General features: G+C 40.5%; 1 protein-coding gene across 1 annotated transcript; it reads left to right on the plus strand.

Annotated features, from left to right (window-relative positions):
• Nucleotides 1-22,544: 22,544 nt before the first annotated feature.
• brinp1 (bone morphogenetic protein/retinoic acid inducible neural-specific 1) lies at nucleotides 22,545-120,730 on the plus strand. Its single transcript, XM_068574362.1, has 8 exons — nucleotides 22,545-22,921; nucleotides 45,844-46,111; nucleotides 66,797-66,987; nucleotides 75,261-75,430; nucleotides 90,961-91,066; nucleotides 104,962-105,198; nucleotides 109,166-109,388; nucleotides 115,940-120,730. The coding sequence occupies exons 2-8, from the start codon at nucleotides 45,894-45,896 to the stop codon at nucleotides 117,078-117,080; spliced, it is 2,286 nt and encodes a 761-aa protein (XP_068430463.1). The 5' UTR covers nucleotides 22,545-22,921; nucleotides 45,844-45,893; the 3' UTR covers nucleotides 117,081-120,730.
• The last annotated feature ends 1,166 nt before the right edge of the window (nucleotides 120,731-121,896 follow it).

The raw sequence follows: 121,896 nt of genomic DNA on the forward strand, positions 1-121,896 counted from the left end.
CTGCTTTGAAGCCAGTTCAGTGAGTCAGAGTCAGAGTGGCTCTGACAGTCTAATCAGCAGTCAACACAAGCTCAAGCCCCATCAAGAGTGAGACAAGAAATCAGTCATTTTTGTACCTACTTTTAATTTGCTGTGTGTATTCTCACTCTCCTTTGGGTGTTTTGGACTTATCCTTCACGACAGACAACATATTCATGTCATGAAATGTTGCCAAGGTAATAAAGCGAGAGGGAAAAACTAAGAGGTTTATTACCAGTTCAGCTCTATTCTGGTCCACAACCCTTACCGCAGTGTAGCTCACAGCACTTTCAGACAGAGCAGAAATAGGAGGGTGAAATAAATTAAAGCGAGGATAAACAGTCGGGTTGGAGCCACGAGATGGTACGTTCCTTTCGTCTGTAATCATCGGGCCTCGGGCTGGACGGTGCTGGTGAAAATGCTGGTGTCCATTTGCTGGAGTTAGGCATCTTGCCAGCACACAAACTTGAACAAAGCAATATGTGTGTGCGCCTGTGCGAGCAAAAGTGTGTGTGGTTTCATGTGGAGGAGCAGTTTGTGTCCCTGTAAGAGAATGTGTGTGTGTGTGGGTGTGGTGCATGAGCACTTGTGTGTGTCACTGCCATGTGTTTACCCAGTGTTATGAGCTACAACCTTGGCGCTGCTTCCATACTCCAGACATGCTCTTCCACCCACACAGTTCTGCTGGTGAGGAGATCTGGAGTGAACCACCCACCCAGCAGCCTTCTAACAAGTAGTTGGTGAGGAGTGTGTGTGTGTGTGTGTGTGTGTGTGTGTGTGTGTTGAAATGTTGCAATCAAAAAATCTATTCGTCGATCTTTCCAAATTGTCGGCCCAGCACGCAAAGCAATAACATTATTTTTTTTTTCCACTGTTGTAACCCTCTACAGCAAAATGTTAAAGCCCCGTTTGAATTGCTGCAGTGTTATTCGGTGTTTTTGTGTCTCAACTTTGCCCTCTGGCTTCACAGTCCTGCAGCTGCTGACGGGCTCCTCTTCTTTGTACACTGCCTTTACTGAAAGGTAGATGTGATTTATTTTATTCGGCCAGATCTGTAAATGTACTCTACACACATATGAAAGTGCACGTAACATGCCAACCCTACTTATATTATGCACATTAAAATGACAGGTATGTCAGAGAAATAAGAAAAACATTTTTAAAAAAAAGTAAGAGTTAAGATGTACGTGAAGGTCCTTACTGTCATCAGTCGAGCCCACACACAACTTCACTTTTGACATTTAAACCAGTCAAGTGTATCCATTCCACACCATATATATATATATATATATATATATATATATATATATATATATATATATATATATATATATATATATACACACACATGCATAAAACACCAGCCACTGTTACTGACGTAGCAGTAAAAAAAAAAAAATGCAATCAAACTATTTCTGTTTCTTTCTCTCCCTGTTGCTAGGTTGCCTCTCATTCCTACTTAAAATGCATATATGTAATTCCAGTAACAAAAACCCCCAAAAGAAATCCCATCCTGATGCTTTAGCATATGAAAGCTGTGACTGCGGTCAACATGAAACCGGTCGAAATTGTCAAAATACAGCCTGCTTACGTGACCTGCGTGACCTCCAGGCCTTCCAGCTGATGCTGACGATGTGGCTTCTGCCTCCGTCGCTGCTGATGAACAGCAGAAGCACATGTCAGTCCCTAAATACTGAACGCTGTTTAAGGTTATGAGCATGTGTTGTTGGAGCTTATCTGTCAGATCATGTTAAATAATATGTCTTGTTTTAGCAGTTTGGAATTGCACTTTTCAAGACATGCAATAATAACATTAACGTGACAAAAAGCATTAGCCTTCAGTCATCTCTGAACTAGAACATAACATGAGTATCCATTTTCAATAAGACAAGGCTTTTTCAAGACATGGTTGTCCTAATGGGCGTCAGTATATGAAGTATATAGATTCTTTTCTATTTTCAGCCATCTGTATCCCCTCATTCACTTACCCGAAGGCACGTGTCCTCATATCGAATAGGAATTCAAAGGGTTTGCTCCAATATTTGCTGATAAACAACTCGGTCTCTGTCTGTTCCCCAAAGGACTGGACTAGTGAGCTGCACAAGCAAAGATGAATTTTTTTCTTCCCTTTGCGTGCAAACAAATCAATAAAACTAATTTCCTTTTGGTCAATTGTTAAATAAATGCCAGTTTTACCTCAATTAAAAACTGACTGAAGTGCAGCATATTTCAAATAATCATATTTTTCCTCTGCATCCCCGTGGGCAATCGCAAATACCTCGGGATGATTGCTAATGCAAAATCATTTTCTGATTTGTATCTGCAAATTGCTGCTGCCCTTGTGGTATCATCAAAGCTGGGTAAGCTTTATCAGCCCCCTCACCTGGTAAATTATTTTAATGTTGATGGGTTAGATTACTGAGAGAGCAAGGCTTGCCACTATGCAAAAGGTCATTCAGTATTATCTAAAGGTTATGCCTGACAATTATGCAGAATAGCAATGTGGTCTTAAATCCAAGCATAAGGTATATGCATTTCAAATGCAGCAGCCATGCTACTCTATCAGGAAAAAACAGTTTTCAGTACTGTGATATTTCTCACAGGGGATAATTAAATGTCACATAGGATCCACGGCTTACAGTACCGTTCAGTTTTAAAAATCTTCCATCTTCTATGAAGTGCCAGGTAATCTTTTTAAGAAGCTGTTGTGCTGTTAGATGGCCGATATTACTTGAAACCGACGTCCGACCAACCGAGACTCCCTTGTCGCTGACCTTAAGAGTGATGCATTTGATCCAGGCCTTGGTGGAGTCACCATCAACCAGGATCATCCACGATTGGAGGGGCAGGTGTGGCGAGAAGGGGGAGGGGGGGAAATGGACTGGGGAGCCGGGAGGGGGAGGAATGACCGTGGATGGAGCTGCGGCGCAGAGATGTTGCTCAATGGGCCGCAGTAGCGGTGAGATATGGAGCTTATGACGGATGCTCCTCTTGAAAATGCATTACTGCGCCGGGCTTGAAATCATCCCAGTTCTCTCGAGTGCTGACGGGAATACCTCATCAGAATAACCCCAAAGCTTTCACAATTGTCAACATGCATTCTTTCCTGTTTGCTAGCATCCAAATGTTTACACGGGCCTGTCATATTCAGACAGACATGCTCCCGTATATCCTTGTTGTCATGCATCCACCCACATGTGCACATGCAATGAAAAATCTCCCCTGTAAGCGTTCGTATTCTCATAAAAAACCTCCCGAGAGTATAACTCTTTCTCCATTGCAGAGCAACGCCTGAAGCGGAGTCTGCAGGACAGATTTGCTCTGTACTGTCAAACACACGGACTATTTGCATTTTTTTTTTACTCGCTTTTTATTCTTTCCCTTCATACGCAGACGGCCGTGCATGTTTACATAAGCTGCAAATAGCCCATAACAAAACACAAAAGCATGCATTTAAATCAAGCAGCTAAACACATTAACACTGGGCGGTCAAATTCACATGCTACCACTTAGTTATTGCATTTTTAGAAAATGTAAGACAAGTGCTGTGAAACAAACACATTGTTTAGTAACCTAATGGGCTTATGCAACGTAATCAAATTAGTCTCTCAATATCAGGGTAATGCAGTGTTAGTAAGTGTTTTAACTACACTATGCTGAGGTGAAAGGTATTTCAACACAACAATGGGATTCTACAACTGGTTCAGCCAAACCAATGCACTCAAGTTGTACGGGATTTGTTGGTAAAAACACACAGTAAATGTGTGTCCTTCTGAGTGACACTGTCCTTCGCCAGGAATAAATAAAATACCTGGTGCCTTCAAGTAGTTCAAGCTGGCTGTAAAGAAGAGTGTGATGTTGTTGCAGTGCAGCAAACTGGTCGTGCAGACTGAAAACTACTCTGTTAAAGACCATTTTTCAATATCATTACATATTTATGAGTAAATATGCAACTATCAAAGTTACAATTTGAGAGAGAAAACATGCATTATCTTTTCCCAGTGAAGCCCGACCTACTTCAAACCAGTGAGAAGAAATCTGGCATGCGAGACAACCAAAGCTGTTGTAACTTTGGCAGACAACTTTGTGGTCAAGAAGCAGCGCCCAATCCACAAAGAACGGAACGAGGAAGAAAGAAAAAAACAAATGAAAGGGCCTGTGATGGTGTGAATGTGTATGTTTAAACAACACAAAACAATACACCGTAATTTAAAAAAAAATGGAACAAAGATTTGACTGCTCTGGAAAACTATCTAGAAATATGACAAAATACTTTTGGATCCAGAAGACAAGTTTCCTGTAAATGTATCAAGGTGAGCTTCATTTTACTCAAATCATCTTCATTCTACTGAATGTTATCTTGTACCTAAACACACCAATGTTAATTGTTAGTTATCAATTAATTTGCTCAAAGTTGTTTTATAGTTCTGGAAAACTGTTTGAATTAAACAAAATGATTATAAGCTTGTAAAGTTACCTCGTTTCCAAGCAGTTCTGGTGTCTGCACTATGATTGAACTTTATATTTTACAAAGTAAATGATCGCTGGGCTACATACAGTAGATGAGTCCTTCAAGTTGTCAACCCAGAAACATCTTTTTTTTTCCATTTTGGGATTAATCAGTCACGCTGTCCCATCCTGCCGGAACAGCACCGCCTGAGTGTGGTCTTGTCAAACCCCGGTACCACCGCCGCGGCTCTGGATGCCAGGGATTCATGCTGGTCGTCCATAATGTTCGGCAGCCTGTCCTCTGCTGTGGAGATGGCGGCGAGCGGGGAGCACATGGCCCACTGATTCCATGCCAGAGGCAACGGTGCAACTCCTGTTCTGCATTTGGAGCGGCTTGTGGGTGCTCAAGTTGGGTTCCAGAAGGAAATTATCCACCACCAGGAAAACAGACAAATTATTATTACCTTCAAACACTCACTCACACAATCACGCACACACACGCACACACACACACGCACACACAGTGGCACTCATTGCACGGGATGGAGAAGTCACTGGGGATTAGAGCCTTTGCAAATACTCACAAAGGATATTTTACCAAAAATTCTATCCACATTAACGTTAATGATAGCCTTCAACAATTTAGAACTTTCTTGAGATACACATGAGTTACACCATATGATAAAGTATCTGGCTGTATGCTCCATCTAGTTTTGCATTATGATATAGAGGCCTGGAATGAGTTTATCATCATTAGTCCTTCTCAAGTCTCTCATGCACCAAGTACACACTGCTACACATTGGAACAGAAGAATAAACAGCCAATAATATATTCAAAGGGTATATTAGAAAACAGTAGACAAATGGCAGGGCTGTCGGCCATTGAAAAGTAGGGTAAACACGCACATATGCTGCCAGACATGGAGGACATCAAAGCTACAGCAAACAAAACCTGGAGGACCGAGGTCGGTTTTGCAATTGCACATTGAGACGGTTCAAATGGAGTTTCAACATATTTAATTAATGGAGCAACAATTATGTTGACTCATGAATCCCCTCTGTAATGTATTTTTCTTTTCAAATAGAGGAGGGGTCATGGCTGCAGTGCTGCAGCAATTTCTACCGAGGTTGCCGGTTTTCATCCGTCATGCACAAACCCAGAACATGCACTTCTGGATGATGGAGACTGGTTCTGCAGCAAGGCATGGATCACACAAATCGATTGCTACTGCCACTAAAGTCAAGGGGAGAAGGGGAGAAAGAGGAGGGGGGGGGGGGCACTGGTCCTGTGTGCACTTGCAGACAGCTGCAGATGCTTTGAGGGGTACGGCGTTGAGTGAATGAGACGGTGGAAAAGGTCGCCATTAGAGACCGTTGAGTCTTTCATTGTGACTTAAATCTAAAACTTCAGCTTGAGAATTCACCACGTAAAGAAACGCTGCACAACCTTTTTTTGAGCCACGGACCGGTTTTGTGTCAGACGATATTTTCACGAACCGGCCTTCACGGTGTGCCGGTTTCTCTGCTACGAGCCGGTCCCGTCTTGGTGTGATGTCCCGCTAACTCCGAAATTTAGACTTTAATGTCCAGCCCACTGCTTAATTTAAACCCGCAAAGACAGGATGATGAAGATGGAGGCAGGGTTTCCAAAGATGTTTTGGTGATCTCAAGAATAATCTGCCTTTATTTTAATCCAGAACACCAAGTTGAAACAGACTTTTAAGTTTCATTTTTAAGGGTAACTATCACTTAACATGTGTCACAGGTTTGTCTGAGGTTACGCGCAGACAGATGTTTACCGGTCTTTTTTCAAAATAAAACTTTTTTCTGACCTGATTTTTTTTTTTCATTCATTCTTTCCCTGCAGCCCAGTAGCAAGGGACCCACGGACCCAGGCCGTTAGTGATTGTCTTATTTAATTTTACGAATCTTTAAAAGGGGAAAAAACATTTATAGAAATACATAAATAAAAATACAATCTCAAATTTAAAGTAAAAGTAAAGTGTTTACCACAGAACAGTTCTGCTGCTCAGACATTTCTTGTTAATGCGGAGAATGAGGACCGGGGCCAAAATTGTCAGTGGAGAACGATTCTGCCACCTGGCCAACCATCACGCTGTGTGGGAGGGCGATGATGATGATGATGATGATGACAGAGTTCTCGGAAATGCCCCTTAAGTGTTTTTTGGGAAAAACACATAAACTCCTACACCATCAAATTTCCACTGGTAATATTTGTGGACCGGGCCTTTTATTCATTTAATCATAATTTAAAAGCCTTTTCCACGAAGTAACAGTAATAATTGTCTGTTGAATCTGATTCACAATAGATAAACTAATAGTATTAACCTAATTAACATAATAATATAAACTGTGTTTTTAGAGTCACCATTTCTAGTTTTCTAAAATAACATTATCATAGGTTTCAGAACAAAATGTTAAATAAAAGACTCCTAATGTGCCGACGTATAGGATTTGGAAATTTTCCATTTTGGCAACGTCCACTGGTAATAAGGAGCTCGAGCAGCCAAACAAGTCACCACTTTCTGCCAAACGTTATCAATCAATCAGAGAAACTCCACTGACTCCTTATGGCCAAAATGCACATAAAGAATCAAGACGTGGAAGCTAGAAGAAAACATCCCTTCGCATGTATGTGCAGTTGACTTATTGTATTTGGTAGAAAGCTTTAAAAAAAAAAAAAAGCACCACTGGATGTGCTGCCTCAGATCACACAGACAACTGATAAGTTCATATTCAGTTCATATTACAGTCCATTTGTTCCGCTTCGGTCCATTTCGGGTGAACCTTTTGGATGGTATCCCTGCTCCACTTCAGGGCTTCCAGTCCTCTCTCCACTGACGTGTCCTGTCCATCTCCACTGCCTCCTCGTGGTGATGGTGTCGATGCTCTCTGGACTGGACCACGCGAGCGGTTGTTGGTTGTGAAAGGTGAGATGCCAGGAGGTACTGAGGCTCTTTGGGTAGCATGTTGACAGCTTTGGAGAAGTTGTTCTCTGTTTGCTTAGCATTCTCGTGTTGATGCTGTCGGTGGGGGGACTTTGGCATATTTTTCAGCATTCTGAAGGTTTTTCTGGTCTGGCTGATTTGGCACACACACACACACACACACACACACACACACACACACACACACACACACACCAACATGTTCTTTGTCCCAGTCCTCCTGTGCTCATACAGTGCTGGTGTAATTGGTGGTTTGTGGGTCGGTCGGGCTCAGGTGGTTTGGTCTAACAAATAGTCTAATTGTTGTGCTTGAACTATAAGTTCAGTCACAACAGCGACAGCTTCAAGGAAATCTGAATGAATATGGTGCACGCTGGTCGGTTTTGAGTTGTTTTACATTTGCATGTACTCCAAATTGCTTTTTTACTCATAATTAACATATTAGTGTCAATTGGTCAACGAGTAGGTAGAATCTTAGTCCCCCAACCTTGTCCTTGGTTGACTACAGCCCTATTCATGTCACTGCCTGCTCTTCCATTCGACCTAACACTGCTTCCCATATACACACTCCTCTGTTGTGGTTAGGTCTGCTCCATCCATCTTTATCAGTAGAGGTTTTGTGCATTCAGGGTCATCACTTCCGTTTCCTTGAAGCTGATTTTTTAGTCCTGTTTGTTGTGCAAAGCTGCTGACATAGAATGTTTTTATTTCTACTTATTTTTTTCAGTTCAGCCCTAGTAATCTGTGAGTAGTTACTCACGTATATATTAGTTTATCAAACTGTGCTTCAACATAGAATTAATACTCAAACATGATGATGAGCAAAGGTCACAGTCCTCAATATAGTCTTCACCCTTGATTTAATATATATATTCAGTCATTGCAGTTGTCTTGAACAAATCACAGTGGGCAAAAAAAGAATAATTCAATTGAATGATTTGCAGAGATTCCTAATGAATTTGGGAAAGACTTGTGTGAAATATTTTCCAAGGCTGGAGCTCAGTATTTCAACGTCCCCAGCCTCTTCTCCCAGTTGCAATTCTGCACACGTAGCTGCAGTACTCGCAAAGTTTGTGAAACAGTATGGAAATGATAGGATGTTTGCCTTCCTACCAGACAGGTAGCACAGAGGCTTTGAGGGATTAAGATATGTACCGTGGGGAAGATAAGGAATAAAGATAAAACACTGGTGCGATCTGAACGTTGGATTAGAGGGCAATGCCATAAATTAGAGAAAATGTATGTACGTATGTATATTTTAGAAAATGTAAGCGCTTAATTGTCACACACAAACATCAGAGATACCTTAATCATTGATTGCAAAAATACTTCTATTTTATTATGATTGAGATTATATTTCTTGGTTTATTTCGAAAGTTATGATCGAGTCAACATAAAAATTCTTTATGTGCAAATTTAAAAAGTTGCCCTGACTTCTGGACCCACAACTTTCTTCCTCTAATTATTAATGTTTTTGTCCTGCGGCCTCTTCCTCTTTCATCCTCATGCCACTGGAGTGGTTAAGTGCTAGGTCTGACTAATGTCTTCCCATGAAATACTTCCAGAAGATGGAGAAATATCCACCAGTCATGTTACACACATCATTTGTGCAGCATTGAAATGATTTGTCTCATATGTGACTCTTCAACACTGACAGCCTGAGTCTCTTCATGCCGACAGAGTTGGCGTCTTTGAGTGTTACCTTTCAGAATGCAAAATGACTGAAGACATGCTTCTGTAATTTTCTCTTTTCAAAAATGCAAAAGCAGGAATTCATGAAGAGGCGAATGTTTTTCAGTCCCAAGTGTAATTTATGCTTGTTAGTGGTATAAATTGTATGCTGTGCCCCGAGGAACGTCATGGGGAGAAAAAAGGTCTTTACTTCAAGTAAACTCTAAAGTACGAGATAGTCATACACTTTGACTCATTTAAAGGGGCAGCGTGGAACATTTAGGGAGTTTATCATTAAGGGTTTTTATTGGCTATTGTATATAATATTTTCATAATCGTGTTTTAATCATTGTATAAACACCTGAAACTAAGAATCGTTATGTTTTCCTGAGCTGAGAAAAAAAACATTTACATGTATACGTACGGCGCGGGTCGTCTTCCATGGAGGCCGCCATCTTGCATTGCCAGGTTTTACCTTATCTGAAGGTACTGCTGCTTTTTATTATTACTTTTAAATGTTTTTATGTCATTTGTTATAACTTTGCAGCGCGCATTTCCTCTGCTCTCTGTCGGGCTGAGCTCCTCCAACAACACATAAAAAACACAAACGCAGACACATGGAGCGCGAGCAGACAGCCCGCTGTGGGGAAGTGAATGGTACTCGCGTTGACTGCGACGCCGCTCGTTACTGCGACGGCAACATAACACGTGAGAGCAAAACGCCAATACTTACATGCGACCATTTAAAACGAAGGTCGGCCACTGCTGCTATGTTTGCACCAGCACGGGTGAACGATTGGCCAAAAGCTTTTTAGTTGACTTCTCCGCTGGCTGACACAAAGCAACCACGTGGACAGAAGACAGGAGGACAGGTGACAGCCGGGGTGACTCATATTCAATATGAACTTCAATCAAATGTTCTGTATTCGATTCACATTTCACATTTGTTTCTAGTGAAATATCAATGATTTCAAATAGTGGCTTTGCTTTTGTAAACACAACTGTTTCTGCTCTAGAAACACTATTTAGCTATATCGAAATTATCTGAATGAAATAACTAATTATGTTCTAAATGTGTGTTTTTTAACCTCATTTATCTTTTTTATAATAGTTATTTAGTCATGAGTGCCGATGATTGATAAGCGTAGCCCCTAGTTGTACTACTATCTTAAAATACTTACCTGTAGGCCACCGTAGTTCTCATCTTGGAAGGGGAGGGGCCAAGCTGAGGGGTATTTAGTTGTTTGCAACCTGCCACGCAACCACTAGAGGCCACTACAACGTGCACTGTCTGTGCAATGTGAGTTGAGTCAAAGCATTGCACACAGGCCTTCATTTCATTTGAACACAACTCCAGTTGTCGTGTGCTACTTTACTTCCCTCAAAGCTTACCTGCCTAATTTCGGAGTCCAAAGGAGTTAAAGTATTCTCTCTTGAGTGGTTTAAATTGCATGAGATCCCGTTCAAAAGTCTCGGATGTGTTAATTGCTATTTTGCCATGAATATAGATAAGCAAATATCCAGCACAGACAACAAATAAATGGTATTAACACAGAGATCACACAAATGCTAATCATGTAGCGTTGCTTGCGTTAGATTGAAGGATATACCTTTTTTACCAGCTTAATCCTGCATAGCATTATTTCTGATGGGATATAATTGCGCTATCTTACTTTGGGGATCATTTTGAGTTCATCCCTCGCACACTGTTTACCCTCCAACATTACTGCTGGCTATCTGTGCAACTGCACTGTCAGGTTTACCCACCCAGTCAAATTAATCCTCAGGAACAGCTTTGAGTATACCGTATCACGGCTGGATTTGGCACTCGCACATAAGAAAAATGACATTCGGAGGGAAATAGCACACTTCTGTTGGCAGTAATTTGCAGACAAAAGACATCAGCTACTCGTATGGTTTCCTGTCTACCTCCCAAAGCGCCTATCCTCTTCGTATGGTTATACATGGAGCACATGGTGCATGTGAACATGGACAGGTCTACTGTGAAGACTTCACAGTAGACCTGTCTGCCCAACAATACTGTATGAGGCCTGATTCATATTCAATACCTCTAATACCACTTGACTCTTTCGAGTCAGTCCCGCATCCATATGCGAACAAATGTATTTTATAACCATTTATATTACATACCTTCATCTAACTTGCTTTACTCATTGCATTAAACATCCTTTTCCATTCCTTCTCAATTTAACCATTACACCCAGACAACCTATCAGTGTGTGTGTGCGTGTGTGTGTGTGTGTGTGTTTGTGTGTGTGAGAGTGCATGCATGCAATTTTAACCTCACTTCAATGGGAAGTGAGTTGAGCACATTTTCAGCCACTTTGTTAATGACAATGACTTTCTTGTCACATCCTTCAGACTACAGAGGCCTTAGCTTACTGATGCTCGTTCTATCTAATTACATTTATCAAACAACAAAAGGCCAGAGCAGGCAGAGGAGATCCACACTAATTACATTAGAGCTGGAGGAAGATTGGCACATGTGATGAAGTGATTTGGCCACTTGCAGCCCGTCCCACCGTGCTCAATAACTTCAAGCCCATCCTGGTTGTTTATGAGAGTGAGCTGTCATTCGGACATTAATCATTCAAATGCTGCTTACGCCCCTATGTTACAGACCCTCACCAACGCGAGTGGTGCATTGGGGCTGCAGGAGTTTATGCAGTGAGTCCAACACATCAGACAAAGGCCGGCTAAAAAATGGTCAGCTAATAAAGTCATTTAAAAAGCATTTTCAGATGGCGAATGTACACCGTTCCCTCCACGCCGTGTTATTGAAGAAGCCTTACGACGTTCTCATCGTCATGCAAATGCCGTTCTGTTTGTATATTCTGTATTATATTTTGCTCCAGATGCTCGACACGGTGAGCTCCAGGAGTACGAGGCAGCTCAATCAGGTCCCAGACAGCGAATCCAGCGTCTCTTTGTGGCAGTCAGTCTTCCCCCCAGAAGACAGAGTGTTGCTCTTACTACTGTTCAAGCTTTCAACACAGCTCAGAATCTCCTGTTGACACAAAAGGGTGTGTATGTGTGTGTGTGTGTGTGCGTGCGTGTGTTTCTGTGTCTCCGTGTTTGTCTGTTTGCTGAGGGGGTACAGACAGGAACTTAGGAGTTTGCAGCTGTCACAATGAGATGTCAATATTTATGACACGTTGTTTGCTATCTGGTTCGTCTGAACTCTTTCTCCTTCAGACATCTGCTTCAGATATTTGCACATTCACAAGCATTATGACCAGAAACTCAAAAGCCAGTAAAATCAAATTACAATTATTTTAATTTCAGCGTGCTCTGTACAGATAAACAATTTCAGCAGTTTTTGTTTTTTTTTCTCCTGTCTTCTCTTCATGTGAGAACTCATGAAAACAGATTCATACCTAGAAGCTTCCTGTATACAACCACAGTCCTAGCTGTTTCCCTGGGGTAGAGTTGGGGTTTAATTGTTCAAGGTGAAGAAGGATGGTCAACCGCTGGTCAGGATTTCTGCCAGAGAAGTTATTCAAAGAACCTTTTGACAGCGGCCGGCGGCCAAGTGTCATTTTTTGATGGGGTGCAGGCCAGTGACAGACTGATGGCAGCCTTAAGGCAGGGCCGAGGCTTAGGAGGTATTACAGTATTACAGGAGTAAGGTATACCAAGGAATCTAGAAACCCAGACAGTATGGTTTTCAGTACCGTCATAAATATAGATTTCGCGCTTCACATATTTCTGTATTGAATTGATGTATTGTACTGCACAGCAGGCGCCACATCTCACTGCAGTGTGTGTGTGTATGTGTGTGCGTGTGTGTGTGTAGGCTACTTGTCGGTCAATGAATGCTTCAGTTCAACTCCCATGTCTTGCTTGATACCATCAGTCATCTCAGGCAGACTTGAGGACTTGAGAATTTGAAAAATGCCTTGTTGGTCAATTTACTTCACTTATCACCAGGTATCAAAGTAGTCTGTTCCTTTACTCGCTGTCTGACTCTTACATTCACTAAACCTCATCCCCCTACATCTGAAATCTGCACAGAAAATACACTTTAATTTGGTTAAAGCAGGAAAGTCAGTAAATCAGTCTGCATTGATTAATGAATAAATGTGGTTGATTATCACAGTATCCGCTGCCCACAGTTGCTTTACAGCATTTGAAAAGCGTTTACTTAAGTTCATGAAATCCCTGCAGCATCTGAAGGTAGCAGGACGGATCAATCCGCAGCTTCTGAGTCTGAGTGTTCTCCTGAAAGTTCACCAACGTTCAACTGGATGAGATGTGAAGATGCATATACCCTCCACATGTTCACGTTATGGTCACATAATCTTGACTGGCAGAACAAAAATATCTGTTTTGGTAACACAGTAACGCAGTATTAAATTACAAACAGTAATATATATATATATATATATATATATACTGTTTGTGGAATTGTGATTCCTTATTCTCCTACTAGTTTAAACTACATCTTAGAAATACATTTTACAAATCCTCCCATGCTCACGCCCACTTGGGGCGCTACTCTTTCACCTCCCCCGGGTCTTTCCTGGCGATCAGTTGATTGAACCGCAACCTTCCAGTTACAAGCATCTCTTGCCATAAGCCAGAGGTCAAAACATTATGGATTGACTTTTTAAATGAGAGAAGAGAGAGACGCAAAGATGTAGCTGTGACTCATGATTCGCCGCTACCATAAAAGTTTACAGCCGCAGGTTTATTACAGGTTTATTAATGTCAGGGGTCAATTCCATCTTCAAGCCCCATTCACATACCTCCACGGTCAAGTGACAGAGCCTTAGTCCACACAGTACGCACACGACAGTGCAACAACGCGTATTGCTCATTTTGTGATTGAATAGACCTCGAGGGAGGTTGCTTTTCCTCGATGCCTCACGAGAGCTCGTTCTGTTTCTCTCTGCGTCCTCAACACTGCACCTGGTAAGACCCGCCCATGTGGACCAGGACGATCACTGGCAGTCGGTTAGACATGGCGTCCTGTGCTATGGCGCCTTCTTCAATGAGACCCCCCCTCCTCCACCCGCCGTGGATTAAATTATAGTGTGCCAAAAGGCTTAATATATCTTACACTGTTCAACTATGACGTGAAATGTTATTTTGCCATTCATTTGATTTATGAATTATGCAATATGGCTGGAATCACATGCCCAATTCCATCTGCAGTGTGGCCTTCCTGTACCCTGCAATGCCGCTGACAAGGCTTCGGTCAATTCAGATTGCTTTGTGTTTTCCAGTCTGTATTTTGCAATCAGACAGTGTTGTCTTCATCTTGTTAAAAGTGCACAACTTTGAACTTACAGAATCCACGGTCTCACTGACCGTCTGTCATTCGGCAGTTTATTTCATCAGAGATCCCCAAACTCAATCCTCCAAACAATATTGCCTTTTTTTTGTGTGTTGTTGTTGCCTATTTCATTTTCTGAGCTTTTCAGCCTCCCGTTCAGTAATGTTGCATTTCTTCTGCCTGCACTCAAATCTTTATTTCAAACGCGCCGTTCCGCTGAGTGTCTCCATGCTGCGATGCGTAGTGACACACAGGTGTGTACGTGGCGTTTTGTAAATCCAGGAGCACGCACAGGTACACAGAGACAGGGAGTTGAGAAACATATCTTTTACTTGCAAATCCTCTAACACCTTAATATACGTGGGGACCATGGGCTACACCTCTGCCATGGCTCCGGCATCTACAAGCTCTCCTTTTTGCTTTGGGTGATTAAAATATCATCACAGCTTGAATAAGCACTTCATTAGTACAAAAAAAACCCAGTTATTTCACAATGGAGGAACCAGAACAAGAATATACAGGGTTTTAGCAAATGAAAGAGCGGGGCATGAAATGAAATGTCGAAATGATTAACTGAATGTGAAAACAAAGTGCCACAAGTCTAATATGCTTCACAAAGTGCCCAGAGCTGAGAAATGCACAGCGCTATGTAGAATTATGAGTGGGTTCACACATGAAAAAGGCAGAGAAGCAAACACTATTCTGTAAAGGATTGAAAAGACATGCAGATACACAGTTCGAGGGAGAAAGAGAACGCTAAGGACAGTAGGAGTAGCTGTCAGGTGGAAAATGGTAAAGTGGGAGGTATGACATTTCCTCACTGCTGGCTACAAAAATGCATATTTTGCAAATGGAGAGCTTCAGCCCCGGTCCACATGGTGCCACATCAGACAGCCTTTGGCCACATCCTAATCACTGCTTAATTATTTAGACTGAACAACTGCTCTCGAGGCTGCTTTGTTTTCTTTTCCAATACAATCCTTTTTGCATACGTTTATTCTCTCCTTCTGTCTGGAAGGAGAAACAAACAAAGCCCACATTTTAAATTACGTTGTTTGCCAAGAGCAACGGGAGGAGAGCGAACTCCCCGCAGTCAGCAGTCACAAGAGTTCGATTCTTCCTTAATTTGGCACACATTTTATTCAGGAGATTCCATGTGATAATAGTCCTCACATTTTTTTTAGGTGAATGAATGATGAACACTTCAACAGGAGGAAAGGTAGAGTGCATATTCTACATCTCTTAATCGCAAAATAACTTCCCCGCTCAGTCTCTTCCATTGCTCCAAAGTTTCAACCTGCAGAGAGCAGCTGTTTTCTGTCATCTGCGATTCATAGTCATAAGTTCATAATTACTCTTAAACACTCTGCATAGCGCTGCTCATAATGATGTATCTGTGATCTCCACAATGGCTCGGCTATAACAATGCACTCACATTACAATGGCTGCTTTTCTGCCCTTGCCTTTACGGATGTGGAGCCTGGGAAAAAATATTTTTAACAGCTTTGGAATAATGATAAAAACAATATTGTTTGCAGCTATGCGTTAATTTGTTCTAAATTATTCATACACCATTCAGTGGGTTCATAGAGGTGATTCGATTATAAAACATATACACTTTCTGCTGAAAGTATATCTTTAGATTTTGACAGAATATACTATGCACTGTGTTGGTTTCACATATACATGAATGCATCTTATTTATGCACTAACACAATATGTATTATTAATTATTGTGTTAGTGCATGAATAATATAATGTTAGGACTCAATATAAACATGTTGTCTACATAGCGTCCTCCAGTCTTTGGATGCAATGAGACAATGGAAATGAGTGGATTCACCAATAAACATGTGTTTTCTCGCTGAATGGTTACAGTTCACTTTTACCACCTCGTGCCAAACGTTGGGTCATCCAGCAAAAAGAAAAGGTTAACCTTACTCAGTTTCTGCCAGAACACATTCCTAGAAGAATACTTTTCAAAGGCACCACACACACATACAACCTGCTCTTGTGATTTATCATTTGTACTTCATATTGTGAACGATCCCACAAACGTGTCCAGAAGACAAGCGGATGTGATGATACAGGCAGGCGGTACGTTGTTGGTGAAGTGTTAATGAAGCCGAAGAGGCGATATTCCAGAAGACAAGTACTCTCCTCAGCAAAGTCATCCAAAAACACAAAGCAGGTTGCTGAATCTCGCTCAGTACTCAAGACTGGTTTTAAAGAAGGCTTCAAACTTGTTTTTTTTAATGCTCTCTGAAGCTTTGTGAGTCAGTGTGCGCCCTCTTTCTGAATTATCCTTCGCTTTTGTGCCAGATGGGCAATTAGAAATATGGTTACTGCATGCTGAGCAGCCACCCACACACTGTCTGCAACACTGCCACATGTGGTGAGATTACCTGTAATACAACTCATATTGTATGCCCCACTCAAGGTCCTTGTCACTAAGCTTCAAACTTTCTGTGCCTTGCAAATAGAAAAAATAAGATGACATCTGTCACTTTGTTATAACAGGTTGAAACAGTGAAGTCACAACATCATAAAGTCCGAAAATGCTTCCACCAGTTATTCCTACTGTCACTGTGTCATTGTACTTTCACTGGAAATGTATTCCTCTTTGACGTACAGTTTGAGGAGTATATTTGGCTTTAACAATGAGAGCATTATTAGAGAAACTATTGTTCTATGTAAAGTAATAATCTACCTGAGCAGAGAGCTGTGTCACTCTCTCTCTGTGTGTTCTGTTGAGAGAAGATGTCAGGGCTGATGGATAGGTCACATGTTGGGGGATTTTAACACATAAGACAGCTGTTTGTTCCCATTGTGTTGGAATCAAACAACGTTTTTTTACTAAAGCATCCCCCCCAGCATCCCCATAGTATTTCAGTATCCCAATTATATGCATACTGCATCCAAAACATACTTTGCAAGAGGAACTGCAGTGTGTGATAAAAGTGAAAAGTATAAGTCTGTGATTTGGAACGCAGCCAAAGTGCCTATTTCAACCAAAACCATGATATTTTCCTAAAGCCGTGCTTAAAACCTAACCAAACGTTTACCATGGTGTTGTCACGCCGAGTGATTTTGAGCGCCACAGACAAATAACGTGGAATTACAGTTATGGTTGTCATATCAGAAAACGCTCATGCAGTTCTACAAATGACATGTTTTGTCCTTTTAATAATTTGGAGGACGTTTGCCATTTCCTTTGTCTTTCCTTTACACTAATTGAATGAATCTGATTTACCTGCATTTTTAAAGCATTGATCAACAAATACACTGAAACGCGTCACCATTGCATACAGAAATGTGTGTTTTTTTCCTAATACACAGAAGGCGTATATTAGCTAGACTAAGGGAGCGATGAGGTGACCTCGATGGTAAGGAAATCCTTTTAAAAGTGATTGTTTCTATGTTTGGATCTGGTGGGCTGGCTGTCTTATTACCCAGAAAAATCCCTGGAAATGAGTTAGTTTTTCATTAGAGTAGCAGACTAGAATGGTGTCATCTTCATTCATCTGTATTTCCCCCACTTGACCCTCCTTCCCTCACCCTGCAAAATAGAAAGAAAAAAAAATCTTTATGACTGATGGACCTGCTGGCTGTTTGGACATCTGTCTTCTCCTTCGTAGCCCTGGCAGGGAGAGGTCTGGGTACAGTGTGACAGGCTTTCGCAGCAGCGTATACTAAGACCAGGTAGTAACATCTCTGAGGCTTAGGCCACAGAGATCAGCCATTAGTAGGCTGTCAATCTTGCAAGCACTAACAGTCTTCTGGGCAGGTAGGAGGGAGATTCAGGCCATGGCTTCCAACAAGGAGGTATATGTGAGATCATTACAGTCCGGATAAATTTAGCTCCTGTAAGGGCTCATGGTGCTGAATAGGGCACAATTATTGCAGTTATGTGGATAATGGAGTCAAATCTGCACAGTACAAAAGTATATATTGACTTGACAGCGGTATTCCCAGAAGGCTGTAAGTTATAAACTTGGGTCATATTTGACATTAACGAACACATTCTCACCAATAATGAGACGCTGAACGGCAAGCTTGTTAGAGAACAGTTTCTTAATTCTCTTTTCTATCAGGCGTTGAGGACGTTGATGCACATTCAGTCGGCTTCGTGGCAGGTGTTACCATCAGAAAACTCTGATGTACCTTGGAAATACTTTCTAAAATTAGCATATGACTAAAATTATACAAGGAGCTGATAACTTTAAATACAGTCACTGAGACATGTCAGTATTGTTTTCTTAAATATATTACACCGTGTCGTGCATGAGCAGCACGCGTTTTTCTTTTGCCAAAGTAGTGTACATCTTTGGGGGTAGTAGGGACTTACCATACATGTTGTATGTTCTAACACTTGATTGCTCATATTTAATTCAAACTTCCACATATTTAAATCGTAAATGCAACCTGTCAATCACAACGTAACCACGTCTATAGCATACCCCACTTTCTTGTCTTTTTTACTCTGTATGGGACCATCATTTACAGAAAACATCACGCTATATTGAAGAAGACTTCAACGCATTGAGATCACACACTTGTGTTTACAATGTTTGCTGAATAATAAAGTAGGGCAATTTTCTCAGACTTTCTCGACCCTTTCTGGCTATTTAATAATAAAAAAATGGAAGTTTAAGGCATTTCCTTATTGCGTTTACTTTTCAGACTCGGAGGTCGCTGCCTGGGCATCAGCAAGGATTGAGAAACTCAAACAATTAAGATGGAATATAATATAGAGAGGTCGTAATCTGTAGTTACCTGTTTAAAATGTGCTTGGTGTTTTTGTAAAACAAGATATTTGGTTGAAATTTATGTTTTGAATAATTGAAATGCCTCCCTTTCTTCCCATTCTTTTGTTCTTTCCAGTATGCTTGCTTTGACTTTGAATGCTTCTCTTTTCATTAAGTTTGCCAACAGTACCTTTCCTGCACTTTCCCTCTAGAGATACGGCATTTAAAATATGCATTATATCAACACTCAGCTTGTCATCGCTCAATACTCACACTCACTGCTCATGTCATCAGACAGGTGGACCCAGTGCAGCAGTGGTCTTCACGGTTCCCTGTGGCTTTCGTGAACAGCATGGTCATAACTCGCACATTTCTTTTGTATCTCCAGTACTTCTGCACCAGCCTCAGTAACACATGGAGGAACGATGACCTAAACATCTACACAAAGAACTTACTATGGTGTGCTTGATGAAGCCTTGACTGACATGCATTACATGTGCAAGTAGCAATAATGGAAATCCAGTCGTACCTCATGCAGTGGCTTATGTATCATAGATATACTGACAATGACTCAGTTTTAAGGGGCAATTAAGCTTCTCTAAAAGGTGTGAAAAGGTCTCTGAATAGTCGGATGAACAAAGTTGAAGGGAAGTTTCTAATTAAAAGCTCGGACCAATAGAAGTATAGAAAGTAAAGACTTCAATGATCCCCCGAGTATTTTATTGCAAAGGCAACTTGTCACGTGTTACTACCACTTCCAGGCTAATGACTCTGTAATGGCCCCATTTATCCATTTAGCCTCATTGAGTTCTATGCAATACTGGTCCCGCCAGGTCCTTTGCCTGTTGGTGGAGGCTTCAAACACTTGACAGCACGTGGGCCATTGGAGAGCTAGTGGAGTTGCAAAGCTGTCTGGGCTGCAGTTGATGTAGTGGCGTCAAAAATCAATTCAAAAGTTATCGTTTCCACATGCTTGGGCTTTGAGCTACAATGACGACTGCAAATGAACATATAACTGATGGATGGGGTCAAATATACTTGTATTATTTTGTTAATGGGAAACTGGAAACATACAAGGGATTACATTGAGTTCTCCTAATAACCTTCATTGTGATGACTTGTTGAGTCGTTTCGTAATATTGTGTTGTATCGTGCAAATATACATTTTACCGTAGATTGAAGAAGGAAGTGAAACAATTAATGTGACGAATGCACTGGTGGGTTGAATTAAGTAACTGACATAGTGTCACCCATCCAATGCTCATCAGGTTATACTGTGTCGTGTCACTTAATCAGCATGAGGCCTTTACATTATTACAACGTTTTAACGTATCAATGTATTGAAGGAAGGAACAGACAGCACTACATTTATATTTAAAAGATTACAACCCATGATGATGATTTCCTTTCTTAACTTGTCATTTTGGTCAAGTTTGACTGTAACACTGAACTTTATATGTAATGACAAGTGACAGCGTGCACTCTGATTTGTTATTTTAACATAATTAGAGGGTTAAAAATATGATAGTGTGTAGTGATACACAACCAGACACTCATTCTCTCAAACAAAGTCTCTGTAAAAAAAAAGGAAAATGTGATTCCAATCGGCTTTATATCCGTCTCTGTTTGGCCAAACTAAATGGATTAAAAGTCCAAATCGTCGTCAAAGGTCCTGAGGACTCCATGTTCCCACCAGAGACTAACCCTTTAGCTATATTTGGGATGTCTGGACACACAATACCAATTTGATTACTTGCAAATATGAGTGCTGACAATCTGCCTTCAAGATCGGATTTGAGAGAAAAATTGGATTTGCCTGCCGTATAAACATAAAGCCTAAATTATCATAGTGGTGTTATTGCAACAAAAAACAACCTCGCACAAAAAAAAAGTCCTTTTAAGAATTTGAAATGGCCCACATCAGGTTATTCATGTTGGTAATTGTTCACTGCATTGTAATGCTTTTACAAAAGGTGAAGTGTAGAAACTTAAGAATAGTAATATCCACACAGCATGTGGGCTTTCCCAGATATCACTTTGGACTGATTACAGTAATTTGACTCTCACAAATGAAATAGCCAGGTCTTTTGTTTGGTTGTGCTTTATAGATTTAAATGTCTTTGAACAGTAATCATATAATGTTTCCACCTTGCAGGCTGAACGTCCTGTAAAGCAAATGCTTTGAAATGAATAAGCTAGTAACAAGCTACCATGCATATCATTAAGCAAAACAATGAATAATGGAAGTATGATTCATAAATTGCTTCCATTATGACAGGTGTTCAACATATAAGATCAAAGATGAGATTTATGTGTCCAATTCTGCGGTATCCTGATCAAGGTACATGCAAGTTGAGTTCCCCAGAGTATGCCTGCATGTATCAGTAGGTTTCTAAATGTTTTAATATCAGATCATTACTGTTTTCAAAATTCCCCAGTAGTCAGCGGAGGTGTAGGTTTTAGGAACATTTGATATCAGCGTTCTTGAGTCTCATCGGGCAATTACCACAAAGCTATTAATATATATATATATATATATATATATATATATATATATATATATATATATATATATATATATATATATATATATATATATATTCGTGATGTTTTCTCCAAGCCTTCCCTTCAATGCCCAAAACATAATCATGGTGAACAATTTCAGAATCCTTTCAATATTATTTTTAATTTGTATTATGTATTCCACCCACAAGGGACACATCACAGAGTTTTGACTTGTAATAGTAAGTACGACCTTAAAACTCACCAAAATGTTTAAGCACGTATGTTTCAAATCAGGTGAACAATATCAATGTTATGGTCATTGGTAATTGACAGCAGCAGCCAGAACAATCACCCTTCAGTTGTGTTTCAGAAACCAGCATTTGTTCCCTTCACTTGTTAGGTGTAGTTGACCCGACTCCACAGAGGCTTTGGGGTTTTTTTAGAATGGAGTTTCACAGCAGATCAGTCCAAGTTTACAATAACACAGTGATACAGTCACGTTGCATTTTATGTAAAGTACACAGCCTACACGTGGCATATGTGTGGCACCTTCTGTGCCGTTCACCGCCTTCACTTTTTGTTGCAGTTTTCCACAAAATCTCTCACGCCTGAATCATGAAGCGCATCACTCTCCCATTCGGTTCCGTTGATTAGTCACGGTCAAGCTGTTTTATGGCGGTCCACCTGCAGCCCTGGTGTAAATGTTTACCCATCATCAAAGAAAAGTCACGACACGGCTTCTTATCCTCATCCACCCTCACTTCCCTCGCCTTCCGCCTCATCCAGTCCAGACCCACCCCTTACTGTCTGCCATGACCGTCCTCTACAATACGAGACTGTATTCTTTGTACCTCCCCTTTCTCGCCCTCAGTCTGTGCATCCCAGCCTCCCTTCCTAGATATCCATCCCACACCTCTCCACCCGCAAACGGCTCCTACGGGGAGAAAAAAAAAGAGAGGAGAGAACAGAACAGTTTGAAACACGTCGGCATAAATCTCCCATCCAGAGCTCCTTTTTCTCCTTCCCCTCCTGACGGACTTCATTACTTTATTCCTCTGCGCGCCAATGCCCGAGACCACGCCGAAACGGAGGATTTTTTTCCCTTGAGCATGAAAAGGATTGCCAAATCATCCGCAATCCAACATCACCGACTGAGCCACCAGCATGAGCACTGGATACATATGCTCCAGCAGAAGTTGTTGGCTAGAGAACTAACACATCTTGGACCACAAATACAGCTGAGAGGGGAGAGTCAGTTTTAGGTAAGTACGGTTATCCCGTCTTGGACCTCAAACATAATATGAGGGTATCTTTTATATGTATTGTGTATAATATATTTATATTTTTTTCTGTTCATCACTGACCACGAGGTATAGTTGTCGGGTAGGCAGGGCTATATCGTTGCACAATTATGTCGGTGTTGCGTGGTCAGCATGTTACTGATGTGGCCGGTGCTGTCCTTTTCAGGATGGAGGCAATTTGTTCTTCTCACTGCGCGGCTCTACCTTTTAAATAGTCGGCGTGCAAGTCCTCTCAAGCTCCGCCCGGACCCCGAAATGTCGACGGAGCGTTCAGGGGCTATTAAATATAATAGCACAACTCTCGTAATCTTATAAACCCCATCATCTCCCAAACATTATGCAAATGAGTTCTTCTCTCGATTGTGTGCGCCCGACTGCGTTCTCTCCGCACGCTGTGAGACCGCATCTTCTTCCCGCGGTGGCGGTGGTTGCGGTGCAGAAGTGCGCATGAAAAGAAGCATTAAAAACACTGGTGATGATCCCAGATTCTTTTTTTTTTTTTGGGAGAGGGGGGGGAGGTCGCCTCCTTTACACTGCTGCTGCTCCAGTGAGTGGCATTACAGACTCAACATTTAGAGTGGAGGTGCGTTAGCAGGCCTTCAGATCCCCGCGGCAGTCGGCATCACTATTTGTATTCAAGCTCATTCCGTTTGCAGTCCAGTCGTGGCTTTTTTTTTTTTTACATGAATGTTGATCAATTCATCCCGGAAACGGCATGATACATTAACTAAAAGTGAGTGTCATCCCAGCCGGCATATCGGATATATGGAATGAGTTGCGCTCACGCTTTCCCGTTATGATTTTAGTCTTATTATTATTATTATTATTATTTCTGTAGGTTCGGTGTTTCAGGTTTGAATTACTGTCTGTAATACATTCAGTCAAAGCAGATACTCAGCTGTATCAGTGTTTCAGTCTACCTACCGATCAGTGCTGTACGTGACTCTGAGCGCGCGTGCAAGAAGGCGAGCACGTATACATGCTCGCCTTCTTGTAAGTGTGTGCGCGCGCTCGCTCGCACGCGCGTGTGTCACCAGTGAGGCAAAGTTGCCGTTCCGTGTTCCCTCAAGTTGTTTTGATTGCTGTTCCACTGACTAACTGCGAGGGGAGCTCATGCTCTTTTACACTCGGTGTCATAATGTGGCTGAAGGCAAGATAACTGCGCGTGATGCTGATACCAACTCTATGAAATTAGAGACCCGTCTTCTGCTTGAAATTAGTCCGGAAGCATTTATCTGCACTTCCACGACTGCCACTGCAGTTTGTGTTTGGTTTGTCATTGTTTCCCTTTGGAAGTTCTAATTAGCTTCATTCATGTGTTAATATATGTATGCAGAAAAAATGGTACTTTATGCATTTATGAATGCAAGGTTCAGAACACAAGATATTCTCATTTTCAAAGTTATTAATAGGCCAACTGAAACACTGTGTAGCTTTGCCTTGAAGACGGAAGTTGAAAATGATCCGTGTGGCACTCAAGTTTGAATAATCCTGCACACGGAATTTAAAATTAAAGCTTTAGCTGTTGAAATTGACATATTGACAGCACGTCGATACCTACTGCAGTGTTGTTCGGCCTTCGTCTTCACGTGCAGCGCAGAGAATTGCATTAGCGGCGGGAAAAAAAAGCAGAATAAAAGTTCCCCTTTTCAGTATGCCTCATTCAATCTGGTGGCCTTTTCAATGGCAACAAGCCTGCCAACATGTAATCGTTTTCAGAGGGAAGGCTTTCCACATCACCATGCCAAAAATGAAAATGCCAGTAGTAGCTTAAAGCTATATTTGTGTCATGGCTTTAGATGACCCAATGTTAATGATGCTTTCAAGGACTGGAAAGACAGCATTTAGCGGCAGAAGTCTTTTTTTTTTACAGACCTTGGCATTGCAACTTTCAGATGAATTATCTCTAAAGCATGTAGCATTGATTCTTGAATGGCAAGAGGGAAAAAAGCAGCTATAGGGAAGAGAGAACGAAGAACAGGCGGAGACAAAATGCATTTGCCCTTTGCACAGAGAGCAGCTCACTTTTAGATAAGTGTTTTATTTACAAAGGGTCTTTGTGGTGGACAGAGAGCAGTACCAGTCTCGTATTGGCAGAACCCACCAGCTCTCTCCGTCACTGTCTTTGTGTTGGCATGGCATTGTTTTGATGTGGCTGCAGCTGTAGTGGCCAGAAGGCTGCTTCCCAAGAGGATGGAAAAAAAGCTATCAAAAAAAGCAGTTGTTTTTTTTATCAGAAAACAAAAAACAGGGTCACATAATGACACGAGGCAAAACCTGACAGAAACGCTGGTGTGCTTACAGTATTTTGGAGTGACAGCTGATCATTTGAACTCGGCGAGCGTCTCTCTGGCTCCATGTGGCCTCGCAAGACCACATGGAGCCCAACTACCCTTGTAAAGTGTGACTTTCAAGCGAACGATCACACGGTGGGCTCACGATTAAAGGCTGATCACAAGCGGTTCATTACATTCTTGAACGCCATGAAATTCAAACCATGTTAAGCCTCGATTAAGAAGATTTTTTTTTACAATGGCTTTTATTTGAAAAACAGCCCTGTTACCCAACCAGTGTTTTGAAATTCATTGTTGCATCTACTGCTCTTCGCCATCTTTGTCAGTTTCTGGAGACACATTTTAGGCTCTTTGTGAAGCTTCTGGAAGCTGAAAGCCGAGCCCAGAAAACACACAGTGTTAATTGTATTGTTATAAACTATTTTGGCATTCAACACACACAATTCCTAATCTGAATGCAGTGGCTTCTGTCCAGTCTCTTGCGTCTCCTTCTTTCTCTTCCTTCCCAGCACGGGACTGCAGTCTGATTGTGTGAGCGAACACAAGCACCATTTTATGATAGAATCAATAAATGAATTGCACATTTGAAGTTAAATAGCAAACACAAATCTATTATCTGTCAGACAAATATGTACATCCGCTTTTAGTTCCTGAAATTGAAGCCTGTATACCCCGGCTTACCCTTCTCTGACTGCTGATGAACCTAAATATGGTGTTACGTAAAAATCATTAATTATTAAGTTCATTTGCAGGAGCTGCATTTATAGAGTTACGCACTTGAATGATAATTTTTTTGCCACATTTTCTCGTGTTTCAAGCCGAGCATTGGTCTTGAAATTTGACTATCTATCAGCAGCTGTTGCAGAATGTTTGAGTAAAACCAAATAAAAAGAAGAAAATCTTCCTTACATGAACTGTTCATTAGATTTCGTGCTTTCAAACGTGCATACACGCAGATGTTGCATATTTGCTTAACCCGCAGTCCTCTGCAAATCATCCATCTTGACCTCACATTTGATGGTTGCCAGGTAGAAGACATCAGATAGAAAGACGAGGCTAAATTCAGCCTGCACCAACCCGACCCCCTGTGTCATCAAGCACCGCCAGAGAGCTCCGTTATTACTCTTAAAAAATATGCCAACTCTGACAACACAGTAATAACCACAGTCATTTATCTTAATTGACACAGCCTCTGTCTCTGCTGGCGTGGTGATAGCTGTGGTTGCACATCCATTATACTCGCCTGCCCAGTGCTCCTGTGAGTGGGAGGGGAAGAGAGATGTTTTGATTTGCTGTGGTCTTTCACATCACTGTGCACTGGCTGCCGATTACACTTAAAACCTTTTAACTTCATTTGCTTCACTGTTGCCTCCCATACTCCCTCCAGTGATGGAATTTGATCTGCTCCAGACGTCTAGAAGTTGTGTCCGAGGAATCTTAAAGCACAACTTACACATGTGTCAAATAATCACCTGGGCCTCAATTTGTATGGAGATGAAACTCAGAGGTGGATCCGGATTTAACAAATTGGTTGTCGAGATTTTCTTTTACATCTGCAATCTGTTTGGTCATGTTTGGGTTAGCCTCAGCAAAAAACAACTAATATAATAAAGTGTGGATTATGTTAGACATCAACCGTATGAATGTATCTCCAAAACGTTCACACTTTCAACACGTTACCGTTCAGTGTTATATTCATCCACTCAGATCCACTTGTGGTAACCAAAGCATGAGGAAGACAATGTTAATGCTGCTTCAATCATTACTTCTATGTTAACAATGGAACAAATGACTTCTCTCAATGTGAAAGGGGTCTCTGGTTGGGATGGACCCACAGACACTTACCACCATCTCTCCAACTCCCCTCAGCTTTACCAGCTTATTGTTCTGGTTTCAGGGCCGGCAGCTTTACTGTTCCCGTTGCTGCTCGAAGATGCATCAGGCTGTTTAAAAATAAAATAAAGACAAGCACTTAATAACATTGTATGCTATCTGCACCGCTACAAGTCTTTGTCTTTCGTAACGGGTTCGGGTCACTTTGGACGGACACAGCTGAGCTGACCGGTGATGTCACATCTCAAAGGAATTGAGCCTTTCTTAAACAACAATTTGCAGGTTTTGGATGTGAATGGACAATGATCAGTGTGTTGTAGAAACACACCTTCAAGTGTTTAAAAGGGGTTGAAAGGATCAGATTTGATTTTGATGGACATGTTGAAGTACACGAGAGCCTGGACTCGCTCCGGCTCTTCTCTTTGTTTCATGACAAACAAACATGAAAGTTGAACTTTCAGGCCGTCTGTCTTCATGACTAAAGCACACAAACCAAACATATGATTCATCTTTGAACATATAACTCCTTTGCAGTGATGAAAAATGGTCTAATTTCACTTTCACAGTAACCACTAATGTTTATAAACACATTTAAAGCATTACTTATTTCTATGAGTCAGCTAAATGTCTGCCAGTGTAAAAAGCCTCAATTTTAGATGTGAACAATCATGGGACGATAATCTTTCTGAGGAATTTTAATTAGGCCTCTCACTGAGCGGGTTTAATCTTTTCCAATCATCCTTGCTGACTAGCTGGTGAGAAGCGCTCCCTGCTGAAACATTTGAGGTATCTCCAATTATTCCTTCAGAAAAGAGAAACATTTGCTGAAAGATTTAAAACAGTCTGGGATCCGTACTACGAAGCCTGGACGGAGATGAGAAGCTTCTATTTCGAGTACAAACAGCGTGTCCCAATTTTGAAAAACTCAACAGCTGAGCAGTCATTTGGGAGAGCGGGTAGATTCACAGACTGACCCATGACCAACGTGGTGCTGGTGAGTCAACGCACTGTTGGCTAACTCCGGTGGCTGTCGGCATCAGTGACCTATATTGCGGCTCAGGACACCAGCGCCTAGCTACAATTTTAGCTTGCTTTGATTATCTTATTCTGGATAAACTGCCATTGGATCAGCATGTGTATCATGATTTTGTTTTTGTCTATTAGTGGCGATTTGTGACCTCACTTGCAATCCAATTTTGGATCAGTACCGGTAATCTACCCTGACGCTCTGATTGCGACAAAGATGAACCCGAATGATGAGGTTAGGTCTTAAACTTCACCAAACCGGTAACAATAGTGTCATGTCATGAACAAATAATATACAAAATGAACAGGGAGGGTGTGCGAGGGCACGGAGAAATAATGTATTTAGTTAAATTTGGAGGAGTCGTTTCACAAGGATCATTAATGTTAATGTCACTGTGCGTTGTCTGGATGACAAAAAGGCATCACGAGTTGAGACACGATCACTGTCTGTGTATAAGACTGAACGAGTGCGTTCAGTTGGTCATAAATGAATCCTCAACTCGACATTAAACGTTCTTCGGTCGCGTCATGACATCGGGTCAATCTTGTAAAATCACTGCTCGTGAATGTGGGACAGTGCAACACACGGCGCTAAACCTTTGGTATGAAACCATAACTGAAGCAGCAATGTGCTTCTCCTAAAATGTAACTGCGAATAGTATTAGGGCTGCACTTTTTGAGCGTCTGCACTCCTTGTCTGCAGCCGCTTCGTGCTGTAAAAGGCCACCGACGACAGAAGCGGCACATGAGCGGCCTGATGCAGCACTTTCCTTCACACAAGTACCCACCTATAGATTTTCCCGTGTACCTGACCTTGCCTGTGCCGGCGTTCTATACGTGAATATGTGTGTCTCTTGCACTTTGTGAATCCTTCTGAGTGGCTGAGGCTGAACATCTGCCCCGGCAGCAGACATGTATATTAATAAGTATTTAAACATAGAGCCGTCATGTTCACTGATGTCAGCGTCGCGTCTCCCGATGGACGAAGCTTTACTACACTCGCTCTCCTCGTATGTGCGGTTTACCGCCTGCACGCGGCATCCTGTCACACTTAGCCTGAGGGACGCTGACAAGAGATGCATGCATATTTGTTACTATTTGGCATTGCCTTCAGGTGTGTGTTGCTATGGTAACTCTCATAACCTTGCACCATGTGCTTGTGTGTTTGATCCTCTTAATTTCCACTTATCATTCATGCAATCATTATTATATGTTCACCCAGTGAATTGATGATAAGAAGAAGAAAAACGTTAACTGGGTTTCATAATGACCTGTCTTTTCAAAGGATGTAGATCTACGGCTTTCATTTTCATGCCTGTTTTTTATTTTTTCTTTCAGAGGCACATTCAGACCTGGGGGCTTAAATATTGTTTTATACATTTTTGAATATAAATTGCATTCGCCTCAGGATAAAGAATATAATTAAAAGGCAATCAATTATACATCAAGTCAGCTCCAGGCCTGCACATGTTACTGTCATTGCTTGGCCTCTAGATATGTTGTATGTTTTGGTAAATATGTATAAAAGTATTATGGTTTGAATTATAGTTATCTTAAAATAGTGTATATTTATTAATATTCTTAAGTTTGATGACAACTAATGTCTGTTGTTTGGTACGGGATAGAGCGATATCTGCTTTGAAAAGAGTCAGAAAAACTATGGAATTATTAGGACAAACATAAACAATACATATGAAGATGGGTTGATGTGGCATACGGTCTCTGCTATTACGGTTCCAGGTAACTTAAAGTTAAAATGCTGCTATTTACAAGTCTCTCATTCAAAAGGAAGGGAAGTGGGATTAAACAAATTTAAAAAAAAACAAAGAACTCCAACTGAAACCTGTAATCCCACATATTCTGTCCACTGAAGATGAAACAAGCAGGCAGACTCTGACGCAGAGAGAACTGTGCATCGACTGCAAACTATCTATGTCAAATCTACAGTCTACAGAACTAATGATCATAATGTGAAATACATAAATTAAACCATTACTTTCATTCCCCAAGAAATGAACGATCCGTAATGGAAGATCGAATCTTGGAAGAGAAATAGAGAAAAGCAGCCCGGTCTCATTTTGAGGTACTTAAGTATTATATAATCTATAAATGCATTCAGAGTTTGTAGGAAATCGGGTTAGGTCAACTGTCAGCATGGTTCCTTACAACAGGATCAAGCGTTGCATATTTACAAGCAGGAAAGGAACTGTGGCCAGAGAACTAGAAACATCGAAAATACTCTGAATTCAATTATCTAGAAATTTAGTAGGACAGGTTTCTGGGACAGATTGATGACTTAATGCCAGATTTACCCCAAAAACACATTTTAACGGTGGTTTTAAGTAATATTTCATTATATTAATCACATTGCTTAACATGATTATACAACACAATATTCTCTGAGATGACGGCTTCTCTTTTCACCATCAGTTAGGCATCTTCAAATTTGCCAAAAGGAACCAATTTACTTTGTTTTTGCTGGAAACTAGTCAATTGAGTTAACTAGTTAAATGTGTTTTCTTTTCACACAATTACAGACATTACGTCTGCATTATTTAACGATGTGGATGTCACATAGACACACAGCACGTGCCTGGTTTCAGATCTCTCAACCACCAAATTGCCCAGCGAATTCAGTCGTATCATCAGGCTAATAAAGTACAAACACACGGCCCATTTTCCAGCCTGGTTGAGCTCATCCATCCAAGATAAAAGCTTCCTATATATTGGCTTCACAGGTACACTGCTTGTGATGCTGACGCCCAAAACCTCATCACCACCCGCTTGTGTGCCGTCTCAAACCAAACATTCAGGTTCTCCAATATGACGGAACGGAACAAAATAGTCTCGCCGCAGCCGAGGCGTTCAAGTCCTGTTGGACTCCATTTGCCTCCACTTTGGTTGCCATGAAGCATGTTGGGATAACTAATAAACAACGGGCATGGGGTTGCCACCTGGCAACCCGACGCGATTGCCCGCTGGAGGGAGGAGACCCAACCAGCTGGCCATTCGTCACCACCGGTGGCAGCCGCTGTCTCTTGCACTGCACATGTGTAGTGTTCAGCCGAAAAGAATGCTGTGTTGTGCATCCATCATCCTCTGGAGGTTATAACCCTGTCACAGACTGCAGGCAAGACTCATGTTGTATGTTTATAACAGCAGCTTACCTCTGTATTGTATAGTTCTGTGCAATGCAAGGCCGTCGTGCCACGGCTGCAGCTGCCTTAAGTGAGTCTAGTCCGGACTCCAGCTTCAAAGAGAGGATGATTGGAGGGTAAATAATAGCTTCAAGTCAGTCGATTGACCCTGAATTGCCCGAACTTAACTGCAATATCAGCAGGACAAAAAAAAGTGGCTGGTGCGGTCAACTTTTCCCCCAGCTTAACTCGCTCAGCCCCTCACATTGACATCGGGGCCAGGTGGATGGGGAGGAAGTGGAAGGAGAAGCGGCAGTGTGCTCGATTTATCAGTAATTATGGAGCGCTATTTTCTCTGTCTCCTATCTATGTCTGCCCCGGGAAGCAGGAGCCATTCTTTAATCTTGACACCTGGTGATCATGTAACACAAGGAAGTGGCTATTAGAGGTGGAGAGCAATTGGAGGGGGGGCCTCTCTCCTGGTCCTCTTTCAGGAGGATGCGGGTCGACAGAGATGACGAGGCCTGTGAGGATGCACCAGCGAGGGGGGGAGGGACAACCGGGTTGATGGGAGAAGGTGGTGGAGGCAACGAGGACAATTTGGCCCTGTTTTTTTTTTTTTTTCAAAACTCGAGAGGATTTTCTGATGTTTTGGGGTGAAAGGGGGCATCTCGGAAATCTTCAGCCGGCTTTTCTTTTCGCAGCAAAAAGGAAGACTTGCCAAAAGACATGCGAAGTTATTTGATTTTGTAGATGAACTAAAACAACTGTAATAATGTGAAATTCAGTTGTAAAGCAGCGCAGGTCTTCATGCTGCCCCCTCTGGGCTCGCTTTGCACCGAGTCAAACGCAATCAAGAGAATGTCAGAGGTAATTATATTATGCTTTGGGATGATTGTGTATCAGATAACATAAATCAGCTCAAGGAGACGCAAGTGAGGCCAAATGTTGTGTTTTAATACCGCGTCTGGTTTAAGTTTAAGATTAAAACTGGCAGCAAAGACTGACTGAACACCTCATTAAAAAAAAGCTCTTTTCTTAGTGTCTTGCTTTTTTCCCCCTGCAGTTTTTTCATGGATGTGCAACATCCAGAGCCAAGCAGCCTAACAGACACAGTTCATTATTTATTTGTTGATTTCATCTTAATTGGGTGAAACTGGATAATTCTAGGAAATCAATCCATATGCAGGACATAATTAATCCAAAAAAATATTCTCAATTTGAATCATTCTGAAACACTTCAGTGGGTGAGAACATGTGTCGCCTTGAATCGAAATGAGAGAGCCATTGGAAATACACATTGATTGCGTTTCAAAACATGAATAATTCAGTTTTCTCACCCAAGTGCAGTGTCGCCAGCGCTGTGCCAACCTGGCACCTCATTCCATTAACAGTCCTCTTCTAATTTTGGAGTCACATGAAATCCCTAAGTGGTAGGATTATTATGATCAGTCTTATATGTTGTTCTTCACACAAATAAGACAGACACAGACAGATCCTAGGTGATTGAACTATGAATACAGAATCACAAATCAGCACACAGAGGGCCTATTTGTTACGCTGAGATGCTGTTTTTATCACGGAAACCCTGCAAAATCTGACAAGCATGCCTGAGCCAGACAGAGAAATGATTTGTGTTCCAGTCAGATTTGTGTTTGAATCAAACTGCCGACAGTGTGCTGACTGGGAGAAGATGCACAGCGTGCGCTGTAAATTCAGAGGCATCTCATATATGACTTAATCAGCCACTGTTCACTGTGTTTGACTATATTTAATTCCCAGCGAGATAATTATGGATTTCGGTGGAATAGTGGGGGTGTTCTGCATACTTTGATGTTGAAGTTACGTCATCGCTTCGATGTGTCGCTCGCTAGACATTTACCGTGTGTGGTAAAGAAAAATACACTTTGCTGCATGGCTGCCTTCAAATCTTCTTTTCGCAGCTGATTCTGAATTGGTATTTTTGGAAGCTGTTGACAATGCCCTCAAAAACTAGGAATGGTAACTCAGCGTCGGAAAACAGATGGTTCGACTAAAGAGATCACAAGAGAATTATTCTTACGTAATTACCTCAGTTTTGTGATAATATATCGTGACGATATTGTATCGTGGGACCTCTGGTGATTCCCACCCCTGTGACCGCCGTGGTTTTGTTTAGCCTTCTGTAAAATATGACAGGACCTACGTGAGCTTCATTGATCTTGTTCATTGATCTTGTATCGTGCTGAGCCAACCACATAAATACATATACAGCACGCAAACAGAAAAAAACAAACATTGATTGAATCTCAGAGGACAAGACCGGCACACATTTACATATGCACGCACATGTTCACAAAGCACACACACACGCACAGACACACACACACACGCCTGTACCATCCCCAGAGACCTTGCCTTGCTGATGGAGCTGGCGTTGTTAGTTTTAATGATGGAGAGGCCGGTCCAGGTGAAGCTGCCCGAGCAGTATCCTCTCTGGTGTTTTTTGCAGACTCGGCACACCAACATGACACCAATGTAGGGCAGAGAAGAGGCAACGCGGCAGATTCAAGTCACAGTGGTGAGCAGAGGGGAAAAAAGTGCAATGCTGGTAGCCTCTGGCTGGATAACAATCCGCCTACATTGACGCAACAGAAGTAGGAAACAGATCACATTTAAAAGAGACGCATACGGTGACACTAGATTATGTTCTGCCAACGAACTATTGAGCTCCGGACCGACGCCGTACAGTGTGCTGGTTCTTTGATGCTCTGTTCCAATGATCTTTAGTTCGATTGGTTCATCAGTCAAGTCTTTTTCAGCCTTGCAATTGAGCCTAGCGGAGGTTTAATAAGGAAGACTACTTCATTTTTTAACTATTTTACCTCAAGGCTATTCTTTCATTCATTACTCTTTACAAGACACACCTCTTGGCGGCGTTCCTTTTTATTCACACCTCCCTTCATTATAATATCACTTTAAAATTTAAAAGCAATCCTCTTAATTCATCAACCAATCAAGTGTGCCTAAAATCTCCTCCTCCTCTCTTACCCACATGGGAGCTAATCACTAATCGGTGTGCTCTTTATTAACCCATGCTTCAGAGTCACTGCTTCCTGGTGCTTTCAGTTGTTGTTGGCACTGAAATGAAAACACTCTTGCCACCCCTTTCAAATGTCGTACCAGACGCACAACGCACACACACATCGTTCCACCAAGCCAGAGCCTTTTTTTTTTAACACAAAAGAGGAAATGGATTACCAAAGCTTATATCCAGACCAGACAAAGATGGTTCTCTCAGTGGGAGACACACTTAAGCATATTTTTTTTTTCCAAACAGCATAACATTACTGTGAGCACATTTTTTGCACATTTTTTTGCTCTCTCCGAAAGCCACGTCTTTGATCTCTGACGACCACCCTGAGCTTACACTCAGGAGAAGGCAGACAGAGCAACTGACGCCTAATACTGTATTAACAGAAAATTAGGCAACACACACACACACACACACACACACACACACACACACACTAGCTTGCTAGCTTAAAAAGAATATTGACATTTCAACACAGGAAGTAAATGTGATTTCCTGGTAAATCCACCGGCTTTTTGAATAGAACATGTGATTGTTGCTTCATCTGGTCATGGCAGGAAGACACGCGTGGCTAAAAAACTTAAACCAAATTCATATTTGCAGAAAGCCAGACAGGAGATTTGCAGATTTGCCTGTTGGCTTGAAAAGTATAAAACCACATCATCAGTAAGTTTTTACATTTTTTTGGCAATCAGTTCCAATCGCTAGCTCGTGCCTTATTACAAACACATACAAAATCCACATTAATCTCAATCTTTCCTTATTGAAAAAAATACTAATCTTTTTTTTTGAATATTTCTTTAATACATTTTGATCAAGTGAAAGAGTTCAGTAAACTGTCAAATGGAGAGCTGCATGATTGTACTGTACATTTTGTCTTTTTTTACATTACACTCAGGCATTATTTCATTCTGCATACAGTTCTAGTGGCTGGAATGTGAATGACATTCAAATACAGTAAGTGTTTCATACACTAGAGAAAAGACAGTTTATCCTACAGCTATAAAACCCTAATTTTACTTTCATTTGTGAAGAGGCGTTTGCTGTCTTTATTGGAACATAAACTTTTGAAGAAGACCTTATAAAACACCTCCTGTTCCACTGTGGCTCAGCAAAAAATTTGGGAAAATGTTCTGTGGATCATTAAGCAGCTGTGGGCATGTTGTTATTGGCGACCATGCGATAGGGTTTTACTTCATGTTTATTAGCACAGCTGAATTAACGTACAACACATCTGTCTATATAAGCACATATATTTTTACATATAGCTTATGACTATGTTTATTTCTGTCTAAGGAACAAGGCCACAGAATCGCTGGAATATGGGAAATGAAAACGTTAGCCTTGAGGCAAAAGCCTCTAAGCTACAGGATGAAAAGAGGACAGCTTAGTGGAGGAATACAGCGACGGTAGAATTCCAAAGGCAAGAGGTCAAGAGCCCTCTATTTTCAATCTTAACATGGGGAATGGGTACACGTCGGCTGCTATAACCCATATCAAGGGCACATTTTTGCAAACGATAACCTCCCAAGTAGAGGAGACGAAATGTGCTGCAGAAAAGAAAGAGCTTTTCTCAGCAAAAATTCACAATCCTTTTAGTCATATCAGGCCTGAAAATGTCTGCTCAGGATCCCTTTGCGCACGTGGATCTATAATACTAACTGGACTATGTGAGCGAGCGTCCCCCCCAAAAGCAGCACCCGTTTCAATACATCTCTCCTTATTTGAAACACGCAAATCACTGAAAGTCATGACATGACCGTCATAGACATCGAAAAAAAGACTGAAATGAAAAAAAAACTATGACCCCCATTTGTTTACTATACATTGTACAGATAATTATTGGCTCATCGTATTTGCATCTGCAATTAGACAGTCACAAACTCACAAATACATCTAAATGAACTATTTCCATTCCTTCATGGGACTTAATTGTCATCGTCCTTGGCTCTGCAGTGTAATCACTAAAAATGCTCCCAGGGCTAAACTGCAGACACATCTAATTTCTCTGGAGACTGCAAGCAAATAAAACAGCCCATCCTTCAAAGACTCATTTTTATATATGTTTTACTGCATATGGGGCGCACTTTGAATATAAAAGGCCAAACATAGAGGCCCTTTATGTCTTTGTGGTACAGAAGCTGCATTGCAGAATGACATAATGTAGGTTAATAGATGACACTAAATTGAGGTTGACAGAGTAAGTTCATCCTCACAGTGAGGAAGATTGAGCCAGGCACTGAACACAAACACCCTTAGAGTATGGATATTTATGCACAGCACTGAACCGAGGCATACGTAACGCAGAGCAGTTCAGCTTCCCAATGCTTAATCCTAGGAATTGAGATGGGAGCACTTTTTTTTTTTTTTTTTTTTTTTTAATTTCCACCATCTGCTCTGCGTCTCTGCGGATTTTGCTGATTTATGGAACCCACTGAGTCTGCGCGTGCTCTTCTGCTTTCCTTCCATTTCACAAATTTACGGCTGTGAATTAGGGACAATTGGAGCGGTGACCATCAGCTTAACACCCCGTTCCTTCTGGAGAGCGAGACGCTGGGTCAGATAAGGGAACTCTCCTGGACCACAAAGTCTCCTGATTAGCCATTTGTCTCCGGGTGAATTGTAAAGTACACATCCGATTGGTGAATGAGGTCAATAAATGCAGGTATGGCATTGCATCAGAGTGCTCGGAGCAAAGGGGGGGGGGGGGGGGTAGCAAAGGCGAACATAAATAACCCACTGCAGCTGGACAAAATCTCTCTCTACATAATGCCAGTGGTACAGTCTCCTGAGAGGACAGCAGCTGTTGTGTGTTTCTTTCAGAGAACCCTCCGTAAAAAATAAAAAAATAAAAAAATGTGCAAAAGTAGAAGGTTGTTGTGAAAAGGTTAGGTGAAGCAGCATTAACACTCAGAAATGTGCTTGCTAAAACATTTTTCCATCATGTTTTTTCTTCTTTCTTTTTTTTTTCCGTCACCGTCTTTTTTCTGTGATTTATAAACATCTGGCGGCAGACATTTCTCAAGTATGTCGGTCGTTAGGAGTGGAAGTGGAGAAGGACGAGTTTTAGTGAAACGCATTGTTCTTTTCAAGCTTCATCTTGTGCACGCGCCGATAAAAATCCAGGATGAGAGAACGAGAAACATTTATTTCCTCCTATACCGGAGTCCTGTACCTCGGTTACTGCCGTCGGATGAGCGAATCGTGCTCGTCCTGATAAGGCGACACTTCCCTCACATATGTCTGTAAAATAAAATGCGGCCCTGCGATCCAATTGCAGTCTCGCGGTTGCCTCGCAACAACACTTCATCACACCCTGCCCCTTGGCACTGATAGTGAGATGTGAATAAAATGTTACAGACACAACCAATTATGACAGATCCGTCACAGGAGGAAGAAGAGAAGAAGAAGGATCTGCTTTTTAATACTGCTGGTAATCACAGTAAGAAGAAGAAGAAGAAGAAGAAAAAACATATTTTACCCGGGCCCGAGGTGAGCTTCACAGCAGCTTCATTAGACGCCTGTTATATTGTTGCTGCTACTTTTCAGCTAAATGCATAGCAAATGTGATAAATACAAACAAATGTGCACACGCGTGCAGCCACTTTGGTGAAAAGCAGCACCGTGGGTGCATTTATATTAGGCTTATACTTATCTTACATGTGCTCTCTTGGAGATAAACACATTTAAATGCCCTCTGAGACGTTCGTGTTCTCCCTGTTCTGTCTTTCCTTTGGTGAAAAACCCTTTTGAGTCCATTCAGTAGAAACCATACACTGGATAATATCACTTGACATTTACATGCGTGAGCAAAGTAGAACTGCCATGCGAACAGTGCCGTTTACATCCCTTACTCCGATTCAGGCTCTCAGCGGTTCCTCTGGGTGCATTTTCAGTGTGACCGGCTCAGGGAATGGAATTTTCTCTGGCGTTTCTTTCCTTTAATCTCACATTGTTTCAGTGGAAAATTAGAACAAGCGAGCGAGCATGCGAAATCTGTTCAGGTTGGAGCGTTTCGCCTCGTTTTATTTGCCCTTATAAACAATGCCTTTGGAGAGGAAGGGAAGAAACAACGCATTCAAAACAAAAGACCGTGCCCAGCGAGGTAAATCGAAGGAAAGCAGTCAGTTGTTTCTCATCAATAAAACCACAGAGTAATTAGAGAAACCACTTGAAAGCCAATTTGCAAGTTGACAAATGATCAATCTTCATCTGTAACGCAGCCACAGTCGCATACAGCAGCAGTGGTAGATGTGGTGACAGATGGCGTGCCTGTTCCAGCTAGCATCTCATTCTCTTTGGTGAAAGACTCTGATTCTGGCTAAAGGGGGAGAATACGTCTGCTTTTCCTATCAGCGCAATACCACCTTCTCCTGGAATGAGATGAACACAGGAGCAAATCACTCCTGTTATATGCTTCTTAGCTTGAAGGGATAGTACCAATTCTTTTTTTTTATGTCATCCTCTGTGAGGAAATTATTCATAACTTCTGTATTACTACCTACAGTAGATGGCGGTCGGCTCGCCATCAGCTTTGAGAAGCAGAACGTATCGTGACCGCACTGGAGCAAAGCCATGTGCTCATGTGAACAGGACACACAGCTCAAAAGAAGGCCCATATCAAAACATATCATCTTTACATGAACACTATATGTTCACGTCTGCTTGTCAGACAGTCCTTTACGGCCGAGAACACAGCTGCTACTGTATCTATACTCTCTTTAAAGTCACCAGACTTCTTTGACAAAAACTGGAATTTTACCTCAAAGAACAATAGAGTCTCAATCTCAAAGTTTGTTTGTGTTGTTGTGTGACTTTGGTGTTTCGCACGCTTCCTTTGGAATCACAAAAGTCACACATATCACAAACTAACTGACCCATGTTGGCAGCTTGCTGGCTTTGAATAGATAACCGGTTTAAGTTCCCTCTCAGAGAGGCCTGTTTGATGGCCAGATAAAGCAATGAAAATAATACAAAATATAGCTCGCGCTGATATTCATTGTGTGCTTCTACAAACGGGGAGATGCCGTATGGAACCGACTGCTACCCGACTGCATCCAACATTTGAAATATCCCTTTAAGGAGCTAAAGCGACGTATGCGGCTGATAATCGGTTCAGCTGTCCCATTCAAAGCGTTAATGAAAAGGTGAGCTCTGTGTAATAAAATAACATATTGAAGGGAAAAACCTGCCTGGGGGAAAAATAATAACACAAGTGTCACATGGCTTTCATTTCCATTGCTGCAGAATTCTTCATGAAGCAAATCAATTAAATTTGTATTTTATGCTAAATTAAATTGTCTGTCGGCTAGCCAATGAGCTTCATTTATCTGAGCAAAAAACCTTACACCTTTACCATCCACAGTGTTTGCGCTTGTGCTTACTCTGAGACCGTATTAATTAGTTTGCTTTATGACGGAGGCTGTTTAAAAGCGTGTCATAAACCGCCCCTGTTCAACTCGGCAGCTATCAAAATAGCCCTTGCAGCACACTCCTCCGTGCGCTGCTTCACATGACAGATGCACCCAGCGGCCCTCTGCCACTCCTTCTCCCCGGCTCGCATTGATCCCCTCTGAATAGATTTGGACACAATAATTCAGGAGCCAGGTAAATTGGAATAACTCTGAACCATTAGTGAATTAGTTTGCTCTTCAAAATCAGCCATTGATCCTCGAGCTGAGCTGATTGGTTGCAACTGACCAACCAGAGAATTTAATTATCAAACAGAGTGTTGCTTGCTCAGCCATGTTTTTCTGAAGGTCAGGGTGCCTCTGCGGTGCTTTTTTTTTTTTTCGTTGAAAAAAAGAAACGACAGGAGCAAGGCGAGAGATTTCGAAGGGAAAAGGAATCCACTACAAACCGAGTTAGCCACGGCCAGCCTTCCCAATTGCTCCGTTGCTTCCCAGAAATTGCAAGTGGCAGACCATTACCACGCCTCTCCAGACATCGCTGTGAGCTGTGCAAAAAAAAAAAAAAAAGATTCTCAGAATTCAGATGACACTGGTTTGACATATTTAGATGCAACTCTGCTCGCTCGCTCCTCATTCTGCTATTTCCTGTTTCAGTCTCACGTAGCCCTTTAGTCCCATTGAGGTCATGTTAATCTGACTAAAAATAACCCAGAGGAGGATAGAAATGCATGTTCATAGGCCGCCAACCATCCATAACCTTATACGTCAAAGGTTTTACTTCACCACCTGCATTATACTTGGAAGTGAAGACGCTCGGAGGCGGCTCTGCTCATGGCAGCTCAGAACTCCATCAGCTTCAAACTCCCAACTTTTTTTTTTCTTCGAAAAAGAAATTGTGGAATACACATTGCATATTGGTGTCCAGGTGTCACGCCGGAGCGTCGGGGAGATGGATTGTGAAGAAATGCATTATATCTGCTCTCATTCCCTAGAGTCTACCTGCCTCCTCGCAAAAGGCTTCATTCTACCCTGATCTCTTGCCTCTCTGGGATTTGGAATACAAATAAGGAGAACAAGCCTCCCCATTCTTATGAACTTTATTGAATAAAGAAGGACACTTAGGGCCCCACACAGGGGAGGGAGGAATTGATTGGCAAAGCTAGTGATGAGACCAGAATGGAGATTGAATCTCCCTGAATGAACCAGAATGGAGGAGGAGTTGCGGCATGAATGAGGCTGTTTAAAAAGAGGATGGAGAAAACAAGCCTCCCTTGTCCTGTCTTGTGATTTCCTGAAGCAGACATCCTCCCTTCTTTGCCCTGCTTATTCAAGGGTAAATGTGATCCACTCTGTCTCTTCCTCTCTCTGTTTCACTAATCCACTTTTCAAATAACAGTAATCTGCAAATAACACGAGATAAAGAATATTTCTGACAGACCGACAAACAAACAAATGTGTGGTTCCGATGTGAGATGTGGGCTTTGTGTGGGTTAGGATTTCATGCGGCAACAGGACACAAATACCTCAAAATGGAGAGGGTTTGAAAAGCAATATTTGGCCATCAAATTGGTGGATCTGAGTGAACAGAGTACAGAACATTTGGTGCGTTCTTATTTGTATAAATAATGAAACATGCGCTTTTGAAAAAGTGCACTAATACATTAAAATTAATTGATTGAACCAGTCCTGCAAAGGCCGTTAACATCAGGGTGTATTTGTCAATGCTTTTTATTTATGCAGAAGGTTTTACCTTTTCTTTTTACTATATATATATATATATATATATATATATATATATATATATATATATATATATACACTCACACACACATCACACATATATGTTTATATTTGCATTGCATAGGATGGTGGGGTATGGCTCAGTAATTATGGCTACTTTTTAAAATATATTTTTAATAGTTTTTTATACATATAAATAATAGCGTTTCCTTTTCGTTTGTCAGGTGTGACTGACAGCAGCGTGTCGGCGTTACACCGAAGGGAAGGAGAGACGACCCTAACAAACCTGCCCTGTAGCTTACTGGTCATGGGCGGGCGGTAGTTTTGAAGAGTAAAGACCACGATATGCTAATGAGCTATCTAGTGCACTTTTCCCTGGTGAATGTTGTTTTAGTTGCTTGTTCAACTGGCCGAGGTGCGCGACAAGGAGTGTATTCATGTTTTCGAGTTAGATAAAAAGGAGACTTTCGCAGGAAACTTGCCTGTGATGACACTGACGTTACTGCTCTGTGCGAGATTTGATTGGCTGCGTCTCAACACATTCATATTCTATTGCATGAATGCAAACCAAAGGGGCGCCGACATGAAACCACAAACAATGGAACGGCAGATGGAAACAATAAGCACTGTTGTATTCGTTAGCCTGTAAGCATCACTCTCAAGGAAGCAATGTCCTTTTGGAACAAATCCAGTGCACTTCATTGCAGATCAGGGACGAGCAAAGCACCGTCCTCCTGTCAATGCGGCTCTGCTAGATGTGTCCAACGTCAGTACAGTTGAATAAAATCTCATTAAAATCTAGGATGTTTTTTATCCCCTACAATCTCTGATTTTGTTATTAGCACTCACAAGTCCCCGGGTTGCACCCCAAAGCATTCACACCCTCAGTACCAGTGAGCTAATAGCATAGTGGATGCCCCCATACAGTTGTTAAACTGTCCCTAAGGTTTTTCCCACCAAATGATTTGGCTCTCCTTGCCATGGCATTGAACTGTTTCATATAGCAGACAACAGTCCTCGTAGGACCCGGGCAGCAATTATTAACCAAATGTTTTATCTCCTCTCATTTAACATCATCTGCCCTGAGTTGCTTATTTACACTGCTGCATATTGCTCCGGGTGAGTCAGCACTTTATGCAAGTGAACATCTGATTATTCCTGAGAGAATGTCTTTTATTTTTTTTGGTTTAAAAGCTCCCAACTGTTCTCTGCGGCTGACATATTTAAGCTGAAAGAGCAACGTGGCGTAGAGCCGGCATATTTTAAAGGGAAGAATACTGTAAGCGTGAATCTGATTCCTGAAAGCAGCCCATTTCCCGCTGTGCAGCTGGTGCACTGCACCACATGGCTCCAACCCCCAAAATACCAAAAGTTAATCACCCCCACCCCATGTGGACAGTGTTTTTTTTTTCGTGTGAATTGATTCAGTGGGGCCTTCAAATTGTGATGGGGGCATGCCGTATGCTCATTTTGATCAAGCCTATTTTCAGGTAATGTGTTTTTAATTGCAGTTGCAATTTCCACCATTACCTTTCGTCTCACAGGACCGTTTCTCCATCACAATAACTCTTTTCGCAATACTTATTTTCGTCGAGACACATGGGATCTTTTAATACTGAGAAAATATACGACACAACGTGAAGCTGACAACATCACCGTCAACATCATATCGCGATGACAGCTTAGTTGTCACCATGACTCCTTTTTGTCCACAGTTCCTTTCTATCACTCAGCGCTGTTTGTTGAACCAGAGTTCCTTTTATCTCGCAAAACAATGTTGTTTAAGGTGTGATAATGTTCACACAAAGCAAACAAGCACAAGATTCTGGCAGGACACGAACACTGTTTCATGGTCGTAGAAGAAAGGCAGATCTTAGCATAACAATAGAAACAGGCTTTACAGAAAAATAGCAGTGAGAATTTACTTTCATCATGTGGCCGTATGAATGTAGATGTGCTCGCTGCAGGAGGCAGCGGGGATTCAGGCAGGAATGACACATCAGGTGGTCGAATTGACGAAGCCTCGGGTCAACGGCAGAGCTGATTTTCATGGCGACGGGGCAATCAAGAGCGCACAATAACGCGTGGGTTAAGGCTCTGTATGTGATGTGAAAGTGAAGATCAGAGTTAAGGGTATAGAAACGACTTGCTCAAGGGCAAGCATAAGTAAAAGAAAATGTGCGTCGATTTACTGCTTGTTTTTTTGTAAAGGTTTGTGGTTCATCTCTTAAAGCCACTGTAAAGTCACTTATGATGTTATGGACATAGTCACGGGTAATTAAAGTTATACTGGTTGGTGTATTTAAGGGAGAAAATGATGAAAAAATCTTAATACACACAAAAAGTACTCAAACTATATATTTTTTTCTATTTATAAACTGTCCATGAGAACAAATCATTTCCCATTTAACCCTCTTAAGAACTTATTACAACGAGCAAAGCCTTTAAAGTGAACTGTGTAGTCAATATGTCTGTGAAAATGTATCTACACATTGACACATTTTCTCATCCATGTTTTGTTTTCCCGTGAAAATGCACACTCACAAAAGAGGCATATTAACATTATCAATTCCCTGCTCAGCATCGTCCCTCCCTATCAGATTATGTATTGTTTCATTTTGACAGCCGAGCTCAAATTAGTCTTACGTAATTAGCCTAAAATGGGCCTGTTCAGTTCACTGTCATATTGTGTCATTGCCACTGCGTTTCTGCTTGATAGGGTGAAAAATAGGCTTGTTTTCCTTCTGTCAGATGTGCAATTATAACTGAAATACAGAATTATCTGTTGATAGCTGAGATTTCATTACAATCAGTCCTAAGAACTGATTATATTATCATATTATTATAAATAGGCAGTATAATTATAATATAGTTAGTTAATATTGTTTGCTAGGATACTCAAATTATCCCAGATTGACGCTTGTCCTTTGGCAAGTGTGAATAATTAAATATTGAATTCATTTAAGGGGTCATAAGAAATGGACACACTTATTTTAGCCGTGATATGACACACACTTTCCCCTTAAGTGTGCCAGTGGGATTTCTTTAACTTTTGCTATCAAGTAGTTCATCATCTATTTAACAGGAAAAGATTAGGACCATTAAATTTGCCCTGCTCTTTTGTGATGCGTTATTGTCTAATAAACCATGAAAGGGGGAGTTTTTTTTTTGCATACAGTAGCACTTGATAGCACGCTGTTGGGTGCTTCACGGCCAGGGGCCAAAGTTCTTTAATGCAATTACTGATGAAAATCATTTCTTTATCAGTAAGCAAGAGATATCCTTTTACTTACAAGTGGATGATAAAGTTCTGAGCCGATGCAAAAGGAGAACATGAATCATTGTAATGTTCTTTCTGAAATTGTACAAATGTTTTCAGGATTTTTTTCTGCAATTTCTTGCATTAAGCAGAAAGTAATGGAGCCGTGGTGTTTGACTTTACGATCAAGGCAACAGGAAATACATGGGAGATGATTCTTTACTGTACAATATATGTCACAATAGTATTCATACTACCACTTATACTTCTCAGCGTGAGTTGTCCAACCCATGCAGCGTTAGGTGTAGCCTGTATTGTCTAAATATACCAGAAAGAGGATCATTTTAATCTGTTGTGAGACAACCCGTCCTAGCTACTCTGCTGATCTGTGCCCAGTTTATAAAAAATGCATTGTCTCTAAAATGTTTATAGAATCTAAAGTCACATTTTGTATTATAATGACATTGTGTAAATCCAGGACAATAATGCAATTGCATTAACCACCCCTCGCAGCTTGAGTGGAACCAGATTAATTCTTATTTTCTATTTGATGAAAAAGGCAATATTGTGTATCACATTAGTTTTAACAATTCATGAAGTCACAAAGTCAATAGTTTCCTCAAGCAGTAATTGACACCACTGGGTAAAGGGAGATGGTGTTCTTCCACATTAGCGAGTGGGTGTCATAACACATCGTAAAGTAGTCTTCTAACCTTGTCAGAAGTTATCATGACACCAATTATCTGTATGACAAAAATAAAAAAAAAATAAAAAAGCACAGCCACACAGCTAACAATGTACTTCATGCTCATCTGCAAAAGGGTAACAGTCCTTGTACGGAGCGCCTCGATCTGTTTCAGCTTTCTGAAAAACTCCAGGGAGGCATGAAGGGTGAACAAAACTGAGAAAGAGCAGCAAAGAAATACACATCATGTCACAGTTAAGTGACAATGACAAGGGCACTTTCTTATTTGTTCAGTACAACACAATTAACCTAACTCGACGCCGTCTTCTTGTACTGCTAAAATAGACTTTGTCATGTAACCGCTCTCTATTTCTGTGTCTCCCCCCCCCCCCTCCCCCCCTCTCTCCTCTTTTCTCTCCCATCAGGTCTCCACATAATGGAGCGAGAATGAACAGAGAGCGGCTTAAAAAAAAGCATGAACTGGAGGTTTATTGAGGTCATCTGCTTCCTGTTTATATGGGACCATATAACAGTTCAGTCTTCCCGCCAGGACCCGTTGGCCACTGAACAACATGTCACCAAGCAATATGACTGGCTCATCTCTGACCGTGGACCTTTCCACCACTCTCGGAGTTATCTGTCCTTTGTGGAGAGATTCCGCCAAGGATTTACGACCAGATATAAAATTTATAGGTGAGTTCACTTTCAGCCTGTGTCCTGATGCCAGCCGTGGCTTTTTAAGAATCTGTCAGTTTTAATGTTTTTTAAAATGTTCTTTTCTTTCTATGTTGGTTGCAAAAAGCAGCACTGTGTGCATTTTGAACCTATTAAGTGTGCATCTTTTATACTGACTTGCAACCACTCTCAGCACTGTGAACTTATGTTTTTTATATTAATAAGGTACTCTGTTGGGACTTTCGCTCCACTCTTCATCACAGATCACAACCCCAAAATACTGGACCCGATACTTTGTGCTGTCCACTTTAAAAGTGTCACATGCATAATGGAGACGTTAGTCATACATTTTTAGTCCTCGAGCCCAATCCAAGACTTCACAGACGCCATCAGCAGAGATATTTTTCAGCCTTTAGAAACACACAAAATAACTGGTTTCACAATCACAATCACGCACGTTAACTCTTTTTTTAATCAAACACTTGGTTTCACGTTACAAAATGTGACCATTTTAACTGGTTATTGACGCTGCTCATTACCAAATATTAGTTTTGACACACAAACACATTAAAACATGCACCCATTATTCACTACCGACAAAGAAAATAAAATGGTTCAGTGCTCAAATCATTGAAGTATCAAAGTAGGTTAAACCATGTTTAATGAGTACTCTGATTCATCCATTCCTCGACTCACAAATTTCAGACATACAAGAACAAATAATAATAATCTAATATACTATAACTTCTTAATAGTATCCCCTAATCGTAGCTCTAAACTGTATTAGGGCCATTAGAAATACAATAATTTGTATAAATTGTTTTCTACGAGTGCTCAACTATTACATTAATTTAACTTAAATGTTTTTTTTCATTGCACATCACATCATTTTTTACGTACAGAGGAAGTGGTCGAGCAATTAGATCAAACCCTCTTTCTCAGAAAGGCTTTGATTTCCTTGCATACTCAATCCCCGGCCTTCTCACCCAGAAGTATAGAAAGACACAGAGAGAGAGAGAGAGAGAGAGAGAGAGAGAGAGTAAGAGAGTCATTTGCTGCATTCCTTTGGCAGATCTTTCACAGACTTTATTCACTGTCTCTTGGTAACTTGCCACAGTCCCGGGTCCCCACTGGCTTCCTTGCCTTGATATTGTCACATGAACAGTAAACAATGCATTTGCATAATGTGTAACTTGACAGAGCGGGATGTTGCACAGAGGCATGAATCTCCGAGGCAAAACTTCAGAGGCCGCTTTCCACCGACGCCGTGCAGCCGTCGAGCGCTGACTGTGATGCTGCAGTGATTTATTAAAATACAGAGTGTGTGTTTGCATGTTGGGGCCTGATGGGAGTGTTGCCGGGCCCTGGCGGCTCCTGTTGTTTCTACTTCTTAATAAACCATCAGTGGCATCAAATTCAGCCAGACATCCTTTTCTGCATGACACAAACATTTTATTCCACATTAAGTGTGTGACGGATTTGATGTTAACAAGCCACATTCACGTCAGTTAGACATCTGCAAAACTGTAAAGTGTGTAAATGTAAAGTCTGACAGATTCCTCTTGCAGCTATCTTCTGAGTTATTGGCCATATAGAAAGCCTTTGAGCCTTTGTATACAGTAAACAATGCAGTGTTGTGTACTCAGCTGCTGTTTTAGTGGATGCTTTTGAACATGGAATGCATACTTAGTAAATAATCATACACAGTATTTAAGTCATTTTCTCAGTGATCCAACCTGGACCACCGGTTAATTTCAATGATTAGTACATCTTCAACCAGAGAGATGGGGGGGTGACATCAGCTGGTGCCGGTGTTTGGTTGGAATGAAATCATACATGCGCTCGGTCCTCCTTGGCACATGATTGCCCAGCCGTGCTCTCCTCTAACCAGCAATGAGAACTGAATCGCTTTGTAAATTTCCCCGGGGACCTTCTCTGCCTCGACGATTTAGTGGTGGAAAGTGGTTGAATCAGATTTGCAGAGAGACAAAGCATCCATTCCTTTCGGCTTCTCTTATCAAGAGAGATTACCCGGGAGGCACGCCGCGCGGACAATGCCAACCTGATCACCGACAAACAAATCTGCGCCCATCTTTAATGACATGGGCATTGCGCCTAATTTGAAGGATAAACAGAGATTTCAGGAAGTGCCAGTGCTCTGAAAAGGTCACAGTCACTTGAAGGGGAAAGACACACCACAAGGCACCAATTATCCTCTCCCCCTAGACGTACGTCTCTTAAAGAAATGATTGGAGTGTGCTTTGTATGAGGAATCGTCACGACCGCGTCACCGCCGATTGTAGTTTTGAAACTGAATTCCTTCCTTTGTGATCTCTCCCCTGTTATCATATGCATAAGTGTACATTTCCTATACGTTATTCATCAGTCACAAGAAAGCCACTTTCACTGCTGGCTGCTTTCTCTCCTGTATCAGAGCTGCGGTCGAATTATGTGTATCGATGTGTGCTTCAGTTAGCGGTGAGACTGGATGGCCTGTTTTGCTCACACTAGCATCTTCCATTCTGTTGCTTGTACTCTATTATGGGGTTGAATGTGTTTCAGATAATGCGGTGTTCTCTCTTTGGTCTTTGTTCGCAGAGCTCTATCTCAGGTTCTTGTGTGCCTGAGTGAAAAACCAATATAAATGCAAATCTGGTGGCCATTAATGCATTTTAAAGGCCTCAAATCAGCATTGCTCTGTAATCAAAGAACCAAGATGGGGTTGTTATTTGAAATAGAAATATTTATGAAAATGAATAGTTCTGATTGATCACACTTTCAGAAAACACGCTGAAGTGAATGAACAGAGGAGGTTGAGAGGGCCGCTCTCGTCGTCATTGGACCGGAGCTCACGAAGAGCTCACAAACGTAACGAAACCTTGTAATGTCCTGTGGAAAAGTAATCCTTGAAAATAAAATGAAAACATGTTGCTTAAGGTAATTATAAAAGCTATTTTGGTTGGGATTGACGTCACGCTTGCAAAGCACTGACAGAATCAGTTCAAATTGGTATGCTGTGTACATATGACACTATAAAGCAAGTGTTACACACAGGGGCATCTAAAAACAAAATTCAACCACTGTATGTTTTACTTCGCTAATACAGATTGCAAAGCCAGCATGATATATTGCATCGTACTTAATTATGGACTCATTAAATACTTTAAAGACTCCTTGCACATACATTATGTCACTAAAATGGCTATAGCTCTTCTCAAAGAGATACTCTGTGAGTTTCATGTTGATAATTCTCTCCAAACGCTCATCTCTCCTCATCTGAGCCAGAGCCTGCCTTCTGTTACGCAAACACTGCGGATGATATCTTAGCTTCTGAAATATAGCTTATGTCTGCTGGTCTGTAATTCTGTCTCACTTTATTTAACGTTGCAGCAAAAGCTGCTTCAATGCGAGTTTTGCTGAATTCACTGATTTGCAGACACAAAAGTAAACATTTCACAGATTCTCACGTTAATAGCTAGCTAGCTAAGAAGTCACGCCAAACACGCGCTTAGCGCCTGTCATAGAAAGCTGCTGCTGAACTGTGTTCAGAATGACGCAATTGGTGCACTACATGGTGAAAAAAAAGCATGGTCATCTTAAGTTTGAAGATTTCACTAAATACAAGTATCATATCGCTCTAATAAAGTATGATATAAAGTTTGAATATTCTGACTTTTTCAACATGAGCTAATGGGGGTGGGGATTTTAGTGAAAATCAAGAGAATAGTATTCCAAGTTTTGTTTCTGGGTTGACATTTTTTGAAAAAGTCTGACATTTTGGGTCACCTCATGTCAGTGTAATGCATATACAGATACTATAGCTATATATACTGCACCAAGGTACAGAAATCACCTGCACAGTGAGCACACCTCACAAAATAATGTGTTTCTATGGTCACAGAGCTGAATATAGATGCAGCTACCGGTAGCTGAACTTTGCAATATTTTCTTTATTTATTGACTTTTTCTGTATTATTGGATCACATATAACATATGGCAGAGATGCATTCATCAACATCGGAAAAGGAAGCTTAGGGATCGGATGAAGTGCAATGGACCTTGAGACAATCACCCCCCACGGCATCTTCCAATCACCCAACCAAACCGAACCGAACCAGAGTCCATCACCCCAGGATGAGACAGAGGAGATGGAAGCCAAGCCAAGCCAACAAGGACCAGAGGCAATTTAACTATCCAGCCTCCTCCTGGCTAATGTCCAGTTTCAGTAATATAAAATGGATGAACTGAGACTTCACGCTGGCCCAGCAAAGGAAGCTGGTGGTTGTTGTGCCCACATCTTTAAATAGACCTGGCTCCGTCAGGGCACCTCGGATCAAGCTGCACTTGCTGGATGCGATGAGATGAGAGGAGGTGGTGCTTGGATGGATGGTTCGCAAACACATTCAAAGTTGATGGAAAATGTTTGGCTGATGTTGATTTTGTTTGAATATAGTATGACGCCGGCCATAATATCCACTCAGAGATAACAAGCAATGTGACAAAAAAGAAGTGATCAACTGTTGTAAATGTTCGGCTCTAAGCAAATGAGGGCAACGCAAGATTACATCTGCAACAAAAATTTCAATGTTGGCTTGTTTACACAATGTTTGCTGACAAGCGAGCTACGAGCTATGTTGGCCCTGTTAATACACCCACGTGTTGAGGTAGAAGTGGCAAAAGGTTAGGAAATTTCTCCACAACTAATTGGTCTCCACCATGAGGACGTATCCATTCATATTACTGAGTCTTTGATGTTATAATAAGTATTCATTCCTTAACACTCAGCTGTAATACCAGGTTTGACAAGCACAGCATGTTATATCCAATGCAAGCACATTATGCATATCTCCTACTGAACATTTCCTTCATAATATTAATTATTCCTAACTATAATCAGTCCACAGACAACCACTTGATCAGCACTAAACCCTGAATGAATAATCTGCAGCTCTAATTTGCATGTGAAAACAACTTATTTTATTCAGTCTCTAATTTAAACTGTTCAGCAAACAGATAGCACAGCAACGAGACACTCACTCCATTTTTTTGTATCCCATTTTTCTTTGAATTTGTTATTAGCGTAGCATCATCTGTTGCCTAATTTGTTCAAATTCTCTGATGAGCTGTGACAAAAAGTCCCTTTCATGAGTTTCCTCATGTGTTCTGTGTGGATGCATCTGTCAGTGTTGATCTGGGCCCCATTTGTTTCAAACAGAAACAAGGTGTAACATTTGTCCGACTCAGGTCTTGAATTAGTTTGGATGAGCCATCTGTAATTGGATAGAGCGAGAGAAGGCGGATTTGATGTAGTCGGCAGATTTGCTGCGAAGAGGCTGCGGCGATGTTTAATTCAGCAGGCTGTAGCCGAAGGAAGAGACGGAGAGAGGCATTCAGGAAGTCAGGAGAGATGAAACAGACTGTAGAAAGCGGACAGAGACGTCGTGGGGTCTGAGAAGCCATTAGGCTGTGAGACAGGAAGGTGCTAAAAGTGTGTGATAACGAGAATGTACATAAGTGCCCGAGACAATGAAGGGGGTCCGCTGAGTTCAGTATCAAAACAAGGATTTGGAGAGCGGATGTGTTTGCTGGCACGGAGGTCATAGTCAAGGTGATGAAGAACCGCGTCATAGAAGCATTGAAGTAGCTCTGATGACTCACAAAAAAACATGTACTCTGCTGCACCTCTTTCTCTCTCGAATAAAAACCCACAAAGATGTTATTAATGCTTTCTCCGCGTGTCATCATAGCTGTGCTTAAATCGTGTTTATCATCTGTCAAAATTCTTTCATCCATATCCAGGATTTAGACAGGGATGCTGGGTGAAACCCCGCATTCTTATTAACCCAGCGTTCTTATTAATCCATGCACTTATTTACCAATGCTCAGAGGGTGACACAAATTCATTTGATTTATGTATAACTTTTTCATTCATTATTTTCTCAGCTGTGGGAGGGTGACAGAGACAATTTCTTTAGGACTAACACTTTGGTTGAGTGGAACAATAATAGAGGGATGACAAAAATACAATCATAAAAAATAGCTTTGTACAATTTCTTCATCATCTAAACTACAATTTAAACTATTCTATATAAATTAAGCCTAACCCAAACCCATTATACCTTCAAAAAAGAAGTAATTTCCTTGAAATGAAAACAATAATATTGTCAGTGAAAGTTATTCCAGCCCAAAAGTGTAAACAGTTTATAGTAAATAAACTATTTTTCATGTCTATAAATATTTTGAGCATTTCATCCTCAAGGACGTTAGGTCTTCTCTCCAGTTCTTGAACGCAGCGTACGAGACACTTCCTGTGAAATAAATACATTTTGTGCAGTTTCTGTGACAATGTTACGAGGTGATCATGCAGTTTAGCTTCGATGACTCATGAAGATGCTGTCACCACAGAGAATGTTGGCTGTCACCTCACACTTTGGCAGCAGACGTGAGTTTTCATTTGCTGACTAAAGCAGTAACCACTTCCAACCACCACCAGCTCAGCCAATCAGCCAATCCCAGCACAGCTTGTCACCATCACATTTTTTCTTTTTCTTTCCAAAACAAAAAAATGTGGGTTCTAATTAGTGTCAGTGTTGTTTGTTGCTGTGGAGCGTGGAAAATGTCACAGACTGAGGCGCATGAGGATCAACTGAAACTAAGACAAAGAGTGCAAGAAGATGAACTTGCTTCACACAGAAATACATTTTTCTTTTTCATCCGTCTCTTTCTCTTTTACACATGGGGAAAACAGACACACATACACAAAACTCAACGCGATGGGGCCACACTACAATTACAATCACCTGAGCATTACTTGCGTATTAGGTGCTAATCTGCATTTCCGAACCTCTGTTGGGAGACTCAACATAGGCTGATCAGGGGAGTAACTCTGTGCCGCTTCCCTTCTTATACCTAGTGGTAAAAAGGCCCCCGCTGTGGGACGACTTAATTACTGGCGAGGAAGGGATGGTAATTAGAGAAGAAACAGGAGGCTAGAAGAAACTGTCAGGGTTAAGCACTGACTAATTCACTGCGTGGGACGCCTGTGCAACTCTCCCTTGAGAACGGCATTGCAATATCACCAAGTGCAACAAGCTCTGAAGAGATGAGACTGGAGCAGCCATGTCTCATATTTCTGTGATATATTGAGCCAAGCTGGAAATTATATAAAAAAATTCCACTAAAGTAAGGCCAGCGTTTTTAAGAGTAAATCAGAAAAAGGTGCGTTATATGATGGTATTAAAGAAAAAGGAACATGATCCATTTAATGACTACACTCTGCAGTCGCCAAGAGTTAGCCCAAGGAATCACACTATTCGTTGGTTCATTTTGTTTGTGTCGATTACATGCTCAGGTGGAGTTCAGATCCCCTAGCTCTATATTCAACAGAATCACAAGTGTAATGGTGGACCTAAGAGGTAGAACACAACCCCTATTTAAAGGTCAGGGAAATGTCAATCAAGCTGTACGTGTACAAACACTTCCAAGTCCTAAGAAATGGTCAAACGAACTGAATTCACTATCAACACTTTGCAGATGCTTTAAGACAGAACACCAGGCAGATGTTGTATTATTCTAATTATAAAATATATGGGCAAAAAATGACATATAATTAGACAATAATTAGCGCATTGCAGATTGTCACCTCTCTGGAACGGAGCTGGTGCAGGAGGTGGCGCGCTATCAAGTCGATATGATTGGGGTCACTTACTGGAATGGCACTGGTTCTTGACCCAAACAGACTATCCATTTCCAGAGAGGCCCAAGGTGAGAGGCGCCAGGCGGTTATGGGGATATTCACGAGCCTCCATCTCACTGCCGCTGTGTTGGAGTTTCCCCAGGGGAAAGAGAGGGGAGCCTCTATGTGACTGCTTTCTGCTGGAAGGAAGTCTCTGTTGTTGACTGTTGTTTGTGCTTTTGCACCAAACAACAGCTGGGAGAACCCGGTTTTCTCTGAGTTCCTGACTTGCTTCCCGGTGACCTCTCGTGTGCTGCTGGAGTTTTTTTAAACGCTCTGATGGATATCAGTTCAAAGTGTCGTGAGGTTGAACTGGATAGGTCTGGCTGAGGCCCCCGTCCATGAGATCTTCAACTCTCAACTCCTGGAGGTGTATGTGCAGGCTGGGGACACGGGATCCAGATGGGGCCGCGTCAAATGCCTCCATTGTGGTCGAGGCTGCTAGGTGTTGTGGTTTTAATGGTCCTCTGTGCTTGTTGTGAAGGCAAACTGAGAACCTGCTGGTGGACATTAGCTGGGAAGGAGACCTGAGCTGGCCTGAGGGTCACCGCAAACCTCTTCCGTGGTGCATGATGGTCGCATAGTGAAGCACAGTGCCTGCGGACTGGCAGACCGTGTTATGGTAGGTGTGGTGGAGGGAGTTCATTTTATTGCAAACGTAATTATAGGATTATAAGGAATCCAATCACAAATGTGGGTTGAGATATTTACAAATTCCTGAATACTCTTTACGGGTCTAAACGCGTGCGCACGCAGCATCTCTGCAGAAAACCTCGTCAGGGGTATCTTTACTCTCTTCTCTGTCCTGCAGTCAGGGCACAGCTTTGGAGGTTTGTGTGACCTACACAAACACATATATGTGTATTCTCGGCTTCCTGACAAACATCTGAGTCAGTTCACTTCCAGAGAAATACTTGAACCATGTCGGGCACGTTACCCTAAATGTTTATGACACGGTGTCCCGTACTGTAGAAATGCCCAGAGAAGTTACTTCTTCAAAATGGATTCACGGAGGCCTTTTTGTATGTGATATCTTCCATTTGAGAGTGTTGGATGAGTTGAGATTGAATGGAAAGCCTCAAGATCAACTGAGGTCTGATTTTTCTCTTTTGGATGTGTGACATTGAGCATATATCACAACTCAAACAGGAAAGTAACATCCTTCTTTTTCTTTTCAGTACAGCTTGGAAAAGCGTTCCAATGAATAACACTTGTATTGGATGTCAAGCATTTGAACTGCATCCAAAGGATTTTTTTCAGGGAACTTTCTGTCCAAGGTGCTGAAATATATCCTCAAATCATTGTATTTGCCTGAGCACCTTTTGCAGTTTTTGACACAATTATTAGCAACATGACAAAACATGTTGTTTGTACATATTTTTGTATCTGCTGTTTTGATATTAACACCATACAAAGTACTAGTCGTATGACAGTACAGAAGTATTTTAGGTACACTGAAGTTCATTTTAAGAAGCTTTGTTTTGGATAGCTACAAAGATAAAGGGATTATTAAATTGGAAGAGCTGACATTTATTGAACGCGTTACACAAACAATAAATACAGACAGAAATCATCAACATAATGCTGTTTTATTTGGGGTATGGCTGACTGTTATTATGGGGCAAATTGAGTTCAGCGGAATATAGATGGGATACAATGAGCGGCATCTCGGGCACTGACAAAAGCAGTTGTTTCTTTTTATTACATGAATGCCTTGACCTTGGTCGGTTTTGTGTTATATGTAGATTGGAAAAGCATCGTTGGTGATTTCATTACAGGATGCAGAAGGTGATGAAGTGTTTCATCAGCTGTAAACTGTGTACAGGAGAACTGAGATAGAAGCATATGGGGAAAAAATGAAGTCAATTCCTGAACTGCACTGGCTTCTGGTGAATGCTGTGTCATAACATATTTTGCTATTTGTTGTGCGGGGCCTCGGCTCATAATTCCCATTGAGTCCTTGCCCACACAGTCGGACGAGTTCATCAGCAGAACTTCCCACATTACACAGTTAATTAGATTCAAACACATGCTCATGTCACTCACCCGTGCATTCGCTTCCGGCACCATGTCCCATCAAATTCTTGAGATCAAAGTGAATTAAGAGATTGTTTTTGATTAGATCCATTTTCGTTTCATTGCCTCCTCACAATTACAGAGTGCACTAACAAAGCTATTATGCCGGCAATCATATTCCATTTAGGCAATCACATTCCATTTCCTGATACGCTCCATAATGGGTAATAACTGCGCAACTTAAACGTAGTAAGAATATGGAGGAAGTGTCATTTTCGGTATCCAGACAATCTCTTGAACATTTGAGGAAGTAATTTTGGGAAACACTTTTATTGTTTTAATAAGAATTTCAAACATATAGCGATACTGAGGATAGCCAGAGGGCATGTGTTACATTAAGCTATTGTGGTGGTAAGTAAAATAGACATATCCTGTTTATTTCCCCTTTTATTTTCCCTTTTGAGGATTCCTTGTGGGTTAAGTTGATATTTTGCAGACACAAAATTAAAGACAATTCAATTACAGATTCATTTACTTGGGCAGGCGTCTATTTAATCCTCCTCAGCTCTCTCTATCTCTGGTTGGACCTCACAAATAGCTTTACTGAATGAAGACAACCTTTTAAAAGAGAAACCGAAATTGAAATGTGCCAGCTCATACAAAAGTTGGCAGAAGAAATAAAAAATCCACACAAACTGAGCCCGCACACTGTAAGATTGACAGCAGCCTTATTTATTCATGTGTGTTGATGTTGTACATCTCAGTAACCTTGACTTAATCCTGAATACGCAACTGAGTCTCTCTCTCCCTCTCTCTCTCTCTCTCTCTCTCTCTCCGTCCATCCTTCCTTCCGCCCCTCTGGAATGAAAGCAGCATCGGCCAAATGCCACCATTTTACACAGATGGACACTGCAGGCATCATGTCACAGGATCTGATGACTTTGAAATATGTTGCAATTTGCAAATCAAGCAAACGTTAGAGGGGAAAAGTTGTTTTTGCTAAGTTATTGGAAAAAAATTAAAAAAGCATTGGTCATTCTGGCAGGATTAGCAACAGCCAACAGACCAGTCCATCACATATCTTTAAACTTTTAAGACCATTACTCACAACATATATCATATCAAAGACCTCATAGGGAGGCGTTCTGTACTACATCATGTTTTAGTGCATGTAAGGACAATTTCAGTTTATTTTGTATAGTCCAAAATCACAAATACAAAATTTGCCTCGGAGGGCTTTACAATCTGTACACATAACATCCCTGTCCCTGGACCTCACATCGGATCAGGAACAACTCCCCCAAATAAAGAGAAAAGGGGGAGAAACCTTCGGGAGAGCAACAGAGGAGGATCTCTCCACCCGGATGGACAGAAGCAATAGATGTCATGTGACCAGAATGAGCAACGCAACACAGTTACAGTCAAAAATGTCTGTTGCCTTACTGGATCTTTCTATATTTGATGAAAGAGATGCAGCTATATCCGTTAGACAGTCTACTGTATGATTATTAATTTGACAGACATGTGGGAACATTGACAGTGTGTCTGAAACAATTTACTGTTGACACGCACCTCATTGTATCTAAACCCATTAGCTCGGAACAGTCACTTGGATATTTTTACATCGCCTCTCTGCTGATGGCATCGGATTTTTTTTTAGCAGCACTATAACAGAATTTCAAAATAGCCCCTTGGATTTCCTGCAGTATTTACACTGCTGTGTTTAGAAATGGGGCCCATGCCAGTGTTGGAGTGAAAATAAATAAAACAAGCACAAGCAAACAGCTCGGGCCATCCAACATATCGTCCCACCTCTTTCTGCGTGGTCCTTCAGCGCGCACCGGTGCATAGGATTAAGATTCATTCTATAACATCTTGAATGGTTCTTGGTGGTTGAAATTCATACAGGATTTCAATTGTATCTCTGTCTGTTTGATTTATTATTGGGCCTTGCCTCCTTTTTTTATCATGAAAGGCATTTTCTTCCCTCTTTTATCCTTCAAACTGCAGCATAATACTGAGGCAGTACAGGAACAAGGCTGCTGTAGTCTCAGAATGAGGGGGCCTTCCCCAAAGAAATACCTGTTTATACGGTTATACTATTAATATTTCCCATGCACATAAACCTATCCCTCCCAATGCAGTTCATAAATACTATTTTCTGGACTGATTTTGTTTAAATACAAGCATTGTATTCTCTACGCTTCTTACTGTAGTAGGCAGTGTTCAATAGTTTGCAATTTGTTAATCATGAGGCATAGGTCAGGGACAACCTTAATAACATGTATTTTACAAGGTGCTTGCCCTCAAGTGTTCATCCATCACTGGCAACTCACATGAACTGGACAAATGAAAAAGCTCCTGCACCATGTTAATCATGAAAGCTCCTTGTAGGTAGCCATGACGAGTTGTCCTACAGACGAGGCAGTTTCCGAAATACAACACTCATGTTTATTCATAAACCCTTCTGGTCCACATGGCGATGCAGACGTAATACCATTTACTGACATCCATGAAAAGATATCATATCCAAGTAGATGAGATCATGCCGCACTGTTTCTGTGTGGGAACACCATGTACAGAATGAAAGGGAATAAGTCAATACTGTGTGGGAAGGCAAAATCGCTTCACAAAGTCATTCATGGGGGAATTTCCATTATTGGATCAAAGTCTCCCCCCAGTCCTTGCAGCTTCTGTTGAGGCCCTTCATGGTGCAGCACTATCAGTCAGCTGAGCGTGGCTCCACAAAGAGCAGTGTGGCAACGATTCAATCAATGATGTCTCGGGAATGTTTCGTACATAATGTAGGACGCTAAAATGCAACATCTCCATGTGGAGGATCATTTGCTAATTATTTTTAACAAGATAGTATAATGGCCGTAGTCAAATGAGATCATCATGGTCAGGATGATCCCCCCATCCTCAGTCTTTTGGCTCATAATGAATGTCTCAACCCTTATTGTTTCTAAATAGTTGCAATAATCATATCCTTTCAGACTTGGATGAATGTATTATGTCCAAATGTTGTAAATGGCCGTCCATGATTGACAGACCATTATTGTGAGTGATATCTCTGGAATGCCGGCGAGGATTTCTTTTTTTTCTTGAAAGAATCAAATACAACAGTGATGAAGAGTCATTGTGACCACACATCTGTCCCGTAATCGTGATGATCATATCAAGAATGGCTGGAGAAAATGTCTTTAAATATGGCACTAACGTCCAAAGGTGAATTGATCATCTTTAGTTTGTCAAAGGTCAAGGTCACCGTGGAGGAGGCACACAAACGTAAAGCGGTGCCTGTCCACAATGCATGAATTGCCCTCGCCTTTCCAGCATGCTTATTTCTGATTTCCTCACCTCTCGTTCACTCATACACATGTAGGAAAGTGGAGTGAACAAGTGTATACAACCCAGGGGCTAATAAGATGCATGTGCACCACTATAAACTGCTCCCATGCAGTGATTAAGCAGCCATTCTCTGCCATTTCCATTGCTATTCTTCTTTTTTAATGGTTGTTTTGATGGATCATTATGTTAATGCTAATCATAGCAATAGACTATTTGCATAAGCACAGCGTCCGTGTCACAATGTTATGCTAAAATGTAGCTTTACAAGTAAATATATTAATTCAGATATTTGGAATTGGTAAATGACCTTGCAGAATTGTAAGCAAGGAGGTTTTACTGTGTAAAATGGAGGTCAGGTTAGCATGGTTAGCATAGCCTTGTGTGCTATCCTGAGCTCAGCTGGAGATGATCTTTAGTTTCCGGGCAGGGATTAGAGAGGCGGCGATTGATGTATTCACTCTTTGATTGCTGGTTTGATATGGACAGTTACCCTCTCGAGTGTTTTGTTTTCTGACAATAAATTTGACGAAGGTAGATCAAAATGATGTTGTTGTTTTGTATCCTTTTCAACCAGCAATTGAAGTATTAGTCAAGTCACCCCGAACAAACAAGTAGTGGAACAAATGACTAAAAATGAAAGGTTCATTCTTCATCAAAGCAATAAAATCGATGCTTTCTTCTCACAGTGGCACCAGATACATTCTGCTAATTCCTTGAAGATTTGTATTTCACAGGCATCATGAAAACAAAAGAAATATTGAGGAGAAAACACAAATTCTCAAGTTCAATTAGAAAAAATAATAATAATAATTTAAGTTTTTGTTTCAGAAGAAGCTTTTGTCTGCTCACGCCAACATTAAACTTTTTTGTTTCACTTACAAAAATAAACCTGTCACAGAACGCATCCTGTCCACTCGTCTACTTCTGCTTTTATAAACGAGTGTATTAGTTTTCACATACAGGTAAAGCCACGTTTATATATGACAGCTTTCACACCTATTTAGTCCTTTCATTTGAATATGTATCATGGGAATATGAGCAAGAATAGGAGAACATAATGAGAACTAGATCTGAAACATGTACCGAGTGAAAGGTGACACACACGACGTGATACTGAACGTGAAGGAGGAGAAGGGAATTGTAGTCCTGTATGGTGAGCCCAATGGCTGCTAAAGCCTTCAAATGGAATATTAATTAAGTTTAAATAATAATGATGAAGTAAATCTAAAAACATCCTTTTATAAAGTAAGACTTCTGGAATTATAAATATTGTATATTTAGAAGAAAGATTTATATGTATTTATTTCAGAACTTTAACACGACCCCACTTTCATGAGTCACACTCGTCTATGAATAATCATAAACTACCAGACTGTCAGTATCACACCTTTTAAATTCACAATATGTAGCATGCTTGTGATTAAACATTTGAAATTAACTTGTGATTTATAAATGCAACATTAAAAGTTTTGGAACAAAGTCAAACATATGCTTCAATGACCTCATTACATTTTAGAGCAAGTTTTATAATTCTCCAGTACAGTAATTAGCCAACATTATTTAAAAGAAATGCAATTAACCAAGTTCCATTATTTGTGTTTTACATGTTTAAGCATCAGAGCTAACACATATGAATAACTAAGTGCATATTAATATGCAATATCTTGAAATATATTGCATAATATGAAGTGACACTGCTGTATGTTGAGTGCTTTAAATATCCCTCTAACTATATTTGGGGGATATATATATATATATATATATATATATATATATATATATATATATATATATATATATATATATATATATATATATATATATAGATAAAAGAATGATGTCGGCCTGTTTTTGTTCTTGCGTTATATTTTTTCTACAGCAGGTGCATACGTTACATTTCCCTTGAAAATGCTCTGTGCCACTCTGTTGCCCTTTATGACGGCATCTTGTCTGCTTCAAATAAAGTCAGCGTGTTTTGACGACACTAACATGTTTATCGCTCGGTGTAACAGTTTCATTTAGCTCGTTTCATCATAAAGAGGCATCTGTGTGCCTCGAGTTAAGAGAAAATGGCACAGGGCGTTTTGTCAGATATTCATGATTCTTACCACAAGCTGACAAAGGTTGAGCCGTAACTGAACAACATTTCCTCCTGAATATGTATTTTATCTAACTGTAGAGACTTTGATTCGGTATGAAAGGAGGACAAAGGTGAACAAGAAGCCAAGTTGTGTAATTTATAAAATTCCCTGACACTCCTGCTTTTATTGTTTTCTGCTGTCATTTCTGACGCATCCAGGAACACGTCGTCTCTGGGTGCTGCTCCGCCAGTTTCCCTTTCAATTAATTAGAGATTGTCTTTCAGCAAAACGGTGCTGCTCTTTCCTCTGGGCTGCCACACTCCCACTTTGAATGTCTGTCATGCCCTCTCAAGGTTTTTTTAATCTGGGCTTTAGTGCTAGGATCAACAAAGCGCCTGTGGTGACTGGCTGTATGATGGTCGTTTCCTGCCCCTGTCAGAGCTGTAGGGAATATTCACTCAAAGTCAATACTCCCCAATTCTTATTGAAGCAGACAACACGCTGCCTGGAAGGTGTGATGACATGCCATAGCAACACTTTCCAGCCAATATGGTTACGGAGAGCACCGTGATACTCACAACACCTCGTGGGGTGAGTAAAATAATTGCTGTCTAAGCGGTCGTGCTTAACGTAGAAAAGTATTATGATCATATTTGCAATATTTTGAAACTGTTGTTTTAAGACATCGTTGTCAGATTCACAGATATTTAATTACGACGATGCTATATGTATGAAAAGGCACATTATGTGGGTATATGATGTGTAGTTTTTTTGTTTCTTTTCACGCAGTAAAACTGCAATGGATTGTGGTTAAAATCGTATAATGTGAAGGTTGGGTGATTTGTAAGACATGGATATTTATAGCTGATTCCTCCGAAATGTAACAGAAGACAACAACTTTGCCGCCACAGTGGATGTGTCCGTGCAAACTCACCACAATCTGACTTCCTGCTGCATTTGGCAAGAGTCATTTTCAACAGCATGCCGGGTGGCTACCACGCTGAGAGAGGGTTTTATTTCTTCATGTAACAGTTTACTGTGTCTGGGTCCATCCTGCTCCATCACCCCCTGCAATATCTCAAACTGCATTGGATTTGTTTCACATTAAAATAATAATAAAACAAACCTTGCGTTACCCAGTTGAATGATTTTAATGTGAAGCAGGAACATACTGTCTGTCGCAGTGTTAGGGGAGCGGACAGTAACGCTGGACTTGTAATCTAAATTAAGTGCAGGAACAGCTGACACTGCCTCTACGAACTACTTTACAAAGAGGTAATTACTGAATTTTAATTACAAAGGCTATTTCACAATAAATATAAAACATAGTTTAATCTGATGGATTGCAACTTCAATGTTTAGCAGTTTGTATCTCCTGGTTAATCTACCATTATGTATCTACCTGCATGACCAACTATTTGAATTTACAAATAGTTTGTTTCAAAGCATTTCAGGTTAATTACTGATGTCAGATTAGTTTGTCTTATTTCTTTCTTTTAGCATAACGGTGTAGTTGAATCGGCATAATGTACAGTTGATGAATACATGCAAAGAATGATTTGTCACAGCCCTGAAATGGTTTTCATTCCACCATCCTAGTTATACATTGCATTTTACATCCAGTTAACTCCCAAAAAATGCCTTTTGTGTAATTTGTCTCGGACAGAGAGTCGTAGTCATTTGTTCTTATCAGTTCTTCAGGCAAGACATCCAAAGCAAACCAAAGCTGCTTGTACTGGCTTCATTGCTGAGGTGTTGGCTTTGCAGACATGGCAAAGCCGCCATCACATTTATTAGAGCAACCGTTCTCATTCTGAGTCATTCTGATCTATTTTAGAAGAGACGTTTAGTTTCTTTGATTACAATGATTTATTTCCAAGCAACCAGCGCTCATGTTTATTGGACTAAACTGTGCTGAGATGATGGTGGTCTAAGTGAGCGCACAGGGGGATTCATCCAGAAGAAAAACAAACTCCTGTATCATTGAGGAAACTCTGAGTGGAAAAAGTTCCTTGTAAATACATGAACGTATGCATGTGGGATCGATGAGCGCAAATTACGAGGAGAATTAAGGAGTGCATGTCGTATGGGCCTCCACAACCATGACATGCTTCAGCAGATACAAAAGGATCTCCCTGCCATTTACTGCAAGTGTTTATGATGTAATTACATATTTATTCAGCCCCTCCCCCCTTGTCCATATTATGTATTCTGTATTTTCTGTGGCTCACAGACACTTCCACAGAAGGAAATGTAATGTACCCAACCTCCCACACAAGTTACTTGACCACCATAAAGCAATAATCACCTAGGTTGCCATATTGCTCCTATGCTGCTGCTCCTACGCTGCTGCAATGCCATTTATCTCCTCTTAACTTCCCTTGAAAGGTCATTAAACCGGTCTTGGAGCTGTGAAGTAAAGCACTGAATCATGTTGCAGGTTCCATCTGCTGGCATGCCTAATCTGGGCCAGAAGGGCTCAAGTACATATGGCTGCCATATGAAGTTTTATATTTAAATTGGCAGTGACGAAGCCATGAGGAGGATTGAAAATGAACGGATATCCATTGAGAGGGAGATGGCAGCAGAGAGATACAGTGAGCGAGCTGGGCAAAGAATGAAAAGGGAGACATTTTAGTACATCTGCTGCAAATCTGACAGTGTCTCTTGAACGTTTGCTCCAGGTTTCAGAAATACCTGCCAACGTGTAGTTCTCATGAAGCTAGATCATGGATTACCCCCCCCCCCCCGCCGTCAAACCGCCCGCCAGATAAGAACTTGTGTCTTTGCCATGTTGAGGAATTGCAAACCTTTCAAAAGAAGGCCTCTGCAAATCTGCCAAAAAGCATTTACATATTAAATAATTACACATTATATACTGTCATAATGTCTACATTTGTTCACTCATTCTTACACTGTACGTTCCCTTGTTTGATAGTGTAAATGTGTAAATTCCACTCTTCTTTAAAGACGTTGTCAAGATATTACCTTTGAAATGTTGGCTACTTCCTGAAGTAGTGTTGTCACGCAACGGGCGACCGGCAAAAAGGAATCAAACTTTCAATGCTAACACAGAGTGCTGAATGGAGCATTGAAAAGCTGCTGTCAAGCCATGCGCAGGCAGACTGACACACTGCTGACTGCGTGTCAGAGAATTCAAATGAAGTAGCCGATCATCAATTTGAGGGGACCCATATTCAGGGCTAAATCATTCATTAGGAGCCCCGGAGGGCTTTGAGGTGAAATACTTAGAGGATGAAGCTGTTATGGAGATGCAGCTTTATGTGTGTAGCACTTTTGGGTCATAAAACCACAGGATCAACAAACTTTTATAATGTTTTGCTGTTGCAGATGTGTAATTTCACTTAGCTGCAGTAAGCTAGCTGCTTGACGAGTGGTCCTGCATGTGGCTGAACCAGCTTCTAAAACTCACTTTTAACCTCTCGTGTGTTTTTTGATTTGCTTTGATTGCAATCTGGATAGTTTGGATCATCGGATCATATTCTCCCACAGACATACGACCATCTATTGCTCTTTACAGCGCATAGAAATATGGCAACACATCAATGAATTATGCAGACATTGAATCTATGATTAAAGAACAGTTTTGCGACAGATATTTACTTCAGTTCACTGGTTAAAGGAGTTAGCTCATTACATTTGAAGTTGCATGCTTCCTTTTAATATCATTCTGTGTATTCTTTAAACGTTTCCTTGAAACATAATTTTTTATAAGGAAGTATATGCATTTATTAAACAGAAATGAGATTTCAATTAGAGCCCATTTTAGGATGAAATTATCAAGATAATAAGGGTTTTTGCTTTGTGCATCAAGCACAAACAAAATCCCTTATCATCTCGATGGATCTTTTATTGCACTTTAAATCACACACTTACTGTAATTGGGCTCATCGTTCATACAGAGTCTGCATCATTAATCATCTAAATTCAATCTAAAGCCAATTTTGAGGAAATGCTTTTCAGACTAAGTTTGTAATCAGGAAATCACATTCCCTCCTGTCTGAAAACTAAGCAGCCTGGGCCGTGAAGAGTGTAAACATTTCTATACGTATGCCACCTCAATGTTTACATCTCACTTTTCAGGTGAAGGTGTGAGCATATGTATCACACATCCAACCCCAATAAGAGATCAGCATGCAAATATTCATGTTTGATAGTGCTGTGTGAGAATGTGCACAGTCCGTATGGAAATAGAAACATTTCTGTGATTGTCAGAAAGAACAGATGGTGATACAAATTACAGTTCCCAACTCAATTTGCATTAAATGACGGCTCCTTTGACTGAACCAATACATCAAAAATCCTCTTTTGCTGTCTCACCCAGATATACAATTATATACTGAATTACATCTAAGAATGTTTTTTTATATATAACAATAACACAATTTGTATGAAACTCTCTCACACAAAGAAATCTACTTGCATGTATACCTCATCGCTGGCTTTCAGCACCTGCGTATGCCGAGCATTAGCCACTGACGCGATAACAGAGTGCCATCTTTTTTCATTTCCCCAATGAAAACCCTCGGGACAGTGATTTTTGTTTCTTTCTGGAACCCTCAGTGAAACAGAGATGCCTTTAACATCTGTCTGTGGGAATGTTTCCTTGATGTACGTCTCAGCGGGAACGGAAGCAAACATCATGAACATCAACACAAATATTTTCAGGATATTTTTTTTTCGTATATTGACGCAGCAAAGTGCATCTTTAGCTGCAGCAGTCAACAACAAGTCTGGGGTGATGCACAGTTTAGCAGATTGTACAGAGCAAAAGACCTTGAGAACATTAAATGAAAACCCATGAACATCACAGAACAATAGTCAAAGTATAATCCAAAAAACTGATTTTATTTTTATGAGAGCTTAGTGAGCAGAGATGAATGCAAAGCTTCTGCGTCTCATGTGTCATTTCACTTTAAAGGAACTTCGGAATGAAGGTTGATTTGTGTCTTTATTGTGCAAGCAAATTTCTTGTTTGTGAGTGAATTATCCGACTGCAAAGCCCAAATCTTTGCTCTCAGTTAAAAAATATTTGTTCTAAAAAAAAAAAACGCTTAAAAAAAAGAGCACGTTCTCAAATACATTTTGAGAGTGTGTATTTTTTGAGAGCAATGTTTTATTTTTTTTTAGAGCAAAGATTTATTTTTTGAGAGCAAAGATTTGCGATTTGCTGTCAGATAATTTACTTGCAAACCAGAAATTTGCTCGCGTAATAAAGACATAAATCTACCTTCATACTTTAATGTCAATTTTCAGATCTGGGAGTTCTGAACTGCTGCATATTATTGAATTACTCCAGTCTTTATTATTTCATTTCATAATTGTATTCATTCATTTTTTTAACCAGACCACAGTTTGCACAACCAGATGTGTATCGTTTTACCTCAAATTCGTATTGCGAGATCAGGTCGAGGGAACGAATGTGTGACCGCTCGACTGTCATTGAGAGTGTTTGTTTTACTTTGTTTTGGTGTGAGCAATTGTTTTTCTCATCGTCAGGGAATTTGCACGTTGGAAGGTGAGGAACACAGCAATCGAGAGAAGGGACCTGATCCGAAACCCCGTGCCGCTCATGCCTGAGTTCCAGCGCAGCGTACGCTTGCTGGGCCGAAGACCAACTACTCAACAGTTCATCGACACCATCATTAAAAAATATGGAACCCACATTCTCATCTCCGCCACTCTTGGAGGTAAGAGACGTTTAATCTGCTCCCATCTGTGTTTGATTAATCGTTCTTGCACATTGGTTTAAAATGAAATCCTCACATGGGTTGCGGGTTGCTTAAAAAAATAAGACAAAAACCCCTTTCAACAAGTTACGGAAGAAATATTTCGATTAATATCTATAAATAAGTATCACGATTGAATGACCCCATATGATGACACTTTGAAACTGCAACACCACGGTGTTCTGTATTGTTCATCTGCCCGTTTGCAACAAAGTCAAAACAGCTCAGTGAAGCAGTTTGAGGCCAAGTTGTTCTCCAGGGTGATGCAAAAACTCTCCCACAGCAAATATTCAGCTACTTTACAAGAGGGCAGGACAAAGCATACTCGAAACATTTTCACGGACCAAATAACTTTTTCTTCTCAGCAAGGTTAGGGCAATTTAAAGTGACTGCAGTTAAAGATTGGTTGAACCATTTCATGAGACATATTTGCACCAGCGCAGCACTTGCATCCATATGAAGCCAAATGAATGAGGAATTGATGAACGAGGAGCAGTTTCCAATCCATTTACTCCATGATAAAGTGAGTAAGTTGTGCATCCGGCAAAACAACCACTAGATTTAAAAGATAAAATTTGAATCAGGTTCACATTAGTTAAGCTCATAGTAATTATATCGTTACATTGATGAGTCTGCTTCATGAGAAATGAATGTGACAGCATGTACCACCTGCATATGAATATGTAGTGATGGCGACACACAGGTATGTGCTTTTGTCAGCTATGCAAGGTTGGGTATTTGATCGAAGTGAAGCATCTGATCTGGTTTGAGTGGATTTTGCAGTGGGACAGTAGGGGTGGGAGAAAAAATCGATATAGCATAGTATCGCGATATTTTGCGTGGTGATATTGTATCGATCTTTTATTTAATCAATTCAAAAACAATTTTGGTCCTAGAATAATATAATCAATGTATTTTTTTTCCTTTGGGGACAATTTCAGGTTAAAAAAAAGGTAATATATCGCAGTATGGTGATAATATCGTGGGACCTCTGGTGAGTCCCACTCCGACGGGACAGTGACCCAAAACCTGCATGAAAGCCATATGACAGGACTATCTTCATTCCACAGTCACTAAACTCCATCTCCTCTCAACACCTGGGGAGCAAGGTGTGGCTGCCACCTTTCACATAGAGAGGACCCACAAATAATAGTTTTGCTTTTGAGAGAAATGATCAGTATGTATCTCAGACAAGCAACTATACCTGCAGATAAGAGCCTAATTAAATTAGTACTTTTACTTTATATAATAGTTAGAAAGACCAACATGTGATAACAACATGCTGATTCCAGGATGCTTTAGAAATTCATTTTCTAAATCAGCTGCCTGTATGCACAAGGTTCTAACAACACCGCTTTGATTTAATTCTCAACACACCAAGACATTATTATCAGTCATACACATAATATCAGAAGATAATCTACCTGATGAGTACTTACAGTAGCTTTCAGGTAGATGGGAGAAGATGATTATCATGTGTATTGCTCTGGTTAATCTACAAGCACGGAGTTATTAGAGAATAACACAACATATTTCATTATAGAGAATAATAAATTTCAGAAACTAGCGTGTACAGATATATTATTATTATAGCGACAGCCGTGGCCGACAGTGACCTGATGTTTTCGGGTTGTACATCTGTCCATCCGTCTTCCCCACGCTTGTGAAAGTAATATCTCAGGAACACTTGGAGGGAATAAATAAAACATGGGCACTGGTATCCAACTGATGAGAAGCAGGTGGTCAATACTCGCTGTGACCTCACTTAACACATTGTTGGCCATAACTGTAAACGTTCATATGCTAATATGAATTTCACACAACTGCATAATAACAGACATAGATTTAAAATACAACCTGACTTGTTTTTTGAATAAAACACCACCACCAAAAACCCTGCAATTGTTGGGAATATATATTTCAGTACATTACAGTACAAACACTGTGGAAAGACAACACAATTGCCTAATTTCAGTGTTTTGGATGTGCTTCCCAAAATAAAAGTAAAGCACCGCTGCTGTCGAAGTCTAAATATAAATGGCTTCTCCCTCGAATCTCTTATCCTATCTCAAGCTCTGAGGGACACATGAAGGCAAGTAACTGTGATTACTTTGCCAATTGCATTTCAAAGATATAATTAGAATGATGATTTGCTCTTTTAGTCAAACTCTGTATTATATAACGGTATGCATGAAACATAGCCAAGTCGTCACTCCAGTTGTGTAATTGGAGAGTTGTCACATTGTAATCTCACGATCAAAGGCCTTTGAGAAATATTCATATTGCTTTTTGTCATGTCTTTCTTCTCCTTAGTATAACACTGTACAAGGCATAATTGGAACTTGGACCTTAACACATTCTAACAATGTTTTAATGTTGAATATTTGTTCCAACGTTTAGCAAGAAAGTTCATTTAGGGTTAATGATGAGTGTGGGAAACTGCGGTTCATTTTGCAGACTTTTTTTTAACCTATAGATAGGGATATCCTTTGTATTAAAAATTGGCCTGTTCTCTTTATTATTAATTACAGAACAAATTAAAACTGCTATTCTAGGTCAACCTAGAAAACCTAGATACCCAGAACCTTTGATGCCAAAACTGTTGGCAGAGAAAATTAATCCAGGAGGAGACTTCTTTTATTTAAAAATCTTGCAATCTACTTAATGTCAGACAAGGTGTTAATAATTTAGCTAAACGGTGCAGAGGAATATCAAGTGCAAAGGGTTAGAGTTGCAACGTCATCTACACTCCTCTGGAAGGTAATTCATACCGAGACACTAATTTTGGAAATTGGAAATACAATATAGTTCTGAAACATTATATGAAGGTAAAATATAATTAAGTGTGTCTCAGCTATGAAGGATGCCTTTGCCACAGATGGCAAAAAAAAAAAAAATTGGGCAAATGAGCCACAAAAATGATCCCGGTGTGGTTTTCAACCACAGCATCCTTCTTGATCTCATCGTATTGCATCACCTTATATTTGTCCTCTTTTTCTTTACATGTCTTGCCTTTCATTAATTTTTAACCTCAGCCTCCTCTTCTCTGCCTCTGAGTTATCACCGTATTATGTATAACCTTGAGGCCATCTTGTGTTAAGTTATGGGTCAGTACACTCTTATCTCAATCTTGGGATTGCCCATTAAAGAACACAGTTATATGAAGCAGTAAATGTGCACACCTGTCTAGTGATAAAGTAAGAAGAAGAGGCTAATTCTCTCTTTAGCGACCTACACATTGTGGTCTCCTGATCCATTATACACTTGAGAGGGAAGCATTGAATGCTCTCTTCCACATCCAACGTAGAGTTGAGTGGTCAAGTGTGAAGAGCCCCATTAAGGTTTCCTCCTCTGAACTGAGTGGAAACGGTTGTTCACAATCTTTTTTCTTGCTTTCTTCTTTTTTTTTTGCCTAATAATTTTGTAATTGTGCATTATTTTGGTGATAGTGCCACATATTTCTCTAACTGGGTGAACTGACTGAGCTGATGAGCTCTGACAAATATGATAATATAATCCTAATGGGCATATTTGGGTAGCATCATATCGATGTGAAAGCCGTCGTCTTATCGTACTCTCTCGTTTGTTATCTTTAATTCTATTTCATACTGCCTTGGATAGTTTGCTCTACACGTACATGAGTGATACATTCATTCAGTTCCAAAATGACTCGTATAAATCAAATGTTTTAGGATCTGACGCCCCTACAGTTAAAGGTATCATTTAGAGTGGAAAGGAGCAATGTGACGAGTGGGCTCCTGATGTATTAGTATTGTTCTTGTGTAAAAGGACATTATTCCTATCATTCCTTTGACAAACATCCGGTGGGTAACACATAAAAACACACGTACCACAGTCTCCTGTGTTGATGTCGTGCACTTGTCCAACAATACTTTTCACTTCCTCTGCAATTGCCATCGACCGACGCTGTTCAAACAGCTGACCACTGCTGTGGCTTTTGGGTGAAGACATTCTCATTTAATCCTTTCCACTTATTATGTAACCTCATCCCTGAGTCCGTTTTTATAACTAAAGCCTTTAAGTTCGGTGGAGTATTGCTTTTGGATTTGACTGGTTGAGCGTAACCTTTTTCAATGAATCTTTTTGTTTGTAATTTATTGTCCGTTGGCTCCTTTTTAAGTCAAAAACATTGTTTTCTGTGAAGCCTGAAAGCTCCAGACAAAAAAAAACAAGCAGTTTCTGAAAACCCGTTGTTTATGTCTGGATTTATGGAGATATTACTTACTGATTATAAAGGTTTCTATATTTGAGGGCTATATTTAATGATGGAAAAAGGCAGCTTTTCACTTACTTTCTTTTGACATTACTGACTGACAGTGTCTGCTAAAGATGTTTGACGAAATCATTAATAAATCACCTGCTGCCTTTCTGTCGTCTGAGCATTTGAACGACCTCATAGTCAGGTCTCTGGCATACGTGCTGTCTTTGGGCATTAAGGGATGTGTTTTCTGAAGTGCAACATAGAAACTCGCTGCGTCCCGGGTTCACGCTGTGCATAGAAAACTCAAAGCTGTGCGGTCTATAAATACTAGAGGAAGGTACTGCATAGGAAAAAAAGTGTGAAGGGCATATTTGCATTTTCGCTAAAGCTTTGAGAGCCCGATTTCACCACATCTGTCATCCTCCTTCCTTTATATGTTTGACATTTTTTACGGTTTTACACTTGAAGTGAGACTGCTGCTGTCTCACTGTGAATCCTGTTGGTATTTGTACATAGGGTCCAGAGAGAAAGAGAGAGAGAGAGAGAGAGAGAGAGAGAGAGAGAGAGAGAGAGAGAGGGAGAGAGAGAGATGCAAATGTACATGAAAGTGTAGAAAGAAAGATAAGCCATTAAATCCAATTCCACAATCCACAATTTTGAAAAGGCCATTTATATATACAAAATATAGCACCCACCCTCTGGTTGACACTGTTAGCTCTGTTAGCACTGTTAGCACTGCTATCCTCCATGTTGGGAGCCTGGAGGAGCCACTAGATATGCTCTGACTTCATAATTCATCACCTTCAGGTCAGGCAGACCTGAACCACAACTAACGATGAGCTTGAGACTTCCCATGCAGGAGGTACTGACTTAGCAAGTGAGGACTGATTTGCCTCGTCCTCTGTAGTGAATTCACATTCTTCATGGCTGGATCGGAGACCTTCTCCCTGCAACAGTCTTATGCGTTTAGCACGGAAGAGGAAGAAGTAGTTTATTGAAATGCCCTGTGGTCACTGAAGCCTGAGGCCGGGGTTCATGCAGAACACTGGCTGTGCCTTGGGTTGTGGTGGAAGACATGCGCTGTGTAAGCTGTCAATGATACCTCTTTGCCACAAAACTTTAGTAGTTGCTGTTGTTCTGCTGCCAACAGAAAAAGCACAGGGCACCATTGGGCATTGAGAGCGTGGCTATCTCAAAGCAGCAGCACCGCTTTCCGAATATCGATTGCATAAAGCAGAGACAGTCTTCTTATAGTTGAGTAGAACATTGGAGATAACAATTCATCTACACATTTGAATATGTGTATGCAGTAATTATGTTCATTTAAGAAAGTGTATCCAGCTGTGTTCAGAGATATATTATTACAACAATCAGTGGTCATTTATCTGTGATGTTTATCATATGTTTCCATAAGTTGCCCTGGTTGGGTTTTACTGCTCTCTGCTGGGTCTGTTCTGAAATACACGTTTTTCACTTCTAAAACATAAATTTAGCTGCATAAAATAATAAATCAGGGTATGTTGCAACACATTTATTTGGATCTGTGTGTTCATGCTCTGAATCTGTGGCTACTAAAGATATTCTGAAAAACACAACAACAGCAAATCAATTAGCGTCTTTCCCCTGCACAGAAGGAAACAGCGTAGCTTAACATTGTCCATAAAGTGACCCACACATGTACCATTAACACCGAATTGAGCACTCCCAGCCATTCCATTACTTTAAAAACCTACTTGCACTCCTCACCCTCATTGACATCCACCTGCGCACACACACTACAAAGGAAGAAAAAAAGAAATACATGCGTAGGAGATGCCTTTAAACACACATCCTCCTTTTAATGGGGGAACAGTTCATTGTTTTTAAATATACCTCTCCGCTTGCTTGAAACACTGAATCTCTGTGCGGGCTGATTCATTCTGGCACAGTGCCAGCAAGGCGCCCCGTAATAATGTAACACAATGTATTCCTCTCAGAAAGGTGCACGCAGATGATTTTTTTTTAAAGCCACGGAGGTTATGGTTTTGCCTGACCAGCAGCAATAACCACTTAGTATTTATGTACAGAGGACCTCCTTAATGCCACACCAAGTCTCAACGGAGTATTTCTTTTAAAAGAGGGCAGATCAACGGCTGTTATTCGTGTGCAGTAGTGTAAGTCAAGTGTGTATAAGTAAGTTTGCCAACCCCCCGAGGGAGAGAGAGCATGGTACCATCAGAGAATGGGGACTCGTCCCCTCAGTGCTTGTACTCTAACCAGGCATGAGACATCGGCCCCGACTGCCACCCACCCCTAGCCACGGTCACCACAAGTTAAGTGACCAATTCCAATGCAACGCTGGGGGCTAAATAACCATTCACATCACTAGAAACCTGAACATATGTGACGTGCTCTTGAATGAGTTCCAGGCATATGGTTTGCCATTTGAACAGTAATCTTCAAAGGCAAGTTTGTGTGAGCTTGCGGGAGCAAATTGGCGTTTGCTTGTTTGCTTTTTAATGCGTCAGTTTCTGCTTGTAGATGTGAAAAATATGATGTGTAAAGAATGAGCAACTCAACCCTTCATAACGCGTCAACAAACAAACACACGATATGCAAATTATGGAGATTGTCTGGTGCTCCGTAAATATTTGGCCCTTTTTACTGATTCGAGTGTTTTTTTTTTGTGGTAGACACTTACACAAAGGTCAGTGGTTCACTCTAATACAATCTCCCCCACACTGTTGTCCTGTGGACATTCAAACATAACATACAGTGCATACTGTGCACAAATAGAGTGAGGGTGCACTTTATGTGCTTTCATTTCTCACCGCTCAAATATTAATGCTGGGCGTAGTACTGAATTTATAGAGCAAGATTAGAGACATGCTGATTTTGTGTGTGCATTCACAGTCGTTGTGACCTTATGACAGGGGACATGTTTTTTTTTGTATTTCACTTTACACTGGAGGTGGGAGCACTCCCTCTTTACCTCAGCAAATGATTACACATTACACCTCATTCAAATCTACAGCGAACTATCTCAGAAACCACAGCAACAACAACAATCATGGCTCATTCGGGGGCTTAATTCTGGCAGATCGCTATGCCAGCAAGACACCCCAACAGATGCTTGTTGATTTTAAGAGACAACAGCTTTGCTATGTGGAATATTATTCTGTGGTTTAAAAGCAACGTTGGAAAGAAGAGAAGCAGAGGTGTTTAGTCCAAAAACAGTGGGAAAAAGGAAAGAAAACAATGTGCTCACACCTCTCTGGGCAGTGTTAGTATCACCAGACAGGGTCAGTAATTTGATTAAACCATGCACGGGTAATTTTTTTTTATCATCCAGTAGACAGAAAAAAAACCCACATTTGGACTGTGATAACATGCCACAAAATGCCACAGGACAGAAAACAGGTACAATCCTCCTCAAGTGGCTCCACACCAGCCTCCCGTACCTGCGATTTGACACATTTTCTCTGCACTAATTAAATATTTGCAATCGGTTATTTCGTATTTCTGTTTTCATATTCAATTTGACTTTCCACTGCCTGGGGTATAGCTGAAAAAAAAAAGAAGAAAAATACAGGATGTGATATATTTGTTCTCCACAGGATAACATTCCTGTGGTATTGAGGTAAAAATTCTATATCACTAGACCTCTTCTGGAAATAATGCCATCCCAATAGGGGTAAATCCGGGGACATTTCTGGGGATGATGCCAGCCGGGGATGAAGCAGTGAATACAGACACTGTTCCTGGAAAACTGGGGCATCTGGTTTCTCAAGCTAAAACTGCTTGCGTTGGTATTCAGACCTCTGACTTATCCCTCCTGTAGGAGCTCCATTGGCTGCAGAGATAACGGACAATTCGCACATATCTACAGTACGCTCACGTTATTTATTCACGGAGCCAATTCAGGATAATTTCTTTAATTGAGAGCGTTGATACTTTATTTTTCTCCAGCGCCTCCAAGTCAGTAAGTATGTATCATCCTCATCACGTGTCCATGTCCTTGTGCTACCTGTAGGAGAGGAGGCACTGACTATGTACCTGGCCAAAAATAAGCTGGACAGGAAGCTCGCCAACGCTACTCAGAACGTGGAAGCCCTTCATCAGCTGGCCTCGTCCTACTTCATCGACCGCGACGGCACGATGAGGAAGCTGCATGAGATCCAAATTTCCACCAATGCCATCAAGGTCAGTGCGTCTTGAACATGCACACGCATATACAAACACATTTACTCAGGATGTTGTGTACGGTGAAACATAGACGCACTACGTGATAAATGATATGTCATGTCAAATGCAGGGTATTTGCATTGAAAATGTTTTTAGACACCTGATAACTGGATTTCAGAATAAATAGAAATACATTATGCTTTTTTGAGACGATATGTATTATTATCATAGATTTATTTGTTTTGTATTCTAAGCCGTTTCCCCTTTGTTAGACAAAACAACACAGTCGGTTTTCCTGAGTGTTCTCCAACACAAACTGTGTACAAAATAAGTCTTACAAAAAAATTAAGTATTTTCTGCTCTGCCTCCTTTGCAGTAAGGTTAAAGGCATGGAGAGAACACTTTCAAAGTGTGTCTCGTAAACTGTGGTCACTAAGTGCTGTCTTTGTATGTCCAACCTTCTTCATAAAGATTTCTTGCTACGGTATAAAGCGACTTCCACTTTTACTAATGAGAGATAACAAAAAGATAGAAAGCACTTTCTTTTCTTGAAAATAACAAAAACAATGAACCAAACCTCTCCACACAAACCTTCTGATACGCCAGTCAGATAAACGCCTCACTTCCCCCTTCTCCAGAGACAGATGGCAGACTATATAGAACAAATAAATGAACCTAGAACACCTCGACGAGAGCTTTTCTATGAATCCACATCAGCATACGTTGTGATGTAGCGTTACACAGATGAGCTAGTTTTCATTTTATTTCACAAAAGTACTTGAATAGAGGAGTAGGTGGGATGAAAAGGAACTGATGCTTCACACAGGCCGCGGGATATGAGCAGATGGATTGCAATACATTGATTTACATACTGAATGGCAGTCTCTGTGATTCTAACATCCGTCCTGTATGTGCATTCATCACATGCCAGGTCATATGAGCGCCGATTTAAAAAGTGCCAATGGAAGTTTCTGAAGATAAGTATACTGTGAACATAGACAACAGGAACCGACACATCTATTTAAGCATTTAAACAAAGCCTTCGAGTCGCTTCTGCTTCTCCTCTTTTTCTCTTCTGGCTGTCAGATGACAAAGCGAAGCTGTGTGAGTCTGCTGCCTGAGACCGCTGCCAGTTGTGGTCATTCACATGCTCATTCATCCAGGGACATGGAGGTGAGGGGGGCCAGGGAAAGTAATTGTACAGTATAAATAACATCAAGTAAAGCCACACGGGTCACCCTTTTGGAAACGCCCTCTCTTGTGACCATGTTACAGTAATTAGCCAAATGTTAATTATTGTCTCAGGTGATGAGGGAGGTGGTGTCGGCTTGGAATATGGTTTGGATTTAAAACTCGTGCAAATGCAGAACTGAATACAAAACAAATCTCTCTATTCCACCCATCCATTATCCGAACCGCTTATCCTGTTTAGGGCCGCTGGAGCCGATCCCGGCTGTCATCCGGCGAAGGCGGGGTCCACCCTGGACAAGTTGCTAGTCCATCGCATATATTAATCGATATTGATTCATTATTTATAATAAAAATCATATCACTTAGAATAATAGTCTCATAATCTCGGAATGTAATGACTTATGTGTTATATCTACCATACTTTTCGTCAAATGCTTGCTAAAATAGAAGCATTTGAGATAGTGTTATTGCAAGAAAGAAAGAAAGAAAAGTACTAAAACCAAGCATGTCCACAACAACCAAGGCCTCACACATGTCCTGAATGTGAATCACTCCAAACTGGCAGCGAAACGCATTAAGATTCCATGTGTGTACCCGCATGACAAATAAATAATACTGGCCGGGACAAGATTCCCTGTCTGCTATGACCTTGCTCGTATGAACCTAGTTCGCAAGGCAATACATGTGCCGGAATAAAAGTTGGAGTGTACCTTGGTGTGCTGCTCTGCTTCTGGGATGTTTTGTTGTGTGAAGATGTCAACTTGATTAACAAGTCAGCCGCTCAGCAGCGGGGCCTGCTTCCAGTCTGCTTCCAGTATCGCTGTAGGAACCCAGATGACCCAGCAACAGAAAGCAAACGTTGATTACTGACTCTGAAAAGTATTAATCTATTTCTGGTATTATTCTACCCAAGTATGGTAACGTAGAAGCAAATAGCAAAAAACACACCTGCAATGAAACCGTTGAAAATACATTAAAGAGCACAGCGGACGCCTCAGCAGCAGTGAAGCAGAGAAACCCAGCAAACAAGGCTCCAGGTAGAATTGTGTTACCTGCCACATTCAAATTTCACAGAGTCTGAGTGAGTTAGCTGATGTTGATTTCAAGCCCCGGTGAGCATGTTTATTTAGTGGTTTTCTTCTCTGAGTCTCCAATCACACAAGTCCTTGCAGAAAGCAGATTGCAGGAGCAAAATAGGCTGCACCGCAGATAAATTGGAAAGCCACAGGATTGTAAAGACGTACATACTACAGCAGTGCATCGCCTCCTGTAAATATCCCAAAACAGGGCTTCACCTCCTGGGCTGTAAATATCAGGAAAGAAAGATCATTTGAACTTTGCAACTTGAGTTCAGACAGAGATGTTCTTATGTGGGCCCTCAGTTGTTGTCCAGTTTTCTGACAGAAAAGTTTGGACTTATTGACATTTTGACATGAGGTTGAATCTCTGTTGAATCAGGACTGAGAGTTTTATATAATCGATATGGTGCAGGACAAGAATGTTGGTACTTTTCACACGTTTTACACTGTTAGCATTAGCTTCAAAATACAATTTGAGTGTGACATGATGTCTTTAAAGTATCAGCTTAGCTAAATATGAATGTTTGATGCAAGTCTGTCTTTGTGATGTTTTTTTATGTTCCATTCGATTGAATTCAGCTTTACTGGGGAAATCAATTCGATAAGTTTCACTAATTGAAAAAAAAAGCACTTTTAAGGCAAACCACAGTTACAGATCTTTAATTCACTACAGATAGTCAAATCATGCACAATAACCATTTGAACTGCGTAGTTATTCCACCCAAACTGTTCAAACATTTTTTGCAGTGCACATCAGCAGGAGTGCAGGCTTCCTGGAGCACTACAATGATCCATAAAAACTAATTTAAACTTATCTATTCTTCCTCCATCACCAAACATCCTCGGGACTGCCCGTTCTGCCGTTCCTCATTCCATGTCTTCATCCAGGGCAACAGCTGCACTCCCGGTGTCCTCATCGCCAGCGGGTCTCGCAAAGTAGCATTGATACAATGCATTTTAAATTACAGCGAGAAGAAAGCCATTGATTAAATGTTTTAACTGCATTTGATAGCAAAGGAACAGGGAACGTGTGACCGATTTGCACAACTATGAAAACACACGAGAAAGGGAAGTTTAAAGTAGACGCCAAGTTAAAGTGGAGCTTTTGCTTTTTTTTCATGAATCAATTGTTTTGCTCGTGTTGCTCACATGGTCGGATGATGCATGCTATTTCTTTGGAAGGATGTACTGGCTTCCTCATGCTATAGTTTTTAAATAGTGTTGACATTTTTCCATGAGTTTGAAACTTCCACAGCTACTGCCTTGCACCTGTGCATGTCCACACGGCCGCACAAAAACCTCCAATCCGAGTCTCCCTCCGATACCCCACCAATGCTCTGCGTCCCCGTCTTCATTCAAGGAGCACCTTCCTAGCTTTTAGTTGTTGTGAGTGACAAGTGGATTAAGGAGCTCTGGCAGATGAGACTTCAGGTAGCAGGAAGCCAACCATGACAAAATTAAGCAGACCTGACAGTGGATGCTGAGTCAGTTTCTGAGGAAAGGTAGGCAGGAGGTGTTGAGAGGAAAGTGTATCCATACAACACACACACACACACACACACACACACACACATAAGGTTACTGCAAAGCCGAGTGGACTGCATGTCTGCTTCTCAGGGCCGATGGACCTGAAGCATATGTCAAGAGGTGAGGCTTTGTCTGGGTTTAGAAACTGGGACTGGATTGGTGATTGAGTCAGTTTTTGACTTAGTTAATGAGAATGCAGGATGCAAGATAGCTTCCACCTATCGGGTATAGCATCCTCTGAGAGTTAGTAATGACTCGTTTGAAAATCACAATTACTGTCTCCAACTCTTCTAAGAAAAAGAAATAGCGCTGTAATGGGGTTTCTCTATCGAGCAAAAGAAACATGGCTGTGCACACACGTGGCACAAAGTAGGCGTACAGTTGTAGTTAGCTTCCATCTTAAAGGGGAGGATGTGATGTTGGCTCAGAAATAAAATTGACTTGACTTAAAATACCTTGAAACGAATGGAATTAAGAATACATAATCACACTGATATAAATGTCAATGATGTCTCTCATTGAAGTCATTTTTTTCCACATTTTATGTGGACTTTCAGTCTTTATTACTGGCTAAGCAAACTGTGTGTAATTGCTTTGTTGTTATTTTTTTTTAAATGAGCTTCATCGTGAGAATGTGAAGACGTTATGTCAAAGTAGTCTGTAGCCTTTTCTTCATAACAGTCATGAACACTGCATTCATGAGTGACTGTCGATGCAGCATTGTATTCAAATTAAATCCTGATGATGTTTGTGCAGGCTGGCTGGGGGTAATAGTTGAGTTGTGGTGGTGCTTGGGGTAGGGTAAGGCCTTGAAAAAGGCATAGCCTCAGGCCCGATGGTTCTTTAATGCGGCCTTGATTACGTTACAGGGAATGCTAACTAGCTAGCCTCAACCTGGCCTGTCCTTTAATACCACTTGTACATCGAGAGGTGATAGTGAGTCACTGTAGCGCCTGGATACAATATATCCTCGTATGTAAGGGTGCAAACATACTCTGGTGACTACAGGCAGAATACTAATGTAGAAAATAGGGGAAAGGGTGAAATAGGGATAAAAACATTGTTCAGGAATAAATTATCCGAGAATAGAGCCTTCGCAACCTTCAGTAATGGCCAATCACATTAACTCTTCTCATCTCATTTAAAAGCAGCAGACAGTTTTGTAATACGCTGGGATTAGAGTCCAGGGCACCTTCTCTCCAAAAGAAAACTCCAGCCTATCCTCTCTACTATAATTAGCATTGCCTACAAATTGTGCAGCATTTAAAATACACAAATATCACAATCTTCAAATTATAGCCACTACATGGATGTACATGCTCTGTAATCATTATATCTTCAGAAAGCACCATCTCAAAGTTAAATAACATCAAATATTAATGAAAGTTGAATAAACAGGAGCAGCAGATCATGTGCAACACGTTTTTGCGGACATATACGATATCTTGAATTTGATTTTATTTTGAGTGCTCTCTACAAATGTGCATAATTGTCACCCAAAACCGTCTCCTGCTGAACTTGCATTGTCGTATCTGTGGACTATAAATAATGGCGGCATGAATTGCAGTTCTCCAGTCACGTCTGCAGCAGACAGACAGTGATCAGAATGTGCAGAGGAGGCAAAGTCCAGCAAAAGGCATGGATCTATAAACACAGAGAACAAGGGCTTCGCTCCTCCAATATTGATTCAGTATGGATGTGAGACCTGCTTTGGAGTGCAAACTTACAATCAGAATGAAAAACACGTGTCAATACAGAATAAATGTTTTATACATTTAGATGTTGAAAGTCAGCGCCACTTTACTGGAATAGTTTGTGAGGCAAGTGTAACTTTAGCTTCATTATTAGCAGCTTTGCTCATTCATTTCATTTGTTCTATATATTTAACATACATAGAGACAACAATGTTCTTTAAACATCTTGGAATAGTTTCATGTTATTCTGAAGAATGATCATGTTTTAATATGGGAGTATTATATTAAATACATTAACTGTAGTAGTACATTTGATATTAACAACAATAATATACATGTACTAGTGATGATAATAATAACAATGAAGGCAAGTAGTAAAAGAATAGAAAATAGTAGCCACTTGATGTCCTAGGAGTCAATTAGTAATAATATTTGTTATATTTCTAGAAGGCCAGAACTAAGCAAATATGAGCAGAAGACATAATACAAATCTATCGATGTAATGACAACAATGGATAAAAAGAATAAAATGACTGACTATCTGATATTTTTCACTTGATGCTTTATATTCTTCATCAATGATAGATTTCCAGCAAAGATAATTTGCTGGAAATCTATTAGCCTCAGGCTAATATTATCAGCCTGAGGCTAAATACATGTCATAATTTGGGTCATATATATATATATATATATTAAGAATGATTACTATTATTAATATTAACTGTTTTAACTTGAACTTGACTAATAGACATAATACAATTTACAATTCATGATCCAGCAAGCTTCTTGTTTTTAGTAATACTGTTTTACTTCCAACACACACCAACTGGAACATAACAGATGAAGTAGTTGTTGACCCAATTTAAAACCTGTCAAATCAATGGCTTCGCTCAGATTCTTACACATAGTACCTGTCATGTGATGTCCATGACTTTCCGTACACTGTCTGCAAGGAGGACCAGAATACATAGAGGAAACTTTAAATATCAAGTGGTCAGAACATCTCATTGATTAAACCCAGGGAGCACTCACTCGCTGATAGAGACATGAAACCCTTTGGATAGTTCTACAGGACACTGACACCTCCCTTTAACCATTTTCCCCAAATAGTTTGCCGCCAACTTTTATTTGGCCCGTGGCCTGATATCACATAACTGTTTCCTGTGATGGATAGCAGTTGTCCTGGAACCAAAACAAAAATGTGTGTTAGCATCCTCTGAGAGAATGTAGCATTGTAGCGTGGAGGATCGGGCAAATTCACATCTTCACATGCATATTTCCATGGAGGAAAAAAACAAAACATGCCTGACTTCTTAATGAATGAGACGGAGAGGGCTCTGTGCTACCGGGCCTGCGATTAATGGGCTTATAATGACGATGTGACTCGTAGGCTATTTGTGAAATAGTGAAAAAATGACACTGCAGTCATGAGTAATTGTTGATTCATATTTAGCATGGCTTATGTTCTGGTTGGATGGAGCAATAGTTGAGTTGTAATGGTGCTCGGGGTAGACAAAGTCTGAACTTTGGGCCATATAGCTCTTTAATACGACCTTGCATGTCTTGCAGAGATATCCAGTCGAGTAAAAATGCTAACCCTAACGCGACCTGTCCTGTAATACCACTTGCTTGTAACTCACGACGTGGCAGTGAGTTACTGCAGCAACCAGTTTGCCCACAGTTGGGGAAGAGTAAGAAGTGAAGCTGCCCCAAGGGCTTGTCAATAAAGTTGAAGATACAAGGTCCTTGTTTATTGCATTCAATCTAGAAAGTGGCAGAAACAATAAAACTTTCTTTCTTACTCCATTCCATCAAGAGAATACTCTGGCGCGAGGAGGGTGAGCAGCGGCTCAAGGAGACGGACACAATCTCAGCTAGAAGTTAGCCGTATAAATGTGGGTTGCTACAGCTCTGCTAACTGAAGGTCCGTCCATCTTCCAAAGATGAAATTGCGGTTTGGATCGTTTCACGGATTGGATCATTGATCGGATTAGCACGAAAAGGGAACACATGTAACATGTGATTGTTTGCCAGCGATACTAATTTCAGATCACTGATGATCCATATGGGCAGATGCAGAGCCCTTTGTTGTTTTAATTAAAACAGCTGGTCTACAAGGCTCCAGACGTTTTATATGTGTGCCTGCTCTGAAATCAGTTAGCCATCAACAATCATGAATGGTATCTTTGTACTTTGTTAGAGTACTTTATAGTGTTTGTTTTACTCATAAAAAAAAGTCAAATGATAAGTAAATATAGTATTATATTGATTAAAACAAATCTTATCATTGGTAGTTGTGATAATGCATTTTAAGCCGTGTAAACACCTTTTAATGAATATGTAATCTCCGTATGGATCACAGATTGATAGTCTGGTCCACCACAAATTATTATTATAGTTATTTGGACCGGCTCTCAGAGCTTTAGCTATTTGGTCGAATGTTGTGTATTCTTGCCCCGCTGTTAGTCAGCAGTTGTGTTTTGTCTTTAACTGATACTACTACTATATACCTCTAGATTGTATGTAGTAGAGGTAAAATTCTGCCCCCTATTTGTTTAGTGTGTGTGGTCACATCATCCTCTTTAAATGAAAATGTAATCAATTGTGTATCTGCAGTATATCAAAACCTTTATGCTTTGTAAAATTGTGTAACCATTATTTGACTAACTGTGTCGTTATCAGACTACTAATGAAGCAGCCGAACAGTACGTGAACATCAGGGCAACCAGCAGGACATATAACAATCAGTCTTTGATGACATCAGACATCTGTGCAGGCAGTAATGCCGAGTGTTCTCATTATAAACTCACTCGTCTTTTCATCAGTGAGGAATCCAAACAATTGTTTGATTGTTATTGGACTCCTACAGGTTTCCCATGCTGTGCAAGCTGCAAAGGTTTGAATACTGAAAACACATTTATAGCTTGCTACGCGTCAAATTGGTCCCTAAAGAGCTCTTATTGCGAAATAAAATTCTTTAGTAATCAAAACCAGTTATTAGCAAAATGTCAAACACAATATATGCTTTGAACTGCAAAGAATAGCTTTCTTTATGTGTGCGTATCCTTTGTGTAGGCTATGTCCAACTGCTTGACACTAGATGTGTTGCTGATAGACTACCTGCATAGTGGCTGACTGACTTCATCAAACCTTTCATCCTTGATGTTCTGTTCTCACTGAGCCTTTGCACTACTTAAGAGGTGTTAGCTACGTGTGAACGCTAATCAAAACCAAAACATATCCCCATTGTGCTGCTGGCGCCTTTAGCGAACTCGTAGCCTTGTTATTTACCTGAGACCCACCAAACCAAAAAAACATTGGCTGAAAGAAAATCCTTTCGTTCCCCTTTTGGATCACATGTTTTGCCTGAACCGCAGCTGTGTCATGAAGACTGCAAAAAAGTCAAAAGTAGAGCAAATGTACATTTTACCAAAAGGTAATTACCACATAATTTATTTATGGATGTATTGCAGCTCTTTTATTTATTAGAAAAAAAATCCCAGAAGCCATTCAACATAGTGATATTATTCGTACTTACTGATTCATAAATCACTCTTCAGTTCCCACCGGTGTTAAAATCTGTGTACAGATAAATCAGTTCTCTTCCAGCTACCCTGACCCAATGGGCTGCACATCTCTAATGATTTTCCTGCTAGTGTACCAATGCACCTTCATTTAGTAAATCTTAAGCGGGCAGATATAAATCATTTCACAAAACGGACATGGTCCTGCACTTTACATCTGCAGGGTTCTCCAACATGAAAAGAAGGATAATCGTCAATACAAAGTGAGGTCCCTTCCCACTGAGAACAATATCATACCTTGCTGATAGAAAAACATGGCGTGTGGTTGTTGTATTTTGTGTGGCTGAACATGATTGCTGCAAGCAAGGACTCCAGTCGTGAGCGATGGTCATTTTGGAATGAAAATAAGATACCTGGCAGGGTGTTTTAATGGAAAAATAAAATAAAGAAATTACAAGTGAGTGGCTTCCTGCGGAAATATGCAAGATGAAGTACAACTTGGAATTGTGTATACAGGCCTGCATGCTATCACAGCTGCACATGAGCGTGCATGTGGCGTGTGAACTTCATATTCAGTCATGCATGAAGTGTGCAAGTGTGCATTCCTACCGGGGAGTGTGCTTACCGCATGCCTCACAAGGTCACCTATCCATACAGTTACTCTGATTTACACCAGCACTCAAAATGCATTTTTTTCTTCTTCTGATGCTCCTGCAGAGCTGTGGATGCTGGCAGAGCAGCTGCCATACTGTCCTATTTCTTACACAGTCCAGTCAAGTGAGCCTCATGTGAAATGTGAAAGGGAAATTTACCATTTAATACAACATGACCCAGATTTGTGTCGACTGCTGCAGCCAGGTTTGGAGCAGTTTACATCTGATTTACCGTCTCACAAGCAAGCAGAATTACATGCAGTGTTGCTTCAATTGTGCTTTTGAGAGTGCCACAGTTATTCAAAATGCCCCAAAGTTTTTGATTTTATCAGTATCAGCCAGAAATGGCTTTTCCAAAGAATGCAGCATTAAGAAAGGGCACAGACATAGTAGAGCAATGAGCTGTTACATGTGTTCCTCAAATAGTGTTGCTGTATCCCTCTAATGGGACCTGCGGTAATACTGTAGCCATATATATATATATATATATATATATATATATATATATATATATATATATATATATATGATATGAACAAGGCAGACAAAATGTCCTCAGAGATCTTCTACTATCAGGATTTGAGAATTACTGAGGAGCTCGTCTCTTCATTTCTATGTATCCAGAAATAGCAAGTCATTAAGAGAATGGCAGGTGACGGGCGTATTATAGGAGGGCTCAGCAGAGGCAATGTGTAATGAACACAGTTCAACCTTACAGTATTCTTCCCCGTCCCACTCACACATCCTATTCCCTTCATCCATTGTTTTCTTTATCTCACATAGCTTCAAACCACCTTTTTATTCTCCTCGGTCTTTCAAGTTGAAAGGCAACTTGGGGACAGGGTATAATGTGAGGTTTGCTCGCTGGGAGACGCAGTATACTCCTCTCAGTATGGTGTGAAAATCAGAAGTGAGGAGACAATGCTCCCGTCACAAGTTGCCGGAATTATAGAAATAATGAGAGCTCCATATGCTGTGATATTTTTAATGAACTTGGTGAAAAGTGGTTTTATTGCACAACTGAGACAGTCGATGCACATCCAAGCAGGATCTCTAACGCGGACAATTCCTCCTTCTCCGTTCTCACAGGGCTGCAATACTTTAGTTTATAGAAAGCCTTTTGTTTGTCCATTATTACATTAGTACGATGTTGTTTCTGTATTCACAGATGGGTACATAACCATATGCAAATGTACAAACACTTGCAAAAGACTTCCATGAAACATGCAGTGATTTTGACATTTTTGGGAAGATTTGAATGAGGCACAATGAAGTCCTTTGACAGTTGTCTCACAATTTATGTTTCGATAAGCCTACAACGAAAAAGTCACAGTGCTCCAAGATAATGCAAGTCTATTTTGCAATTACTCTGTTAGAACATGTGCACTGCTGGTGTAACAGCAGCATGCGTTCCCTCTGTCATAAGCTGACCTTTGCCTCCCATGTTGACTGTTGAAAGTTCTAAACGCTGCGTTTAAGCAGTTATAAATAGTCAAACTCCAGGATTCAAATGAGATTTTTAATTGCCGTTCTACTACAGGCAGGTGCATCATAAAAGGTCATCCATACAAGATAATAGGATGTGTGCTAAAACACATGCACAGGCACAGCATCAATAGTAAGATGCATACAGTATACAGTGCGCTCACTATGTTGCTCGCTTAAGGGTTCCTAATGAGACTGGATCAACATTGAATCACTGAAAGTGGTACACATTTATACTCTTAGCATATACACTTCTTTCATTATGCATATCATATAATAAGTACCTAGCTTGTTTACTTCTACTACAGTGCTACTGATGATCCATATAGCTGACAAAGACAAGCTCATATATCATTTATTTTAATATGAAAAGGAATAAGTGAAGTAATTGAGTCTCAACACACACAAACACGTCCAAAACTCACATTCCACCAACACACCACTGATACACTGCAGCTGTATTGCATGTGTGTCACTCGGGTGAATTTTTGCATTTTGAAAAGAAGAAGTTATCCCAGAAAGGAGAAACTTACGTTTTCCAACATTTGGCGCTTGAGGGAATAGTGAATTTGGTTTCCAACAGAAAATATAGAAAGTGGAGAAACGTAGGATCTCATGTGCATCGTCTCTTATTTACTTGCTTAGATGATTTTCTTGATGACAGATGACAATTAGAGAGGATGTTCCAGAACCGTGGTTTCTGACTGTGGGCTGTGATACAGTCTGGGCCCACTGGGATTCCTCTGTTATGTTCTGCTTAATAATCCAAATCCTCTAAGTCCCCCTCGGCCCACTTCAGTCCTTTGATTGCTCCTTGTATTTTTATTGCGTTATACTCCATTTTCATAATCTGGTGCATAGCGCTCTTATGGTGTGTGCTGGAGAGAATGAAAAGAGAGAGCCGAACAAGCGCCGCATACCGCCCTGCTAAAGTCATTCAGATTACAAGGGTCAGTCTCTAATCCATAAAGCTGGGGATGTCTGCTCCCAACTTGGAATAATAATTCTTGGAGAAAAATGACTGTATGGTAAACTGGCTGAGGCAAGTTGCACTCATGTTTATGCACATCCATTTGAGTGTGTGATTTGTGTGAAGCGACCAATGTGGTTTGCGAGCATGCCGGCTTTGACACCTGGGAAAATGTCCGATGGTGACAGAGGACAGATAGTCACTTGTCTCGGTCCCCATGGATCATGCAACACAATCTCTGGAAGGAAGCAATTCATTTGGCGATAAGCGCAACAAAAATGGAGGAAAAAGAGCAGCGTCAGCAGCCATCAAGATGGTAGAGTGTGATAGGCAAGTCCAGCGCTGTAATCAATCTGCACATGCACTTTATGCAAGGCCATGCAGTGTATTTCAAAGTCCATTGCTTTGGCTGGAAGTAAATGAAGAAGGGGACGTGGAAAGTGTTGACCAGTTGATCTAGTGAAACATGCAGTTACATATTCATCAATGTCTCACACACAGTGTTCATCAAATGCCATAAACTAGTGGTATAGTTCCCAATAGTTGTTTTAAAACCAGAGGGAAATATTTTCTTTTGGTCGAGTCAAATTGAGCTAATATTGTGCTAAAAAGTTGAGTAGAAACAAAAATGAACACAGATGAACAGGCTGAATATAGTTTATTAATTCAGTAATGTAGTTTATTAATTCAGTGTGTGTGTAAAGGGAACTATATCGCATCGGGGAAACTTTATTAAAGAGCAGCAGCTGCATACAGTCGTTACACTGGCTTTAGCATATAGTAGATTTTTTTATAGTTTAAAACATTACATTAATATTGAGAAATATTTATAGAGCTGATGTTTCTATGGCACTCCGTATTGAATGTATTTTTGACGTTAAACATTGCACAACAAGAATCACACTTCAATGTAACACAACTACTGTCATATACTAATATTACCACTTTACCACCCGAAGATTAAAATATGTATCAGCAATCATGTTACAGCACTGTGATGTGAATATTATGTGTCTGCAGAAGATGAAAATTAGCTGAATGTATTCTCGAAACTAAGATTGTGTGAGTTTGGCTCCCCATGAGTTTGCATTTCCCCCCAACAGCCTGATGCCAAGGGTAAGATATACATCTGTCTAATTTCTTGCTTGTCAGCCCACCATCTGGTGCAATATCAACATTAAAGACAGGACAAATGGTTTCTCACTGTCATTCACACACACACACACACACACACACACACACACACACACACACACACACACACACACACACACACACACACACACACACAGTGTAGAATGCTCAGGTTGATAGTAAGGTTAAGGTAATAAGATGTCTTACTCACATTGATCCTTTTTGTTTACCTATCAAAGTGATGTTTTTGTCAGCTGAAGCCTGAGACCAGAAGCTCTTTCTCAAGACCGAAATTAAGTCTTCAGCAGATTTAAGTCATCAGTTTCAACTACAAGTAGCTGGTCAATTGTTGGTGTTGGTGTAAATACGTTGCTCTTACATTAAGCAAAGAATTATACACTCATCATCTCTCCTCCTTTGGATCCGTTTGGAAAACCCAACTGCACCTAAACCCGGTAAAACATATATTTGAGGAACATTATACTAGTCTATGGTAAGATTTTAATGTATTATTTACTCTCCTACGCTTATCTTTGTAATCTATTCTATTTTCCTTCATCTTTCTCGGCTTTCCTGTTCTATATGCAATGTTTTTATAGTTACCATGAATCACATTACCTTTTTATCTGAAGTGGGTTGCACGTGCACAGAAAATAAACGCCTATCTCTTGAGTTTTGTTCGGCGAAACGTATGAGCCTTTCATTGTTTGTTTTCTGGCCTGCAGCTTCACTGTTTTATTTTCAGTGAAAAGCTATGAAAAAACACTGTACGCTAGCTACCAGCACTGGCTGACAAACTAAAACTAGCTCGTAAAGATTTAGAGGCTCAAGAGACAGATATTTTCTTTAGGAGTTAATAGACACCCAAAACAGTGAATATGGGATTTAATTTTAGACTTAAATTGACCAGGTGGCTATGATACTCTAAATGGATTGTAATGCTGCCAACAAATTCACCATATCAACCTAAAAGGTGAAAGATAACGCAGTATGTCAATCATGTGACAACAACTTGTTTCCACTGCCCCCAAGTGGCCAAGAAAAGCATGACACGTGCTGATGACATTCTATAGCTCATGAGCCAGTGTGTGTGTACTAAATACAATGAATTACAATTCTAAAGAAACACATCCTTACTGTTATATACACAACATGTATTTATGTACTTAAACATAAACAAAACAGCTGAACTACTTCTTTTTTTTTTTTTTTTACATGTATGTGCTCAACAAAGACCTGCATAAAACACTTGAGGCGTTATGTGAGATTCATCCAGTATCTCCCTTAATCTCCTTTGCTGATCTCTTTAAGCTTTTTGGAACCTTGTAAAAGTACTATTAGGAGCTGCCATGAACAACTTAAAGAGCAGAGGCAACTGCAAAGAGGAGATATTTCTCTCTTTCCTTTCTTTGCAAGTGCAATTTCTTCAAGGTCTCAAATGTGGGAACTTTAGATTTTAAAGCAGACTCTTCACAACTGAATAGTGTCATTATTTCTTTTGACGGAGGTCTGTGGATGAGGAACAAGAACCACTGCAAGAGTCTCAGGGCTGTTGTTTGGACCAGAACAAGGACATAGTTCAAGAACAATTGCCATACATGTGTCTCCTTCAAATAAAAAGTTGTTTGAAGTGTCTCAAAAAAATAACATCCTTGCAACACATTGAAGTTTCACCAGCCACTAGTGTGTAGGATGTGACCGCGTCCAGCACTGAGGCGGCAGATTGCGACAAACTTATCTTGTGCGACGAGCGTGTCGGAGTGATACGGCGGTCAAGGCACATGCACAACAACCACTCCAGTTTGTCTGTTCTGGGCTACTGTAGAAGCAGATTCCCCTAAATGCCACACACACTGTGTCAGTTAGTAACGGTGTGAAACGTTACTGAGATTATGAATCATGTGACCGATGTGAAAACCTGTAGCAAGACATTCTGTGACTGCACACTGTCCCTGCGTCAGTGGGCCGCAGGAATATTGTGTGAACTCAGTGCAATTAGCACATGTGGAAGTTGAAGTCTTTTCTAATACTGTTACATTATCCACTGACAGCAGTAATGAGCAGATGTTAACGTCTTACTGCCGCCTGACATTATTAATGGCTGGGGGGGTCTTGCATATGTTGATAAGTGTAGCGTGCAGAAGCACAAAAGACTGAGTCGGGAAAATGTGTCCACTTCTATATGCACATGATGCGTATGCATATGTTTGCACTCTCAAACGCACACACATTTGAACGTTTGTTTGCTTCAAATGATCTTGAATTTAATTTGAGTCTTAATTCTATTGCAGGTGACGGAGACACGGACGGGGCCGCTGGGATGCAGCAGCTATGACAATCTGGACTCAGTCAGCTCAATTCTCCTGCAGAGCCCTGAGAGCAAGCTTCATCTGCAAGGTAAACAATACCGGCGTATCAATATTTCCCACATTCTTCCCACAGTGCTGTTGGACATTGCAGGGCAACAGGGTCAACTCCATTTTATCCTCAAAAAGTAAAGAGCATACATAGGCATACATAGAATAGTATTAGTTGCTGAAAAGGAAACGTGTGCCTTTGCAAGAATGAATGGCTGTGCGTTTTTTGTGTGTTTTTTTAATTGGGCCTGGGATAGATTTGTTCCCCAATCCTCTGTGGACTGTAATACAATTATCTGTGGTTATAGATATTTGCCGTCTTAATCATTTAAGGCCAGCCAAAACACAAAACAGTTGCATGAATTATGCAAACCATTAAAACATGAGTGTGGAAACTCACACTCTCCATGAAGGTCAAATATATATATAATAAGGTAGAGCGATATCAAACTCTGATATTTTGTGTCTCAAGAAGGCAATAATGACAGATATATGTCAGTGGATGCAAATAGCAACGTTTACACATTAACGGTAATGTTCTTTGAAGGGAAAATGGTGATGTCTTAAACATTAATACAACAAAGTATTAGCATAAAAGAAGCATGCACGCAGTGACAGTCACCCAGCGGAAAAGGAATGATGAAAGCATGTGTAACTGAGGTCAAGTGTTTGAATAGAGTGATTGTTTCTTTTATTTATCCCAGTTTACGCAGGTTATTAAAACCAGTCTGAGCATCACAGAGGCTTATTTTATCATCCCCCCGCCTCTCGCTCCTCTCTCTGAAGGGATCATTACTCGTCCTCTAAAATCAGAGAACTAAGTGGTTTGTCAAAGAAACACTTTTAAGTCTTCCGCTGCCACTTACTCAAAGGACTCTATAGGTTTTGGGAAAAGCTTTATTGTCACGCACCAAACGTATTAGCCTTCTGCTTTGAAGACTGTTTTGACACTCAATTGATAGATGACAGGCCTGGAAAAAGATTCTTTCTTTTGGCTTGATAATAACCCTAATATAATGGAAAAGCTTTTCCGATTGGTTCCTGGCTCAGAGTTTTCCATTAGGCCAAAAATATATGAGTGTGTGTTTATGCATTTTGAAAGTGGGTGAAGTGTTATAGGAGGTGTTGAGAGTTCTCCTGATAAAATGTTCTTTCAAAAGCAATTATCGTTTCTGCCTTTAATTAGAACGATAACTGATGGTGTAACTTCTTTAATAATCACAGTGCTCTTCACAGCAAAAGCACTTCACACAACTCATTGAGAGACGGGTCGTCAATGGAAATATTTGTGTGTAGTTTTATTCTGTTCAAATTCATTTATAATGAGATTCAATCATTCCATTTACTTCACAGTTTCTCTTTTGACATGAACACTAGTGCAAGTCTAACATTTTGGCTTATTTCACCCCCTGGTGAACAATATATTCCTCTCAGATCAAGCCCATCATGTGCATGTTTCAAGAATTTGTCCTCCTACGCATATATTAAACGTTTTGACTCAGTCAGGTCACTGGCTCTTGTCTCCATTGAGTCACATGTTTTTAGGATTTTTGTTCATTCTGTCTATTGTTAATAGTTTCTGTCAGCTTCAAAATAGTGTTATTGTATCTTCCACTGGGCAGTGCATAAGAAAACCAGCACATATCCCAGATATCGCGGTAAGATATGTATCTTACACAGTAAATCATATTTTGTTTATGTCCATATGCTATTTTTTCACAAGCAGATGACAGAGCCACTCTAATATGGTGTTTACTTTATAATATATCTGTACTACCAGAATCTAACATACTTTAGATGTTCAATATGTCTCAGTTATAAAACATTGGTGGAGCTATGAATTTTATAAAGTAGTGAAACGTAAATTGGTTTCAACAACAACAAAAAGCATATTGATTAAGATGTTTTCCTTTACTTCAAAAAGTATGCATTTCCTGAAGTATATTTGAATTGCTGTCGATACATTCATCAAACTCCAAGCGTGTGCGTGGCTTCGGTTTGGTTGGGCGGCCATTGATGGTCGGCGGCGAGCAGCTGCTTGGTTGTTGGCAGGTGTGTTCCTGCTGTTCAGGTCAGTTGCAAGGTTATTGGCAGGTGCTTATTAAGGTGGTGTGAGTGTTTGGTTGGGCATAGCTTGATGGTTGTGCGGGTATTTGATGCAGGGTTTGGGACATCTCCAGATAGTTGTTATTAGCTGCTTTTTCGTGACCACTAGGGCGGCACCATGTGGTCGATACTGAGTCTCTGGGCACTTAAGTGAACGGTTAAGTGGTTGTTACCTTCTAATCTGTGATTGCAAGGCTGTTTAGAGTTTTAACTGCGGTAATTGTGATTAGTGTGATTAGAAGAAAAAGCATACTCTCCGCAGAAGAAGGGTATCAAGCACCATTTTAGCAGCATGTGTTTAAATGTTGTTTTTCTTTTATCCGGGTGCACTTAGAAACATTGGATGTCTAGACAATTAATGGTTGAGCCATTTGGAACAACTTGTGAACCTCATACTGGTTCCAAAAGCAGCTTTCTCGCCTTTTCTTCATACAAAACCGTTGTATTCCCCGAACAGATTTACTGCATCCCTTGACGAGACTTTACAGCCAATGCCCAAAAAAAATAACAGCCCTCACAGAAGTGTCCACGTCTTTGACAACACGCCATACATGGACTTCACAAACTCTCCCTTGAGAAGGAAGACATTGGCTGGGACTGTTCTTATAAGCACTAGCAGCTTCCAGCACATTAATAAACACCCACCATGTGTCTCATTTTGGAATGCCCATTGACCTTTTACCCGACAGTTAGCTTGAATGCTAACTTTCGGCATTTAAACTGTGGGGAGGAGTCACATCTGGCCAATGTGGAAGATCACAGATCATTGGCTGCAGTGTCTAATTGCAAAATATGTTAGTTACCTCCAAAAAAAGAGAAATAATTAGACATTTAGGACATGTAGCTTCTGCAGTTTCTTCTGATGGTGTTTTCTTTATTCATATCTTCTTACAAAGGAACACTGAACTGGTGTGGCACGGCTTCACAGTGCTCAACCAACTCATTATTTTGAATGTTTTGTGGGTTCAATCAATAAAGAACTAAGGTTGAGAGCAGACCTATTCTCGTGAGGTAAATCACAGGTAGACATCAAAGGAAGGAGTAGAAAGATGAACCCCTTTTAATTCTGATGCAATTTTATCTTTTAACTCTTCTGTGCATATGTTTTTTTAGGATAAAAAAAACACCTGCTCTTCTCCAGAGTATGTGCGTAGGAAGGATGCATGAAGCAGAGCGCTCACAGGGCACTCAGAGTAACAGTCGAGATGGATTACTTTGAAAGGTTATTCAGGCTTCCAACATCCATATGTCCACATCTTAGGGATCAGATAATAAAATCACAATGTGGAGAAGAAGAAGTCACACCTGCCTTCAACATTTTGATTCATGGATGCTATTTTAAGGGAGGTGCATTCATGTATTTCTTTCATTTTGAATTACTGCTTAACTTGAATGTTTTTCTTCTTTGTCTTTCTTATTTTTATGATTTAGCATCTGATTTTTTGCCCTACAATGTGGACATGTAGTCCTGAATGAATGGCTTCTTTATGACCACCATGTATCAGAGATCATTGTGTTGCCCTGTGAGCTCACAGCGCCACACAATACATATCTCGGCTGTCCTGTGAAAACCATGCATATCCACATTTGTGCAATTAAGCCAAAGGTAAGTAACCCTCGGTGATTTGTGGAAACTCCCCACCAGGTTACCTAAAAAGTGTATTGTCTGTAAACAAAACAGTTTTTCCATCGCTCATAAAATGTTGACGTCTTGGAATTACATAGTTTCTACAGGACAGCGACAATATGTCACCCAGATGATTTGTAGTTTTCTTCCTGGACACCAAAATGGCACCCAGGCTATGAGAGCGCATCTCTGTCCTCGTTTCTCTTGTGTTTAACCAAAGTGTGTCTTACACAAAGTAGAACAGCTTTGGACTCATGAACTTGGTTTGAAAGGTTTTGAATTTTTTGGGTTTCCTCGATAATCAGCGCAGGGCCGAGGCTTCTTCAGTACGCACTCAAACTGAAGAAGGCCTCGGGCCACTTAATCAGGTTAATCCAAACTAAAATATTCAGTATATATACACTCAAGAATCAAGTGTCATCTGAGTTACTTAAATTTGGGTCCTGATAAATTAATTCTGGGCAAAAGGAATGACCGAAAAAATATTTTAACAATGTTCAATTGTTCAAGTTTTCTTCCTCTTGATATGGCTCTTCTGCCCTGTATGATGCCGATAACTTCCCGTTCAGACTGTTAAAATCACTGCCAGTGAGAGAACAAAGAGATTGGGATTAAACGTTTTTGAATTGTACTTTCTGAGGCTGTAATTGCAGACAGTGTAACGCACAACTCTTTTTCTGTCAGTTGACATTTTCACAATGATGTGTGATCTCCGCTGGAGTCATTTCTGATGAGACGTTTTCAGGACTTTTTAAAATCTTATTGGCATATTCTCCATCTGTTCTATCTTTCTAAAATTGTTCTTTTTTTTTAAGTTATCCACAACATTGCTTTATCTTCCTTTCCTCCGCCCCCTCTTTTCCTCTCATATCATAATTCTTTCCGCTTTTCAAAATCTTTTTCTTTCTTTTGATATTCTATTTTTCCACTCTGCTCTTCCCTGAACTGTCTACTGTGTACAGATTGGTTCATGTAAGGATCAGATAATATGTTGATCACTCTAGCCATGTATTTTCTGATTGTCTTTCCAAATATCCTTATCTCCTGTGTATAATTAAAAAAATTTGGAAAATGAATAAATTCATAGAAAAACGTAATCTCGCTATTTTAACCGCTTATAAATTAAATAAGGGGCTCATATTAGTATGCAGTGCCATATGAGTTACAACAAGGATGCAGTAATAGAAAACCCACTCCATTTCATTCTTCTAATTAAACTTTTAATCATGTCTTTTTCATTCCTATTTGTATTTGAGTCGCTCCAGACCTCAGCACTTTATCTACCTTGAGGCACAAATCTAACTGCAAAACTTTGTTGCAAAATATATACAAGAAAATGATATAAAACCTGTAACTAAACACTAACAGCAAATCACTTTGGAGGAATTAGTTTTGGAACAGTCTGCGACAGCATTCTGGTTTACATGATCACACTAGTGAATAAGATGTGGTCAGTGTTTTTCCTGGAGACGCTTTACACTGATTCCATGAAATAACACAATCCTCAAAGGGTAATGTGTTTTTCTGCCTCTCCTTTGACCCCCTGCGGTCTGGTCTTTGTGAGCTGGCAGGACTGTGAGCCACAGATAACACAATGTGGATGTGACACTCCCTGGATAATTCCTCTGCTTTCTCTTAGATTGAGATTAAAATGCTGTAGTCGAATATCATCTCAAGGGAGCTTCCTATCAAAGCCTCGGCTCAGTCCTCTTTTCTCCTACAGTTTTGCTTTGTGAAATGTTTTTGGCAATTTAACCCCCCCCCCCCTCTTCCCTCCCTCCCATACCTCTCTTTTTTCCCTTATCCACCGAAAATCATCAGAATTAGAAATGGCCCTGGAACATTTTTTTTTAATATTAGATTTCATGCACAACTTAGCAAAGCTTTGATCTATAAACGGAACTTTGCAAACTGCGGATGTTTCCGTTACACATGTTGCCATGTTCAGTGCCAAACTGCATTGTGTAATCCGTGTATTGGCCGCTAATCACTGTAAAAGAGGGCATCATAATACAATATGTTATGAGCAGACACTATTTGTTGGCATGCAAGAGGAAATCATTATTTTTGTCCCGGTCTTCCTCTGTCACCTAACACAAATTACATTATAACCTTGCACACATTTATGTCTCTGAACATTATGCAATCAATCTGTTTTGCATTACAAATTATTGGTTGGGCCAAAAGCATATTAAAGCAAAAGTAGCAAAAGCGATGAACGTGAACCAACTCTCAAAAATGTATGGATTGAGTGATTTATTAAAACAATGACTCTTTTTCCTTCATTCTCTTGAATTAAATCGCAATGAAAGAGCAACACTATTTAGCTAAGTCAATTGGGATTAAAATACACGTCTGTTCTCCCACATGAATGCATTAGTTGTTTGTCCTCTCTCCAGGCTAAAGCCTCGTAACCCGATTATATTGGTTTTGGCTGGATTCTCACTTTTTGCCTCCCGTGGGACCTGCAAGTAAAAACAGTTTATTGAGTTGTGAGACTGAAATGAAAGAGGATATTATCATGTGGAAGACAAATTGTGTGGATTGTCATTGTTCACTTTAACTCTTATTACATTCTTATTAAACAGTATGGTAGGTAACAGGGAGAAAGTAGTTATTTTCTCATAATATCCTAATTCCTTCCATCTGTTAGTATTCATCATTGATTATCTAATTAGAATTTGGGGTATTTTCATACAGCAAAACAGCAGGGGCTTTCAGTCCATCGGCAGAAACTATTGGCGTAATCTGATAGCCAGCACAAATAAAGACAGCACACACAGGTGATGGAAGAAAATAATGGTTATGTATTTTAACTGGGCCAAACAAAGGTCCTGCAACCTCCACAAGCCATTACCTGGTAAGGACCCGATCGCCTTCAACATGGCCGACATAAATTAGCACCAAAACAAAAGCAAACTAATTTGCTTCTTTCAATCACCAGCACATGCCGTCTCTCTTTTCTTTCCCTCAAGTTTCCTCAACAGCCAATCTTTGGAGAGCCATGAGCCTATCTTGGAAGATTTATGAATATGTTAGAATAGCCTGAGCCAACAGTTTTCAAAGTGGTGAAGTGAAAATAAATTAAACTGGCCCTGTCGGCGAGTCGTGCGGAGAGTGATGAATTAGATACTCATTGCTCTGTCGCTCGATGCCTGTCCCTCTTTTCAAGTGAAAGCGCTTCAAACATTATGGGGAAGACACACAAACACACAAATCAATTAAGTGGTTTTTGATGACGAAAAAAAAATGTATTCAGAGAGGAAAGTATATTCGTAAACGCAATGTCCCCGGTCACCAGATCATTATTTCCTGAAAAAAAAGTTGCGCAAAACACGCAGAGCAAATGTTGGTCGAGCACCACAACAAACACATAGAGGCAGTTTTCATAATCTTCTCCTTTGCTCACATTCTTTGTCCCTTAATCTGCATCTTTGTCATCACACAGACACAAAACACAATCTGGGCTTAGCGATTCATCTTTTTTAAATCTTCCTAACATGGTGAGACTAACCACATCAAGTTATTTTGACTTGTAGCGATCGGGGTCACATTGGTCGGCGGTATTGACCCAGCTCCTGGACCGGCCCATGTAAAGGACTGAGGCGACCATTTCCTTGATGAAAGCGTGCGTCCTTTTGCCCGGAGAAATGATAACGCTGGATGATTTTCATCCGGACGAATAGCGGGACATATTTTTTTTCAATTCTCTCTAATGTTCTGAAAAAGTCCGTACCTGATGAAATCTTCGCATGTTGACCTGGAGGTCAGCTTTCAATTGGAAGTGGTCAATCAAGAGTGAATTCCTATTTGAGCCAGCGTAACCATAAATCTTCTCTTCCACTCACTCGTGCCAGCTGCAGGCTGCCATTTCAGCATTTCAGGTTTTCCACTCAGTCTTTTTTCTCCCTCTGACAGACTCTGTTTCATCAATTGATTGTTGGGGGGGGGGGTTCTTTGCTTTATTCTTTATTCTTTTCATTCAAAAAGGCCCCTTGCAGTGTCTTACTTCAATTGTTGGTCAGAATGTGTGGACAAAAGACAATGATTATGTTTAAAATGTTTTTCCATAACAAATAGTACTTTCAGGTATGAGGCCATTATTATCTCCGCCAGGTGTAAGCCTGCAGAGAGCTTATGTGTTTGTTTGGTTGTGTATGTGTATGTGTGTGTGTGTGTGTGTGTGTGTGTGTGTGTGTGTTGCCCCTAACTGAGTGTGTGTGCACCTCTGTGTTTGTCCACGGCTAATCCCACATTCAGTATGCAGCAAACCGCATACTATTCCTGGCGCCCATTTATTGCTGCATGCTCAAGAACCTCAAGTGTTCCTCAAGGACTCACACTTTCTCTAAACACCTTTTATTACTTGTTTTATACTGCCATTGACTGCCTGATTACTCCTCACGCACCACTCTCAGCAGTGGCCGCTAGCGATCTGGTAGCTCGGTGCTGTCTACGACCGCCTAGCCGCTACTCTGCAAGCAGAGAAACAGCGTGGGGGAAACAACCTGCACCGTGTTTTAGTTTGGGACGGTGTGTTTGGCTCACGGCTAACGGAACTACGGCTACAAGCAGCTCTGAGCGCCTCTCTGCGGCTTCTTTGCGGTCACTTTTATTAAACCATTTTTGGAAGGTGTGTTTGGCTAACAGGCTAGCAGCTAAACTTTAACAGAACTATCAGTACACACACAGATGCACCTCTCCTCCGATCAGCTGCTGCTAAGTGGGCAGACTTCTGTTTTTTATCATAATTCTATAGCATGTAATGTATGAAGACTTGATGATGAGATTGCTTGATGCTTGATGATTGTTTTTGAGTTTAAAATTACTTCTTTCATTCAATCTCTCGATACAGCAGTGGACGTTGCAGAGAGTGTAGTTTTCTAGTTGGAAATATATTCACCACTTGCTTAATGATTTATAGTAGACTCACAAACTTTAATACGATTTGCATTATTATGGTTTCATATTTCAGAGGTTATTTAAATGATGGTATGTACCATACCTTTGAGCATGTTAAATATTCAAATAGCATAATAGATAACCCACAAACACTTCCACTTTTAGGTTACGGTACAACAACTTTCTGCAAAGTCTAGGGCAAATATGTGACTCCCAATACAAATAGATTAACATTTATGTATTTAGGGATGCTTGATGTAATTTCTGTGATAAATCTGGGCTTTTGATCTGAGACGTTTTATACAGCACATTTTGACACTTTGAGGACAGTTGTATCTTTTATGGCAGAAATGGAAATGTCAAAGCTTGTCATACGTCTCTGCTCTCCCTCTCCGGGGTTCTTGTAAAACATGGGATTTATGCAAGAGCCTGCAAAGAGTGTGTCCATGTGCTCAGACGTGTGTCTCTCCCTGTGTGTGTGTGTGTGTGTGTGTGTGCATTTGTAAAAGTGACACTAGTATATCTCAGGCCCTACTGATACTGCTGTGCAGGGACACATGGTAGCACATGACAGAACAGCTTGAACTCTGCAACTGTAGCGCAGAAGCAGCCAACAGCAACCACAAGACATCTTTTAAATGAAACACAGCTGATATTTCAGTATTTTGTTGCTTCGAAACTAAATTAGATTACATACATTTGCATTGATATATTTAAAGTACAATATTTCAAGGGCATATTTCCTAAATAAACAAAGACAATTACAAAATGACATTTGCCTATCGTTGATCCTGCACACAGCAAAAGGACTAACTTACGTATACTCTGACCCAACTTGTGTGTCTGTGTCCAGTGTGCAGCACAACTAGCAATAACTCAGCACCATGGAGGACTCATCTACGGCTCCAGACTGCCTGCTCTTTTCAATCCAGCAATTGCTTCAACATGCAATTTCAGCAATTCCTTATTTCCAAGAGGCAGGAGCAGAAAGCCCTGAATACAAAATCCATTTGTATACATAATTTATGCTTTTACAGTGATTACTGAACCTTCATCCGTGCTCCTTTTTGTGTTAACAATGCGAATAAGTGAGTTTCCTCAAAGCTCACGTCATATAGAGGTATTGTGTGGAAAGCATTGTGTTATGCAAGTCTTTCTGTTCCACACAGATACAGCAGCATGTATAGCGTATGCATATGCAAGCACTCGTATGTGTTAATATGTCCAGAAAACAGGATTTGACACTTCTCTGTTGTTTTGCTTTTTCAAATATATGCATGACTAAATATTAATGCACCAGAAAAAAAACTCCACATACCTCGGCGGAGCACTCAGGGATGAAAAAAAACTCAAAAACATTCTTTGTTCTGCTCTTTGGACCTATTTGAGATGCAAATATTGATTAAATTGTCCTGAGCAATTATTCCCACACGCAAATACTTACAGTAGGATTGTTCAACAAAATTGTGAACAGTCCTGTTGGAAAACACGGGCTGCTGCCTTCTAGTGTGCTGGGAACATTTACAGTAATCTACAATAATCTACTCAGCACAGACACAGCAACACATTATCCATTTGAATGCTAAGTACACATCATTCAGAACTTTAAAAAAACCACTAACATATTCTGAGAGCTGAGAAAAGCTCCAGTGTAACACGTCAGAGACCTAAAGCGCTGCATGTAAAGAAATGGAAAGTGGATAATAGCTGATTTAGCTGCACCTTTACCTTGAAGTTGTAGAAAAACAACTCTCTCGTGAAATGGGCCAACACTGCAAATCGAAAAAGCTGTGTGCCCCTTGTGTTTGAAGCATCTAGGGATCGGCGGGGCAGGACTGGGCAGACCTGGACTGAAGAGAAACAGGCAATCATCCAGTTCAGAGGTCTTTGCTTTCGTATCATGGCTGCAACGATAACCTCCAATGGTAATTTAATGCCGCCATTCAAGTAATGCACTTTATTGCACCAGTGGATTAAGTAATGATTATTTTGCGAAATTGCGGCCACACAATGGTCAATTAATCTTTAATGAAACTGAAACTTATGAGGCGAAGCGTGGCATTGCAATAAGCAGGCAACTGCTTGCCAAGGCAGTTACAAGCCTCAGTTGTGGCCTCCACTCCCCATCTATCACCATGTTAAAATAGAGCACTCTCGAAAGAGACACACTAAAAAGGCAAAGTCACAGTTGCAGAGTCTCCGATTTTAGCATTCATGGAATGTTTGAAGGCCCATATTCTCCAACGTACGTGAAGGAAATATATCAGCCTCTGATGTATGCAGTTAGATTAACTGCCATTTTGAGGTGCTATTTATTTAGAGCAAGTCAGGCATACTGGTTGCAGGGAATTATGTGCACTGACAGAGCATGAAGTTGGAGGTTATCAAACGGCTGCACGGGAATCCCAATATGCGCCTATTCATTTCATCAGTAGCTATTTAATGATGGTAAGTGTAACTCCTTGCTCCAAAATCCAGTGTTTTCCTCAACAAATACCTGCACCAGAGCCATATAAACTCAGGCTTTATTGCCCAATCATTCTCAATGTGCCCACATGCTACTGCACCAACACAGCAAAGCCAGGAAAGTCACAAAGATAAATGTTTTTCTCTGATTAGATTCTCATTTCATTTTTGGCCCGAGGGCTCCAATTCTCTTACTCATTCCCCCACTGCAACAACAAATGTTGATTGATTTGCTTTTATTGCATGACATCATTTCTACACTGGAGTGGGAGGACGAGACATCAAATTTCCAATACTTGGAATACGCGCTCGGTGGGAGAACGTAGAGAGGAGAGCAGGAGAGGTGAAGAAACAGGGAATGAGGAGAGTGATTGATTGAGTGAATGGGAGCCAAAGGATGATGGGGGGGACGAGTCAAGGGGCATGTGCATGAGTGTGGCGGGAGTAGGAGTGAGTGTAATGAAGTAAGACAGAAGAGATGTGTACAGAGACAGAGTACGAGGTAGAGAGAAAGAGGCATGGAAGGAGAAGGACCAGAAACATCGAGGGGGAAAAGAAAGTGGAGAACAATAGATTGCACGACGGATAGTGCTGTGCTGAATGTCAGCATCCCAAACGATTCCCTCTGCAATCTGCCGGTCCAACACTATGCTATGAGAGGAATTGTGTGTGTGTGTGTGTGTGTGTGTGTGTGTGGAGTATGGGGGTATGGTCGGACAGCAGCGGGAAAGAGGGAGGGCTGAAGCACTCGGTGTTATTGTGCACCCGGCCGCTAGCATCAGCACTGTCAGTAGGCAGCGTTGATCCGTGAACTTGCCATCTGGATTCTCCCACAAATCACATTAAAGTTTCAAACCCGGGAATACATCAAGCTAAATGAATATTGGATCCAGGGGCCGCAGACAGGCCTGATGGAGAGAAAGCCCCGTGCAACCCAACGCTTTTGTGGTCAGACACGATCCATCCATCCCTTTTTTACGCCCTCCATCACTCCCTCCTTCTGTTCTCGTCATCGCTGATGAGGAGAAGGGAACTGTTTGATATCCATAAAAAGAGGTACACAAGTAGTTAAAAGTGTTTTTTCTTTTGGTTCGTATTCAAACTGAGATCAATGTTGTATAAAAATACAAATAACCATAATGCAAGGAAATCTCACCACATCAAAGTGAACCGAGGGCTTACACCCGTTTGCTATCTTCCTTCTTCCAAACTCAGCCTTCATTTTTATCCGAACTCCTCACCTGTAATGTTTCATGAAAGTGTCTTGCACGGTTCCGATATCCTGGTGTCAAAAAATCTGTCCCCAACAGGCGCATAAACACGTAGGCAAAACAAAAGCAGCATACTTACCATCCCAGGTAAACGGGACTGAACTATTAGCGCCATTAACTGGGCGATTGACGAACATTAATTATCCAAACATATCCAAGCTGCGCTATGTGTTTGGATAATTAATGCAGCGATGTGTTTCAAAGGGCAACAGCATGACGAAGAATGTGAACGTTGTTCTAGGTGTCAGAAGCAAAACTTGGCATATATTAAGCTCCTCATTTTCTCCTAAATCGCACTCTGTTTTTATTCTAGCGTGTCTTGTGGGTGAAAATAAGGAACGTTAATTGCCACATGCATATGCACAAGAATAAACACCACTCAACTATATGACAATATCCCCAAAATGATTTATCTGTACAGTACAACCTTGTGGGTGTATTCTCCCTTTTATTTCAGCTGAATATTGTTGATTTTGCATAATTGGATTCCTATTTTCAACCCAAAGGTAAAATAATATGTGAGCGCGGGAGAAAAAAAATAATGCAATCATTTATCATTCAATAACTTGTTATGTTCTGGTTCCTGGTTGCCTATTTTCTGCTGAAGCACTGTTTGTGCTCAAATAAAACCTATTAAGAAAAATATTGCCTCACCATAATGCCGTGTCCTACAAGAAGGGAAAAAATCTATTTAGTTCTTTTCCAATCCAGTGGCTCGGGGAGCTTGGGGGGTTACTTTCCCCGGGACTGGACTGAAGAAAAGGGCTTTACTGTTAGCTCGTCAAGCTTCAGTTCTGTGAGACACCCGGGGCGAGATAGGGATGGTCTTGGAGTCCAACAAAAAGTATGTGTGAGTGAGTGTGAGAGTAAAGAGGTGCTTTCGGCTTCAGCCCTAAATTGGCCGCTAGATTATAAATTCTACCCTCATTAGCATAAAATAAACAGAATGCTGCAAAGTCGGGTCTGTGAAGCACAATCAAATGGAAACATGTAGTGAACACAGTAATGCATGTTATAGAGTGAAATTCTGTGATAAAAAAAAACACAACAACAACTGCAGGCATCAATCATTGTTGAACATTGTCACATCCTGAGTGATCAGCCTCAGAACAGGCGAATTGACCGGAGTCGAGCGCTGAAGCACATCTTTCCAACAAATAAAAGAGTGCTTGTGGCACGAAGCAATCCAGGAAGGGCAGCCATCCATTTAACTGCAGCTTCTCTCTCTCTTCTCTCTCACGTATGTGTTTCCTATGTCTGTGCATTGAACAGCATGGCTGTCATGCGTTAGTGTTACCGACTCTCATTCTTCCATTTCAGTTGTTACTCTTAACACAAGTATACGTTTGATAAGAACATGTTACATGAATATTTTATGTGTCTTTTTAAATGAATTTTGTAGGATTTTGTATTGAGCTTTTTTTTAATATTTAGTTTGGGCCACATTCCATATTTTGTCCAAATGCTTCACTGATTTACAACACAAAGACGATTGAAAAAAGGATTGTAAAGTTGTTTTTTCACATTCTGTTTAACTTAATCCTCTCGTTCATCTCATTTCAGGTCTTCAGGTCATTTTCCCAGATTACCTGCAGGAGAAATTTGTCCAGTCAGCCCTAAGCTACATCATGTGCAACGGAGAGGGGGAGTACGTGTGCAGTAACAACCAGTGCATCTGTCAGTGTGCCGACGATTACCCACAATGCAACTGTCCCATCACCGACATCCAGATCATGGAGAACACCCTGCTGGGCATGTCTGAGTCCTGGGTATCCTCTTATAAAGACTTTGAGAACTCTGGTAAGATGGAAATTCCACTAACTTTAATGCATCATGACAGTTAATGGAAAACATTGTAAAAATGCATTATTGCGTTTATGTTGAAGCTGTTTAGGTATGTTTTATTACTTTGCAAGGGAATCATTCCTGGCACATCTTAAATCTGAAGAGCGTATTAATGGGCACACTTACAGAGCTCGGGCTATTAAGGTAATCTCATAATCTCTCCATTTTCTTGTGGCTCGAAGATAATTTAAAAACATATTAAATACTTTGGCAGCTTAGTTCTTCCTTATTCACTGCCACATCGAGATGATAAGTAGACAATTATGTTGTTTTTGTTCACTGAAGAAAGTAGTGTGCAACTATATATTCATATTGCCATAGAAAGTCGTATAGATGAGAAAAGACTTATATGGGCAATGCACTTACATATGATTTATTTTTATATTATTCTTTTGAATTATTTGTCTATTTTTATGTAATACACATGTGAGGTTATATGGAAACTCATTTCCGCAAGTAAAAGAAAAAAATGATGAGATAGACAATCATAATTAGGAGATAAAAAGTCATAATTATAAGATAGAAAGTCTAAATTATGAGATATTAAGTGCGCTGCCTTTTTTTCCTTCCTGTTATTTGGTGAAAAACAACCAGCGTTGATGCAGACAGCTGTGTGTTGAGTTCTGTTAGCTGATAGCCAAACACAACACAATGACAGTGACCGAGCGGTTTCCCTACAGACACACAGTCTATGGTTCATAATGTAGTTATTTATTATTTGTTATTCATACGGAATGAATGGCATCTAAAAGACAACTTTTGAAAGTCATGGACAGTAATATTCTCTCCCATACTACATATTTCTGTTTTTATTGAAAGCAAATGCAGACCTAAAGGTGGACGCTAAAATATTGGACACGTACAGTGAAAAAAGGAAAGCACAGCTCGTACCCAGCTGTTACATTGCAAGTCACCATGTCTATCTATTATTGATATGATATAAAAGTGTCCCAATAAAACCTGCCAGCTCCAGATAAATATATTCATGTACAATATAAGAAAGTTAATGTGAGTCCTGGAGGTCACTGAGTGCAGCGAGTCTGTGAGGAAGATGAGGGAAGTACACAGGAAGAGGGCACAGATAGTTACATGAATGTGTTCCCGTCCCAGAAAACTAAATGCATTTCACACACAACATGAAGGAGTCAATAACTTTTGCACGGTGTGTAACATTTGTCAATAATAAACACTTTGTTTTTGGTTTAAACAGACAGATAGTGTATTGTATAATTTACTGCATGCGTACCTGGGAACAATTACTGTTAATAACAATAAATAGAACATGATGATGAATCCAAACCTATACCCACCATTACCAAAGTAAAAAGGTAACCGAATGATAAACTTTATTGAAGCTTATTGCAATTATGTACAGCACCTCCTCTACAAAGACTTGTCTCCTCTTGGAAGAACCTTTGTCGCCTCGTCAGTTGCCTTTTAAAGGAAAGGAAAGTGTGTGATTGATGACAAATGAGTTCACCATCGACAGCTCCACATATCATGTAGTTTACACTCTCAATATTCCTCCGCTTGTGCATGTATCCAAAAAGTGATTAGTGAGACATGCACACATTTATTTATTAATATTGGAATACATTTTATTCTAGCTAATACAATAATATGCACTAGTTTAGTTGCATACATCTTTCTAAGGTTCATGCAATTTTCAAATGTTCTTTTTTTACATAAAACAAATGTGTGTTTGCATATTTCAACACATTGAGACGTGAGGCCCAAGAGGTGAAGTGGGGTCACATCCTGAGAGCTGTAATCTCTAGATAAGGTGCTGGGTGACGTGAGATAACAGTCATTCGAGGGACAAGGGCTCTTTGGAAGCTGTATCAAGGAAGAGATCCTTGATGGCTTTGAAGCCGGTGTAGAAAGACTTGGCAACTGTTGAACCAGCAGGAAGGGATGATGTGATAATACCTTTTTTTGGGTGAGGAAATCAGACGATTTTAAATATTGAATGCGGGAGACACCCAGCTTTTCGAGGGAAACAGCGAGGTGTGTGACGTCTCGGAAACCTGGGTGGGGGAATATGGCAAGTTCAAAACAAGGGTGGAGAAGACATCTTGTGTCTTTGAAGAAAGGGGAGCTCTGACAAGCCTGGGAGGAGAGTGGAGGAAGCTCTGACATTTCTCGGCTCTCAACTCTAATGCCGTTAAACTGTCTTGGAAAGGTCTCTGTGAGGTGACTGGCTTACTGTGCAGGTCTTGAATATGGGAATATTTTCTTTTTAGTTGAGTGGGGAGAAGCTTTTTTGGTACCGTTACATTTTTTTAATAGAAAAATATTGTTTAGCACCAGAGATTTCTGCTTTATCGAACGGCATTGGATGACTGGAGAGCTAAGAAGACATTTTAGGCATTCAATTGTTTACTCTATTATTTATAATGATGTGCTTACATTTATCTTCAGAGATAAAAAAAAAAAAAAAAGAAGCTACTCTGAGTCGTTTGACTCGGTATTTTGCTAATTAGCACATGAAATAAAAGATTCCCTATACCCTTGTGTATTTGCTGGCTGGAGTCTGAGTAACATCACCATGCCCCTCGTTGCTAAACATTGGAGTTAGTGTTGAAAACAAGGGTCAGAGAGCCGGGCGCACGCTTGTGTGGGGAGGAGAAAAGCAATATATATCAGAGGCAGCAGCAGGAACATAAGGGCAATAATCAACACTGGTGGACACAAATTTGTTTTGTGCAGTGCTCTTCAGCGAAAAGTGTGAGAGCACAGAGTAAAAGGGTGTTTACTGAACTGAGGGTTTCAATTCTCTGTAAATGCTCCGAAGAGAAGAAGTAAAACCAAATACATCCAACCACAAATAAAACAGGATGTTCAGAAATCTGGCTGCTCACTGATCACTGGCACCTTGCCCTGATTGTCCCTCAATCAGGACAATTCATTGGATTTTCCTTAAAAACAATGTGTAGACTTGTACATAAATCATCCGTCTCAAATATCACTTACAACCGTGTGCACTTTATCTCGTCTTTTCATCTCGTTGTGTTCAAGAGCTTCTGGGAGTCAACTTCTAAAAAACGTAGCGACCTGGTGCCAGAGAGACGACAAAATGTTGAACACAGCACCGGAAAAACATTTAAATAATATATATATATATATATATATATATATATATATATATATATATATATATATATATATATATATATAGTGGGTGAATCATCAGTCAATTCTTAAATGATCCAAACATTTTGGAATAATTGACTCTTGGACTCTTCTGATGACACAAACAACTTTTCCCTTCTACTTCATTAAGTGTACCGTAACAGTTCATTTAGTTAGACATCAGATGCAAACAGGACTCAGCAGAGTAAAAATAAACTGCATGAAAAGTTACTCCTTTGTTTCCTCGCTCAAAAGTTAATGGAAGTTAATTCTGAGCATGTTTTTTTTCGTGTCCTGAGGGAAAGAAAGAGCAGATTCAAGAGTTTGGTCACTCTCCAGTACGAATCCTTCATACAGTCGCATGCTTGCTGTTGATGTTTGTCATTCTACCCAGCATGCTCGCTGGATTAGGGTTGAACACATAAGTGTTTTGTAAAACAAACCCATTCGCCAATATTGTTAACAGTCTTATCATTTATATGAAAACACGCCGTTTGGTTCACTGATAGGATTATTTGAATAAATACTTTTTTGTTTCACTATTGCACAAGTTGAACAAACTGTGGTTAGATTATGGAAATGTAAGCTCATGTTAGTCAATGTAGTTTACCTACTGCTTACCTGTGTCCCTCATGTGCTTAAGAGCTCTCCTTTAATTTGAATAATCTGCTTATTTTAACATAGAAGGACAATACAACTACTTTAAAATATCTTCGAAGCATTCAAGTCTCTCTCCGCTCATCTCTGTTTCGCAATCTGCTCTCTCCCTCCATCCCTCTCCGTCATCCAGATGAGTTCAAGTCCTTTCTGAAGAGGCTGCCCTCCACTCACTTCCTGCCCATCAGCAGTGTGCATCTCCTGTGGGGCAGCGACTGGGACCTTCAGGCCCGCTACAGGCTCCTGCAGAGTTCCCTGGAGATCCAGCGGCTCAAGATCCAACGCACCGCCCGCAAGCTCTTTGGCCTCAGCATCCGTTGTCACCACAACCCCAACCACCAGATGCCTAGGGAGAGGTGGGTAGATGCACGACCTCCACTTCATAGTGGAGATGATGTGTGAATTTAATCAGCAACATACAGCAAAGGTGCTGTTTGCCGCTGTTATTTTTGGATATCTGCTTTTCAAGTGCAAGAAAAGCAAGAGCATGTGAAAATGTAATGACATCTTTCGGGGGAAATGTCTCCTCTGAGATGATGTAGAGGTTTTATTTTGATTGTTTCTTCTTGAAGCGTGCACAGTAAGGATGCCATTCATTATGGATTTCAACTTATGGCTCTGTTGTTTCTGTCCATCAAGCCAACTTAGTGCTGAGGCTTGCACATGCCCAAAGCACTCTTGCTCACTCTTGTATTTCACATTGCAGTCTGAAAAGAAAATGTAGCTGTGGGAGTTTTCTTGATAGGTCATTGCACACATCTGTCACCACCTACTGCAGTTGCAGCTTAAGAGCCTCGCTGCAGATGTGCCACAGTGTCAGCATCGCCTGAGATGCTAGGATTTTACCCCCTCCGCTGTAGCAAATATTAGAAAAACACTATGGAAAATATGCAAAAATCCCAGGTGCCACATGAAACATCCTGAAGACTATTCCATGTAGGGGATGTCGCCATATAAATGGAAACGGAACCCGTGAAATATTCATTTAAGTGGTCTGAAAATGAGCGGTTTTCAACTGTCACTGACAGAAAAGGCATACACCCACGTGTGTGTGCGTGTGTGAGAGTTGGCAAAGGTTTGTTGTGAAGTGTTATCAAAGAGACGCAGTATATGCGCCTCCTCTTCCATGCATCAAGGGTGCCTGATGGCACTGGAAGCAAGAGCAGCGTGTTTGTTTGCTTGCTTGTGTGAGACAGGTTTGCATTAGATGGGCGACTTATTTGTTTTCATTACGTCTGCTTGTGTGTGCTTTGCATAGATGCAAAAGTATATCTGTGGTATTGAGCTCACGCAGAGGTTTTATTTTAGTACATCTAACATCCAATGAAAACCATTAACTGTATTGTAAGGATAGCCATGCTGCCCAATGCATGTGCATATATCAGTATAGTGCCATTAAGGTATCTTCCTTTTCCCCAGTTGAAGGAAAGTGCCCCTATCACCAACAGGGACTCTCAACCTTATCCTCTCCTCTGGGCAGCTTATAACAGCTGATCAGGGGCCGAGGTAATTGATGTAAAGCTGAATGCCCATAAACCATCAGCCCGAGTGTTTCCAAGGTGTGTGCCAACCACCTCAGGGAGGCCTTCCAGCACATCCTCCTCCACCTGTCATTGAGGCTGCAGAGGGTGCTGATGATGATGTGGAAAACATCCTGCCTGGCCCTAGTGGCCAAGAATGGGCACACCAGGACTCTAAATGACAGCAGGCGAGGGAGCGTTTAGATTCCCTCCAGATCCTACATGAGGCCCACAATGGGGAGGATGATAGTGTCAACCACCTGCTACTCTGTGCATACTTGGAGAGGCACTGTGAGAATCATGTCCACTGACATCTCCTGTGGGTTTAACACCAGTCAGGGTCCTCTCTGCTGAAGGATTTCCCTGAGCTATGCATGTGGAAACCCTGTCGTGATTACTTGGAACAGAGATCTCCTCTAACCCATTATGGATGTCAGTTTTGGTTGGTTTTGCTGTCGATTGCCGGAAACCCTTTAACCCGCTGCAAACTGTGGAACCAATGTTGGCTCCAGACCTCCTTTCCTCTGTGTTTGAGTGGTTGTAGGAACCAACTTAATTCCAATTATTGTGTTTATTGTATGTATTTGTTTAGTGAAGTCTTGAGAATAAAATCACTTTTAAAAGATATTTTAATTGTAACTATGAACATCCAGCAATATATGAGCCAGATTCCCCCCAAAAGCCTGCTGGAGCGTCAATGAGACACCTTTTTGGAAAGATTAGGACCTAAAGAATCTGAATCTTCAACAAAAATCTTGGCCTGTTACCAAAGAGTTTCAGTCCAAAGATATGTTAATAGGGCTGGTTAATAATAATAAATACAGTAAAATTACATGCAATGCAAAAGGGAATATCATTGTTTATTTCATTTGATGTTGGCTTTGCTGAAGTTTATTGCCCTATTCATCAGGTCACTGAGGTGCACCGATTCATCAGCCACTGAACGCCATCGCCTGATATGATTGTGAAACAGTTTGATCAGTGGTCTTTAAAAAGACATTATCAATTGAAACATTTTAAATATCTGTATATTTGTTCTCATTTGTTCACTTTCTTGTGTGCTCTCTAATTTGTTTTGAAAGCCACACAGCTACACACACTCTCACACACACACACACACACACGCTCCGTTGGGCCGCTAAATTACAAATCCTGCTTTAATGAAGGCATGACTTGCCCTCCTCTGCCTCTGATTGGCTCGTACTCGTTGCCTCTGTTGATTGGGTTGGTTGGGTTCAGGCGTGAGGAGTGAGATTGGTCAGAGTTAATATCAATTAAGTGTCAGATAAGCCAATCGGAGGCAGAGTAGTGCGGCTCAGAGGAGTAAAGCCGATCAAACCACCCGTGATAACCCGGATGAGAGAGATGGAGTGCTCGTACTGGTTTGTGAAATCCAGATTTATTAACACTGATAAGAAAACAGGACTGCATACTTATATCCAAGAGAAAGGACATGAGATATTTTCTTAGAAGGCTGTGGCTGAACCGCGGCGCTGCTAGTGGCTCTCAGTAGTTTGCAAAGTTTGATGGAGGTGAGCTTGGACTCCCAAGTAAACATTTTTTTTCTGTATAATGGAAGGTGAACTTTGTATTACAGCTGCTCAGTTTATCATAAATGTGAACGTGAGTAAATGTACTGTATATTTATAGATGCGTACAAAAATAGAGATATGCATTATCCAATAATGTATTGACGGACACGACAACACAGGAGAGTGATGCGTTCTCAGTGTACCAGCTCTTAGGTTCATTTTATTCCATAATTCTTAAATGGTGCCTCAAAGCATTCATAGTACGCCACTCCGAGTACGCTTTTAGTTTGATTAAATTATGGATGCAAAGTAAGGGCGAGTTACTTAATATTAATTGCACTTATTATGATATAAAATTTAAATAAACTTAAACCTATCCAAAAAAGATTTTAAATGCTAAACCCTTCACCGTTGCATAATGCAAAAGGTCAGTCAATAAACATACTTACATCAGCTAATGAAAGATCTGATGCATTGTTGCCTGGCCATAATTAGAATTGCATATCACCAACTTATAATTTTTCCAGGGTTACCTCACCGCAAGGCATCCATTCATTAAAAGCATCGTAAATTCCTGTTGTGAACACACACACACACACACACACACACACACACACACACACACACACACACACACACACACACAAACGTATAGCTGGACTATATTGAATTTGCTATTGCATTTCCTTTAATGAATATAGCAGCTTGCTTCAAGTAGAATAAACATAACCATTTGTCTTTGGTGTAAATGATTAATAGTGACAGATATGAAGTAGCTTCACTCCCAGCCAAATCATTTGCATCGAAGCTTTGCATTGGCTTTAATTATTCATGTCAAGTCAAGCATATTTACAAATATGAATGTGCTCTCCATGTGATGAATTACTTTGCCCTAATTTCTATTGATTTTGACGTGACACTGCTTTTTAAGCTTTACTTGAACATATTTGAATCCAATTTTGCATTTACTTTGATACAACATATATCCTGTCACTAAAAATCATCAAGGCTCTCTCTCACACGGAGCGCCACAACACCTCCGCCCCTCCCTCCATCCTTCGCAACAGGAAGTTATGATACACTGACATTTAAATATAACGCTTTGCAGATACTCCAGAGATGATATGACACTTTACATTAAGCATTTATCGCTCATTACTCCGTTCAAAAGGCCACGCTCTGACGCTACACGGCGTACAGCTGCAGCTGTGCTGGTGGAAGCTGTCGCTGAGGATATTGTAATTGCCCGGACTGCGGCTGCATTTGCGGTTGTAACCATGGTGCTATGTTATGTGACTACTCTTTGCTGCTCCTATTAACATTCGCCAAGAAAGCAAGGTTAAGCCATATGGGATTGGAACCCATGGTGCTTATATCAGATATGACAGATGTGTTACAGACCACAGGAGTTCAGAAATCCAGCAGCTTCAAAGCTCAGACAGCACGACCACAGCACATACAAACCCTGCAGTAGTGTTAGATCCATGATAAACAATAACAGTGTCCACCTCATGATGATAAACAATACAAATGGATGTTTGATCTATTAAACCAAAATCTAATTACCTATAAAAACAATAATTGAATTAGCTTTCAAATCTTTTCATGAACATGTGGTTCAATTCCTCCAAAGATCTGTTACTCGCTCGTATGCTTGTCCTGGTATCATGTTTAAATATTAAGGTTATTGTAGCCAAATAATTCCTGCAAATGGCACAATCATGATCATCATCAAACTTGCCTGAAACCTAATTATTAGAAATGAGATATAGAACAAAAATAATACCCATCAAGATTGTAGGATTAGTATATTACTTTATTTGCAGTGTATGGACCGCTCGTGTTTTCATACATATTGTAATTTCTTTTGTGAATGAATCACTTTTGCCAGCATTGGTCAGAGGTGAAGCTCACCCGTGAGGAAGAACAGAATGTGTACAATTTTGAAGCAGTGAATTTCCTTTGTGAAAGCCCAAATTGCATGCACCAACAAAGTATTGCACTTTGTCTATCGTCAGTAGCTCTTTACGCATTTCTACAGATCGCTGCGCCGCATACAGACGGGAAAGAGCGTTGTGTCAGACACTGAGTTACTGAACAAGCTGTGTTATTGAACATGTGGAGAGTAAAGACAGGTTGCATGAACACATACACATGCTTAAATTCAGTGGGTTAGCCAGCTAATGTAGAAACACAGGACGTTATGTCCAACAGACATGGAGCAAAGTTAGCTAGCCCTGCTGTGACTGCTCTGCAGCTCTTAGCGCTAATCTAAACACAACTGCTAACAAAGGCAGGAAGGCTGTAGTGTGTTTATGGTGCCCTCTGAAAAGAGCAATAATCGTAGTATTGATGATAGTATAAATTGTTCATTTACCTTCAGAATGTTTCCATTTAATTGTTTAAAACCAGTATCGTGGCACATCTCTGCATGCTGGCTCTTTAGTATTCATACTGCGATGGACAGGAAAAACAAGCTGGAGGCCACTAACATGATGCATTCATCTCTCTAAAGACACTCCAGGCAAGGAGTGGCAATGGAGAGGCAATAGTGAATGATATAAAAATCACACATACAGATTCTGCAACAGGAGATTAAGTTGTCTTATGTCTGAGGGAAGAGGCGAAAGCAGACATCAGCCCACTAGTGCACATACCATGCTTAAGGAATAGCTGCTTCACACAGAGCACATTATTGTGTTTGCAATAGAACAAACAAATGGAGAAAACTTGATCAGATGGGTTGCAGTGTTTTTTTCCTAGTTAATAAATAAAAGGAAACTGAGGATAGTTCATATTAAGGGGACCCGGACGCTCCAGTTTGACATGACACTGAAGCGCGAATGAATTTGATGTAATATTAACGTTGTGATGAATTCATATCCGTGACATATTCATCACTATTTTGTTTTGTTTTCGTGAGAACTTATTCAACATGAAGTTTACGATAAGTTTCTGAACTATGAATAAGTTCAATAAGACTTGTAACTTTATCCATTCATTTTCTTTTCATTAATTTACTTTTAATTGACTTTTCTTCATTAATTAGATAACTTGTTTTCTGTTCTAAGATTACACAATACATTATTTCAATGGGATCACTCAGCCAACCAGTTTATTAGCATCAGTACACTTTATCCAGCTGGTTGTACAGATGGGGTTATCCGTAGTCAAAGTTAGTGGAATCAAGCATTGTGCTTCCATTGTCCTCTGTAGGTGATTTGTTCCAGGCCCATTTTGGGTATAGCTCGGGGGCTTTATGGCCCGCTGAGAATGCATTGTCATCCATCATAGTTAAGCTTTAGCTTCATTAACATGTCAAGCTAACCTTGATCAGCCCGTCCTCTGAAAAATCAGGATTCAGAATTCATCTCCCACACTCAGAAAAGAAGTTCCAATACTGTCAAGATGACAGAGAAAGATGCCTGAGGGGAAAAGAAGAGCCACGATAAGAATAGCAAGTAATGCCTTCCACCTGAGGGGAATAACGCAACTCCTCCCCCTTAAAGGGAATAAATTATCCTATTCCCAGACCATCCTGACGAGATGATTTCCATGTGTACGATGCTGCCAACCCTTCAACAATGCAGTTGATTGACTGTGTGGTTCTTGTGTATGTTTTATATCTTTGAGCCATTGTAACACCCTAGTTAACTTAATGATGTGTTTTATTTTTAGTTCATAGTTGATTGTCAGAATGAGTAGAAATGAGTGAAAGGTCCTCGGTGAAATTCGTCAATTCGTATCACATACAGATTTGTTTGAAAACGGCATAACAAATAATGCTGATATGGCACGCCTCTGAACTTTCCATCTGACCACTTGTTCTTGATTTTCTTTCTCCTTTCTCTGTAGATCTGTGATGCAGTGGCTCAACAGGGTTCAGTCCTTCCTCTACTGCAATGAGAATGGCTTCTGGGGGACCTTCCTGGAGAGCCAAAGGACATGCGTGTGCCACACGGGTGTCACCCTGTGCCAGCGACCCATCCCGTGTGTCATAGGGGGCAACAACAGCTGTGCCATGTGCAGCCTCGCAAACATCTCGCAATGTGGCTCCTGCAACAAGGGCTACAAGTTGTACCGTGGTCGCTGTGAGCCCCAGAATGTAGATTCAGAACGTAGTGAGCAGTTCATCAGCTTTGAAACTGATCTGGACTTTCAGGACCTGGAACTCAAATACCTGTTACAGAAAATGGATTCGCGGCTGTACATTCACACCACCTTCATCAGTAACGAGATCCGACTCGAGACCTTCTTTGACCCTCGATGGCGTAAGCGCATGTCCCTGACTCTCAAGAGTAACAAAAACCGGATGGACTACCTCCACATGATAATCGGCCTATCGATGAAGATCTGTCAGATGCGAAATAGCAGCATCGACCCCATGTTCTTTGTGTATGTCAACCCGTTCAGCGGTAGTCACTCAGAAGGCTGGAGCATGCCCTTTGGGGAACATGGTTACCCGCGCTGGGAAAAAGTACGACTGCAGAACTCCCAGTGCTTCAACTGGACTCTCCTGCTGGGGAACCGGTGGAAGACCTTCTTTGAGACGGTGCACATCTACCTGCGTAGCCGCGCTAAGATCCCGACTGGCCTGCGCAATGACACAGGACAGGGTCCAGTGGATCTCGGAGACCCTAACAAGCGCCAGATCTACATCAAAATATCCGATATTCAAGTGTTTGGCTACAGCCTGCGCTTTAATGCCGACCTGCTGCGTAGTGCCGTGCAGCAGGTTAACCAGTCGTACACACAAGGAACTCAGTTCTACTCATCCTCATCTGTTATGCTCCTGTTACTGGACATTCGGGATCGAATTAACCGCCTTGCCCCTCCGTCTGCGCCTGGCAAACCCCAGCTGGACCTCTTCTCCTGTATGCTAAAGCATCGGCTCAAGCTCAACAACAGTGAGATGATTCGAGTAAATCATGCCTTGGACATGTACAGCACAGAGATTCTAAAACAATCAGATCACCTGACTGCAAAACTCTGTTGAACATAACATAAACACAAGGACACCAAACTGAAACACCCAACAAATGAACTATGAGGGGAAATTAATCTTAATTTGTCCTTCTCTTTTTCATTTTTGGACCTTTTCTGCCTTTTGATGTAATATTAACTTTGTAAGCATAATTCTTAAAGAGATAAAAAAGGAAAAAGGCATTGATGAAAAGCATTTCAGATAAGATAACGAAGATCAATGGAACCACTATAAAGACTGTATCATATTTGTCCCAGCATGTCTGTCATTCCCTAAAAGAACTTAAAAGAGTGAGAAAAAAAATAAATATAAAATCTATGTACTGGTGAAAAAGAGGCCTTGATTTTACTCTGAGGGATCAAAGGTTATATCTGAAACTGCCATTGTTTACTGAGAAAAACATTTTTAAAGGAATAATGATATAACACAAGGGCAGACCAGATATCCTTTTATTTCAGCTAATGTGCAAAATATTTCAGACATAACGGACAGTTTAATATTAAAAAAAAAACATGTTTATACATTGTAAGGATTAAATAGCCCTAGTGAGTAAGTAGTCAACACATTACTTATAGACTCTTTATTACATTTCAAAACCACAGCAAATCTGCATTGCTCTTTGTGAGTTATGAGGCACTCTGTCATAGTTCTGACACATAAGGCACACAGCAGGGCAGTAATGGATAGTCATGTCAAATAACAAGAGCCAGCTGTTTATAGATATACATATATATGTGGGTGAATGTATGTGTGTGTGTGCGCGTGTGCAAATGTGCGTGTACATTTTTTTGGCTTGACGCTTATTGCTGTTCGTTAATTGAATGTGTCATTTTGAGATTGACTCCAGTCGAAGCAACATTTTGCATTTGGAGCGCTTCTTCCCGTGTTTGAAATTCAAGCTGTGTTTTTCACAAGGCAGTACCTCCTGGTGCGTGAGTGCAATATTGTGGTCTGAAGATTTAACAATCAATGCTATTTTGTACAGCTTTGCAAAATGTACATGTTGTGACTGCTGATTTGTGGAGCTTTTCAGCACCAAGAGCAAAATGTAAACATTCATCATTCAGGCACATTTGCAAGACAACTTAAAGCCATACACTTCCCTGAGGTAGACATACAGTAAGACATAAAGCTCATCCCCGTTTCACAAGAGTACGTACATGAAACAAATTTAAAAATGTTTCCATTTTTATGTTTTTATTTTATTCTCTCAGTTTTTAGATAAGAGCACAGCAAAAAGGGAGATGACAGGGGAAGGCATATTATGTTGGATAAGAATCGTGTTGTAAAGCCACTGAATTTCTCTGTTGTGCCACAGGAAAAGAAGAAAAAAAAAGAAAAAAGAAATGGTTATATTAAAGCTTAAAATACCTTTTTGGCAGTGTTTAATCTGTAAGCTTTTTATGACCACGTGTAAAGATTTCTCTCTTCAGATATGAAAATTAACTTTGTTTTGCATGTTGCTGGGAACATCAACAGAGCTGCAACCGTGTTTAACACCAAACCATCCAACTGAAATATGACACACTACCTATTGTCGGTCACACTTTATTTGGGTAATCCGATGCTGAGACATTGCTAATGCTGATTAGGTTTTGTAGGTCCAGTCTATTACCTGCATGTTTGTTAACAACAACAAAGGCAAGGTCACTCATGCCATACAACCCTGCTGTTCTAGCCATTGGTGGGGTTGAACTGGAAAAAAAAGAGGAGATTTCATATTTGCTGCCATGGCTCCCAAAACTTTCAGTGTGAAAGCTGCCAGCCCGGTTGCACGCATTCACCTAACACACCTGACACATTTTCAGATTGTTTTGTTGTTGTTTTTTGTTTGTTGGTCTCTTGATGTAGCTATAGTTTGGTTCCCTTGGTACTTTTTGTTAAATTTTGTGTTCTTCTAAATAATTGTCGTTCTTTTACATTGTGATGTCACTCGTCTTGTGCAGTCAGCTGAAAGCAGAAACATGTAATATAGGAACAACCATGTCGAGTTGTGACATCAGCCTCAACCAATCCAACATGTCTTAAAAACAGTGGTCAAATTTGGGGCATTAATTAAGCGAGAAAATGCAGCAGACCTGACATGAAACACCTTATGGATGTTTCTTTGTCAGCTGCCGATTTCACAGCTTCCACAATCACAGCTTCGATGTGCATTCTGACAGAATCATCTCTTTTTTTTTCGTTTTACTGTTGCCAGTCTTTTCGTGAAGCACGTTTAACTCTTGAGAGGTGCTTTATAAACAATAATTTAGTCCGATATGTAAGCGTGATGTTTCACGACAGATCAATTTCATAATCAACTGTCAATTTCAGGTCATGCTGTAGTCTGCAAAATAAGTGACCAATTTTGAATTTACGGGTTAGCACATATGGTTCAGGATGACTGAAGCTCAGGTCGTCAGGCTATGTGTTGTCAAATTAGTCTCACAGTACATTACTTTTGCTATAAATTTCCTTTGTCAGGTCAATATCTCAACATATAGTAAGTGAGCAGCTGCCGCTGTGATGCTATTGTTTCAACTTTGCATAGGATGGCAGCACAGCCTCTAGGAAAGCAGCAGCAAGAGGAGAGACAGCATCTGAACCAGTGGATACCTTTTTAATGTATTGTATACCATCTGAGACCAATGTGCTTGGGTGTAAATGCTAACTGTAAGCTAGCTCAAAGCTTTTGTTGCTTATCAGGCCCAGGTTATTAATTTCAATCCTATTTTCAGCATGTTAATGTTAATATGGTAGACTTTACACTTTTGCAAATATGTCCATAGCATCGCCATGCTAACATTTGCATGCTAATGGTATCTCCGAGTGGATCATTTTAAGATGCCTGAGATGGCCACAAGCCTGCAGTAAATTTGGGACATGATTGTTCAGCATTAACATTGGACTACCCAAATGAAATGTTACATTATTATTATTATTATTATTATTATTATTATTATTATTATTATTATTATTATTATTATTATTATTATTAAGTGCCTGTTATCTATCCCTTTAACACGTTTAGAGCTGGAGAACACTTTTAGATGTTACACAGACGAGTGACACTGAGTTAGCTTCAGAATTTAAAACCATAAATGCTGATCTAATAAACACGTTTCATGTCCTCCTGAGATCTACCCCTTTCAGGAGGTTTGTGCATGTGGGGAAATCTACCACCAGACAGAGGGTCAAAGGATGACTTGACGTTATGGTTGACATTTTTTGTCCCCTGTTGTACAATGTATCTGTAAATAATCACTCTGTTACAGTAGCAACCTCTGCTACAGTAACAATATTATACAAATATAACGGTATTGAAAGGGAATACAAAACTACTTTTAAAAAAAGCCCTGCATTTGATTACATCAGCACAAAGTACAGGGCACTCATGTCTCATGTCTCTAATTAGATTCATGACAATGTATGACTGTTTTTATATTGTCAAAACATTCTGTACATTACGATTTAGTTTTGAGCCACCGCAAGGTCCATAAAACAAGCACATCTACTCGTATTGCATTATGCTACCACAGTGTTGCTTACATGTATCCATGGATATGTCTGAAGATTTTTACACCTAATACCTTGCCTATGTACTTTTTTGCTGTTCTGTTGACATCATTATATCAGCTTATTTCAAATGAATGTTTCATATAATAATCTATTTCTCATTAAAAGGCTATATTTAATAAGAAGAGCAAGGCTTGTTTGTACCATTTCCCATTCTATAAACTATTATCAGTAATTGGTTTATAGTGTATATACACTAAATGCTACGTAAGATTCAGATTACAGAACTGTTGTCGCAATATGATTTTAGTGGCCAGTTTACGGAAAATCCACTTACATATAGTGTTAAAACAACAATTAATTACGTACAAGTGTTTTATGAATTATTAAAAGTATTGTAGTTATTTAATGATGCTCGAAGGTCCAACAAGACAAGAGGTTTCAATAAGGAGACGCAGAACAATCTATTGATTCAAAATGATTGGTACAGTGACACCAAGATGTATTTATATGCATTATAACATTAGCATAACATTTTTATCACATGAAAGTGGAGCATATTATCCACATTATGTGTTAGCAGTATTTTATACAGTTTATTATTAGTGTACTGTATTGATTATAAACTGTAATAAAATGTAGATTGTAAAATACTTTATATTCACACCACAAAAACTGTTTTAAAAACAGCCTTACAACAGCCTTAATACCCCATCAACAGTGTGATCATATGCACTCTTTACAACATCCAACATGATACCGGATCATTAAAGGAGTGGACGTGAAATGTGTTGGTAAATAGACATTTCGAATTGCGATAAAAAAAGTAGTGAAAAAATTAGCATGAGTCCAGGAATTGAACTATGAGATGTCTGCTGTGTTGTGCCACCGGGACACTCTTCTGCCTCGTTTACGTGTGGGCGTCCTTGTTCCAGCACAATGAGTTTTGGTACGACAAAAAAGTACATATAAAATACTCAAAGTGCACTACAATATGTGTCTAGTGATTGCACTAAAATATTAAAGCAACATTTTATAATGAAAAAAGTCCTTACAGTAACAGTAGCATTTTTACTTCACTTCATTATTCAATTATTTGCAGACCACACATTTTAGTAGCTTATTGTTGTACATCTGCTTTTTAAAAAGTTTGGTTGAGAAGTGTAAGACTTTAAAAATCATTATTTTTGAGAAAAGGAGAAATTAACTTAATATTCGGAAAGGGGAAAACGTTTTATTTGACGGACATAAATGACTGCTTGGTTCTGTCAGGCTGTGATTTGGACTAAAGGGAAATGTTTTACAAAAAGAAACTGAGGGAAAGCTTTTA

The sequence above is a fragment of the Clinocottus analis genome, unplaced genomic scaffold (assembly GCF_023055335.1).
Source record: "Clinocottus analis isolate CAN_PGR_092001 unplaced genomic scaffold, fCliAna1.0.p SCAF_13, whole genome shotgun sequence".
Lineage (NCBI taxonomy): Eukaryota > Metazoa > Chordata > Actinopteri > Perciformes > Cottidae > Clinocottus > Clinocottus analis.

Excerpts from the sequence above, each read along its gene's own strand:
- brinp1 (XM_068574362.1), top strand. The coding sequence starts at position 45,894 with ATGAACTGGAGGTTTATTGAGGTCATCTGCTTCCTGTTTATATGGGAC. Across the intron at positions 75,431-90,960 it reads TTTCCACCAATGCCATCAAG|GTGACGGAGACACGGACGGG; the intron begins GTCAGTGCGTCT and ends ATTCTATTGCAG. Across the intron at positions 91,067-104,961 it reads GAGCAAGCTTCATCTGCAAG|GTCTTCAGGTCATTTTCCCA; the intron begins GTAAACAATACC and ends ATCTCATTTCAG.